Source organism: Heptranchias perlo, chromosome 15 (genome assembly GCF_035084215.1).
Source record: "Heptranchias perlo isolate sHepPer1 chromosome 15, sHepPer1.hap1, whole genome shotgun sequence".
Classification (NCBI taxonomy): Eukaryota; Metazoa; Chordata; class Chondrichthyes; order Hexanchiformes; family Hexanchidae; genus Heptranchias; species Heptranchias perlo.
The window spans coordinates 22,167,509-22,311,687 of record NC_090339.1 but is presented as its reverse complement, the minus strand read 5'-3'; the positions used below and the strand labels follow the sequence as shown (position 1 = coordinate 22,311,687).

The following is a 144,179-nucleotide window of genomic DNA, read 5'->3' as shown; positions in this document are numbered from 1 at the left end:
CGTCTGAAAATAGGCATTATCCAATTTTTTTTTTTCCTCCTTAGTGTTTAGTACACAGGGGGGACATCACAACCAAGACAGGCACATCACCCAGATACAACTCCCGCTTTCTTGCAGGAGAAGGTGGCGCATATCAGGTGGCAGTAAGTGGCTGTGGCATTTAACCCCTTGAGACTGTTCCGCCATTCAATGAGATCATGTTGGACCTGTAACCTACCTCCATATACCCGCCTTTGCCCCATATCCCTTAATAGCCTTGGTTCACAGAAATCAATTAATTTCAGATTTAGAATTCACAATTGAGCTAGCATCAGCTGCCGTTTGCAGAAGAGTGTTCCAAACTTCTCCCCTTTGCGTGTAGCAGCGTTTCCTAACTTCACTCCTGCACATCCTGGCTCTAAATATTAGGCTATGTCCCCGCATCCTAGTATTCAAGTGTAGGAGACCTCCAAAAGCAGTTACAAACGTATCAAAATCCAGCCACTAACCTGTAAAATCCTGCATGGTCCCTTTAAATAGCACTGGTGGGGGTCCTCCAGGCACTAAGACATGTTCAGATGGCTGTGGTTAAGACTGTGTGTTGAGTTGAGTGTTAAGTTCCAAGAGCAACACAGGAGAAATATCATAGGGGCATTAAAAAAAGTGTTTTTTTTCATTAGGCCCTGAGCTCTGGAATTCCCTCCGAGCTCCTCCGCCTCTCTGCCTCTCTCTCCTCCTTTGGTATGCTCCTTGGAACTTACCTCTTTGAGCAGGCTTTTGGTCGCCTGTCCTGGTGTCTCGTGTGGCTCACTGCTGTGAAGCACCGTGGGAGTTTTGCTGCGGTGAAGGCGCTATGTGGGTGCGGGTTGTTGTTGTTGTCGTTGTTGTTGTTGTGTGTGGTGTCTTTTGCCTTTGGAGTGCCTGGAATGTCCAGTGGGTGCCGCGGTGGACGTGAATTGATGCATACTGATGTTGCAGACTCGATTGCATGGTGGTTCCTGATGGACCCTTTCTCCAGGTTGAAAGCTCGACAGGAGGATGCTGCATAAATGAAGCAGACCCGACTGGCTGGATCCCGGGTTGCTCGCAGCAGAGTACCGGAAGTTGGTCTCTGGGAGGACTGGTAACCCTGACACACAATAACAACAATTGCACACTTTAGTTTATTAATTATAAAAATATCAGAGATAGGGACAGAAGGCTGTTTGACTGACAGCCAAGAATCATCCAATCGGGTAATGAAGAAACTGTTTGCTTTCTAATTGGGAAGGCTGTGGGTCCCGAGAATGGACGTGTCGGTGACCAACGGTGGGAATGTGGGAGCGGGGGGTTTGGAAGATGGAGGTCATGTGAGGAATACGTCCAACTGGAGAGTTCATAGAACGATCCAGCACAGAAGGAAGCCGTTCAGCCCATCATACATACCTGTGCCGGCTTTTGAAAGAGCTAGCCAATTAGTCCCACTCTCCCTGCTCTTTCCCCATAGTCCTGCAAATTTTTCCTTTTCAAATAATTATCCAATTCCCTTTTGAAAGTTACTATTGAATCTGCTTCCGCCAAAGAGAATTTTTTTCTCTCAGAGGGTCGTGAGTCTGTGGAACTCCCTTCCCCAGAGAGCGGTGGAGGCAGGGTCATTGCATATATTTAAGGCTGAGTTAGATAGATGCCTGATTAACAAGGGAATCAACGGTTATAGTAGGTAAATGGGAAAGTAGGGTGGAGGTCACAGTCAGATCAGCCATGATCTTATCAAATGGCAGAGCAGGTTCAAGGGGCCGAATGGCCTACTCCTGCTCTTAATTCGTATGTTTGTATGGTGTCTAACACTTTAAATCAGTGTTGCACACTGATTGTATCCTTTTTCTCCTCACTTTACATGCAGCCGGCATTCGGTATTTGCGCATGCGCTAATACCTATACCAAGATGGCGTCCAGCGCACGTCACACTGGAAACGTGCGTGCGCTACCAAGGCGCCACCTTGGCACTTCGGGAGGCTGCATAGTGCCGAGACAATGGGCACGACATGGCCAATTTCTCGCCCTAAGAGACAGAAGCTATTAAAATAATGCAATGGCAATTTGTGCATTTGTATCTTGTATGGGGAGCACATGACTGACTGTCAAATTTGGTCTCATACTGTAATCAATCATGTGTGATTTCACTGGCGATTACTGATGTCCACTCACAGCACTAGATGTCTGATTACATCACAGAATGTGTTCACATTAACTCTGTAAGCTATTTAATTTTGATAAATATTTGACAGAGGACTATTATAACCTATTACTTTCAGGAAATCACTTAACAATCAGTAGTTTTCATAAACAGACCTTAAACATCACTCTTTTTGCAGTCTGGTGTGTACGCCAGATTTATTTGAGTCAGATAGGTCGGTACAAATTACTAAAGGCTTCATGTCTCTATAAATCTGTGTAATCTGTTTCACAATGTCGATTCTCATATGCCATTTGAGAGGTTACCTCAGCATAGAAATGAAGGAGTCAATTATTCTACAAATATTAATTTTCTGTTTGGAGAACCTTTTGCAGTTTCAACAAAACCTCAGCTTTTCCAGCAATTGAGTCATAAATCTTAAGAATTCATGATGTTTATTCCAGGAGATCATGTAAACGTTATTACAAATTCTGCAGAATCTTATCTATATGGAAGTTAACAAAAATCATCAATGGTTATTGTTAAATATTTTAATTTATAAAATAATGGCAAGCATTAATATTGCTTTAGGTTTGTAGCTCATCAAAATGATATAACTGAATATCAAGTAGTCATGTTATTGATGTTTCACCTCGCCATGAGACTGACTGACCCCTGTTAGCTTCCCCAGTGCGAGATTAGCAATTACTGTAAAAATCTTCCCTTTATTGCCCTGGTGAACCTATTCAGTGGTGGTATAATTAGATTATTTTTGCAGCCTCCTGGTGTTTAAAAGGTTAAAATTGTATATTACAGTAGTTTATTAATACATTGGAGTAAACTTATCCAACATATAGATGTAACTGCAGAAAAAAAACTTGTAGGCTCTTCTGTGCGACAATATAAAAAATTAATAGCTTCCCATTTTCCACTCTCAATGATTCATTCCCTTGTTGTAAAACCATGTCATGCCCCAGAGAATTGGTGTTCAGTATAGAAATGCACCAGTGCATAAAGAATTTAGGCCAGCATTAGTATATAGCTGGTTGTGAATTTACTTCAGCTATCTACTCCAGTTAAGGCTGCAAAAAATTACCCAATTATTTATCAGAAATTCACCTCATAAAAATTTATCTCGCCCCAGAGAACCCCTCAGTGAGATATTATTTCTCCCGAAAGCACCTACGTGAAAGGCACTTATCATTTTTGCAAAACTCTTTGGTGTGTTGCATTGTTCAATCTTGTTAATTGTACGTACCAATACAAAGTTGGTAACTACTAGCACTCATCTAGAAATTATGAAAAATGTGTCCCACCCACAAAGTGACATACAGTGAATGTGTATAGGAAACAGATTTTTTTTAGTTATTGAAAGATTCAAACACAATTTGCTAATATTCTCGATTTCCCCCATAATTGTGCTGTTGACGAAAGATTACTGGTATTTCTATTGAGTCTCCATAAATTGCAAAGTCATAATTTTCACTCTGGTTCAGTGTTAATTGTGTCAGCCGCATTTTATGAGCTGTTTGAAACAAAGCTGTAAATGTATACAGATCAGATGATGTTCATAAAAAATGAGCCAAATTATCTATACTGCAAAGAAAACTCCGCTAAATGGCACAAAGGCAATAAAAGCAAACCGGCCAACAAGAGAAAAAGAGGATTATGAGGCAAATCTTTTCCCACAAGAAGCACAGTTCAAATAGGAATTGTCTTCTCTAAAATTTATACATCTGCCCCTAGAGAAGAAAGAAGGTCCTGAAGAAAATTCCACTGAAAGCAAATATTCTCCCAAAGAGAAAGAGGATGAAGAAAATAAAGGTAGGCCAAGGAAGAGTTGGTCCTAATCCACTGTTCCGTGATGGCTACTCTAGGTATCTCAACCACAATGACAGTGACCCAGGCGGAGGAGCACATTGTCTAAGTACTGACCAACTTGAAGGATTTCTAATTTGATTTGGTGTATCCGCCAAACAAAGGTAAAGCATTGATAGCACTTTCACAACACAAATGATATAAAACAGTTATAGCCAACAGATGGGAGGTGGTACCTCCTAGAGACCCATACTTCTCTCTTCTCATTCAGGGATATTTGGGTTTGCTGGTATAGTGATTAGACTCAGCAAGAATCAGAATTAAGAGTCCAAACTACCTCTAAATCGGGAGAGACTTTGATTTTTTTGCTTGTGACATTTCATATTAGTCCACAAATCAATCATGCTTCACAACTCATCAGGTACCCTCTGTGACAAAAAAAATAATTCTGTCTTTGGTTGTGTATAGTTCAAATAGCTAAAGTTTAGAATAGAGTATTCTCTTTTCATTCAGTACAAAATGGTGAATCAGAGACACTTCACCTGTGTGCACCAGACAGGACTATTGTCAATGAATTAGCTGATAACAGATTAGAGAGCAGAATTATTATATGTTAATGAATGGAGTATTCATCAGGTGGGTGTTTAATTTCAAGTTCAGGTCATGTGGTTTGATGGAAATTTCAGAAAGGAAGTATAACTATTATATATCCCAGCCTACCAAGGTGTCAAGATTTAAAAGCAGTAGAGCAAATAAAATGTTAAGAATTGGCTTTACATCAAAGAGGATCCATGGAATAAACGTTATAGCTCTGGTTGTTAGTTTGAGTTCTGGTGAAGACACACCTGGCTAATTAGAAGTTTAAGGCTCACGTAGCAACAAATTCCTCCTCACCCTAGCATATTTTGCCCGCTTTAGACAAGAATTGTGCTCCTGATTTATATTAACATATGTAAATGAGTGCCCCCCCCTCAAAAAAAATTCTAGCAGGATTAGAGGTGTACGTCACTCGCAGATGGAAGTCCCACCCCACTCAGAGATCTTCTTTCTGACTGGCATATAGGCCATAAGTAGACTTTAATAGGCTTACTTGTGTGGGCGCAATTGCAGCACCGAAGGAGGCCATTCGGCCCATCGAGTCTGTGCCGCCTCTATGCAAGAGCAATCCAGCTGGTCCCACTCATTCGCCCTATCCCCGTAGCCCTGCAATTTTGTTCCTTTCAAGTACCTATTCAGTTCCCTTTTGAAGGCCATGATTGAATCTGCCTCCGCCATCCCCGCTGGCAGTGCATTCCAGATCCTAACCACTTACTGTGTAAAAAAGTTTTTCCTCATGCCACCTTTGGTTCTTTTGGTAATCACCTTAAATCTATGTCCCCTGGTTCTTGACCCTTATGCCAATGGGAACAGTTTCTCTCTATCTACTCTGTCTAGACCCTTCATGATTTTGAATACCTTGATCAAATCTCCTCTCAAATTTCTCTGTTCCTAGAAGAACAACTCAAGCTTCTCCAGTCTATCCATGTAACTAAAGTCCCTCATCCCTGGAATTATTCTAGTAAATCTCTTCTCAACCCTCTCTAAAGGACTTCACATCTTTCCTAAAGTGCAGTGGCCAGAACTGGACACAATACTGGCCAAACCAGTGTTTTATAAAGGTTCAACATGACTTCCCTGCTTTTGTACTCTATGCCTCTATTATAAAGCTCAGGATGCCGTGTGCTTTTTTAACTGCTTTCTCAACCTGCCCGATTTGTGTACATATACCCTCAGATCTCTCTGTACCTGTACCCCTTTTAGAACTGTTCCCTCTAGTTTATATTGCCACTCTTCATTCTTCCTACTGAAATGTATCACCTCGCATTTTTCTGCGTTAAATTTCATCTGCCACGTGTTCGCCCATGCCACCAGCCTGTCTATATCCTCTTGAAGTCTATCACTATCCTCCTCACTGTTCACTACACTTCCAAGTTTTGTGTCATCTGCAAATTTGGAAATTTTGCCCTGTACACCCAAGTCCAAGTTATTAATATATATCAAGAAAAGCAGTGGTCCTCGTACTGACCCCTAGGGAGCACCACTGTACACACCTCCCTCCAGTCTGAAAAATAACTGTTCACCATTACTCTCCGCTTCCTGTTACTTAGCCAATATTAATCTGTCAAAATAATTTTCAGTATTACAAGGAGATACAATAAAAGCACAGAAATGTTGGTATTTTTCTATTGTGCTACTGACAGCCAATTTTAATAGTAGAAATGACCATCGGTGATGTTATTATACGAACACTAAACTCACTTGTACCAAATTCCTCTGCTATTTTAACAGAGATGTGAACCCATTTAAAATAAATAGATTAGCACCTCCAGTAAACAGCAGAGAGAGAAATTTGGTGTTAAGCATCAAAACAAATGCATCGTCAATAGTAATTTCTACTCTTTGGAGTTTGTGAACAAAAGTGTACGTAATTGGAATTATCATCTTGTATAGCCTTCAACTGAAAGATTGGGGGGAATTTTAACTCCCCCGCAATGGGTGGGGGAGGGTCAGGGGTATAAAATTTAAAACTCACGTAACCTGAACCCAAACCACTGCGTACGGCAGGTTGTGCAGTTGGGAGTTTAAAATTTAACTGCTGTGGGCCGGGTTTCCCAAGGCTCGGAAAACCCAGCAGCAAAATGGAGACGGGAGCAGCCGGGTTAAGTGGGTAAGTGCTTTAGAGCACTGCTTACAGGCCAGAAGCAGAAATGCTTCCCTCGGCCCCTTAAGCAAATCTTCTGCTACGAATGGGTCTGTACTCCAATTTTCAGGATGACTAGTGATGTCCTCCAGGGATCTGTACTGGGGCCTCAGCTTTTTACTATATTTATAAATGACTTAGATGAAGGAATAGAGAGCCGTATATCCAAGTTTGCTGATGACACCAAGTTAGGTGGCACTGTAAATAGTGTAGATGAGAACAGAAAGTTGAAAAGGGACTTGAAAGATTAAGTGAGTGGGCAAAACTGTGGCAGATGGAGTTCAATATGAGGAATTGTGAGGTCATCCACTTTGGACCCCAGAAAGATAGATCAGATTATTTTCTAAATGGTGACAAGTTAGGAACTGTGGAGGAACAGAGAGATTTAGGGGTCTGAGTTCAGAAATCACTAAAAGCTAGTGGACAGGTGCAAAAAATAATTTAAAAGTTTAATGGAATGTTGGCCTTTATCTCAAGGGGGCTGGAATACAAAGGGATGGAAGTTATGTTGCAGCTGTACAGAGCTCTTGTTAGACCCCCAAGGGGAGTACTGTGTTCCATTCTGGACACCTCACCTCAGGAAGGATATATTGGCCTTTGAAGAGGTGCAGCACAGATTCACCAGAATGATACCATGGCTAAAAGGGTTAAGTTATGAGGACAGGTTGCATAGACCAGGCTTGTATTCCCTTGATTATAGAAGATTAAGGGGTGATCTAATTTAGGTGTTTAAGATGGCTAAAGAAGTTGATAGGGTAGTAAGAGCAAAACTATTTCCTCTGGAGGGAGAGTCTAGAACAAGGAGGCATAACCGTAAAATTAGAGCTCGGCCATTCGGGAGTGATGTCAGGAAGACCTTCTTCACACAAAGGGTATTGAAAATCTGCAACTCTTTCCTCAAAAAGCTGTTGAGGCTACATTAATTGAAAATTTCAAAACTGAGATTGATAATTTTTTGTTAGGCAAGGATATTAAAGGTTATGGAACCAAGGTGGGAAGATGCAGTTAAGATACAGATCGGCCATGATCTAGTTAAATGGTGGAACAGGCTCGAGGGGCTGAATGGCCTACTTCTGTTCCTATGTTCCTTCCTGTGTTCCTATGTTTGCATCATGAACACTTATTGATGCAATCAAACTTTTTCTAACTATTTGATGGTGCAAACAAAATGAAAAGTTAGCTCCTAGGAGATTATGAGTTACCCACTCCAAATATGATTGATGACACTTACAGAAACTCCTTGTGACGAAATGAAATATTTTGTGCATCATATATTCTTGTTCTGTCTTTCTTTTGTGATATTTTTGTGATTGAAGCCAGGTTCAGTTAAAGAAACAACTCAGTTTGAGAGGTATATGTTTGCTAATGAAACTTTATCTGCTGCAAGAAACAAGCAGACTGAGATGAGGCAAGTTGACCTTGATGTGTTAATACTTGATGGTAAAGCCATTTAGGTTGATCTCACCAGAGGTCCCAAAGCATTCAAAGCCAATGAATTACATGAAACATACCTCTGAGCTCTTGAAGCAATGGTCCCGATGTTTAGCCGACTCCAGGGGTGATTTACAGTATGATTCAGAACAAGCTGGTATAATAACTCCAGTGTGTTGCATTCTGCACAACATTGCGATTGAAAGAGCATAGAAAAGTTTGCAGCAAATCAGGTCCAGAGACAGAATCAGGGAGAAACAAGAACAATTTGCCGAGAGCAGCTGCAAAGCAGAACACGTGTGGGCAATCAAGGAATTTTTTCCCATTAGGCCTTTGGAGGACTTGTATCAAAAAGGACAGAATTCAGAATGTTGTAAATATAGTTTGTCCTAAGTCTACCTGCCGTTCTCCATTATACTATTTTTAAAAAAAGAATTATCCTAGTATTGTTTTATGGAATAAGTAAAAGGGATGACTATAATCTTAACAATATTAAACATTTTGTTTTATCAATTGAGTGTGTGCATAGAATGTGTTTAGTGTAATGTCCTGACTGTGTTTCCAAGCAAAGGAAAATTAGTCTGAAAAATATCTTTCATTTTGGAACACAACTCTTCCAATTTAGTGGCAGAGTTCCTGAGAGGTGCTCAACTGTGCTCACTGCTGCATACCTGAGGTCTTCCCTACAGGCATTACCACTGTTGCTTGCTGCTCAATGGCAGCTTGCAAAGCAAACAATCATAGCTGCATGACAGTGCATAATGGCAAAATATGTAATACTAGACTGGCCTCATAATATCAGAATCATGAAGCAACTGGAGGCCATGCTGGATTTCTGCCAAGCAGCAATCTGCTCTTCTTGAAACTCCAAGGCTGCCTCTTCCTGACTGCTTTGTGACTCAGCCTGCATTCCCTGCTCAACTCATCACTAATAGAGTGCACTGATGAGAGTTGTGGCCCTGTGGTACCAACTTCCTATTTCTTGGTTTATGACTTTTCTGTGAAAAACAATGAGCACATAGGCATTGTTTATGCATATTACTGCTGGACGGACAATACATGCAATGTTTCCTGAAGAAGCACAAACACTACTTTTAACAATGATGTGGAGATGCCGGTGATGGACTGGGGTTGACAATTGTAAACAATTTTACAACACCTTGTAAAATTGTTAAATTCACAACAGCTTGTGAATTTAAAATAAAATTGCTGGACTATAACTTGGTGTTGTAAAATTGTTTACTTTTAACAAGATTAATGTTAAATAATTTCAACAGTGAACAATTATCCTGATAAGGTTATTATTGCCCAAACCTGAAGCATTGTTGTCTCCGTGAATGTCGGTGTCCCTTATGTACTGTATAGCCTCCCAGTCTTTGGTGTCCGTAATGGCTGTGTTGCAGCAAGTAAGAAGTTCTATTTGTGAACTTCCACCATCAGTCCTCACATACTGTCATCTGTCAAAGGTCATATTCTTCTGCAAAGAAAGGAACAATGAATTGCATGAGGGAAAATCTTGGAGAGAAGGGAAAGCTGCAGGGCATGGTGGAGTAAAATTTCAAACACCTTGCTAGGTGAAGTTTGAAGTACAGATGATTACTTTTATATTGTTAGTTGTATCTGATAGTTAGCTAATAATCCTCATGTGCAACTTTGCATATTCTAATACTTCTGAAATGTAAGCTTTCAACAAAAAGGCAACAATATAGAGCAAACAAAACCTACAGAATCCTCAATGCACAAGCACAGACCTGCTGACCGCCAAAATCTCTCCAAATAATGACAGCAGAAATACTCCATAGCAGCCCAAGGCCATTCCCTGTGACCTTTCATATGAGTGAGCAGCATACTTGAGGCAGAACATTGCTCAACTTTCCATGTGGGACAAGAGTTGCATAATTTAAATAGGACAATTGGGGATTTGTAAGAGATGCCTCTTTGCTCCTGACAAATATCTGCCATGCAAAATTTGGCATGCAATGAATCAGGCATAAAATCATAGAATGATACAGCACAGAAGGCGACCATTCGGCCCATTATTCCTTTGCCGGCTCTTTGAAAGAGCTCTCCAATTAGTCTCACTCCGCTGTTCTTTCTCCATAGCAGTGTAAACTTTTCCATGCAAGGTCAAGGACCACATTTTCTGCTCTGCGCCCGGCACCAGCAAGGTTCCATGCTTCAGCAGATCCTCCAAAAATCAGGGTTTAAGGTACATATTCTGCTTTTCCAAAGCCCTGCTACACCTGTGAAGCCTTCTAAAGTGGTATTGAAGTAGCTGATGGTAAACAGATATAAAAAATGGAGCTATTGATTAACATTTAAAAACAAATGAATGTCAAGTCAAAGGCATAGTTCATGAAGGGAAAAAAAAACATATTTAAACAGGTTCTAACAAATAGCTGAGCAGCTATTCAAACTGGCTGTACAGCAACATACACAATGTCCAAAATAAAACAGGGGAACTGAAGCCAATAATCTGTAGTGAGGAACCAGATGGCTACATGAAGAATAGGACTGGCAACTAAATATTGCAGGTTATAACATAATCAGAAAGGATAGGATAGGAAGAAGGGGGGCTGGAGTAGCTGCACTAATTCGAGATCATATAATGGCAGTGGAAAAAGGGACATAACTAACAAAAAGGATTAAAAACAGAATCCTATGGATTGAAATAAAAGATAAGAAGGGATCAATCACACAAATAGGGGTATACTACAGACCAGCTAATAGTGGAAAGGAGGTGGAGGAATAAATATGTAAGCAAATATGTGAAATGAGTAAAGGACATAGAATAATAATCATGGGAGATTTTAACTATCCCCAAATAAACTGGCAAGAAGAGGTTGGTAAAGGGGTACAAGGAATGGAGTTTTTACAATGTGTACAGGACTCATTTCTCACCTAGTATGTAAAAAGCCCAACATGAGAGGAAGCACTGCTGGAAATAATAATGGGAAATGAACCAGAACAGATGAGAAGTAAGTGTAGGGGAACATCTAGGCAATAGCGACGACAACAACATAATAAGATGTAAGATAATGATTGAGAAGGACTTAAGTAAGACAAAGACCAAAGTAATAAATAGGAAAAAAGCTGATTTTCAGGGGATGAGAATGGAACTAGGGAAAATGAAGTGGAAAAATTTACTGATAAACAAAGAAATGGAACAGCAGTGGGAAACATTTAAAATGGTGATCAATAGAGTCAAGGAGAAAAATATCCCACTAAAAAAACAAGAACAAACTAGTCAGTAATGATACACTATGGATGAATAAAGAAATAAGGGCAAAATTGAAATGAAAGAAAAAGGCATACACTAAGCGCATAGACAAAAGAGGAGAGGACAAAAGGGAATGCGAAAAGGTTAGGAAAGAAATTTAAAAAAAATTAGGAAGGCAAAGAGAAACTACAAAATTAAATTATCAATGAATATAAAAAGAAATAGTAAAGTATTCGACAGACACATCAATAACGAAAGAAAAATCAGGTTAGGGATAAGGCCAATTAGGGGTACACATGATAAATTCATAGGTAATGACAACAAAATGGCAGAAATATTAAATAATTATTTTGCCTCAGTATTTACCAGGGAGACTAACATGGTGGGTATGATATTAGAAGAGATCAAAAGAGATATAAAGACATTTAAGATAGCATGAGGGGAGATAATTGATAAACTAATTAAGCTTAGAGAGGATAAAACCCCTGGTCTGGATGGATTGCACATTTTAAAAGAAGTTAGGAAAGAGCTATCGGAGGTATTATTACATATATATAAAAATTCATTAGAACAGGGAATAGTGTCAGAGCACTGGCAGACAGATATATTTAAAAAGGGAAATAGAACCAGTCCAGGAAACTATAGACCAATTAGCTTAACATCGGTGGTAGGAAAGATAATGGAATCCTTACTCAAAGATATAATAGAAAACATCTAGAAACTGAAAATATAATAAAGAATAGTCAGCACGGATTTCAAAAGGGAAAGTCATGCTTGACCAACCCTGTTGAATTCTTTGAAGTAGTAACAGAAAGGGTAGTAAATGTAATCTATTTGGATTTTCAAAAGACCTTCAACAAGGTACCGCATAGTAGACTCATGACTAAGTTCAGAGCATGTGGAGTCAGGGGATGAATAGCAGAATGGATAGCAAGCTGGCTACAAAACAGAAAACAGAGAGTAGGGGTTAAAGGTAGTTACTCAGACTGACAAAAGGTGGCAAGTGGTGTTCCACAAGGATCGGTGCTGTGTCCACTGTTGTTCACCATTTACATAAATGATTTGGACTCAAGAATCAAAATTTGTGGACGACACCAAATTGGGGGTGGTATAGTTAATACTGAGGAGGACAGTGACAAAACACAAGACGACATAAATAAGCTTGCAGAATGGGCGTGTAATTGTTAAATGAATTTCAATATGGATAAATAAGAGGTATTACACTTTGGTAGGAAGAATAAGGGGGCTACATACTGCTTGGATAATAAGAGTTTAAATGGGTTAGAGGAGCAGAGGGATCTGGGGGTATAGAGACAAATCACTAAAAGTAGCGACGCAGGTTAATAAGGGCATAAAAAATGCAAATCAAGCCCTAGGGTTCATTTCTAGAGGGATACAATTGAAGAGAAGTTATGTTAAACTTGTACAGAACCTTGGTTAGACTGCACTTGGATTACTGTTAACAGTTATGGTCTCCATATTATAAAAAGGAGGCACTGGAGAAAGTAATTTTTTTTGCACGAGGCTGATACCAGAACTGAGAGGTTATACCTATCAGGAAAGAGAAGTTTGAGGGGTGACCTGATAGAAGTATTTTATAATATAAAAGGGTTTGATAGGGTAGATGTAGAGCAGATGTTTCCACTTGTGCGGGAGACCAGAATTAGGGGCCATAAATATAAGATAGTCACTAATAAATCCAATAGGGAATTTAGGAGAAACTTCTTTACCCAGCGACTGGTTAGAATGTAGAACTCGCTGCCACAAGGAATAGTTGAGGCGACTAGCATAGATGCATTTAAGTGGAAGCTAGATAAACATATGAGGGAGAAAGGAATAGAAGGGTATGCTGATATGCAACGGAACTACACTGCCTACATGAAAACCAAGAGCAGGAAGCTTGAGAAACTCGGCATCACCACCAGCAACGACCAAGCCTCCCCCGGTACCACGGTTACAACCACAGGGAAGTCTATCATCAATTTGTCCGACCACACCCTTCAACCAGACGAAATCGAGGTTCTCAGCCGAGGGCTCAATTTCTGCTCCACCACCAAAATGGACCGCATCGGTCTCGCGGCGGACACAGAGGAATTCATCAGGAGAATGAGGCTCCGGGAATTTTACCACAAACCCCAAGATTTCAACAGTGAACCCAATGAGACAATCAATGATCCAGAACAGCAGACAGAGGGATCCACGGTACAGCAACCGAAGAGGAAAGAGTCAAACTGGACTCCTCCGGAGGGTCGCTACCCTCAGCTTGACATGTATGCCCAAGCTGTCAGGAAATGCGTCAATGCCAGATTCATCAGGCGCACTCAGAAGACAGTCCAGAATGTCAGCCGAGCACAACGCAACGCCATCAACGCTCTCAAGACCAACCGAAACATCGTCATCAAACCAGCGGACAAAGGAGGAGCCATTGTCATACAGAACAGAACGGACTATTGCAAAGAAGCATACCGACAACTGGACAACCAGGAACACTACAGACGGTTACCCGCAGATCCGACCAAAGAACACACCCACCAGCTCAACAAACTGATCAAGACCTTCGATCCAGACCTTCAAAGCATCCTACGCACTCTCATCCCACGTACTCCCCGCGTGGGAGACTTCTACTGCCTCCCAAAGATACACAAAGCCAACACACCCGGACGTCCTATCGTATCAGGCAACGGAACCCTGTGTGAGAACCTCTCTGGATACGTCGAGGGCATCCTGAAACCCATTGTACAGGGAACCCCCAGCTTCTGTCGCGACACTACAGACTTCCTACAAAAACTCAGCACCCACGGACCAGTTGAACCAGGAACACTTCTCACCACGATGGACGTCTCGGCACTATACACCAGTATCCCCCACGATGACGGCATCGCTGCAACAGCCTCAGTACTCAAAACCAACAACAGCCAATCTCCAGACGCCATCCTACAACTCATCCGCTTCATCCTGGATCACAATGTCTTCACCTTCAATAACCAGTTCTTTACCCAAACACACGGAACAGCCATGGGGACCAAATTCGCACCCCAATACGCCAACATTTTCATGCACAAGTTCGAGCACGACTTCTTCACTGCACAGGACCTCCAACCAACGCTATACACCAGATACATCGACGACATTTTCTTCCTATGGACCCACGGCGAAGAATCACTGAAGAGACTACATGATAACATCAACAAGTTCCATCCCACCATCAAACTCACCATGGACTACTCCTCAGAATCGGTTTCTTTCTTGGACACACAAATCTCCATCAAAGACGGGCACCTCAGCACCTCACTCTACCGCAAGCCCACGGACAACCTCACGATGCTCCACTTTTCCAGCTTCCACCCCAACCACGTCAAAGAGGCCATCCCCTATGGACAGGCCCTACGAATACACAGGATCTGCTCAGACGAGGAGGAACGCGATGGACACCTACAGACGCTGAAAGACGCCCTCGTAAGAACGGGATATGACGGTCGACTTGTCGATCAACAGTTCCGACGGGCCACAGCGAAGAATCGCATAGACCTCCTCAGAAGACAAACACGGGACGCAACCAACAGAGTACCCTTCGTCGTCCAGTACTTCCCTGGAGCGGAGAAACTACACCATGTTCTCCGCAGCCTTCAACATGTCATCGATGACGACGAACACCTCGCTAAGGCCATCCCCACGCCTCCACTGCTCGCCTTTAAACAGCCACCCAACCTCAAACAGACCATCGTTCGCAGCAAGTTACCCAGTTTTCAGGAGAACAGCGTCCACAACACCACACAACCCTGCCACGGCAACCTCTGCAAGACATGCCAGATCATCGACACGGATACCACCATCACACGAGAGGACACCACCCACCAGGTACATGGTTCATACTCCTGTGACTCGGCCAACGTTGTTTACCTCATACGTTGCAGGAAAGGATGCCCCGGAGCATGGTACATTGGCGAGACCATGCGGACGCTGCGACAACGGATGAACGGACACCGCGCAACAATCGCCAAACAGGAGGGTTCCCTCCCAGTCGGGGAACACTTTAGCAGTCAAGGACATTCAGCCACCGATCTTCGGGTAAGCGTTCTCCAAGGCGGCCTTCGAGACACACGACAACGCAAAATCGTCGAGCAGAAGTTGATAGCCAAGTTCCGCACCCATGAGGACGGCCTCAACCGGGATCTTGGGTTCATGTCACGCTACACGTAACCCCACCAGCAAAAAGGGGGAAAAAATTTATATGTTTTTTAAAATTCTCTCTCTCTCTCTCTGCCATTTTGAGTTTCTTTCTGCCTGCCTGTGTAAAAGACACAATGTATATCGAGTGTACTGGGACGTGCTGTTCTCCGTGACTGGCCTGTTTGAATAACAACGACACCTTTTGATTGGTGTGATGCTGTCCCAACATCGTATAAGATATGCGATTTGAGAACCTTTTCATTCAATCATCTGACGAAGGAGATAATCTCCGAAAGCTTGTGATTTTAAAATAAATTTGTTGGACTATAACCTGGTGTTGTAAGATTCCTTACATTTGTCCACCCCAGTCCATCACCGGCATCTCCACATCAGGGTTAGATGAAGTAGGGAGGGAAGAGGCTCTTGTGGAGCATAAACACTGGCATGGTCCTTTTGGGCCAAATGGCCTGTTTCTGTGCTGTAAATTTTATGTAATTCGATGTGATCAAAATTAGAATTCTATTTTTAAGAAGTGCACGAATGAAACTATAATTTCAGTACAGAAATAAAATGTGGGCTGTTATACCCAAATGTACAAAACTCCATAGCCTGAAACAAGAAAAGGCTGTTTGATCCATAAAAGCCCTTTTCTTCCGCAGACCATGTACAATTTATCACATCATTGACTCTATGCAACGTATTTATGCTTTTGTAATACTACTAATCTGATGCCAGATTTAGAGCAGGTACTGGGGTGTCGCACCAAATTGAATGTACAACTAACCAAACCTGTTCCTCACAAATCAATGCCTCTGCTGTGCTTCTTTCCAGATCTCCAAATAATGGATCTAACTATGCATTCATGTTGCATCAAGCCCAATATAACAAATCAAGGCAACATAACATGAATAATCTCCAGTCAATCTGCTGGCTGCTGTGAGTTTCAGTACTGCACCTCTGGTCAATACATTCATTCTGGTAACTAAGTTGAAAATGTGAAGCAAGCTGCACATACGGAATCTAAAACTGAGCACCAGGCAATTAGAATCCAATAGCTGTAACTGAAACAATGTTAGTTTATGTCATCGTACTTGCTCAATAATTTACTGTCAAATTGTAGTTGCTTGTGTAACAGCAGCAAAAGTCTCCAAATAAAGGCTCCACAACGCTCTCATTTCATCCCAAAGTAAACTGTGAAACTGCAGAATTTAATATAACCTTAAAACTCACATTATTTTGCTTTGGCAGGTCACTTTTCATAATGCAACAGTTCCATAGCCCCAGCATCTTGTATCCCATTGACTGTTTGATCATCACCATTTAAATATACCCTGATAACCTTATACTGCTAACCATATATTTTCCATCTTTTTCCCAACTAATGGTCTCCACCCAGAAAAAATAACCTCCATTATTGTATTTTTTATGTTTTTTCCAAAATATAATACATGTTGCATTTCAGCTTCCCTATCTCCAAGTTCTGGGGAAAGGATTTCCTGAGGTTTTGCAAGTCGCAACTATATTTTGTGGAATGTCTGGATGGGGAACGAATCTCCTAAAAAAATAAAAGGTACAAAAAACGTTTTTCGTCAATTGGCAGTTCTATTGTCTGTCTATAGAGCGAATTTAATGGCTGGCTTCTGGTATACTATGGCTATCATTAAGAAGTCATTACCAGACATACAATAGCGAATAATTCAGTGCTTAATATGCTGAAGACGATTAACAGATAAAAAGAAACTTGACTTCTGAAGACAAATAGAAGACCACACAGAACGGAATATTGTGAGCTACTGATATTACTTCACGTTTTGCAGTAATTTGTCATTTATTCTACTTCATATTTGATCACATATTTCAACACTAATTGTGCAATTGTCTAATGGCACAATTGTACTTAAAATACAGACATACACAGAATAATGAGTTGGCAAGTTGGAAAAGGTCCAATTTCTCTCCATGGGTGAATGTTACGTTCCTATAAGCCAAACAACTAAGCCTAGCAATATTTTGTCTCTGGGATTTCAGGTCTACACCTAGGCTAGAGTCAGCATAGTCCTTGGCAAGTAATTACCTGGTACTTTGTCCACTGAGTCACATGACAGTGCTTTTGAATCTAATTCTCTCATTCCGATACCTTTGAAAATTTTCATTCCCAAAGGAAAAGGCTTCAAGAGGAACAAACACAATAATCTGTGATGAAAATGAAGCATTCTGTCTACGTTGGATTATTTATCAGATTCTTTCTGAATGAACATGGTGCACAAAAGGATAAGGTCAGTCACTGCTCAATGTTTTTGCAAGTTGTAGGTAATACATGTCATAGACTGGCCAATTTTCACACCCCAGTACAAGGCAGAGATATGTACAGTACTGGAAGGCTTTGGTCTGCATGCTTTTATTCTTGTAATTACAGATCATTCAAAGTATTTGGCAAAGAACAATGAATTAAACCATTCCATTCATTCAATTTGGTCAGTTTGACACTTCTCAGATACAAACTGAATGGCTGAAAGATGCCTTTGAACTTTACTCTACTGTAAATGGCAGATATACTTAGGTGAATAAACATCCTAACTAATTGACAACTTGTGAATGACAGTTAACCTAAAATAATTATGAGATACACAATTGTCTAATATCTCTTGTTTTTGTCTATCTTCAAAGCATGTTAAATGACATATCTACTTCTAAATTTATACCAGTCAGCATTCACTCTGAAGCCAGGAAAAAGACTGAGCTAAATCAATGCTTCCCTGATAGCATTTTGCCGTTTAAGAAGTGAGCAATTATGTGTCAGCAATCAATTTTATGTTAAAAGGTAGCTCATGAGAAGCATCTTTGTAGTTTTGGCATTTTGAGGAGAATGGTAAAGGTTGCAGTTATTATAAATATACTGTTTCTACTGAACATTGGCCACTTAACTCTTCAATGTTAAATTTGTCAGTTGGTTTATAGTTTGAGCCCTAGTCTGATAGTCTTCAGTAGGCAGATGAATATAAAATCCATGCGATCACATGGCAGCATGTGATATATTCCAGTAAGATGGAATACAGTGGCAAAGGCTCCCTAGGCCCTAAGCTCTGGAATTCCCTCCCTACCTCTCTCTCCTCCTTTAAGACGCTCCTTAAAATCTGTCCTAATATCTGTCCTAATACCACCTGTCCTAATATCTCCTTATGTGGCTCGGTGTCAAATTTTGTTTAATAAAGCTCCTGTGAAGGTGTCTTGGGACGTTTTACCACGTTAAAAGCGCAAGATAAATGCAAGGTGTTGTTGTTGTTGGATATTGGGCAGATAAAGACAGTTTGCTTCATAGGAGACGTGAGGTCTGTTTACTGGAGTGGTCATTGACATTGAACCCAAGTAGTCTATCTAGTGCAAAACTCGAAGATGTGACAGCATCAGAACTGGGTTGTTCAAATATAGCACAAGTATCAGCTCATGCAAGACAGTTTCAAGAATCTGCACATCCAGACGAAGAAGATGGAAGAAAGCATTAGAGAACATACAGGCTATGTATTGAGTTTTGAGTAATCTCGGGTACAATGTAACCATTTAAAGCAATACATGGGGTGAGACATGGCTCGTGCTCAGAGATTCTGGGGCCGATCTTGATCTCTATACCACCCCATTTTTCAGCGGGAATGGAGCGGTAGCAAGACCAAAAATCACTAAAGAAAAACTTTACCACCATCTTCCTGCCCGTTGCCACTGACATTTTAGTCTCTGCCTCGAAATAAGCGATAAGGGCTCCAGCCAGAAACATTATTCTAGGCAAATCAGAGTCGTACGATGTAGATAGGACCCCAATACCATTTTCATCAGTAAACATGTGGTAACAAATGGCGAATGCCCAACCCACTGACGCAAGGCGGAACTCAGCTGAACCAATGTCCCTTGAACGGATCGCTGGGGGACTCTTGCAAGACATTTGCTGGATGGTTTTTGGAGCATTGTTGAGGGCCAGGAGGAGCATCAGTGCTCTTCCTGTACCTCCATAAAAATGCTCCCCACTGTTGCCTTACCTTCCACAGTCCCCCTCTCCTCCCACCAGCCCCCCCTCCCCCCGCCACACTCACTTCTCTACCTCAACTGAGTGTGTAATTTCTCTTTCCTACCTTCAAGGTGCTATCAGGTCTTCTAACCAGAATCCACCAAATGCTTAGCAGATTTGCAACAAAGTACTTGTCCTCAAAATTAGATACAAAGTGTTTTTTTTAAAGAGAGAGAAGGGCTGATTGCTCGCTAAAACTGATGCATTTTGAATTAGATTTTATTTATACTATTTGAAGTGACACAACTCACAAAAGTTCATATTGGCAAGGTGTTAACTATTTCTTTATTCAGAAGAAAGAAATCAATGCTACGGGTGCAAAATTCATCAACAACAGCGACAACTTAAATTTGTATTCTAATTTAAACCCTGTCAGGATTTCTGGCATTTTCTTTTGCAAATGTCAGGCAACAAAATAAAAACATCATAGTATCACCATTCTACTGCCTCCAACACAACATATCAGCAGCTAAAAATATTCAAATACTGTTGACTGTGCGTGACAAGCCACACTAAAGGGAATTGGCCTAAGCCTTCATAGTACTATGACACAAAAATCCTGCCAATAAAGAGGATTAAAATTTCTCGCTGAGTTTGTATATTTCGAGCAATTATTGGTATATAAATCATTCCAATTAATGGAATACAATATTAATCAATTATGGCTTTACATTCTAGCCTAAACAGAGGCTTTATTACCAGGGGTCGAACAAATCTCCATCATTTGTATTGCTGGATAGCGGTTTGCTCTCATCCAGGAACAAAAATTACCACAGTCCCAGTGGTCATTGCAATTTTATGGAGCAAGCAACATTCTGCACAAAATTGCCACACTTTTTCTGTGTTGAATTGCAGTGTGCTGTCTAATTGGTTAGACCATCTGGAATGTAACTTCCTCTCAAATGATACTTCTGAACATAAAGTACATCAATAAACATAATTATACACAGGAAATGACTGTTGATAATATTAACGTGTGAAAGCTTAACGAGTTTGTATGGCATTCGTTCATTTATTGATTTAACAGCGGCATTATGATGTTTCAAAATAAACCGATCAACATCTCCATTAAAATGATGGACGGGGATGCCATTTAAATGTGCTAAGCAGTCATGGGTTAATATTACGACAGTTGAGTATGAAAATGTACAAAGTGGTTTTGGGAACCATGACTTGGTAAATGTGGATTGACCCTTTGCCAAACGGCAGAGCTATTCCTTTGAACATGTCTGGAATTGATGCCTGGTGCACCAACCTTTCCATCTGCATTGCAGGCACCACCACGAATTCCTCATGTTCACTTTCTTGCTCAACCATGGCTTCACCATCCTGATCACCAGGATCATGTTGAAGCCTCCCTTTCAAGGCGAAGTTATGGAGCATGTAGCAGAAAATAATGATTCTGGAAACTCTGGGGAAAGGTTTCGCACTGTAAGGCTACCCCTGTCAGTCCAGACATATGCTTGAAGGGCAATGCTATGTTTGATTGTAGCCAAACTTAATTGTATTTGCACTTTGCCTATGTCCACAGATTGTGCATGGTTAACAGGAGCTGTGGCTACGTAACTGTTCCTGGTGCCATCCCTATACAATTCTTTCCTCTTAAAAATACGGTGATTATCTTAAAATGAAGGAACCATGAGAGCTTTGGGAGAAGTAAGAATGGGCATGCGATGATCACGTACAATGTTTACACTGACATAACTTTTTGGGTCACATAGGATACAGGATTATGCCGAGTGGCAACATTGATGAAAGGCAATGACCCTGTGGACACTCGAAAAATCAGAAGTCTGGCAAAAGTGCCCTCATGCTGCTGCTTTCAGTCAAAGTGATGATTTGTACATTAGATCAAAGACATGAATGACAAACTTGGGCTGTAAAATTTATTTAGTATCTCACCTGAAATATAAACGAGCTCTGACGTTAAGTAATTTTTCCAAGCTGGTTTCTCTTTCGTGATCTAATGTACAAATCATATGAAGAACGCAAAAACAATCTGAACATTCCCAGTACTGCAGCAAAAGGAACATGGTTCAATCACTGAGACATACTGGATAAAAATATAAACATTCTCAAAAGTTTGACAGTAAACATGAAGTGGTTACCTATTGTAATGCTGCAGCTTTGGCCTCAGTAAAGAAGCGGAATGATCACATTTTATATTTAAACTTGTGGATTGAGCTGGAGTAATAAGACTGTAATGGAAATAGCTGGTTTTGATGACATGTAAATGTAAAAGTTAACCTCATTTATGAATGGCAAAGGAAAAGCATTCTGACAGCTCTCCCTGTCTGAGCCAAGAATGCACTAACTGAACCATGTATGTCCCACAATTCACAATGCAGCAATTGCCTTCACTCCTGACATGCCAGAACCAAGATGTCTCCTAACGTCTATTTCAAATGCACGAGATTAGTCCATGACAGGAGCAACGTGCTGCTTCAGAAAAATTGCATGCTATCTTGGAAAATACCCTCAATGGCAGATTTGCATTGGAAATCATAGCGCTGCATGTTCTGTGAGAGAGAGAGCAGACCATCAGCAAGTAGCCAGATTTGAAACTAACACCAGTGCTAGGCGTACAATAGGCGACAATAGTTTAGCAACTTACAATTTCCAATCTTTACATGTACTTTTACTGGCCAGAAGAGAGGGGAAAAGTGTTTAATTTATTCACAAGTTCCTGATTATGCCTTAATTCCTTTGGTATTCTTGATTTAGCTAAACTGTAGGGATGATAAGAGACTGAGAATTAGACAACTATGTTAATAAAACCACACTTTGTATCACAGACTACCAGCACATTCATTAAATTCAGCCGTTTGGCTTTGGAGGTCAGCTTCCAACAGTCGTGATGCCCAGATATAAAGTGAGTGCAGTAAATTACTCCTGACACATTAGGAAACTCTGCAGCAGCATGAAACTTATATTTGACATACAACAACTTGCATTATTATAGCACCTTTAATGTAGAAAAACATCCCAGGCACTTCACAGAGGTGTAATCAAACAAAACTACTGGGTCGTCATAGGAAAATAGATATAATATACAATACATTGTCACTATCAGGCACTATTAAGTACAACAAACGCATTATAATGAGGTTGACACTGTAATTGAGATTTTCATTATACCTGATCATCATCAATATATGGTTCCCTCCTGGTGAACTTTCTGTTGTGACATCTGAGGATCACAGCTGCTGCTTAGGTATGCTTGTGTTAAATCTGCCTATTTGTTTTTTTTAAATGCTAAATTCTGCTACAAAATTCCAGTTAAACATGGCTAAGTTGCTTGTTCGCTAACACTTATCTTTTTCTGTTCCCAGCATCTATGTCACAGAGCCTTCTTTGGTTCTCTATCTTTGTTGTAATATCTCCACATTATTTTTGTTGGCCTGTGGGCTGTGAAAGATAAGCTTAACCTCCATGTGTAATTCCTTTTTTCTGTTACATTAAATGGTATTTAAATCAGCTGATAATAGGTCATTCCATAAAATTTATTTTTTTCCACTCAGTGCTCCTGAAATGTGCTCAGCTTTCCCATTAAACTGTGCATTAAAGGCCAGCCAATCTCCCAACTATTGGGAAGGGATTAAAAACTGCACTGCTCATTTATTTTTGGTGTTATCCAATCACAAACTATGGGGACTACTTGCAGTGTTGCACTCTCACTGGATTTAATGGAAGAGGACAAGGAAGAACAAACAAGGGTTATTAGACGGCATCAGAGACGGAGTGCATGCACCATCATAACAGCACCAAATGTGATTACAGATCCATGCACAACTAATTGGCAACAATGGAGCTGAACTGACTCTGTAGACTCAGCTTCAGCAAGGAGATGCTGCTACAGAGATGTCCCATCTGCTGCAAGCAAACCTGCATCGAACCCCCACCATAAGGACAGAACTGCCATTTGCAGTCGAGGGATGACCACAGCCCTGAACTTATAGGGGACGTCTACAATGTCAGAAAATTTGTTGTCCACAAATTTATCAAATTGATGCATTGTTCAGCAGTGCCAACAGTTTCACCTCCTACCCCAGTGAATGGCAATAGCAGCATGACCGGTCTGCCCAAGTTCACCACAGGATTTTCTAAAGTACAGGGGGTCATTGGTAGCATCCATATAACCATCATCAACAAGCAGCTGGATAGTGACCACCTGCACTGTCTCATACAGGTCAATACCTGATTCCTAAGCAACATCCATGATACTTTCATTTTAAAACAATCATCATGCCATTTGAATTTAAAGGCTGACTGACAGGGTGTGAATAAGCAGAGAGACCTAAGGGTTCAAACTGTGAATTTGGACCAGTAAAGCTACAATAAAGGCTAATAATATTTTGGGTTTTATAAATAGGGGCACAGAGTACAAGATCAAGGAACCAGTAATAAATTTGTAGCAGGCAATATTTAGGGCACAATCAGAGCACTGTGCACACTTTTGGGTACCTCATTATAAAAAGGACTTTAAAGCCATAGCCATAAAGTACAGTGTTAGATTCATCAGGATGATGCCAGTGACAGAAAACTACATTTATGAGGAAAGTCTTGAAACACTGGGACTATTTCCACTGAAACAAAAAAAAGCTAAGTGGAGATTTAATAGAGGTTTTTAAAATTATGAAGGGTTTTGATACAGTTAATAGAGAAAGACTATTTTTTCTGGTTGGGGAATCAGTGACTAGGGGTCAATTTAAAATAGTCATGAAGAGAATGAGGAGAGAGGTTAGGAGAAATTACATTATACAGAAGGCTGTTAGAACACAGAATGCTTCACCACAGGCAGTGGTTGAGGTAAAATCCATCCAGAGAGACAGCACCCTAACCCACTGCAAAGCTTCAGTGGGAGCCATTTGTGATTCAGCTGGCCCAGTACCTCTTTGTGGTGGCTCATGAGATGGCCCTATAACTGATTTAGTCACATCACTGTTGTGGCTGACTAGACTGGATGCTTTCTGGCACATCTACTTGCACAGTTGGGCTAGATGGTCCAGATGAGGTGCTGCTTTAAAAAGACAGCTCATCCCTGCCTACTCCAGTCATGACCTTGCTGTTGGGCACTCCCACAGCAAAGAGCTCAGTGAATCTCTGCTTCAAGATTCTCACACTCTGATCCCCAAGTATATCTCTTCTGGATTGGGGCCTCTATCAAAGCAGTAAGGGAGATACTTATATGGATGACTTGTGCCACTGAAGGTTCTGCCACAAATGTCCCTGGAGTTGCCATGCACTCAATGGCAAACTGTAATCAATGAAATTTTCCTGCACAACTCCACAGATGCAGCTAGAAGACTCCTTCATACTCCTAACTAGATATTTTGGATAGACTCAAGTGGCTTCTGCAGATGATCCTGTTCAAACAACAATCTCCTATTATATGTAGGCTCCGTGAGTTCAGAATCCTTAGGTACTGCAAACAAAGACAGAATTGCACTGGCCCTCCGGCCAACACTGCTCCTCCACTGCCACATCCATTTCTCCTCCTCAATCTATACAGAGTGACTCACCCGGTGCTACTTCCTCAAACTAATTACCAAACTTCTGGAATTTGTACTTGTGACAATTGGTGTGAATGGTGGAGGTGCTGTGAGGTGCCACCTCACTCTGGGCCACTGACAGGGCTGGCAAGCTGATCTGCTTGCCGATAGAAGAAGAAGAGGCACATATGTTATAAACCTGGTGCAAGATACTCCTTCCAACAATGCAATATATTGTGTGCGATGGTTTTGTGTTTGAGAGTCTGCCTACACGTGAGTGACTGACTGGGTGGGGAAGATAAAAGACATGTTGGACTTATGAGCCCTGGGGAGGTTTCTAGTTTCAGACTCACCTACTCTATGTTCTCATAGCCTTAATGTCCAATGTAGCCTCTTCAAAGAGAGTCAACAGCTTCAAAGTTCTGGAACTTCCTCCAGTTCAGCTCTGCTGTCTTCTGTAATGTGTCAAGTTGAGATATTAGAAGGTTAAAGAGCAAATAAAAAGAGGTGCACATGTTGTTATAAATTGGTTGGCCAGGTGGTGAAGGATAGAATACGAGAGCCTGGTCTTCAGTTACTCTACAGCCTTTATTCACAGAGCTCCACATTACACCCACACCATATCCTAGATTATCTCTCTTATAAATGGATACAAGAGAGTTCTGAATTGATATGCACCACCTGAATACAATTAACACCAATTGATATAAATCACATGGATACAATTAACACATGTGCCCATCAAGCAGCTCATCATGTGTGAATAATAAAATGTATCATGCAGCTAGCTTGTGTTAGAAGGTTTTGCTCTGTGAAACCCTGCAAAGATTTCAGTGTGACAACAGCTTCTGTTATGAGCTGCAGATTGTATTTGTCTTCTGCTGCAATATGGCCTTTCATGATAAGCATTCAAAAGGCTATAAGGTAATATAAGTGCCTTGGATAGGGCCAGGATTTGTGGGAGGAAGTAGGATAGGTACTATTATTAGCACCCCTTCAGTCTGCGGTCTTAGTGTTGCTGCAAGCCCTTCCAGACAATCTGCCATTCACTAGCAGTACCATGCCTTGACATCAAGGCAGCATTTGACCGAGTGTAGTAAAATTGAAGTCAATGGGAATCAGGGGGAAAACTCTCCAGTGGCTGGAGTCATACCTAGCACAAAGAAAGATGGTAGTGGTTGTTGAAGGCCAATCATCCCAGCCTCAGGACATCGCTGCAGGAGTTCCTCAGGGCATTGTCCTAAGCCCAACCATCTTCAGCTGCTTCATCAATGACCTTCCCTCCATCATAAGGTCAGAGACGGGGATGTTCGCTGATGATTGCACGGTGTTCAGTTCCATTCGCAACTCCTCAGATAATGAAGCAGTCTGCGCCTGTGTGCAGCAAAGCCTGGACAACATCCGGGCTTGGGCTGATAAGTGGCAAGTAACAATCACGCCAAATAAGTGTGAGACAATGACCATCTCCAACAAGAGAGAGTCTAACCATCTCCCCTTTACATTCAACGGCATTACCATCACCGAATCCCCCACCATCAACATCCTGGGGGTCACCATTAATTAGAAATTTAACTGGACCAGCCACATGCATACCATGGCTACAAGAGCAGGTAAGAGGCTGGGTATTCTGCGGCGAGTGATTCACCTCCTGACTCCCCAAAGCCTTTCCACCATCTACAATGCACAAGTGAGGAGTGTGATGGAATACTTTCCACTTGCCTGGATGAGTGCAGCTCCAACAACACTCAAGAAGTTCGACACCATCCAGGACAATGCAGTCCACTTGATTGGCACCCCATACATCACCTTAAACATTAATTTCCTCCACCATCGGTGCACCGTGGCTGCAGTGGGTAGCATCTACAAGGTGCCAAGGCTTCTTCAACAGCACCTCCCATACCCATAACCTCTACCAACTAGCAGGCACATGGGAACAACACCACCTGTATGTTCCCCTCCAAGTCACACACCATCCTGACTTGGAAATATATCACCGTTCCTTCATCGTCACTGGGTCAAAATCCTGGAACTCCCTACCTAACAGCACTGTGGGAGAACCTTCACCACACGGACTGCAGCGGTTCAAGAAGGTAGCTCACCACCACCTTCTCAAGGGCAATTAGGAATGGGCAATAAATGCTGGCCTTGCCAACGATGCCCACATCCCATGAATGAATTAAAAAAAACTTTCATTAAGTTCCTGTCTGCAGCTGTCGCTAGCATTTTCCTCTTTGTGTTTCTTCAGGTATGGCTGTAAAAGCCATAGCCAGGTCATCCCACCTTCTTTCCATCAGACCCTCACCTAGCACCCGTTACTGCATCTTTCTCAGGCAAGCACCAGCATAGAGCCAAGTACTCTGGGGATCGAGATAGTCAGTTTTAGAAGAGCATCTTAGCTGAGACACAGATTCAAGGGAGATGATGCCAGAGGAACAGAAAGCACATGTCTGGCAAGTCAGGTCACTTCTCTCCCCAGCCGTTGAGCCGAAATCCTGGGCCCAGTTTTCAGAGCATGATAGATTTTTTGCAGTCATTGGGGAATCAGCCTAGAAGTTTCCAGCACGAGGTGGCAAGTATGGGTGAGTCTAGCAGCCACATACGAGAGGTGCTCAGGCAGGGACCAGAAAGCATGCAGTCAGTTGGAACAAGTGGCAACTCCAGAAACATTTCCGGCACAGTTCCTCACAGCAAAGGTACTCAGGAACTCTCTGATGGCCGCCATACAGTCTTTGGGCTGCAATCTTAAGCCACCATTCATCAGGATAAGTGACAAGATTGGCCAGATGGGGTGAAAGATGGGAGATCGGCTTCTGTGATGTCTTTGCTATGATTCAGTCTGTTCATTCACAAAGCAGTGGGCACAGTGACAGGGAGGTAGGCAGCAGGGTGCAGCTAGAGCTGGCAGCATTGGGTGAGGGTGATGTCACTCCAGATGGCAACACACTCACATCAGTCCAGCTCCAACCCCCAGTGACTTCTCTGGAGCCTGAAAGCTACCTGGGCCAGACTGCCTTCACACTAGCTGAAATCTAGTAGCCTGAAGCAGGGCTATCCGTATACACTGCCCATCTGTAAAGTACAAGTAACTTCTGCATGGACAGTAAATATAACTGGCAGAGGAATGGTGGGTAACTATCCTCCTCCTCGTGCAATGGCTGAAGTCCCTTATGTTCAGAAGACCTTTACGTTGGTCCTCCTTCTCTTCCTCTTCATTAATCAATTATAAAGAAATATCAAATGACTCTCCCATTCTGCAGATAGGGATGCCAGTTACCACAAACTTCGCAGATACCCCAGCAAGAGCTATCTTCCATAAGGCCCTAAGGCTTGGGAGTTCTGAGCAAATTACAAAATCCAAAAGGCCCACTGAAACACAATAGTCTTCCAAAGAACTTTAACAGACTGCGCTGTTCTCATGCAGCAGTTGCAGCCTCAGCATTGCCTTTATGTGGGGTGCAGCCTACACTTGATCTGTGACCAGTGAAAACAGAGGAAAGCTTCTGAGCTGCAACATTTTCCTCAACTTTTTTTCCCTCAGGGCACTGGAGAGGAATATTGGGGCCAGAATGTATCTACAGATAAATGACTTGTAAATTCAGGGGCAAGATTGTTTTCAAATTTTTTACTAAGCCATACTTAACAATTCACACCATTGTAAACTGGAAATTTACATATAAATCAATCATAAAGCATTTCAAGAGCTGAGTTCCTGAAATTATTCAGTTGTATCTTTCAAGTTGCTATCAGCATTCGATGTGACATGATATACATAGAGACAAACAACTTCCGAGTTGGCTTCTAATCTGACTCAAAGCAAACATTTTAAATTATATGTGAACTCCTACAAATTTGGTGACTACTAACCCAGTGGATTAGTGGCAAAGGCACAATACTGTATGCAGGACACTACAGCCAATAATTATTTTTGAAGTGTAATAAGAAGACATAAAATCAATGTTGTGCTAATTAGAGGTGCATTAATTGATTAATTGTTGGATTTTATATATGATCACAAAGTAATCTAATCACATCATCAGACAACTGAACATGAAATTTTCAAATTGTTCAAGAAATTTACATTAAATCTTGTACTGCTAGTCAGTATAAGGCTATTAAAGTTTAAAGGGACTGTGTCATCAGAAATTTCTGATTCACAAAGCTTACTATGTGCTGATACCACTGCTTAATGAATAGCCCATCTAATGGTTTTAACAACAGCAGTGGATACATCGGCCTCATTACAATGTTGATCGTTAAACATTGTTTTTGACAATGTCAGAAGAAAGGTCATCTATTTCTGAAATGCAAAATCTATGCTTTATGTAAAACTTGATCTGCTGCCATCTTTGAGATGTTACTGAACATCACTGTCCATAGGTTGGAATTTTTGGTTGCAGGAATATTTAGCTTGATATGCAGGGATCCATTAGGTCACATTTCAGCTCCCATACTGTAAGGTTGCCAATATACTAGTCTTAAATCTATTTAGCTGAAGGTTTTGAGAGCTCCACCACACTCAGGCACTACTTTCCAGATGTCATGCCACTTGTCTCACTCTAGATGTCACACTTGGTATAAAACACCAACAAATCAGAATCTTCAAAAAAAATTATGAAAAAGAAAAAACATACTTATTTGCAGGTACAGATAGGACAAATTCAGACCAGGAAACGGGAAATAGAAAAGCAGTTAGTGATGTAGTTAGCGACTCAGGAAGGCAAGAGAAGCAGAGATTAAATAGTGTTCAGCACAGGAATTTGACAGGATTAAAGGGTATATACTTCAATGCAAGGAGTATTACAAACAAAGCACATGAGCTAAGGGCACAGATAGGCACATGGCAGCATGATATCATTGCTATAACGAAAACCTGCCTTAAAGAGGGGGATAAATTGGCAGCTCAACATCCCTGGATATAGAGTTTTTAGGCAGGATAGAGTGGGTGATAAAAAAGGAGGAGGGGTAGCATTATTGGTTAAAGAATCAATTACAGTTGTGAGAAGGGATGATTTGCTAAATGGATCATCAATCGAGGCCATATGGGTTGAGCTAAGAAATAAAAAAGGGGCAGTCACACTACTAGGAGTGTACTATAGACCCCCGAATAGCAAAAGGGAGATAGAAGAACAAATATGTAGGCAAATTTCTGAGTGCAAAAATAAGAGGGCAATAATAGTAGGGGACTTCAACCACCCTATCATCAACTGGGATTCAAACAGTGTGGGGGGCACAGAGGGCGCAAAATTCTTGATTGGTGTCCAGGAGAACTTTTTTAGCCAATACGTGACAAGCCCAACAAGAGGGGATGCAATTCTAGATTTACTCCTGGGAAATGAAGATGGGCAAGTGGGTGAAGTGACAGTGGGTGACCATATTCGGGATAGTGACCACAATTCAGTTAGTTTTAGCATTATTATGGTAAACGACAGAGTTAAATCAGGAGTAAACGTTTTAAATTGGGGGAAGGCAAATTTTACAGAACTAAGAGGTGATTTGACAGAAGTGGACTGGACACAACTACTTGAGGAAAAATCAGTGGCAAGCCAATGGGAGGCACTAAAAAGTGAAATTCTACAGGTACAATGCAGACACGTCCCGTCAAAGAAAAAGGGTGGCACTGCCAAATCTAGAGCCCTCTAGTTGTTTCGAAGTATACGGGGCAAGATAAAGCAGAAAAAGAAAGCTTATGACTGTCACAGAGACTAAATACTGCAGAAAGCCTAGAGGAGTATAGAAAGAACAGGGATGACGTAAAAAAGGAAAAAGGAGAGCAAAGAGAGGGCATGAAAAAATATGCACTAGTAAGATTAAAGAAAACCCAAAGATGTTTTATCAGCACATTAAGAACAAGAAGATAGCTAAGGAAAAGGTGGGACCTATCAGGGATGATAAGGGTAACTTGTGTGTAGAAGCAGAGGATGTGGGTAGGGTTTTAAATGAATATTTTGTCTCCGTATTCACAAAGGAAAGGGATGATCCAGACATAGTAGTTAAAGAGGAGAGGTGTGAAATATTGGATAAGGTAAACATAACGAGAGAGGAAGTACTAGAGGGACTGGAATCCTTGAAAGTTGATAAGTCACTAGGGCCGAATGGATTGATTCCTAGGCTATTGAAAGAAGCCAGGGAGGAAATAACGGATGCTCTGAGGATCAATTTCCAATCCTCACTAGATATAGGGGAGGTACCGGAGGACTGGCAGACTGCAAACGTAGTACCATTGTTTAAAAAGGGTACGAGGGAAAGGCCGAACAATTATAGGCCGGTCAGTCTTACCTTGGTGGTGGGCAAACTATTTGAATCAATAGTGAGAGATAGGATAAACTGTCACTTGGAAAGGCATGGTTTAATCAGGGATAGTCAGCATGGATTTGTTCGGAGAAGGTCATGCCTTACAAATCTGATTAAATTATTTGAGGAAGTGACAAGGAGGATTGATGAGGGTAGTGCAGTGGATGTTGTCTACATGGATTTTAGTAAGGCATTTGACAAGGTCCCACATGGCAGACTGGTTAGAAAGGTAAAAACCCATGGGATACAGGGAAATGTGATGAATTGGATCCAAAATTGGCTCAGTAACAGGAAACAAAGGGTAAAAGTTGATGGATGTCTTTGCGAATGGAAATCCATTACCAGTGGTGTGCCACAGGGCTCAGTGTTGGGTCCCTTGCTGTTTGTGGTATATAATAATGATTTGGACTTGAATGTAGGGGACATGATTGGCAAATTTGCAGACGACACAAAAATTGGCAATGTAGTTGATAGTGAAGAGGATAGCTGTGGACTCCAAGAAGCTATCAATGGGTTTGTGGAGTGGGCGGAAAAGTGGCAAATGGAGTTCAACCTAGAGAAGTGTGAGGTAATGCACTTAGGGAGGGCAAACAGTAAAAGGGAATACGCAGTAAACGGGAATATATTGAGAGGGGTAGAGGAAGTGAGAGACCTTGGAGTGCATGTGCACAGGTCCCTGAAGGTGGCAGTACAGGTAGATAAGGTTGTGAAGAAGGCATACGGAATGCTCTCCGTTATTAGCTGAGGTATAGAATACAAAAGCAGGGATGTAATGATGGAACTGTATAAAACGCTGGTAAGGCCACAGCTGGAGTGTTGTGCGCAGTTCTGGTCACCACATTACAGGAAGGACGTAATTGCTCTGGAGAGAGTGCAGAGAAGATTTACAAGAATGTTGCCAGGGTTTGAAAATTGCAGCTACGAGGAGAGATTGGATATGCTGGGGTTGTTTTCCTTGGAGCAGAGGAGGCTGAGGGGTGACTTGATTGAGGTGTACAAAATTATGAGCGGCACAGATAGAGTAGACAGGAAGTATCTGTTTCCTGTAGCAGAGAGTTCAAGAACTAGAGGACATAGATTTAAGTTGATTGGCGGAAGGATTAGAGGGTACATGAGGAAAAACATTTTTACCCAGAGGGTGGTGGGCGTATGGAATTTGCTGCCCGAATTGGTGGTAAAGGCAGGGACCCTCAACTCTTTTAAAAAGTACCTGGACCTGCACCTAAAATGCTGTAAGCTGCAGGGCTATGGACCGGGTGCTGGAAGGTGGGTTTAGAATGGGCACCTGGTTGTTCTTTGAGCTGGCGCGGACACGATGGACTGATGGCCCCCTTCTGTGCTGTATCTTTTCTATGGTTCTATGGTTCTATGGCTGTTGTTTTTCAGACCCTTGAGATAACCTGGAGAAGTTGTTGAAATAACAAGGGAAGGAGCCAAGTAGTTGATTTGGAGAAAATGACAAAAGCATCAATAATAGGCCTCTAACTGACCTAGGATCTATTTAGATTAATTCCACACAAATAATACAGCAGAGGCCTTAGGGACACAAGCTAAGTCTGCAGCTAAACATCATAACTATACTCCCGACCCCAGGCAACCTGTGACCAATGCCATGAGTGATCAGCTAATTATTACTAAATTTTTACAAACTCTCTCCTTTCATAACATTTCAATTTGAAACCATAAGGAAAAATTACAGCAACAAATGTGTTTGAGACAGGTGAAAAGAGCTGTTTTGGTGGCGATGTGCATGTATTACAATTTACCAGCTGGAAGAAATTTTCATGAATATATTTATGATGTGGTAACACATAATGATCAGAATAGTTTTTCTTCTCTTTCCCTTTTTTATGTAGTTGTCCAATAACAAGGAATCATAAGTGGTTGTAAACTGTTCTGAAAAAAAACCAAGAGGTCAATTGAACCTTAAAGTTACCAGAACTGAAACTGTCACAATGACTTTATGTTAAGAACTTTTCAGTGAGTTCAAAGAACTTTTCAGCTATCTCAAAAATAAAAGAATGCACAGGGGAAATATAATAACAAGATAGGTAGTTAATAATTGCAAGCGATGGGCAAGGCTATCAACTATATTCCGAGCTCATAGTAAACAGCTGAGCTGTTTTGGATTATTTGTGAATACCAGTGTTCAATTTGAATGAGCTTAGGTTGTCTTGTCACTTTAAATTTGGTTATATTTGTGCAAAAGGACATTTTGGGCTGGAATTTCCTTTGATTGGCAGGACTTCTACCAATCTACATGACTTCACTGCTAACCAGCCAGTTTTCCCTGCACAGTGCCTAATTATATAAATATATATACAAGTGGTAACGCCACTCTTCATTGGTTTACTGCCACTGGGAGTGAGGGAGTTTGAGTGTTGCTGCAGCTACTTAAAAGGAGACATCTCTTTTGAGAGCAGGAAGAATGTCTAAAGGAGCATCAGTCTTGGGGGTGGCGGGGGGGGTGGGGGGGACGGTGTGAGTAGCAGGAAGGGGTCTTAGGTTTTCAGATGCATCCATGGATATTTTACTTGCTGAAGCAAGGGTTGGAAGGAAACAATTTCTGGGGACTTAGAGCAGGAATCAAGCCATATAGAGGAAGATTGCTGAAGCAGTCAGTGCAGCTTCCAGTACCACAAGAATTAGCACAGAGTGCAGAAAGAGGTTCACTGACCTCAGAAAAATAGTCAAAGTAAGTCAAGTCATGTTCCCCATACACACCATATACAAAATTATAGAGACTTTACTCACCTCCTTACCTCTTTCTGTGCCATCACCTGTATGTCAGTGCAAAGTGGAACCCCTGTCAACACGGAAGCAACATTTTAACTCACAGCCACTCTTGTGAAGTCACATTCCCTGTCACAAGAGGTTCTACCGGTGTTAAAGAATAGTTGATATGAAGGACCAATGGACATATACAGGTGACTTCGTCACGGGGTGCATGGAAAGAAGAATTCATACCACTCACATGTCTTTCACGGCCTCAGAACATCCCAAGCGTTTTACATCCAATGAAATCTTTTTGAAGTCTAGTCACTGTTGTAATGTAGGAATTGTGGCAGCCAATTTGCAAACGGCAAGGTCCAACAAACAGCAATGAAATAAATGACCAAATTGTTTATTTTAGGTGTTGGTTGAGGGATAAATTTTGGCTGGAACACCAAAAGAACTCCCTTCCTCTTCTTCAAATAGTGTCATAGGATCTTATATACCCACCTCAGAGGGCAACAGGGTCTTAATTTATTATCTCATCCAACATTGCAGCACTTCCTTAGTACTGCACTGAATTGTTATCCCAGATTATGTGCTCAACTCTCTGGAGTGAGGCTTGAATTCATGACCTTCTGATTCAGAGGCGAGAGTGCTTACCACTGAGCCAAGGCTGACACAAAGGGCATTGGTGGCTACACAAAGGCTGACACAAAGGATTGGCATCTACCACTGCCGCAATGGATGACTTGAGAGTCAAACTAAACAGTATCATTTCACAGGCCATTCAAGACATGATTGGCAGATGTTTTTGACAGCGGAGAAATTTGTGTGGCTGTTGTTGGGGCGGGGGGGGGGCGGGTGCAGGGGAGAATAGGCAGATGTGAAGTGACATTATTTGGTGTGTCAACACATATTCATTGGAAGCACTGAGCTATAAATTGTCTCCTCCTTTTTCCAACTGCTGACTAATGGCTCTCCTGATCCATGTCCTCTCCTTCCTGTGCACCATCCTCATGTTATAGGGATGGATTTGCTTTATCACTGTCTTCCTCATCATCCTCTTCAGTTTCTGGAAGCAGCAAGCCTTTCTTCAGAGCAATATTATGTAGGACACAACAGGGACAATAATGCTGGAGACTCTCACAGCACTGTATTGCAGGGCTCCACCAGATATATCTAAGCACCTAAAATTAGACTTCAGAATGCCTATTGCCGGCTCTATCACACTTCTTGTGGTGCCATGGGCCTCATTATATTGTTCTCCTGTTCTGTCTGTGGCAGCCTTACTGGAGTCATAACGGCAGGAGATATAGCCCTGATTAGCAATGAACTATCCTGATACAAAAGCAAAATACTACAGATGCTGCCAATCTGAAATAATAACAGAAAAAGCTGGAAACACTCAATAGGTCAGGCAGCATCTGTAGAGAGAAAAACAGAGTTAACGTTTCAGATCAATGACCTTTCATCAGAACTGGAACATGTCAGAGATACTAGCCTTTAAGAAAGTACAGAGCCAGGGAAAAGGGGAAGCAGGAAAAGAACAAAAGGCAGAGGTCTGTGATAGGGTGAAGGGCAGGAGTGATTAAATGACAAAAGCGATGATGGTGCAAGGCAAAATGAGGTGAGAATGAGATAAATATAGAAACAAAAGATGGGTCCAGAGGAGGTATAAATGGTTAGAACAGAATAGCAGAGGAGGTAGTAAGCATGGAAAAACTGGCAAAGAGAAATCCTTCGTGGCCCAGGAATGTGGTGGAAGAAAGGCAGGTAGATCCCAAGGGTCAGGACCACTTAGCCAGCTGTGCACCAATAGGGACTCCCCTCCCCAAGTATCAACCCACCCTTCCCCCACTCCCAGTGGCCCTGGTGCAGCCATTCTCTATTACCACAACTATTCCGATAGATGGTTTTGAGTCATCAGCGCATTCTAAGCATCGGCGCAGGCCCCAGGGATTTACAAACAGGCATTTTGTGGACTTTTGTGTTTTAAGATTTTTCTGCTGAAAAAAACCAGCAGCCTGTTTGAAAAGTGGGTGTGGCCCAGGTGGGTGTAATGGACAAGGGATTCTGACCAGACCCCTAAGCCAATTAAGCGAAATGTCTGAGCGGACAGAGTTTCTCTGGGAACACAATGAGCCAGGAAGGGCAATGCATACGTTGATTGGCAGGAGATGGAGACACCATTGTTAATCAATGTTAAACCACTTAACCCAGGACCGGGTGTGAAGTGAAACCCACTGTCGGCCATTACCACCATTGCCTAGATGAGGTAACTCCGAAGGGTGGGAAACCAAACAAAGGAGGGCCATCAAAATCCCAGACTGGTTGGAAGCAAAAGGACATCACTGTAAGATTACTGACAACACAAAAACAGTAGGCTGTGAAAACAACATCGCAGGAAAAGGAACGTTTCATTTTTTTGGCACGAAGAAGTTTGGAACTTTGGGGGGGTATAAGAGGAGGCAGTTTTGGGACTTTTCGCTCTCTTGCTTCCTCGCCTGCTCTCGTCTTCACTTGTCCTCACCTTCACAACAAGAACTGAGCACTCCGCCTGGGGCGGAGAGAAGAAACCACCACAAGAAGCAGAGCCTCGATCTTCAACTGTATGGACGAACCTCACACTGGGACTTGAATACCGTGGGGCGGTATGGAACCAAGAGACATGGTTTATACAAGGGGAAGCAGCGAGAAAGTCAAGGGACAACCAGGGTGAGCATTGTCCAAGTCCGCATCCTTAAGACTACCGGTATTGTGTGAAGGGGTATGTGTGTTCCCAACCAAGCCATAGGGGTTTAGTGGAAAGGTTCTGCTTGGTGACGTAGTGTGCTGTATTGTCTTATGCCACCGTTTTTTTTGATACATTGAAGTAAGCGATGTGAGTTAACCTTAATAAACACTGTACGATTGAGTCCGAAAAAACTTGTCCGTGAGTCAATTCTGTTCACCGTAATTCCCGTCGTCTAGAACTGTGTAAGTGGGGTGGTGATTCGAACCACCCAGGCAAACCACTTACAGCATGATCAAAGCGCCATTGCAGCACCCTGGATGATGGGGATTGACATGCAGGCTAAGGTGATTGGCAACATGGCTGTGTAAATTCAATCTTTTCTGTAAATGTGACGATGCAGCTGTTTTCCCCAGAAATTTAGTGGTGTAATCATCTATGTTAGCTGGTGATCTCAGTGGACTCATTCACCAGAGGATACAATTGAGATCAGAAGTTTGTCAGCTAAATGTTTGGTGAATTTAATTGTCTCAATTAACCCTAAATAGGAATGAAATGATTTTAGTAGACAGCATAAAACTTTAGATCTGAGATCATGTGAAACTACATTTGCTGCTGCTTTCCTAACTATATACCATGGGGAAAGGGCTCCTCTGTGTAATGTGAAACATAATCATCAACCATCCATAAACAATGGATTTCTGAAGTTGTTCCACATAACACACAGAGGAAATCCTCTCCCATATGTTGTGAGAATGCAGGAGGTAGTTCACAATTTTACAAATCTTTTCTTCGCACTTTAGTTTGCACCGTTAATCTCTGTTACTAGACCATGTAATTAGATACTTTGTAATTGTGATTACAAAGTTTCAGCTTTAATTACATTAGTGCTTGTAGATAATTAAAACCACCATACATAGAACCTAGAGAATTAAAATCATACATAGGGGCTAGAGTTCCAATACTTTGATTGATTTGTCATAAATACAGTTAGTTATTCATTAAAAATGTGCAAATTTTACCTGAGTCCCTGTTTCTTACACTATTGTGTCTAAAATAAGTTACTCCTGTCTACTGTAGTAGTAGGCATGTAAACCATATATAAAATGGTTTAAATAACGTTACATACTGCGGATGCTGGAAATAAAAGCAGAAAATGCTAGAAATTCTCAGCAAGTCAGGCAGCATCTATGGAAAAAGAAACAGAGTTAACGTTTCAGGTTGATGATCTTACATCAGAACTGGAAGAAAGGTTTAACAGTTTTAAAGCAAGTACAGAGCCAGGCCAAGCGATGGGGGGAGGGAGGGGGAGTGGGGGGAGAAAGGGGAGGGGAAGAAAGAATAAATAGGAAGGTCTCTGATAGGGTGGAGGGCAGGAGTGGTTAAATGACAAAAGGGATGATGGTACAAGGCAAGGAGGGTGGTAATGGGACAAGTAAAGAAACAAAAGATGGGTCTAGAGGAACTGTAAATGGCAACAGCAGGACCATTACGAGCGCCTGCTGCCTGAAAAATGGGAGCAGTGGTTATGATCTGAAGTTATTGAAATCAATGTTGAGTCTGGAAGGCTGTAAAGTGCCGAATCGAGAGATGAGGTGTTGTTCCTCGAGCTTCCGTTGAGCTTCATTGGAACAGTGTGGGAGGCCTAGGACAGAGAGGCCAGAGTGAGAGTGGGACTGAGAATTAAAATGGCAAGCAACCGGAAACTCAGGGTCACATTTGCGGATTGAACGGAAGTGTTCAGCAAAGTAATCACCCAATCTGCGTTTGGCCTCCCCACTGTAGAGGAGACTGCATTGTAAGCAGCGAATACAGTATACTAAATTGAAAGAAGTACATATGTCAGACTGGATTTGCCTTTGTATGAAATTTCAACCATGGGGGATAAATTCAATATCATTTCGCCTGGTTTTTGAGCGAAAAATGAAGTAAAAAGTGACAAATTTCTAGCCATGATCCCTCGCACTTCCCGGAAGGTTGCCAAATTAGAAGCTTGTGACTTTTAAGTTTGCAGGGCGCCCATGTAAAAGGGGCATTAGGCACTCTGCATATGCAAATTGGGGTCTTAACACTGGTTTTAAGACCCCGATTAAAATTAGTTAAAACTGGGTGGCGATAAATGCAAGAGTGCTCCTCCTGGCCCCACAAAAATACTGGGGGCTGCACCCGGCCCAAGCCACCCCCCCCCACCACTTCACCTCTCCCCCTCCCAGAACCTCCTGTAGGCTGGCTTGGCATCAGAACTACCCAAAATTCGAAGTGCCCCGACCAGTGAGCTGCATCACGACTCCCAATTGCTTATTGCAAATGATCCTGAAGCCTTATTTTTGATCTGCATTTTTACCTCTCCCAGGAAATTACATGGGACCTAGGGGGTAAGGAGTCTCTTGATATGTGATGCACAACAGTATGGGACGAGGCTAGATGGACCAGCTGGTCTTTTCCTGTCTGATGTTTTCGCATGTTCGCTTTGCTGACTTGCCACACATTTTGGGGGCAAGTCCAATTCTTCAGCCCATATGTTTTTCTAATTATTAAAATGCACAACCTCGGTCTGCTTTTAACATGTTTGGACCTTTGCTCACCATTTTCCATATTGCACATACTTATTCATTTGAATATCATTAATCATCATTGTATTACAAATCAATACCAATTAATGTACATAGTTTGATTAGACAGATGAGGATAAAAGCATTGGATTTTACATGCAGGTTTGTCCTTACATGGAAAAAATGGGAATCACATCACTAACCAGATGGTTTAATGCCACCATTAAAATAATGGACAAAGGAATATCACACAAGGCTTTTGGGCATTTTTCTGTTAATTTTGTCAACTGTAATTCCTAACGTTAAGTTAGTAAGCAACAATGGGGAGTTTGCATTATAGAATCATAGAAGTTACAACATGGAAACAGGCCCTTCGGCCCAACATGTCCATGTCGCCCAGTTTATACCACTAAGCTAGTCCCAATTTCCTGCACTTGGCCCATATCCCTCTATACCCATCTTACCCATGTAACTGTCCAAATGCTTTTTAAAAGACAAAATTGTACCCAACTCTACTACTGCCTCTGGCAGCTCGTTCCAGACACTCACCACCCTTTGAGTGAAAAAATTGCCCCTCTGGACCCTTTTGTATCTCTCCCCTCTCACCTTAAATCTATGCCCCCTCGTTATGGACTCCCCTACCTTTGGGAAAAGATTTTGACTATCGACCTTATCTATGCCCCTCATTATTTTATAGACTTCGATAAGATCACCCCTTAACCTCCTGCTCTCCAGGGAAAAAAGTCCCAGTCTGTCTAACCTCTCCCTGTAAGTCAAACCATCAAGTCCCGGTAGCATCCTGGTAAATCTTTTCTGCACTCTTTCTAGTTTAATAATATCCTTTCTATAATAGGGTGACCAGAACTGTACACAGTACTCCAAGTGTGGCCTCACCAATGCCCTGTACAACTTCAACAAGACATCCCAACTCCTGCATTCAATGTTCTGACCAATGAAACCAAGCATGCTGAATGCCTTCTTCACTACCCTATCCACCTGTGACTCCACTTTCAAGGAGCTATGAATCTGTACTCCCAGATCTCTTTGTTCTATAACTCTCCCCAACGCCCTACCATTAACGGAGTAGGTCCTGGCCCGATTCGATCTACCAAAATGCATCACCTCACATTTATCTAAATTAAACTCCATCTGCCATTCATCGGCCCACTGGCCCAATTTATCAAGATCCCGTTGCAATCCCAGATAACCTTCTTCACTGTCCACAATGCCACCAATCTTGGTGTCATCTGCAAACTTACTAACCATGCCTCCTAAATTCTCATCCAAATCATTAATATAAATAACAAATAACAGCGGACCCAGCACCGATCCCTGAGGCACACCGCTGGACACAGGCATCCAGTTTGAAAAACAACCCTCGACAACCACCCTCTGTCTTCTGTCGTCAAGCCAATTTTGTATCCAATTGGCTACCTCACCTTGGATCCCATGAGATTTAACCTTATGTAACAACCTACCATGCGGTACCTTGTCAAATGCTTTGCTGAAGTCCATGTAGACCACGTCTACTGCACAGCCCTCATCTATCTTCTTGGTTACCCCTTCAAAAAACTCAATCAAATTCGTGAGACATGATTTTCCTCTCACAAAACCATGCTGACTGTTCCTAATTAGTCCCTGCCTCTCCAAATGCCTGTAGATCCTGTCCCTCAGAATACCCTCTAACAACTTACCCACTACAGATGTCAGGCTCACTGGTCTGTAGTTCCCAGGCTTTTCCCTGCCGCCCTTCTTAAACAAAGGCACAACATTTGCTACCCTCCAATCTTCAGGCACCTCACCTGTCACGGTGGATGATTCAAATATCTCTGCTAGGGGACCCGCAATTTCCTCCCTAACCTCCCATAACGTCCTGGGATACATTTCATCAGGTCCCGGAGATTTATCTACCTTGATGCGCAAATTGAACACAACATCGACGAGAATGTGATTCGAACCCACGCGTGCAGAGCACAATGGATTAGCAGTCCATCGCCTTAACCACTCGGCCACCTCGTCACAATAACGCTCAATTATGCTCAATAACTAAAGTTTTGTTAAAAAGTATGTACGAAGCATCTCACAATGCTAATGGTTATGGTGGCAGTAGATTGAGCTTGCTCCTAACTCGCTTACAGAAAGCTGCCAGAATCTATTGTGAAAAACAATCTGTTCTTGATTGAAAAAGCAGCCATGAATATAAAAAAGAGGGAATCTGTGAGGCTAAATCTCATCGAATTACATCAAAAAACAGACTGTAATAATACACTCCTTGAAGTCACAATTGTTGATGAGATGAGATAGGACGTCGCTTGGCCTGAAGTGTCTGCTGACGTTGCAGTTGTTATTACCGACATAAGAAGCTACCTGAAACCACATTTTTCGAGCCTTTTCAAATCAAATTGACCATTTGAGAAATATTGAGAACAGGGAATGTGATAAAGAGGGTTACTTATCTCACCTTGGGGGAAGCCAACACAACTGAATTGTGATACAAAGACGATGCTGTTGACAAGCACCGCTACCACAGCAATATGAGAATCTATTGAATTAAAGAGACCTTGTAGCTCAATCATTATATGCTAGAGGAGGTGCTGAGCGTCAGAGAAGCAAACCAGACTTTTGAGAGAAAGCACAGAACATGAGCTTCTGAGCTCCCAGATTCTAACTGTCTCAAAGTTTTTCAAACAAAGAAGAGAATTCATAAACCGGCATGAAACAAGATCCTATTTATGTGGCAGAACAAATAGGTGTCCAGCCATAGAGATCTCTCCTCTGAGCATGTTCAACATCATAGGAACTTTGTTAATATAAAAGACAGTACTGAGGGCACAGGACATCACTTCTCAGTTTAAGCATCTTTCCTATATTAAAATCCTTACAGATCATCGAGTGATTGAATGATTTTTCCAAAAGTAGGAAATCCTCCCACCAACCAGTACACAAAGGCAACCCCCTCATGCAGCTGATAAGTGACAGTTAAGCCAGAAGAAAATAAAAACCAGGAAGACTTACAATGCACATCAGTTCTATTCCTTCACCACTGACATTCATGGCATTACCTCAAGGAAAGCAGAGCAGGAGACTGATCCAGAGCAGGAAGAGCCAACTGGTTCCAATCATGATCAATTATTCCTATATTCATCTCTGCTTTGTTTTTTTTTTATTCGTTCATGGGATGTGGACGTCGCTGGCGAAGCCAGTATTTATTGCCCATCCCTAATTGCCCTTGAGAAGGTGGTAGTGGGCCGCCTTCTTGAACCACTGCAGTCCGTGTGGTGACGGTTCTCCCACAGTGCTGTTAGGTAGGGAGTTCCAGGATTTTGACCCAGCGACGATGAAGGAACGACGATATATTTCCAAGTCAGGATGGTGTGTGACTTGGAGGGGAACGTGCAGGTGGTGTTGTTCCCATGTGCCTGCTGCTCTTGTCCTTCTAGGTGGTAGAGGTCGCGGGTTTGGGAGGTGCTGTTGAAGAAGCCTTGGCGAGTTGATGCAGTGCATCCTGTAGATGGTACACACTGCAGCCACTGTGAGCCGGTGGTGAAGGGAGTGAATGTTTAGGGTGGTGGATGGGGTGCCAAAGAAGCGGGCTGCTTTGTCCTGGATGGTGTCGAGCTTCTTGAATGTTGTTGGAGCTGTACTCATCCAGGCAAGTGGAGAGTATTCCATCACACTCCTGACTTTTGCCTTGTAGATGGTGGAAAGGCTTTGGGGAGTCAGGAGGTGAGTCACTCGCTGCAGAATACCCAGTCGCTGACCTGCTCTTGTAGCCACAGTATTTATATGGCTGGTCCTGTTAAGTTTCTGGTCAATGGTGACCCCCAGGATGTTGATGGTGGGGGATTTGGCAATGGCAATGCCATTGAATGTCAAGGGGAGGTGGTTAGACTCTCTCTTGTTGGAGATGGTCATTGCCTAGCATTTATCTGGTGCAAATGTTACTTGCCACTTATCAGCCCAAGCCTGGATGTTGTTCAGATCTTGCTGCAAGCGGGCACGGACTGCTTCATTATCTAAGGGGTTGCGAATGGAACTGAACACTGTGCAATCATCAGCGAACATCCCCATTTCTGACCTTATGATGGAGGGAAGGTCATTGATGAAGCAGCTGAAGATGGTTGGGCCTAGGACACTGCCCTGAGGAACTCCTGCAGCAATGCCCTGGGGCTGAGATGATTGGCTTCCAACAACCACTACCATCTTCCTTTGTGCCAGGTATGACTCCAGCCACTGGAGAGTTTTCCCCCGATTCCCATTGACTTCAATTTTACGAGGGCTCCTTGGTGCCACACTTGGTCAAATCCTGCCTTGATGTCAAGGGCAGTCACTCTCACCTCACCTCTGGAATTCAGCTCTTTTGTCCATGTTTGGACCAAGGTTGAAATGAGGTCTGGGGCCAAGTGGTCCTGGCGGAACCCAAACTGAGCATCGGTAAGCAGGTTATTGGTAAGTGCCACTTGATAGCACTGTCGACGACACCTTCCGTCATTTTGCTGATGATTGAGACTGATGGGGCGGTAATTGGCTGGATTGGATTCGTCCTGCTTTTTGTGGACAGGACATACCTGGGCAATTTTCCACATTGTCGGGGAGATGCCAGTGTTGTAGCTGAACTGGAACAGTTTGGCTAGAGACACGGCTAGTTCTGAAGCACAAGACTTCAGCACTACAGCCGGGATGTTGTCGGGGCCCATAGCCTTTGCTGTATCCAGTGCACTCAGCACAAGCTCAGATAAATTCTAATTACACAAGTTCACATCAGAAAGATACATATTAGTGAAGTCATTTAACTCATCTTAGCTTGTCCATCCATAATAAGCAAAAACTTATATTCCACTGCTATGCTTTCTAAATTATATCCTGAATGAGTTTAAGGTTTTCACCTCCACTACTATACCTGGAAGACCATTTCAAGTGTTAATCACTCTTTGTGCGAAGAAACTCTTCCTGAAATTCTAGTAACCTTTTATACTATGAAATAATGTTCTGTATTAATCTTATCAACGCTGTTCAGTATTTTGTATGTTGCCTTTCATTCACCTCCTTCCATGTCTGAAGAGCCCCAGTTTTATCAGTCTTTCCTTACAATTTCATACTTTGATTTGTATGCTAATTATCCCAGGAAATTTTAACCATGTTACTCATCAGGTAACAGCGGTTGAGATTCTAATTGGCCTTACTTACTGTAGATTATAAATTGTCACTGGAATTTATTCAAAGCTCTTCTGTTATTGGCCTGAGATGCATTAATTTCAGTAGCCGTGGAAAGAACTATCCTATTTCTTACTCTGACTTTACTATCTATGGGAATTCTAAAGCTAAAACAGATAATGTTTGAATGGGTTTTGCACAGATCTATTTTATAAATTTACTACTCAAGTAATTCTTCTCGTTGCAACTTTGAGTTTGCCACATGACTGCAGCTGTCCAGCATGATTGGTATGGATGATGAGACATAATTTCATTAAGAAGTATAAGTTATGCCTCATTGGGGAGATACTGAAGTCTGATATTAATTATTCTCAATTACAGTGCATTTAAAATTTCTGTGAAATTAAACCAGTAGTATAGGGGTTATAGATAAAACCCACATCACATGGCTTTGATGTCAAACAAGTCCTTATCCACATGAGGAGTTGGTCATAAAAGATAGAGGAAGAAAAGATCAGGGGGTCAATTTTAGGATGGCTGAGCGGGTGCCTTTGTGGCGGGGGGGTTCCGAAAATTGGGGAATCCCGGAGCGGGTCCGGAGCCCATTTCCGTGTTCCCCAGTGAGCAGATGTGCGCGCAGCCCCCGCATGCGGGACTCCAACCTGCAATTAAAGCCGGCGGGATCCCACTTAAAGCAATTATTTAGATAATTATGGTCATTTGCAGTTCAGGTCTGATTGACATGATATTTTAGGAGGGGTGGGATTTTCATCTCAACAGAGCATGTTTCCCGTACTGGGGGAAACACTCCCAGTTGAAACAGACATGTTGCAGCCACCAGCCAGTGGGAGCTGCAAAGGTCCATTTGACAGGTTGGGGGGAGACGCTCAATCATTGCAGGAGGCCACTCTGTCACTTTGACAAAGTTTGGCCTCCACCACCCTCCTCCTAACAATAAAATTCACCAACTTGGAACCTCAACCCTTGTATGCAGACACATTTACCTACCTTGCGAACCCCCTCAAACGTACATCTTCCGCTCCACAACACAGTGCTGTGACACATCCGTCTGCACAGAAGGACGGAGGGCAACCGAAGAGAGAGATGCATCGCAGAAGGCACTACCCTCGCCATAGGGTCTACAGACCGAGGCTCAGCTTCCTGGACCTCTCTGAGGAGCAGTGCACATGGAGGCTCAGAGTCACTCGACATGTAGTCGTGGACATCTGCAGCCTCCTTGATGCCGATCTGCTCCCAGCTGGCCCGAGCACCATCTTCTTACCTTTCGCTGTGAAAGTCACCACTGCCCTCAACTTCTTCCCCTCCGGATCCTTCCAGGGTGCCAGCGGGGACATCGCCGGCGTCTCTCAGTCGTCTGCACAAAAGAGCCCTGCAAATACACCTACACCCACTCTGCAGTGACCCAATGGGTGGCATCAGATGTGGGTCTTCATGGTGATCCTCAGGAACGGGAATTATTGCACAAGCCAGACAAGATTTGCAAAGACCTGGCAGTAGTGGTGATAACAACATTTAATGTGAGTGGCAAAAGAAACAAATCTAAATGAAAAACATGACATTCTGTCATACACCCTTGTGCATTCCCTTTGTGCTCACAAAACCTTAGCCTTACGTTTACGGGAACCCTTACGTGCTGCTACCCCTGTGGCTTCAGCAGAGGTGGTGGCAGGTTGCTCTTGTCCATGCCCTGACCGATGAGAATCTTTGCGCGGATGACCTCTGGGTTTCAGTGCCCGTGAGGGCCCCTCCAAAGACTGCTCCACCTGCACCTGTGCAGGGGCAGACTCGGCCACCTGGAGACAGGGCAGCATTGCGGGTACTGGTTGAGAGGGGGGCAACGGATGAGACGTGGGAGCGCTTTGAGTGGCATCGCCACTTCCATGTCCCCTTTCGCCATCGTCCCTCTCCTCGGTCAGGCCCACATCACTCCTTCCACCCTGCTGGAGAACAGTTTGGAGGACTTGTGTGAAGCCTTGGAAGGCCAGTTGTAAGGTGTCTGTCAGCCTGTTTAAGGCGGCAGAATGTTGCTCACCCTGAATCCGAACGGCCGTTGTCAGGGCCTGAATGGACCCATTGTTGAGCCGTGCTTGAAGTTCGATGGAGGCTAGCCTTCCCTCCATTGCACTTACCCACGACATTATCTCAGAGATGCCTTCACGTCCCTGTGACAGTATTCCACTCATGCAGGAGAGTGCGCGTGGCAACTGTTCCAGTACCTCGGCAATGTGCCCCTCGATGACTCTCCTTTTCACGGCTGGCCCCCAGGGTTCAGTATCTGGGTCCAGCTGAGCAGAGCTTGGAGAAGAGTGCTCCCACCAACGCGGACTCTCCACGGCTGCCCCTGCTACCAGGGTCTGCTCGTGCTCACGTGTGCGTGGTGACTCACCATGTGCAACCCCAACTAACTGAGGACAGGGAGCCACCGAAGTGTGTGTATCTGTGCTGGTGGATGGCAGGCTCAGATGTGACGATGCCCCCTCAGAGGCCGGCAGTCACGGCAGTCGCAGATGGCCCTGCAAGTGAACAGAAAGCAATATTAAGCATGTGGACAGGTGCTGAGGTGCTGCAGATGCCAAGTGATGCTAAGATCATTCGCTAGCATGAGTGCTGAGTGTTAAATTTCTGTCACCAGCCGCTTGTGAGCTCGCAGTCTCGGCGACGCCACGGACAGGCACTCCAGCGTACGGCTTAATTCCAGTGCCTGCTGCTCTGCGTCGGTGAGGACCACCTGGCGTGGCGGGCCCCCTCCGGTCCTTGCCCTCTCCCGGGCATTCTGGCATCTCTTCTCCTATCAAGGCAAAACACAGAGAGGCATGATTGAGTGATGGTTGCATAGTGACCTGCTGCATGCATTGGTGTGGGTGGGGGTGACCGTGAGGGAGATGCATGGGAGGGTGCGTATGAGACATAGCCATGAGATTGTATGAGGATTGGGTTGCGTGGTAGTATTCGAATGGGAACTGGGGCGGTGAGTAAGTGCAGGCAAGGTGAGAATGATGGTTGAGTGGATGTGAGGAGTGATGCGAGAGCATTGTGATGGCAGTGCAGAAGGAGTTGTGTGGTGGAGGTGATGTGGAAGACGGAGTGTGGGAGAATGCGTAAGTATACTCAATTTGGCTGACCTGGTTAGGTCATTAAAGCGCTTCCTGCACTGGACCCAGGTTCGGGAGATGTTACTGCTGCTGCTGACCTCCTCTGCCACCTCGAGCCAGGCCTTCTTGGTGGCAGAGGCAGGCCACTTCCTCCCGTCCGCTGGGAAAAACGTTTCCCTCCTCCTCCTGACCCCATCGAGCAGCACCTGGAGTGAGGAGTCAGAGAACCTTGGAGCAGCCTTGCCTCTGGGCTGCTCCATGCTGCCAATTTGGTTCTTTGCTGCAGGAGGAGCATTGGAGAACTGCCCCTTTAAATAGGGCTCCTCCTGCTGACAGCCTGTGATGCGGGTGCGCAGTGCGCCCGCTGCGCAGGTATGCAACGGGAAACCCGGAAGTACACGTAAGTACCTTCAATTAGGCTGCGATTGCATGCCAAATCCACCGATTTCACTGGGCGCGTTACCCATGTGCCCAATCGACCCCCCCGCTGCTAATCCTCCTCCCTCCTAATATCGGGCCCCAGGTGTCTGGTTTCATCTGGTGTAATATTTAATTGATAATTAGATTAAATGTTCACTTCATACAAATAGAATAATGGCTGAAGAAAGATACTTACGCCCAGTCTTTACATTGTTGAAAAGCTTTATCATTCTTATGAACCTGGCTTGAGATAACAACAAGACAATAAAATAGAGCAGATTTATTTCAATTAACATAACAAGTTATATAGATTACCTGAGACATACATGGTAAAAGTTCTAATTAAAAATTACCAGATGTTTATCTTTGCAAATTTTTAACGAGTATACAAGACTGGACAAAACGAACCAGTTAGTCATATTTTGCCACCTTTAAAATAACATTTTGCTACCTCTGAATTAACATTTCGATGTTGGTTTTTGACTCAACCTCTGTAGGTACCTCTGAAGAGACATTCAAAGTTCCATCTTACAGCTTCAACTGCACAAGCATCTGCCTTTCTTCTTGAGTGCCAAGAAAAAAAATGAAGCCCAAGGAAATGAAGCAAGACCCTGGGGTAGATTTTAATTTGATGCCGGTTTCCAGTGGGAATCCCCTACGACGAATTAATTTCCTTCCCAGCAGGAAGCCGCGGAGATTTTTTTTATTCGTTCATGGGATGTGGGCATCACTGGAAAGGCCAGCATTTATTGCCCATCCCTAATTGCCCTTGAGAAGGTGGTGGTGAGCCGCCTTCTTGAACCGCTGCAGTCCTTGTGATGAAGGTTCGCCCACAGTGCTATTAGGAAGGGAGTTCCAGGATTTTGATCCAGCGACGATGAAGGAACTGCGATATATTTCCAAGTCAGGATGGTGTGTGACTTAGAGGGGAATGTGCAGGTGGTGTTGTTCCCATGTGCCTGCTGCCATTGTCCTTCTAGGTGGTTTAACCACCGGATCTTCATTTAAATCGCACCAGTCCACTGCCCATCCGAAATGGATGGAAAGAGGGTGATGAACAGCTGCCAGCAGGGGAAGAGCTACCATTAAGGGCTGCTCGCTGGATTGCAGGTAAAAGGCTGGGAGGGGGTTTCAGCAGGGTCTCACAGGAGGGAAGGGGAGGCCACAATTTTCCTTGTGGGGCCCAGAGGAACACTCCTGCTCCTCCTGGCCCCACAAAAGGAAAATGTTGCACTTACTTTTGTCCTCTTCTGTCTGCAGACCAGCTTCAGCCGGGTGGGAAATCCTCAGCAGCTTCCTCTCCATACGCCCCAGTTATAATGCAATCAGGGTGCAATTAACATGATAGGGCCTCGATTTCCATAAGTTCATGAGGCCCCAGTCTGCTTCAAGATGCGCCTCATCTGCCTGCAGAACATTTCAGATTTAAATTTTTGAGTAGTGCGAAAGGATTGAGTTATGAGGAAGTAACCTGTTCGTTTTTAACTGCCCGCCCATCTGGTTTCTGCCAGGCGTGAAGGGTAAAAAAATTAACTCCATTGTATCAACTTCTGAAGAAACCTCTTATTCTACCAGCCTGGTTTACCTGGAAGTAATATTTTGGGTTCATCATACACCATTTAATGCTTGATATATCTGAATCAGGTCATCTTAACCTTCTCTCTAGTGTGTAGAGCTTAAGCTTCTCCTATGTTTCATCATAGCTCATCTCCTTTAAACTTAGGGTTATTATCCTTGTTACTCCTTGTACCCTCTCCAATGCATATAGATGTGTTGACCAAAACTGCATGCAGAATTCGAAGTGTGGTCTGCTCAATACAATATAAAGGATCATCAGAACTTAGTCTCTATTGTTCTGGTTATGAATCCAAAAATTCTACTTCTTTCTTAACTACTTCTCCATATTTTCTTGACATTGAAAGTGATGAGCTTGCTGGCAGTTCCAGGTTCCTTTTAAAGCCTCCCTGTACTAATTCTATCCCCTTTAATGCATACCTTTTTCATTGTATGGCTTGCAGCAATGACTCGTAATGATCCAGTACCTCATAATAATTGGTCCCAATGCTCTATTGTCATAAAGTGCTGCATCTCAATGCATTAATACAAAAATATGTCACAATACTCTTGTTTTTCAAAGTAATTAACTACGTTGGCTTTGTTTTCCCTCAGGATTCTTCATTATTTGCTGCTGTAGTGGAACATATTATTATTTTATTACATTTTTCAATCAACAGGTAATCACCAATAGCATATAAATCTAAATACTATCAATAATCCCTACCATTCACAAGCGTCTACAGAATTTTTGGTTAGTGCATTTAATGGAATTTTCATCGTAAGAATCAAATATAAAGCTATAATACTGGTTGCAATCTTAATTTGCCATCTATCATTTATTCAGAATCATTTCAACAGATTGATATGGAAATGAATCATTCTTAGAATAATAATGCATGTTCAGTTCATACACTGAGCTGGCAATCACTGCAGCATTAATCCCTTACCAGTCAGTCATCCCCTAGCCTGTTTGAATTTTGCTCTTCAAAAATAGAAATTGGCAGGCAAATGAGATTTTTTTGGTGCAAATTTTCCAAACTGGTGCTTTTTAGGAGAAAGCAGGGAAGTCATGAAGAAATTTTTCATCAGAGGATAACACACTCATGGAATAAGTTGCCAGGGATGGCCATTGAGGCAGACAATATAAATGGATTCAAAAGCCAATTGGATGTGTTTCTGCATAGAGTTTATTGAGGGATATGGTGAATAGGCAGTTATGTGGATTTGATAATTATCAAAAATGGATCGATTTGTTTGGGCTCAATGGACTTTTCCTGTCCTTAAAAATCAGCAATTCTTCTGTGGAAAGAAATTACTCCCTGGGATCTTCAAAATAAGTTTTCTTCCCAGCAACAGCATTCTACCCCATGATTGAGCCAGTCGTTTGTCAAATTCTGCTACTGATTGAGTAGAATAAGCTTATATTCTCTGGAGTTTAGAAGAATGAGAGGTGATCTCATTGAAACATATAAGATTCTGAGGGGGCTTGACAGGGGAGATACAGAGAGGTTGTTTCCCCTGGCTGGAGAGTCTAAAACTAGGGGGCATAGTCTCAGGATAAGGGGTCAGCGATTTAAGACTGAGAGGAGGAGGAATTTCTTCACTCAAAGGGTTGTGAATCTTTGGAATTCTCTATCCCAGAGGGCTGTGGATGCTCAGTCGTTGAGTATATTCAAGGCTGAGATAGATAGATTTTTGAACTCTAGGGGAATCAAGGGATATGGGGATCGGGCGAGAAAGTATAATTGAGGTTGAAGATCAGCCATAGTCTTAATGAATGGCGGAGCAGGCTCGAGGAGCCATATGGCCTATTCCTGCTCCTATTTCTTATGTTCTTACTATAATTGGCTACATAAAGATTGGTCAATGTTGACACTTAGGTATATGACAAGCAAAGGTCGATCCCAGTTTTCATAGTCCTCTTTCCAGAGAGGTACAACGTTTAAGCAGTTAATCAAAAATGCGACACTAAGATGTCTACATCAACAATATTCATTACTTAGCATGGTGTGAAGTAATATGTGATGGGCTGCAATCAGATGCAGCTCATGTAGGATTTAAAATTTCATTAATTTCAATCATGAACTTCATGAACTGCAGCTCATTTATTTTCTGAATTGTCCTTCATTTTAATTATCAAAGTATTATTCTAATAAAAGAAGTATGCATGTACCTCTGCAATGTTCTGAAATTGTGACTTAGTTCAAGCATTTTTTTGATACAGTGGGGGAAAATTTTTTTCGGTAAAGCCTATTTTCGGGCACGAGTAGCGCGATCCGCTATTAACCCGCGCCCGATGGCCCCTGCGCAGGCAGGACGAGACTTTTGTCCGGCCTGAGGACTTATCTGCAAGTAGCATTGGAAATCAGTGTTGGCACGAGGATTCAATGCAATTTGCACTTTCCACCAGCAGGGGGAACCCCAATCTCCTAAAGGGAAGGTGTCTCTTAAAAATCTCTTAAAGGTAGCTGGTACCTGTTATTTGCTAAAAATAACAGTCTAATGTCTGCACGTACTCTGAATAGAGATCAGACATTGCACATGTAAAACACAGATGCAGGTCCTATCCCTATGTTTACAAACTGATGAGTTATGTTAAAATATTGACAAAAGGTTGCGCACTACTAAATCTCACATCCTTCAATCTGCAAGCCAGTCCTCACCAATCCGCTGATCTGAGTTTGTACCAGGCCTGCGAGAGAGCGTGCATTATCTGCTGATGCACTAGAGGCCTTGGTGCAAGAGGTGGACAAAAGGAAAGGCATCCTATATCCGCAGGGGGAGGCAAGAGGCCCTCCAGACATATGCCCAAAAGGCAGTGGGAGGCAGCAGGGCACGCAGTCAATGGCAGGCGCATAGCACCATGAACATGGATGCAGTACAGGGAGAAGTTCAATGCTTTGACACAAGTGGTCAAGGTGAGTAAGGTCAACTGTCAAGTGGCATCTCCTGCCAACTGCACCTCAAGCCACATCCACTGCTCCACACACTACACCCCCCATCACCCACATCCCAATAAGCTCTTTCCATCAGTACTCAACGCTTCTAATCAGATGTTTCCTCTCACCCTCACACATTACCACTGTTGCAAGCTGCCAAACCACAACTGACAGTCAGACCCACTGGCAGCCAACCAACCATGACAGGCACATCACCCAGATACACGTCCCGCTTTCTTGCAGGAGAAGGTGATGCATATCAGGAGGCAGCAAGTGGCAGTGGCATTTAGCCCCATGAGCCTGTTCCGCCATTCAATGAGATCATGGTGGACCTGTGACCTAACTCCATATACCTGCCTTAGCCCCATTTCCCTTAATACCCTTGGTTCACAGAAATATATCAATCTCAGATTTAGAATTCACATTTGAGCTAGCATCAACTGCCATTTACAGAAGAGCGTTCCAACCTTCTCCCACCTTTTGCATGTAGTAGCGTTTCCTAACTTTACTCCTACAAGTCCTGACTCTAAATGTTAGGCTATGTCCCTAAGTCCTAGTATTCAAGTATAGGAGACCTCTAAAAACAAGTACAAATGTATCGGCAGCCTGAAGCAATAATCCAGCCATTAACCTGCAAATCCTGCATGATCCCTTTAAATAGCACAGGTGGGGGTCCTCCGGGCACTCTAAAACACGTTCAGATGGTTGTGGTTAAGACTGTGCGTTGAGTTGAGAGTTAAGTCCCAGAATGGTGCCTATCACTTTAAATCAGCGTTGCACACCGATTTTCTCCTTACTTTATATGGTGCCGGCGTTCAATATTTGTACTCGCGCTAATACCTATACCAAGGTGGCGTCTGGCGCATGTCACATTAGAAACATGCGTGCACAGCCAAGATGCCATCTTGGATGTTCAGGAGGCCACGTAGTGCCGAAACAACGGGCGATACAAAGCCCAATTTTTCACCCTTTGTTTCCACAGTGTGGGCTTGGATCAATCGGCCCTTCATTGCTCCCTGGCTAGTAAAACTGATGAGCACTGATGCTGTATCTTGGCCTTATTTCTTTAAAGAAGGATATGACATTTTCAGTAAATGGATCTATAATTTTCTTGATTCCTGTCTCTTCCTGTAACACACTCTTGCATAAAGTACAATCTATGGTTATAGCTGGATTTCCCAAGAGTGAAGCCTTCGGTGAACTTTGCAGCTTTACTTTGATTCTTTTTGCTGTTAATTGTGCTAAGGACCATGAATGTTTAATCAATGGATGTGACCTCACCTGGGATAGCAGGTTAAAGCATATTAGATTATGAAGCTTAAATGGATTAATACTTCTCCTTTATACTTGTCTATATGGGTTTCAAAGCTCAAAAAACCCAAAATCTTTTATAAACATATAAAAAGTAAAAGTTAAAGCAATGATGGGGCCAATTAGGGACAAAGAAGGAAATCTTCTTGTGGAGGCAGAGGGCATGACTGAGGTACTGAATGGATCCTTTGCATCTGTCTTCACAAAAGAAGAGGATGAAGTTAATGGGCATCATTTTAGCACCCGCTATCGGAGAATCCCAGAGCGGGTCGGGAGCCAGGCTCCAACCCGCCCACTTCTGGGTTCCCCACTGACGCGCCGGCGTGCGCGCGCAGCCCCCGCTGGTGGGAATCTCACAGGCAATTAAAGCCAGCGGGATGCCACTTGAAGCTATTTACTTTGCTTGTTCAGGTCATTAACTGACCTGATTAAGGGATTATGTGAGGAGGGGTGGGATTTTATAGCAAACAGGGACTGTTTCCCATACTGGGGGAAACACTCCCAGTTGAAATGGACGTGTTGCAGCTGTCAGCCTGTGGCAGCTGCAAAGGTCCATTTGACAGGTGGGGGGGGGAGACCCTCACTCATTGCATGAGGCCACTCTGTCACTTGGGACAAAGTTTGGCCTCCACCACCCTCCTCCTGACAATCAAAGTCACCAACTTGCACACTTACCCCGGGGTCCAGAGACATGTACCTACCTTGCGGACCCCCTCAGATGTACATCTTCCGGATGGGGCCGCCGTAGCTGCAGTCATGACCTCCTCGGAGGGCGAACAGCATCACCAGCCTCACCAGCCTCGCCATCCATGCCGTCCACCTGTGACACGTGGAGCTCCACAACAGAGTGCTGTGACACATCCACCTGTACAGCAGGAGGGAGGGCTACTGCAGAGAGAGATGCGTCGCAGAGGGCACTACCCTCGCCACAGGGTCCACAGACCGAGGCTCAGCTTCCTGGACCTCTCTGAGCAGCAGTGCACATGGAGGCTCAGAGTCACTCGACATGTAGTCGTGGACATCTGCAGCCTCCTTCATGCCGAGCTGCTCCTGGCTGGCCCGAGCACCATCTTCTTACCTGTCGCTGTCAAAGTCACCACTGCCCTCAACAACCTCTCCTCCGCATCCTTCCAGGGTGCCACGGGGGACATCGCCGACGTCTCTCAGCCGTCTGCACAAAAGAGCCCTGCAAATACACCTACACCCACTCTGCAGTGACACAATGGGTGGCATCAGTTGTGGGTCTTCATAGTGATCTTCAGGAAAGGGCATTATTGCACAAACCAGACAAGATTCGCAAAGACATGGCAGTAGTGGTGCCAATATAATATGTAATGTGAGTTGGTCAGAAATTCAATATATAAGTAACACCCATGACAAACCCTCAAACACCCTTGTGCATCCCCTTCATGCTCACGACACGTTTTCCTTACGCTGCCTACTGCACATATGTGATGCATGCCCTGTGGCTGCAGCACAGGTAGTGGCAGGTTGAGTGAGGCTGACCGTGAAAGAGATGCACGAGAGGGTGAGTATGAGATAGAGCCATGAGATTGTATGAGGATTGGGTTGAGTGGTAGTGGCGGGATGAGTACTGGCGAGGTGAGTAAGTGCAGGTAAGATGAGGATGAGGTTTGAGTGGGTATGAGGTGTGATGTGACAGAGTAGTGTTGGCAGTGCAGAAGGAGGTGTGGGGTGGGGGCGGTGATGTGGCAGATGGAGTGTAGGGGAATGAGTAAGTGTACTCACTTTGGTTGACCTACTGAGGTCATTGGAGCGTCTCCTGCATTGTATGCAGGTGGGCAATATGTTGGTGGTGCAGGTGACCTCCTCTGCCACCTCAAGCCAGGCCTTCCTGGTGGCAGAGGCAGGCCGCTTCCTCCCGCCCGCCGGGGGGAAGATCTCTGTCCTCCCCCTCCTCCTCACCCCATGTATTGATACCTGGAGTGAGGCATCATTAAACTGGGAGCAGCCTTCCCCCTGGGCTGCTCCATGCTGTAATTTTTTCTGTTTGTTGCAGCATCTGTCAGTGGAGGACTGCCCCTTTAAATAGAGCTCCTCCAGCTGACAGATCTTACTGCGCATGCGCAGCCCGCCCGACGCGCAGATCAGCAGTGGGGAACCCAGAAGACAAGGTAAGTGGATCTAATTGGGCTGTGATCGCGCCGGTGGCTGACTAATTTCACCGGGCGCCTTACCCACACGCCCGATAGCCCCCGCCCCGCGGACCCGCAGCCCTGCTAACATCAAGCCCAATGTCACAGTAGAGGAGGGGGAGTAGAGATATTGGATATGATAAAAATTGATGGAAAGGAGGTGCTAAATAGGTTGGCATCACAAAGTTAACAAGTCACCCGATCCAGATGGGATGTATCCGAGGTGGCTGAGGGAAGCTAGGGTGGAGATAGCAGAAGCTCTGACCACAATCTTTCAATCCTCCTTGGATATGGGAGTGGTACCAGTGTGCTGGGGGACTGCAAATATTATACCACTATTCAAAAAGGGGAGAGTGATAACTATAGGCCATTCAGTCTAATATCAGTGGTGGGAAAACTATTGGTGACCATTTCAAGGACAAAATTAATTCTCACTTGGAGAAGCATGGCTTAATAAGGGACAGCAAGCATCGATTTGTTTCAGGTAAATTGTGTCTGACTAACCTGATTGAGTTCTTTGCTAAAGTAACAGAGAGGGTTGATGATGGTAGTGTAGTAGATGTTCTATATATGGATTTTCAAAAGCCATTTGATAAGGTCGCACATAAGAGACTTATTGGAAAATAAAAGCACATGGTATTAAAGGGACGGTAGTAACTTGGGTACATAAGTGGCTAAGGGATAAGAGGCAAAGAGTAGTGGTGAACGGATGTTTTTCTGACTGGAGTGAAGTATGCAGTGGGGTCCCCCAGGGGTTGGTATTAGGACCATTGCTTTTCTTGTTATATATAAATGACCTGGACTTGGGTATACAGAGCATAATTTCAAAGTTTGTGGATGATGCAAAACTTGGCAACATAGTAAATAGTGAGGAGGATAGTAGTAGACTTCAGGAGGGCATAGACAGACTGGTGAAATGGGCAGACACATGGCAGATGCAATTTAAAGTGGATAAGTGTGAAGTGATGCACTTTTGGAGGAACAACATAAAGAGGCAGTATAATCTAAATGGTATTATTTTAAGAGGTGCATGAGCAGAGGGATCTGGGGATGCATATTCACAAATCTTTAAAGGTGGCAGGGACAAGTTGATCAGGCGGTTGAGAAAGCATATGGGATTCTTTGTAAATAGGGGCATTGAATACAAAAACAAGGAAGTCATGCTAAATCTTTACAAATCACTGGTTCGGCCTCAGCTGGAGTATTGTGTCCAATTCTGGGCACTACACTTTAGAAATGATGTTAAGGCCTTGGAGAGAGTGCAGAGGAGGTTTACCAGGATGATACCAGGGATGAGGGACTTCAGTTATGTGGAGAGATTGGAGAAGCTGGAAATATTCTCCTTAAAGCAGAGAAGGTTAAGGGGAGACCTGATCGAGGTATTCAAAATAATGAGGGGTTTTGATAGAGCAAATAGGGAGAAACTGTTTCCTCTGGCAAGTGGGTTGGCAACCAAAGGTAATAGATTTAAAATAATTGGCAAAAGAACTAGAGGGGACATGAGCAAAATTTTTTTCACACAGAGGTGGTTAATTTCTAAAATGCACTACCTGAAAGGGTGGTGGAAGCATAGGAACTTTCAAAAAGGCAATTGGACATGTACTTGAAGAGGACTAATTTGCAGGGTTATGAGGGAAAAGCTGGGTTGTGGATTTAAATTGGACAGCTATTTCAAACAGCCAGCACAGGCATGATGGGCTGAATGGCCTCCTTCTATGCTGTAAGATTCTATGAATGCTCCTTTCAAATTCTGGTGAAAAAATGATGTTAAAAAGCCAAATATCAATATTGTATTACAGATCAAGTAGGCCTAACCTTCTACCATTATAATGTGATCCTTCAAGACAAATGCTGAAGTTAACTTTCTAACATATACATAGCATTTCTTGTGTCCTTATGTTTTAGGAAATAATGAAATGAAAATTAATAATTTAGGAATATTAATTTTGACCACATTCAATTTAGCCCCATAATAATGGTAGCAGAGGGCACCATTGTACCACAACTAATTTAATTTTGGTCAAAAGGTAGTTTACAATTTGCTTCAGAGATGTTTTGTGAATCTGAGTAATTGTTATCAGTAAGTATTTAATTCCATAGAACCATAATAAAAGGGTGATACAATGTAATATTTGGTTAAAAGTAGAAATCAGATATTATCTACTTAACCTTCTAACCTTAACTCTAAGTAGCAGTGAGTCAACTCAATAACTTATATAATCCCTTTTGTGTAGATTTCATACAATTCGTCAAATGGTGTTCATACATAATCATTATTTGTTTTATTATAAGTTTACCTCAAATTCATTATTCTAATGCTATTGGAAATACATTATATGCAATTAATAGCACTTAAAGGGTTATTCATCCTAAATGGAAATCACTGTTGAACATATCAATAGCAACAAATCTGCTTAATCTTTACCCAAGACTGTTCAGCTATCCATGAAACATTCTTCAAACCCCTTGGGAACATAGTCCTCTCTGATCAAAGGTTAGTTATTAAGCAGCTTTGGAGAGGTTTAAAAAAATACATTTTGTGCATTTCAAATAAACCTTCATGCACATTATACACAGGGGAAGCTGCTTACTGATAAGTTTGCATCCCGTATGACAGGCCAATTATAAAAAAGACTAAACGGATTTTTCATTCTGCAATCATATAAATCAGAGAAAATTTATCAGCTTAACAGAGAGGTCTGTCAAAATGAAGCTGCTTCAACAACCACACATCCATATTATTGTTATGTGTTTTAAATTTCAATGGTAAAAATATTGATCACAAATATAGAAGAGATGGTTGCAATTCGAAAGTGAGGAAGTGTTGATTCAGCTGTACAGAGCCTTGGTCAGACCCTATCTGGAGTACTGCATTCAGTTTTGGGCATCAAACCTCAGGAAAGAGGTATTGGCCTTGGAAGGGCTACAGCACAGATTCAACAGAAAGATATTGGGGTTTAAAGGGTTAAATTATGAGGACAGATTGCATAAACTTGGTTTGCATCCCCTTGCATTTAGAAGGTTTGTGGGGTTAAAACCCCTTGAACAGTGTTACGTTCGAAGGAAAGGGTTAACTGTGCCCCTTTTTAAATATTACATTTGAAAACTGCAAATACAGCAACTACAGAAATTGGAAAAGTTTTTAGAGCTTTCTAATAGGACTTTGGCTTGTAAAAACCCAACTGATAAGAAAGGGACCATGCAAAGTAACTGAGAAACCATTGAGACAACAAAGCCATTAAAGAGTCTGTGTATAGATAAGAAGGAGCCCACTCATTCTGATCTTTGCCTGAGAGAGTTTACACACCGATAAGAAGGAGCCTATGCATTCCAATGGTCTGAGATAATTGGACCTTGCTTTAATTGATTTTAATTGTCCATCATTGAGGTATGATAATGAACATGCCTACCAACAGAGGAATGCAACAGAGGAATGATTGGACAAAAATTACACTTTCTTTTTTCTATTCGTTCATGGGATGTGGGCGTCGCTGGCAAGGCCAGCATTTATTGCCCATCCCTAATTACCCTTGAGAAGGTGGTGGTGAGCCACCTTCTTGAAATGCTGCAGTCCGTATGGTGACGGTTCTCCCATAGTGCTGTTAGGTAGGGAGATCCAGGATTTTGACCCAGCGACAATGAAGGAACGGCGATATATTTCCAAGTTGGGATGGTGTGTGACTTGGAGGGGAACATGCAGGTGGTGTTGTTCCTATGTGCCTGCTGCCCTTGTCCTTCTAGGTGGTAGAGGTCGTGGGTTTGGGAGGTGATAGGTGGTAGAGGTCGTGGGTTTGGGATGTAGGATTCTCCAATCCTACATTCCATTGGGCAAAAACAACATAAAAGGAGACATTGCAATGAAAACAGACATTGCAGCCAGGGAGCGTGAAAAAGAGCCCTATCTATTGGAAGGACGTTCAAGAACAAGCCCTCAAGTACAGAAGAGCTGATCATTCTAACAGCCTTGATGCAAAAACCCTTGGTTTCTAAGCTTGTATGTAATGTGTGATTTACTTGATGTTTGTATGAATTGTTAAATCATGAAATAATTACATTGTGAACCATTAAATGTATAATGGGTAGAATAAGGTTGTATGCATTACTTGATTTGGTTCATGCTTATGTGAATTATACCATCATTAAATAATCACTTTTGATTAACAAAACTACCGTGAGTGTGACTTTCTTTGACTGACTATTGTCCAGGTTCAAGAATTGCTGGAAAATCAGGATTTCCCTATAGGTTGAGGGGTGATCTAATCGAGTATTTAAATTACTAATAAGGTTCGATAGGACAGATACAGAAAAAATATTTCCTATGGTGGGAAAATCCAGAACAAGGGGGGCAGAATATTAAAATTAAAATAAGTGTGCAATCAGGAAGCACTTTTTCCAAAAAAAGGGTCATGGAAATCTGGGACTCTCCTCAAAGGCTGTGGATGCAGGATCAATTGAAATTTTCAAGACTGAGGTTGATAGATTTTTGTTAAGTTAGGGTATCAAGGGATATAGAGAAGAGGCGGGTAAATGGAGTTGAGGTACAGATCAGCCATGATCTAATAGAATGGCAAAACAGGCTCGAGGGGCTGAATGGCTTACTCCTGTTCCTGTGTATCACTTTCATAAACTGGCAAACACCCAGTATATTTAAAATGGGGAGGCAAATAACTCCTATGTTCAATTGAATGTGATTTTTTCACTAGATTAAGATGCACAACAATATATACTATTATGGTTCACATTTTGCTCTAACATGTTTGTGTTTATACCAAAAATGCCTTTTCCATATGTAGGCTGAATCACCTATGATCTGTTACCTGCACCCTTACATGTGCTGTTTGTGGATTAATGTGCCCAAGATTAACAATTACTCCCTAAATTTAGCATATAACACACACAGGAGATCATGTGGTATGCCCACCGTGATCTCCAAAAAGGCAGAAAATACTAGATTTACATACCAATAAATAGAAGCTGAAACTACTTGGACAGATTCATTTACAGGCTAATCAATACACAAAATCTAATTGGCAAGACACCAAATCAGCAACATACTTGAATATGGTGAGATTGAAACCAGTTCCTAAGGGTTAAAGTACTTTTTTAAGAATTTATCTCTTTTGGACTATGGTAAGCAACAAGATTTTTGAATGAAGCAGGCATGTTTGTCTCTTGATAAACCTTCCTGATGCGATTTTGTACATCGACAATGTGAATCTCAGTTCACCCATGGAGTTCAGATTACCTGCCAGAACTAAAGATTCTAGGTGGAATTTCCACACGAGCACACAGCTAGCATAAAAGAATTAGCGTCACTATTTACAGAAGCTGTGTTATGATGCAGAGGGGATGCAAAGCGGCAGAATGTGGATTCAGATTTTGGAGAGAAAGCTTTCAGTGAAAGTATTATTGCATTAAGAGGATATTCACTATGCAATTACAGCAATTAGAGAATTCCATTGATCAAAAATATAAAAGACTTGAAAGGATCTCTCTTTAATTTACATGTGGTGTTGAACTCCAAAATATCTGCTTTAAATATATACTTGAAAAGGAAACATTTGCAGGGCTATGGGGAAAGATCAGTGAAGTGCAATTAATTGGATAGCTCTTTCAAGGAGTCAGCACATGCACAATGGACTGAATGGCCTCCTTCTCTGCTGTATGATTTTATGATTCTAGGACTCTAGTCAACTAAAGAGGAAAATTCAAATGGGATAATGGCTGCCACACAGTTCTCTATGATTCACGATATGAGTGACATTGAATGACCTCTGAGCAAAGGGCTTGCTGATATCAAAGTGGCATGCAACGAAAGCAGAAGTTTTGGTCTGCGTTACATAAAGCCTAAAAAAGCTAAGTCTTGGGGTGTGAGGAGGGGAAAAAGTGCCCAATGCAGGGCTCTCTCCCTCCAGAAAGGGCTTCAGTGGGTTTTCTGCTGCTACCCTATGGACTACTTCCATCCCTCTCCTGGCTGTCCCTGGGGTTGGCAGTGCTAGCAGCCAAAAGCTAGGAAATTGGCCAGGCTGCCAGGACCTACCTCTCCTACATCATTTACATGCAGTGGGGTGGTTAATGGGCAACTAATAGCCTTCCCTGCTCGGCCGGGTGGAGGAAAATCTGGGGCAGTAATGTAGGATAGACTTCCCCATCCAAATTGCCTTGATTTTCCCTCTGTTCTACTGCCTGATTTCAGCGACTCATCTGAGAAAAAGGTATAGGAATTGTAACATGAGAAGGCAACCTTTATACATAGGAGTAGTCGCATTGCCGTGATTTTTAGACCTATAGCCAACTCATGCCAGAGTTTGTCAGTCATTCATGACATATGAAATTTGTTGGGACTTCTTCTTGCAAGGTAATTACGTAGCCCAAAGTAAAGCCTGAAGCCCTTTTAAAAAGATTCCCAACTATTCTTTGCAGCACTCCTATTGCTTGAACATTCTGGGGGGGCCACATGGTATAAAGATGATCCCTGACCTAATTTTGGGTGGGTGCATGCAGTGAAGCACTGCCGCCAGGCAGCCTTTTAATTTTTTTCCATTATATTTGAGCGGTCTCTTGCAAGATCTCCTGACATCCTACCAATCAGCGGGCACATGCAATTGCATTTGTGGGGCATCAGTGGAGGTGTTTCTTGGTAACCAGGGCCGAGCATGTAAGTGCCTGGCTTGGAATATTTTATGGCAATAACCATCTTCCTTTTGTATTTGAAATCCTCTCCCATAGTAGGGGGAGGGACACACAACAGCTCAAAAGTTTAACCAGGGGTTGAAATTTTAAGGTTGAGATTCAGGATTAGGTCCAGAATGGCAACAGGACTTCAGGTTGGAAACTGGAATTCCAGCCCAGACATTTTTATGTGCAGGCATAGTCCCAGAGAGGTAAAGTGAAATATTTTATTTTAAAAGCGACCAGTAATATATTAAAAGTAAAGAAACATTCCCCCTTTGTCAGCTTTTTATTCTTCAACAACGTTAATGATCGTTAGCTTGAACCTAAGCATTTTTCATTAGAGCAGTCCATCACTTCAATCACTGTTCAACTTTACATTTATGATATAGTTAGAATTAGAACTGTTACGTATATTGTGTGAAAATGGTTACTAAATTGTGTATAATTTTGTAGGTGAGACCAAAACTAGGGGCCATAAATATAAGATAATCACTAATAAATCCAATAGGGAATTCAGGAGAAACTTCTTTACCTAGAGAGTGGTTAGAATGTGGAACTCGCTATCATGAGGAGTAGAGATGAAGAGCATAAATTCATTTAAGGGGAAGCTAGATAAGTACATGAAGGAGAAAGGAATGGAAGGGTATGCTGATAGGGTTAGATGAAATGGGGTGGGAGGAGGATTGTGTGGAGCATAAACACCGACATGGATCAGTTGGGCCAAATGGCCTGTTTCTGTGCTGTACATTCTATCTAACTCTATGTAACAGTGCAACTATGTATAGGTCATGCAGTCCCAAAGAGGTCAGGTAAAAGAAACTGTAACAGTAAAAATGAAAGCTGTCATCAAATTGAATAGATTTTTAGTTGGAGTCCAGCCTCTCGTGCAGGCAGCTGACTCCACTAATTTATAAGAATAATCTCACGATGCACAGGTCACAAGCACAAAAAACTTGTTTTAAAAACTAAATAGAGAAAGAAAGGTAAATATTTATCCACAGATAAATGTCTATCCACCAAGCGGTCATAAAAAGTTAATTCACCTTGCTTATGGACACTTCTTATTCCAGCTACAACTTTCCAATAATATATCTGGTAAACAAGCTGCTTTGGGAGAAGGTGGCATAAGAGAATCATAAATCAACGTTAATAACTTGTCCCACCTTCTAAGCTATTATTTTCTTCGGATTGCCTGGGAGGACTTACATCAAACACAGGTACAAGTACGCACAAACACATTGCAGAATTTTAATATTCATTAGGTGTATCACTCGGGATAATTAGGCACCAAAATTCCTGGGCCTGAGAAGGAGACGGTGTCAGCGTAAGTTGAGGGGGAAATGCTTAAGTCTGCCTCAAGAAGGGGCAGGACTGGCAGGATGATGTCATCCATCCAAAATCCTGGTACTTCTGCCTCCAGTGCTCCCAGAACGAAGTCCAGCTACGTGGTGCGGGTGTCCTTGCACACCATTATATGTTCCTGATGGAAGTAGGTCCGAAAAAACAGAAAATGTTGATTCTCTTATAGCAGTTGATAGCAAAGTAATCAATTGCTTTAAGAAAAGTAGTAACTTTAAATTTGCAGACTCTGAAAATCTGCAATGGGACACATCTTGGCATGAGTGTCAAAATATGCCTGCCGGGGATGTCAGCCTCAGATGGCACATCTCGTTGCATCTCCGATGTGGAGTGAGCCCCCAGGAATTTTGTGCCTTCATACTCGACAAAGTCCAATCAGTAATGTCATAACATCATAAAGAGACATGCCGTCATCATGTAAGTTTGAATATATTTAAATCTAATAACATTGCTCTGTAGGAATGAGTGAACCAGTGCAGTGTCAAAAAAGAAACCTTTAAAAATGGCGAGTAATACTTGTCAAACTCTATAATTCATCCTCAACTCCGAACAATTACCCATAATTTTTCAAGTACATACAGTTGTCTCATTAGTTAGCTTACTGTTACATTTTTTTAACAAATAAAATAAATGAAAAGATTTTGTGACAACCCAAAGCTCCTGTAGCCTAGAGCAGCCCCAAATCTTTATACTTTGGCACCTGGCCAAGACTTCACTGTCACAAGATTTTCCTCTGGTTCAAAGGCCCGACTTGCGTGCATGCATGCTCCATCATGTTGACTTTGATGCACAAATAGATCATGACTCTCCCCTGAAAGTTGGATGGTTTAAAATCTGAAATTCAAAGTGATGCTTTCTTAGCAACCTTAAACACTGAGGATAATAAATTGATGCTTCATTGCTATTTACTAATGATAAACATGGCAGCAGCGTGGCACCCAGCGATTCCTGGAGTTGAAATTTGGCTCCTAACTATAAACGTCAATAGCACCAAATTTATTCACCATTTTCTGCCTTAAAATGAGTACACTTGTCATTTCCGTAGGTGGAGTATGAAGCTAGTGGCTGCACTGTAGTTTTCAATGCAAAGTAGGCTCTTCCATATGTGCACTTACCAGTGCTACTGGGAGTTCACTGCCATAAATTTTAATGAGGATGAACAGGGCTGGACGCATGAATCCCATGACTTGAACTCCCATTGCCTCGAGGGTAATTTAGAACTTAATAAAAGAGGTGTATATGTTGTTAATATTGGAATATACTGCTGGAAGTGCTTTACTATGGAGCCTGCAGCCTGAAGAAATTTTCAAGAGAGATTGCTGGAGTTACAGAAGAGCTTTTAAACTGATTTTTTCTTTTTTGCTTTGTGTCTGGATTGAGCAGGACTTGCCTCTGAAAGCATAATGACCTTTGAAACTACTGGGAAAATTTTACCCCCAGCCATAGTAACAGATTAAGAGTGCCAGGTAGGGGATTCCCTATATACATTCCCTTGTTTGCAATTTTAATGGAGGCGAAGGAACAGCAGTGCAGAATGGAAGAAAAGAGAATGTGGCAACATTTGAGGATGTACCCGTCAAGGTATTTACAGGCCATGCAGATCCTATGAAGACTTTAGGTGAGAAGCTCTGAGTGAGAAGAGTGCACCTCACCAACGAGGCATGAGGAGAGCTGTGCCATCTACTACATGAAGACCTGTGACCAAGATCATCTTGCCATCTTTGCCTGTGGATGTGAAATTAATGACCGTACTCAACTTTTACGCCACGACTGCATGTGAAGCAACCGCAGGGGGTCTGTGCAATATCACCCTGGATGCCAGCTGCCTGGCAAGTCCAGTCACCCTGAAAAAGAGCAGCCTCATTCAGGGCACCTCTGGCTATTACCCATTTGGGTCCCCACTTATCAGTGGTCTCGTTGGTTTAATGGTAGCTATCGCATCCTGGAAGCCCCGAGAGACAGCAGCTTGCATACCGAACTCCAGAACCTCAAAGCCAGGCTGCAAGGCAGTATTTAATCTGTCGCCGTTGGCACCAGAGCTGCATTCTGTGCTTCTGCTGAACTGAGTCACTGACTGGTCCCTGGCAGTTTCTCAGTCGAGGGGTGGGGAGCTGTCGCAGATTTCAGTGCAGCTGCTATATGCGGCATTGATGCCTGTAATGAAGAAGAAAGTTCCCTTATGTTCCAGCAAATAATGGCTGTAGACTGTAGATTCAGAGTTGACAGTTACCGTACACCCTCGGACACTCACATTAGAGCATAAAGTTTAGATGCAATGTTTCGTAAACATACTTCTTTTCATGGAGTGCCCATGCTCTGGGCAGCCTTCTCCTCTGCCTCTGCTGGGAAGATACCATATCCTCACCCATTCTCCATTCCTCTGGCTCCCTGTAATCTTTGAAACACCCGGTGCTACATCCTCATTTATATTATCTACTTCTCCCTGGGTAAAAGTATCTGAGCTGGTGTGTTGGAGTAAGCAAGCAGTTGATGTAAAGGATTATATGGAGAGGGGGGTTGGGGCACAGGAACATGGAGAATCATCTTTAACAACATTATCATCTTCACCATCACCATCATAGTCCACCAGAAAGAACTTTCTTCTCTTGTGCTCCTGCTCATCATTTTCTGCCACTTCAACGTCATCTGCTCCCACATTGCTGTGATGGATTTGCACGAAGGGAGGAGATAAGCTTAGAATGGATGAGCATAACCCCTTGGGATTAAGAATGCAGAAAAGGGTGTCAAAGCTTTTGGCCGTCTGCTGCTTCACAGGAATGGCATGGTAATTGTCTAAGTGTAGGCCCACTAACTTGCTGCTTGCACTGTCCCATCAATTTCATTATTTCCCACAGCTAGAGCAAAGGGCATCAGGGCCTGCTCCTTGTAAGGAATGCCCCCTCACCGGGTCCCTTGCCTTTTATGCGTATTGTGCGCAAGTTTCTCCTGTAACAAGATTGAGGTAATTAGGTGAGCAATAGCATTCCAGAGATGTCTCCTAGGTGTCACAGACAACTGATCTAATAGATCTGCTGGTATCACACTTAAAGTGGAGGAAGAGGTCTTAAAGTTTTGCATGCAAGCAATTGATGTTAGGGGAGATGGTGACACATATTGTAGGATTCAGAGCTAGTGACTCATATAACCACAGTGCAGTGTTAAGGTTTACTTGTGCAACTATTAATTTTAACAGTTTAGTGCCTATGGTATCCAAGAAAAACAAGGGACAACAGCCGATGTGTTATCTTGCCTGCCTTCATCAGGTCATTGAACTTTTTTTAGTACTGGTTTGCAGAACTGGGAGCGCAAGAGGTGGCATTCAGTACCATTACAACTGCCCTCCACATAGCACGTAAGATATTTTTCTGAAGTTTCCTCCCATGGGCACCCACTGGCATTGCTCTCCTTTGCTGCATATCATCCAGAAGTGTCTGAAAGTCAGTCACATTGAAATTTTGAGTTCTTCTTTTGCAATATCCTGCCTCTGCCAGGTTCTCCACTTGAAGACAGACTTTAAATATGGCACAAAATCACACATGAACCATCCAAAACAGATACCAGACAGGCAACTCATTGTACTAAACACTCACTTGCTAAGCTACTATTTCCAACTTGCTGTTGCGATCATCAGCCATTCTTGGTTTTTTAAAGGCTGTGCTCCTAATTTCCAAGCTCCCCCCAACACTCTACCCCTGTGTTACATGGAAGTTACACTACTGAAAAGGCAAAGGATATACCAATGAGCTGACCTCGCAATTTACGGTAGGGTCAGTGCTAGAGAAGACTGACAGGTAGAAGTCCCACCTCTGAGGCACAAGTGGCTCTGTGGTTTTTTGGAGCCTGTATGTTTGGCGGGGGGGGGTGGGGGGGGTGGCGGGGGGGTTGGGGGGGTGGTGGGGGTGGGGGGAAGGTAGTTGTAATAATTAGAGACAACATGATGCCAATAGATAAAAGGGACATAAGTAACATTAAGATAGAAACAGAGTCCATATGGATTGAGACAAAGGATAAGAAGGAATTGATCACATTAATAGGTGTATTCTACAGACCACCTAATAGTGGAAGGGAAGTGGAGGATGAAATATGTAGACAAATCTATGAAATGAGAAAAAACATTGAAGAATAATCAGGGAGATTTCAACTATCTCCAAATATACTGGCAAGAAGAGGTAGGGAAAGGAGAAAAGGGAATGGAATTTTTCAGTGTGTAGAGGACTTCTTTCCTACCCAATATGTGAGAAGTCCAATGAGAGAGGAATCACTGCTGGATCTAGTAATGGGAAATGAAGCAGAACAGATAAGAGAAGTAAGCACAGGTGAACATCTAGGCAATGGCAATCATCACATAAAAAGGTTTAAATTAATGATTAAGACATAAGTAAGACAAAGACCAAAGTAATAGATTGGAAAAAAGTTAATTTTGAGGGGATGAGAATGGAACTAGGGCAGATAAACTGGAAAATATGCTTGACCAACATGCTTGACCAACCTTGCTGAATTTTTTGAAGTAACAGAAAGAGTAGTCAAGAGTACTGTAGCAGATGTAATATATTTGGGTTTTCAAAAGGTCTTCCATAAGGTACTGAATTGTAGACTCACGGTTAAGGTCAGAGCACGTGGAGTCAGGGGACAGGTAACAGAATGGATAATAAGCTGGCTGCAAAACAGCAAACAGAATAGGGGTTAAGGGTTAAGGGTAGCTGCTCAGACTTCCACAAGGTGGGAAGTGGTGTTCCACAGGGATCGGTGCTGGGAACACTGTTGTTCACAATTTACATTAACGATTTGGATTCATGAATCGGACTTCAAAATTTGCAAACAACACCAAATTAGGGGGTGTTGTTAATACAAAGGAAGAATGCATCAAAATGCAAGAGGACATGAATAAACTTGCAGAATGGACATGTAATTGGCAAATGAATTTCAATATAGTTAAGTGTGAGGTGGTGCATTTTGGTAAGAAGAATAAGGAGGCCACATACTGCTTGGATAATAAGAATCTAAATGGGATAGAGGAGCAAAGGGATCTAGGGGTACAGATATACAAATCATTAAAAGTAGCGACTCAGGTTAATAAGGCCATAAAAAAGCAAATCAAGCATTCGGGTTCATTTCTAGAGGGATAAAATTGAAAAGCAAAGAAGTTATGTTAAATTTGCATAGAACCTTGGTTAGACCACAAATGGAGTATTGTGCACAGTTCTGGTCTCCATATTATAGAAAGGATATAAAGGCATTGGAGAATGCGCAAAAAAGATTCACAAGGATGATACCTGGACTGAGAGGATATCCTTATCAGGAAAGGCTGAACAGGTTGGGACTCTTTTCTCCAGAAAAGAGAAGGCTGAGGGGTAACCTGATAGAGGTCTTCAAGATAATGATAGGGTCGCTAATAAATCCAATAGGGAATTCAGGAGAATCTTCTTCAACCAAAGAGTGGTAAGAATGTGGAACTTGCTACCACAAGGAGTAGTTGAGGCAAATAGCATTGATGCATTTAAGGGGAAGCTAGATAAGCACATGAGGGAGAAAGGAATAGATGGGTATCCTGATAAGGTTTGATGAAGTAGGGAGGGAAAAAGCTTGTATGGAGCGTAAACATCGGCACAGACCAGTTGGGCCAAATGGCCTGTTTCTGTGCTGTAGTTTCGATGTAACTCGATGTTGTAGTTCTGGAGAATCCTTTGAAAAGCATCTTTTGACAACACAGATGAAGCAGCATGTACATGTGTGTTTCATTTACTAATTCGGTCACTTTTCAACAGAAGTTGAGAAGCAATGAGTCAACGTTATAGATTTTTGGCAAAAGAAATGTAACAAATAATTGAAAGAAAGTTGAATATTCAGCTTAAAGTCTGAAGTTTTAGGTTGATTCAACAGGATTAATATGCTCAAAACCAAAAATGAATTTGCATTTTTCAAGGTCCTTCAGTTTGAAAAGTTCCTGAAAATGAATTCATCTATCACTAGCTTTGATGTAATAGATCAAGGCAAATAACCCCCAAGAGCAACCATTAATAAGAACCCTACATAATGTTAGTTCTCCCCATGTTCATTACACATGCCCTATTTTTATCCATGGCTTCCCTGAAGATGATTTCCCACTCTTGCATCCTTTAGTGACTGTTTACTCCCTGATGGCTTCCTCCAAGTTTCATCAATAGACACACTGTTTACCCCCAACAGAAACAAGCTCGCTGGATTGATGCTGTAATCTTAAACTGACAGATTGCCTAACTCCCAAATTGCCACACTGCGCTGTTTGCTTCAGATCCCAGATGATGCTAGGTCCTTACCAGAATGGATGTTTTAAGTCCTGGATGATGTGGCTTACATTCCCCAATGGATGTTCAAGCTCTGGATGATATTTGCTGCCTCTACCAAGAGATGCTACAGGCCCCAGTTGATCCTGGCTCTCAATCTTGAGTGACTTCAACCTTGATTAAAATATACATTTGATGCATCATTTATTTGCTGAAAGAACTGCTGCTACAATTGTCACATTACAAAGTCAGTCTTGCACTAAACTGCTATTTACGGTCGAGCATGCTAAAATCCTTCTTGAGTGTGGTCTTAAAAGTCCACAACTTTGCTTTTTTTTTAAAAAAAGACAAATTTTTTAAGCTTTAGTTTGGTCTAAGTAGACTAGATCTAATCTAGTTCCAGAAAAGCTGCCAGAATGAATGTGGGCTGCAGTTTAGAGATGTAAATGGGAGTCTATATGATGGGCAGGAACAGAACTGATGGGAACTTAAGAATAAAACTAGATTTATCACAGTGAATTACTGATAAACATATACTTTATCGGACTAGAACTCTGATTTATATTTATATTCAATTCTAATTTATACTACACATGAAAGCTGATTGCTTAAGGTTTGCTTGCTGTGCATTATTCCTGAAACTGGAATTTGTTTTTGACTGCAAGATGCATGCTTATGAACAGCAACGCTTTAAACATTTCTTTATGTCAATGTTTCTACCAGTTAGACTATTTAATCTTTGCTATAACCTCCATTTCCTGAAGATTACCATTATAATAAAAAAAACAATGACAAGTGTAACCACTGGTTTTGTGTGGCTCCATGATATGCATGCCAGCTAACCTACCTTTGCATTGAACTCAACAAATGATACATGGCTATATCAGCAATATAGTATTCGAGTGTGAGCAGCATCCTCTTACATAGTAACTCCCCACAGAATAAAACCATTAAGTTGTCTTGATCTTTAAGCAAACCACAAAATACCATTCAAAACATTTCTCTTTGGTGGTTTACGGGAAAGTAAACCACAAAACAGTGCAGCCTGCATAACTCACTCATAATACGCGCTGCATTTCTGAGGAAACAATTAACTCCTGTCATAAATGCTATACGGGCAAAATTTCTCATCCAGAGAACAGCATTTAAATGTGAATTCTCATCGCAAACACAAAATTGGCCTCAATTGTTTATTTTTTACACCCAGTATAAATATAGGCAGGCCTCTGCCAGATTCCATCTCATGGAAGTCTCTTTTGGTAACCACAGGTTTTGTTCACTCTATTCAATGTTTTTTCTCCCCACTAAATTGTAGAATCAAATGGATGTTTAAATGTTGCCCTGGTACAAAGATTTGCCAATTGGCTCTTCTTATTTGAAGCTCTTTGAAATTGTAATCCAAGGACAACCCCACTGTATGTGCAACATCACTTGCATTTCATTGTACTGGCCCTGAATTTCCTCAGTGTTAGTTATGCTGCCGTCATGCCAAAAAAGTACGCCATTCACCAGCAGAGGGAGTTACACACAAGTTTCCTTGGGTAAATTAATTTAAATATTTTTGATGTATCTCTGGTGTAACTTGAGTGTAGAAAATGTGCAAGTTGTTGACCATTGCCCCTATCCCAAGGAAACATCTGTGCAACAACCTTAAAAACGTTCTACAGACTTCCGGCAGCAGCACACTATCCGATAGCAAGGTAAGCAGCCAGCAAGTGGTTTCACTGGCAACTTCCACCAGATCACTTGAAGGCATCTTTCACCCATAGCATCAGTTGAGACTGCAACCATCATGCCTGCTTAGGTGTCAACTGTGCCCACTGGGCACCATGTTAAGACAGCAGGCAGAAGAAGCAGAACTGGCTTCCCTTTATCTTTGACACGATTGACCATGCCATCTTCCTCCAGCACCTCTCCTCCATTGTCCAGCTGAGTTGGCCTGCCCTTGCCTAGTTCCACTCTATCTATCCAGCTGTAGCCAGAAAATCTCTTGCAATGGCTTCTCTTCCGGCCCACACACCATTACCTCTGGAGTCCCCCAAGCATCTATCCTTGGCCTCCTCCTATTTCTCATCTACATGTTGCACCTCAGTGACATCATCCAAAGACATGATGTCAGGTTCCACATGTAGGGAACATGATGTCTTCTAAAGACTGAGGGACAACACCCAGCTCTACCTCACCATCCCCTATCTCGACTCCTCCACTGCCTGTGTGTTGTCAGTCTGCTTGCCTGACATCCAGTCCTGGATGAATCACAATTACCTTCAATTAAACATTGTCTTCAGTCCCTGCCACAAACTCCGTTCCCTCACCATTGATTCCATCCCCCTCTCTGACTGAACCAAAGCATTAGTAACTTTGGTGTCCTAGTTGGCGCTGAACTGAACTTCCGAACCTATAACCTCTTCATCACAAAGACCGCCTACTTTCCACCTCCATAACATCATCTGTCTCTGCCCCTTCCTCAGCCCATCTGCTGCTGAAGCCCTCATCCATGCCTTTGTTACCTCTGATCTCTACTATTCCACTGCTCTCCTGGCCGGCCTCTCATCTTCCACCCTTCATAATCTTGAGTTCATCCAAAACTCTCCTGCCTGCATCCAAACCCACACCAAGTCCCGCTCACCCATCATTTCTGTGCTTAATGTCCTACATTGGCTTCTGGTCCACCAAATGCCTCAAATGTATAATTCTCATGCTCTTGTTCAAATCCCTCCTTGGCCTAGCACCTACCTATATCTGTAATCTCCTCCAACCCTACGGCCCTTCAAGAACTCTGCATTCCTCCAACTCTGGCATCTTGTGCGTCCCCCACTCCCTTCGCCCCACCATTGGCATCCGTGCCTTCACCCGTCTAGGCCATAAGCTCTGGAATAACCTCCCTAAACTTCTCTATCTCTTTATCTCTTCCTTTAAGATGCTTCTTAAAACCTACCTCTTTGACCAGGTTTTCGTCATCTCTCCTGATATCTTCTTTTTTTTTGATTCGGTGTCAATTTCTACCTGTTTACGCTCCTGTAAAGCGCCTTGGGACATTTTCCTTTGTCAAAGGGGCAAATTGTTGCTGTTGATGTTGTTGAAGACCTCCCAAGTTGTCCTCTAAGGAGGTACAGGACAGAAGCCTCACACTCCCGGGTCATTCTTTCACCAAGTTGAACACCAACAGCAATCATGCTGCCTACAGGAAGCTGGCACTGGTACTGATTCCCAGCTTCTTTGATTCGATGACTGATCAACAGTGCAGAAAGAAGTGAAAACACTTCATGAGGCCTGCCCCCACCATCACATTTTTCACCCGCTTAAAGCGACCGTCACACTACTAACCCTTCCCACTGCACTCTGGGTGAGGGCGCCTTCATTACACCGATCACACACCAACTGCCTTGCACAATCCCAAAACACCTTCCTCCAGTCTAGCATCCTTACACCCCCACATCTCTCACTTCATCTCTCCCATCACAATTGCCGTGCGCTCCTTAACTGACAGCCTTATCCTCACATACACAATCTTCCATCCCCTTAGCTTGCAAAAACTAAATGTTTGCTTTGAAATACACTGGGCGCTTCTCTTGTGATTTATTATTCATGAACATTACAGTAAATCAGGGAATAGACCATTCAGTAGGTTTGAACTTCTTCACATAGGATAAGATTCCTAGCAAGGTCCTGCTGGGCCAAAAGAAACTGCTTTGTTGTCTTCTGGTAGGGTGGTTAGGAGAAGGCAAGGCTGAGGTGCTGCTACTGCAGTTGATCAGTCAATGAAGACATCTGATAGAATTTGCCCTCTGATGCCCCTTGCAGCAGTAGGTGAGAGCAAGGACCGGTTTGCACTACAGAGGAGCTGGACATTTGCAGAATGGAACCCATGCCTAATTACACACGTCAGCAGCTGCTCGGTTGGTGCCTTCAGTGCCACGAGTGCCACCGTGGTAGATGGAGGAATCCAGGTAACCTGTGGAAGTCCCTGGCTTTGTGCCTGTGCTGCCTGGGGGTGATGCCAAAGTGGTTGAATTTGGCTGTTCTATGAAAGATGTGCTGGATGCATGCCTTGACAGCTCCCTGGTAAATGTTGAACAGTGAGGGCACCATCCAACGTGTTGTGTGGCACTATCACCGTGCTGAATGGGATAGATTCAGAACAGATCTAGCAGCTCAAAACTGGGCATCCATGAGGTGCTGCGGGCCATCAGCAGCAGAAGAATTGTATTCCAGTACAATCTGTAACCTCATGGCCCGGCATCACTCTACCATTACCAACAAGCCAGGGGATCAACCTTGGTTCAATGAGGAGTGTAGAAGAGCATGCCAGGAGCAGCACCAGACATACCTAAAAATGAGGTGCCAACCTGGTGAAGCTACAACTCAGGACTACATGCATGCTAAACAGCGGAAGCAACATGCTATAGACAGAGATAAGCGATTCCACAACCAACGGATCAGGTCAAAGCTCTGCAGTCCTGCCACATCCAGTCGTGAATGGTGGTGGACAATTAAACAATTAACAGGAGGAGGAGGCTCTGCAAACATCCCCATCCTCAATGATGGCAGAGTCCAGCACGTGAGTGCAAAAGACAAGGCTGAAGCGTTTGCAACCATCTTCAGCCCCAAGTGCCGAGTGGATGATCCATCTCAGTCTCCTCCCAATATCCCCACCATCACAGAAGCCAGTCTTCAGCCAATTCGATTCACTCCACGTGATATCAAGAAACAGCTGAGTGCACTGGATACAGCAAAGGCTATGGGCCCCGACAACATCCCAGCTGTAGCGCTGAAGACTTGTGCTCCAGAACAGGTCAGAGGCTGGGTGTTCTGCGGCGAGTGACTCACCTCCTGACTCCCCAAAGCCTTTCCACCATCTACAAGGCACAAGTCAGGAGTGTGATGGAATACTCTCCACTTGCTTGGTTGAGTGCAGCTCCAACAACACTCAACAAGCTCGACACCATCCAGGATATAGCAGCCCACTTGACTGGCACCCCATCCACCACCCTAAATATTCACTCCCTTCGCCACTGGTGCACAGTGGCTGCAGTGTGTACCATCCACAGGATACACTGCAGCAACTCGCCAAGGCTTCTTCGACAGCACCTCCCAAACCCGCGACCTCTACCACCTGGAAGGACAAGGGCAGCAGGCACATGGGGACAACACCACCTGCACGTTCCCCTCCAAGTCACACACCATCCCGACTTGGAAATATATCGCTGTTCCTTCATCGTCGCTGGGTCAAAATCCTGGAACTCCCTTCCTAACAGCACTGTGGGAGAACCATCACCACACGGACTGCAGCGGTTCAAGAAGGCAGCTCACCACCACCTTCTCAAGGGCAATTAGGGATGGGCAATAAATGCCGGCCTCACCAGCGACGCCCACATCCCATGAACGAATAAAAAAAAAGTTAACCTTTGGCAGTCTGGAAGGTTCCAGAGCCATAAATGTTAAGGGCTGTTCTCACCTTAAATGCCATGGACAGAGCACTTGTGGCTGTGGAGCAAATTTAAAAATCTTCATGATGAAGTTGGCAGTGTTGCCCAATGGCATCCTTGGAGAGGCGCAGTCTATGGATGCACAGCTCCTCGGAGAGGTCCCTGTAGGACTGGTGCAGTGTGTACACACATTGGGGACAGCCGTACATGGTGGGCTTCTGTCCTCTGTCATGATTCTCCCTGTCTGGACATGCTGCTGCTGCTACTCCTCCTCCATAATGATGAAGTTGAGTGATGTGCCAACTGGGAAACCCATTCCTTGTCTGAAGTCGATCTGAGGGTAGGTGTGACGGTGGGGGAAGTCGTGGGTACCAAGATTTTTTCTGGGAAGAGATTAAAAGACATGAAGGAAGGAATTAAAGATTTTCTTTGGCAACCTGCAATCAGGAAGTGAAGTTGGTGCCCTCCACAGCTAACCAACTCCTCACTTACACCTGTCTGAAGTGCGAGGGGGCATTGCAGTGGCAAAGCTGGGGGGCAGGGGGTCTGGGTCAGGAGGTAATAACCCCTCCAATCACTTTGAGGTTGGCCAATTTTGTATGTTGAGACTTGGCCAAAACTGACCACAAATATTTTTTTCATTTAACATTAAAATTCCCGATCACGATCGTGTTGCGGTTTTGAGTCTGATGTGGCACTGGAAGATGAATGTACTGTAACAAATCGGCCAAATCTGGACTTCGATCCTCCCAACACCTTGACCTGAACTGCGCAGCTGGGGAGCTGTTAGATTTTTTTTTGGGGGGAGGTGTAAAGTTACACCGATTGCCGGAGCAGCGTAAACCCAAGAAACTACCATGTACTTCAACAGTGCAGCTATGTCTTGAGCCATTTTGATGGGCGTAAGGTTTGCACTGGTAAAAAGATCAAGGAAATTTGAATGTAGCACAATAACGGCGCATAAACAATTTTCCTTAATCAGGGTGTGGATGGGCGGGCTCAATGGTCAAATAATGTCTCAACAATTACTGTCAAAGTTCACACCTGAATAATGGCCACTTGCACTCGATACTAAAAGGAAACCAGTGCTTGTGGCACTGTGCCACAGTGAGACGTTGGCCCCTTCAGGAGAGGAGCGAAGAAAATTGGAAAAAATAAAAATAGATAAATTAAGCAGTTTATTCCACTCATAATATTCTGCCTTTATGAAAGATTTTCTTTTCTGTACATAACATCGTGTGTTCACTGAAGATTTCAGTTCTTAAACATTTTGGTCACTGCAGATCTCAGTATGATTTATGATTCCGCTTCTATTCCTGTATTAGACAGAATTAAGGCAGATTTAGATCAGTTTTATCTACTATTATCCATGTGAGGAGGAATAATCTTGCTGAAAATAATGGCAGTCTGTTATTATTTGGTGATGAGACGTTTGCTTATTTTGACAGCTGTGTTTAAGATTCAATTAGACTTTTAACAGATTTATTTGAAATTGAAAACACACTACAATTAATTTATTGCAGCTAGAATCATCAGACTGTATTTTAAATGTTGCAAATTTCTTGATTGTCTCATTTTATACCTACTCTGGCAAGTTCACCTTGAAATGATTGGGCAGCACCTGACATCCATCCCAAAGCCCTCTCATCTCATCACATCATTACAATTCTATCAAAGAAGCCAGTAGTCTTTATTGACGGGGAGGTAAAAGGAAAGAACATGGGATGCTCAACATAAAGAACATATGTCACATTCAATCACTCATTCAGCTGATTTCAGGTCTGTAGCCGGTCACAACCTGTCTCTAAGTGGGCTTTGTCTTGGATGATGATCGGGATGTTCAGCTGATAGATGTTCTGGTTAATCAGCCTTGTGTGGTACTTGGAGTAGGAAGTTCGCATCACCTTCCACAGGTCGGCTGGGACAAGCAATGCACAACTTGACAGGATTTCACACCTTCAGAACCAAAAAAGGCTGGTGGGTGGAGATGGCCCCAGGGGAACTGTAATCGGCTTAGTGCCCTGACATTTCCAATTAACTCTGGATGGGGGAGGATTAGAATATTTAATAGTACACCGAATCCCTCTGAAAATCATTTTTGTTGCTCGGGGAAAAAAAAATTATCTTCAGCAAAATTTTGGTTGAACAGATTTCTTCAGGTTTTTGCCACAATAAAGAAAATATTCGGAGAAAACCTTCCTTCTGTCACAAGATATCGGGGGGAAAACATTCGATAAGGGCCATCTTCGGGCGCGGGTAACCTGATGCGCTATTATCCCGCGCCGGATGGCCCCGTGAATTTCGAGCTGCCTGCTACTTACCGTGATATCTCCGTGCAGCCTCTCAGAAGCTCAGAGGAAGTCGGAAATGGGATGTGCTCAGCGCATGTCATCAGCAGCCTGCACCTATTAGAGGTGCAGATGCACATTTTAAATGGGACAGGCACAGTTCACTAGGAGGAGGGAAAGATGGTTGCAAGTATGGCAGGACCGATGTGAGAGAGGGCCCCACGCTTCTCTGATGATGCACTGGAGGCCCTGGTGGAAGGGGTGGACGAAAGGAGGGCCAACATGTACCCGCAGGGTGGCTGGAGACCCTCTAGACTGCAGCTCCACAGGCATTGGCAGGCTGTGGCGCAGGAAGTGAATGCCAGGAGCATTGCACCATGCATGTGGGTGCAATGCCGAAAGAAGTTCAATGATTTGACACGAATGGTCAAGGTGAGTGAATGCAAGTGTCAAGTAGCACATCCTACCAACTGCTCCACTGCTTCACACATCACACTCCCCACCAACAAACACTGCCCATCCATACGCAATACTTCACTTGGCATGCTGCATCTCACCCGTACGTGATACCACACTTGCAGGCCATACAACCACCACTCACAAGTGACACAAGGGCAGGTATTCGACCATGACAAGCACATCACTCCCACACCTTGCAGGAGACTCACTGACACACTGTCCTCTGTCTTACAGGAGAAGGTGGCACATAACAGCCGGCAGCAGGAGAAACCTGAGGGTGGACGGGGACGCTTACACATCTTCACCCCCCTGGAGGAGACGGTCTTTCGGATCGTTGGGCGGGCCGTCGCTGCAGCCGTGACAACATGCCGCGCTGGAGGTCCCGATGAAGGGGGTCTCTGCATATCTAATGCTCCTTCTCCTTTCACACATCTCCCTCCTCCCAAAATCTTTTCTGATTCATGTGCTGCAGATGCTGTTGGCGCACACGTCTTACTTGCTCCTCTCCCCGTTCCACAACTCAACCTGTTTCCCTTTGTCATTGCAGATACCCAAGAAACATGGCGGCACCGTCTGAGGAGGAGGAGGGGGAGGAGGAGGAAGAGGAGGAGGGGGACACTGAAGACACACCATCACTCGATCTGACACTTGCTTCCACCAGCTAAGAGACTGACACTGCCCGTCCTTTAGAGGCTAGGTTAGGAGGAGGGATCTGCACATGGTAAGACACCGGGCACAAGTGTGCAGGAGCTGGGGCGGGGAGAATGAATACCACAGGTGCCAGCTCGCTGGAGGGCGAGGTCGCTCACTAGTTCTGCTGCAGAGGAGGACTTCGATGGGCCAGGCTGCAGAAGACGGCTGATGGGCGTACACCACTAAAGCCAGCCAGAAAGCCTGCACACAATGAGAAGAGGTATGGAGGAGTCCAGCTCCAACTTGGCACAGGGCTTTGCGCAGAGCTTGGAGCCCTTCCTTTCCAACATGGAATGGGTGGTCTCCTCCATCAGCGCAGCTGTGGAACCCACCATGATGCAGCGTCTGATGGCCGATGTCGCAGCTTCCATTGCAGCACAAACCGATGTCATCAAAGGTCTGCAAGCTATGGTTGCTGCTCAGACTGCCTGCAATGCAAGCTCAGACTGCCACAATGAAAGCTCAGACTGCTTCTACCATGGTTCTGGGGACCACTTGTGGAACGGAGCTTGCAGGGCGTCAGAGCACTCCAGCAATCCATTCTCCAGCTGATCACCAGGGTTGCTCAGGTGCCACCCTGGGAGAGTGGCATTGGCCGTCGGACCTGCTGTCTTCTCTCAGGACATCAGCATTCCTGCTCCCACCCTTGTCACTCCCCAGTGCACCCGATGTTGCCTATTGGCCAGCCAGGCCAGATTGCTGCAGCCCATGCTGAGATGGTGCAGTCTGAAGCCGGGCCGTCCCAGCCCAGACCTGCTTGAGGTCGTCCTCCAAGGTCATCTGCATGTTCCTCCATTGAAGGCCTGCAGCTTCCCACCATCCATGCTCTAGCCACTGGGAAAGCACCTTGTAGGAGCACTAGGATAGGTAAAGGCACACGGACAACAGGCACTAAGGAAATGCACAAGAGTGAATAGTTCTGCTCTGTTTCCATAATTTCATTTATTCATTGATAAATGTGACTTTGAATTTGCATTTGGTGGTGGTTTTTATTTGTGTGATGAGCTGAGGGGGAAACCAATGTGCAATCAGATGGAGGGCGATTTGATTGTCTTGTGGGAGTGGAATGGTGTGGAGTGTAGGACTATTGGTGAGTTGGGGGATGTAATTGACATTATTGCTAGCGGGCACGGATCAGGCGAGCATGCAGAGCCCTTGCTGAAAAGGCGTGTTGTCCCTGTTGCGCCCTTGCGTCTTCCTCCACTTCCTCTTCCGGCTCCTCACCCCCTCCTCTTCCACCACTGGCTCAGGGTCTTCTCTGATCATTGGTGGCACAAGCTGGTCCCTCATGATGGCAAGGCTGTGCAGCATGGAGCATACCACCACGAATTTGCCCACCTGCTCAACCGTGTACTGCAAGGTTCCTCCAGACTGGTCCAGGCAGCCGAAGCATTGTTTGAGGAGGCCTATGGTGAGCTCCACGAGGTTGTGTGTGACAGCATGGCTCTCATTATAGGCCTGCTGTGCATGTGTGTGTGGTTTCCTGACCAGAGTCATGAGCCACGATGTGAGGGGCTAGTCCTTGTCACCCAGTAGCCAGCCTTTGACTTGCCGAGGCAGGTGAAAGATAGCTGGCACGTTGGACTGCCACATGATGAAGGTGTCGAGACTGCTCCCAGGGTAGCGGACATCAACCTCCATGATTCAAAGCGTGTGGTCGCACACCAGCTGTACGTTGAGGGAGTGGAAGCCCTTTCGTTTGATGAAGACGGCTGAGTTGATATGCGGGGCACGCAGGGCAATGTGCGTGCAGTCAATGGCTCCCTGCACCATGGGGAAGCCAGCAATGCAAACGAACCCTCGTGTTCGCTCGTTCTGCTTGTATCTGTCAAGTGGGAAGGTGATGAACCTGTTCCTCATCTGGTACAGTGCGTCTGTGACCTCCCTTTTGCAGCAGTGCACTGCATTCTGCGAGATATTGCACATGTCGCCAGCAGAGGCCTGAACTGATCCTGAGCCGTAGAAATTCAGCGCCACAGTGACCTTCACAGCCACAGGCAATGCTGTCCTCGCCCTGCTCTGAGGCTGCAGTTGTGGCCGCACCAGTTGACAGATCTCAGTCACAGCTTCCTTGGTGAACCTCAGGCGTCGGATGCAATCCTCCTCGGTCATGTTGAGGTAAGAGCATTGGTCCCGGACAGCCCTCATTGGATAGGGCCTCCTGCTCAGTGCCTTGCACCTCCTCATCCTCTCTTTCCTCGCAGCTTGACCTGCTCTGCGTGGCCTCTCTGCATGCTCCCAGTCATGCTCAATGCCCAGCGGGAGCCCTAGCAGACCACCCATGGTTGCCAGGAATGTTGTTCAACCATGGTTGTAACAATCTGAACTGTAAGGCAATACCTGCCAAAGCACTCTCAAATGTACTCTCGGAACTCTGAGTAAGTTTAGGGAGCTTCAAAAAACACTTACTATTCCACCAGCAGCCAGAAGCAATAATCCAGCAACACTTGCATGGTCCCTTTAAATAGTGCTGGTTGGGGGTCCTTCAGGCACTCTAAGACATGTTCAGGTGGTTGGGGTTAAGACTATGCAATGAGTTGAATTTTAAGTACCAAAATGGTGACTATCACTTTAAATCAGCGTTGCATACTGATTGCATGCATTTTCACCCTACTTTACATGCTTCCGGTGTTCAGTATTTGCACATGCGCTAACTCCAATACTAAGATGGTGTCCGGTGCACGTCATGTTGGAAATGTGCGTGCGCAGCCAAGACGCCATCTTAGATGTTGGAGAGGCTGCATAGCGCTGAAACAACTGGTGCCACACGGTCCAATTTCGTGCCCATTATCTTTTTAATTAAATAATAGTTTACTGGTCAATTTATAGAAAATACCATGGATCTGAAGTATTCTTGAGGTCATTGCTCATACTATACAATAAAACAAAGCATTCATGAGGTAAACTTTCTAGTGATCACATTTTCCAATGCATACATTGTAACTGCAGCAAGGCACATTGAGGGTCATTTTATAAGGTCTTGCTCTCAGTGAAGAGCCTCTCCACCTGTGAGCACAGGTCAGAAAATTGGGGCTCCAAAGTTTTAGCTTCATCCAAGTTTTACAAAATGACCCCCATTGTTTGCCCTTTCGACAGGAAAAGCACTTGCACAGACATCTTCGGATCAATTCCTCAATGATGCGCTCAGGGAGCAGCCCCTCGCAGGCCTCACATGCACGGCATGGGTGTTCAAGTTTTGCCAGTGCTGCATTCTCGATTCAGGGGGACAGAAAATTTCAAGCTATTTTGAGGCCACACTGTAAGCACGCAAGAGTCCCATTAAAATGGTCATGACTGATTTTTGGAAAGTTAGTTTTAGTTGCTTTCTTTATCTTGCCATGCCGCTGTTTTGGCATTAATGTTTCTGTTTGTTGCTAACCTTTTACAATACAAGACCTCTTTTGCACAGACCTCAAGCCGAGCATTGTTGTTGCAAACCTCATCTCCAACCAGACGACTCAGCGTGGGCATTCCATTAGATCTACCAAGTCTGTTCGTGATTTGGAGGAGTTCATGCAGAAAGAAAAAGGTGTGCTTGCATTTCAAGCATTTGCTGCCCATCCAGAATTAGCTCAGGAACTATGTTTCCCGACCCAGGCACCTACTTAGCAGTGTCTAAGGGGACCTTGCAAATGCTGCAAACGCCTTGGGCATGATTTTAACATGGAGGCGTGAAGGGATTCGCAAAATTTCACATGTTCCCCCCACCCCGAAGATTTATTGGAGTTATTAAAGAAACCCTGGTGTGACTGTTTTAAAAAATCCAAGATCTCTCAAAATGGCTGCGGTCAGACACATGGCCGAGGACCGGCAGATTTGAAATTGCATTCTCAACAACTCAGCAGGCTTCGTGTTTCAGACAGGTTTCTTTAAACAATGCAGCTGCATTCTAGCCCTGAGGCAAGCTATCAACATGGCCGGCCAACACATCAAAATTCGAGCAGGAAGTGATCGCAGGACAAAAGGTGAACCATCAAGGTACATTCGGAACAATGGTAAAGCAGTTAGCGAACAGATCGATACAGGAACCGGCCATTATGTAAATGGGCCAGAAATTAGGTCCTTTGTCTTAAAGCAGTTATGGAACTCAGAAATACAGGAATTGGCCATTTAATGTAAATGGGCCAGAGATGGGGTCCTTTGTCTTACGTTTCGTGCTTAAATCAAACAATGAAGCAAGCTGATGAGGTATGAAAAAAACCTGTTACCAAGAGGGTATAACTGGGCTTCCCAGTATCTCTCTCTCTCTTCTCTCTTCGCCTCTTGGCCCCATCCTGTCTGTCTGCTAGCAGCTAAGAAGGAAGGCCATCCAGTAAACCTCGCAACCACATGTCGACGGCAACAGCAGGCACAGGGGCCAGGCCTTTTCATCTGTTTTCACCGGTGAGCATTAATTTTCTGGCCGCCACAAGACGACCTAGTTAGGTATAAAGGTGGGGGTTAAAGGGATATTGCTAAAATTGTGATTTTAGAATTTTCCCTCGATGTGTCCGTTTCTTCCACCCCGTTAAGTGTAAGACTGTATTGTATCTATAGCGATTTCTTTATCTTCTGCATAATACTGTTTACCTTGTAGTTTTTTAGTTTTCTTATTAATAAACATTGGTTTTCCTTGTTCCAATCCACTGGTCTGTTTGTCTGTCTTTGTTACCACTCGATAAGTCCTCAGCTCAGAACCAGGAAGGGGTAAGCGATTCGCAACCGCACTGCGGGCAGGGCAGCTCAGGAAAACATAACTGGCTGACCTATTATAAGCCTGAGAAACAGTTATTAAAGAAACCCCTTACAGGCGCGAAGGGACCAGAGAGAGGGGGGTGGGGGAGATAATCGGCCGCGAAACCCGGAAGGTAGGTTGACGCGTCACAATCTGCAATCGCAACCTTAATGAGGTCAATAAATTTTACTTCTGGGCTTCGCGCCTAGCAGCCAGCCTGATTAACAGCCTGGCTGGCTGTCGGGCGGGAAGGCCGGAGATCGGAGAAGAGGGACAACGGGATTGTGGGCAGTGGAGAACATGAGGGGGGTGGGCTGATGCCGGCAGGAAATCGGGGGGACGGGGTGGGGGCTGATGTCGGGAGGAGTTCAGAGGTCACGCGAAGAGGTTTATGAGATCGGTGGTCACTGGAAGAGGTTACAGATCGGGAGAAGAGATCGGAGGTTGGGTGAAGAATCAGAGGTGGAGGGAGGCAGTCACTTTTTGCAGCAGCTGTGCCACATGGAAAAGTGCAATAGGCCTCTAGTGGCAGGTAAAGGATGCTACTACAGTTTAAAATAAAATTACTGTCTGAAGAGAGTGATGATGGATAAGTAATACAGATATGATTTTGATATTTTCTGTGCACTGTAGTCTCTGTGCCATCTCTGCCACCCGAAGAAAAATCATCCTTACACCAGAAACTGGTGTATAATCTCTGCTGCACTGCAGCACAAAGCTGTGTCTGCAGTACATGCAGATCTATTTAATGGCTTTCTGGTGCTGAAGCTCCCATCTTACATTTTTGTGTCAAAGAATAACACTTATTCACAGTGCCAATGCCCCTAATATTGAAGTTTTACTTTTTGCATTAACTTGTATCCTCAGAGGGATAGTTATTTTCTTTGGAAGAAATTATTATTCTACATCTTCTTTTACAGCTTTTATGAATTTAGCGCACAGTAACTCAAGAAAATGTACAATTGCAAACTGACTGTTGGTAATTTTTAATTGAAAAATTTAAAAAATGTATTTTAGCCAAGTTTCTCGTGAGGCCTGAAGAGAGCTTTCTGTCAGAAAAAGGAGCGCACTCAACCGTCAACATTTCTCTCATGCCTCAAATCCTTCTTGTTCGTACTTTATTGAGATTTTGCAGAAAGAACAAATGTGATAGAATCAGCAGTCTTGAAACCAAGATCTACAATAAAAATTAGAGCATCTTACAATGTTATTGTACCATCTTGTATATAACCCTAATGCAAAGCAATAGTTTGAATTAAAAAAAATGAATACCCTTCTAAAAAGAGAAAACAAGATCATATTTGGTTTTGCACATTTACTCCTTAAAGACCTCCTAGCCTCTAATATGTTTGTTGGTCACTCCCTTCAATCTCAAAATTAACTGTTCAAAGTCTTTGACTTGGAGTATCTGCTCAACCCATTCCAGATGCATAACATTTGGTTAAGAAGCAAAAGTGTCAAGAGAGTGGATGGTGCAGTGCATTGGCACAGTGTATTTTCAACTTTAGAACATGGGCATGAATCTAGCTGAAACAAATAGAAGTAAAGTTTAGTTTCTCCACCAAGAATAAAGGTTGTAAGTGAATTGAATTTAGCCAGTCTCAATCTAGTTCCAAGTAGACATGGAAATTTGGCCTTAAATTTCCAATCTTACTCAGAGATGCCATAAGGATAGCTGTTACGTAAGCTTCCCTGTCCATATAATTCAGGCCCACTTGTTCTGGCCTGCTAATAATTCAAAAGCGTTTACATTCTTAGTGTCAATTAACTTTGATTTATGTTCATTTTTCTCATATATTATGGTTTACCTATCTTTTAATTAAAGGATTCACTTCAGTCTTTCTCTTCATCTGTTACTGTTCTCAATTTGCCTGACCATTGATTCTAGTCCAATTTTATTAAGAATCTTTTCCTTCTTATCATGTTGGGACTCTATTATTCTTTCAGATCTTTTCTGCTTTTTTTTCAGAATTCAGATATTGTTTCTCAACTTCTCTGAAGCTCCTGGCCTCATTCACTGGTCGATCACAATGTCTCTTACTGGCCTAAGCCATGGTTTTCCTCAAAATGTCTCTGTTAGATCTTTAAAAGTATCCTGGCATACCTGTCTCTTCCTGACTCTGGGCCTAAATTACACAGTCCAATCCTTTTGTGCCAATATGGTCTTCACACAGAATTGAATCTTGCATCCTTCTGGTGCTCCTGCTCAATTACAGTTTCCATGAGTTCCTAAAATCGTCTTAGTTCTGCTGTGAATTGGAAAAGACTGATAAGACTCTGTTACTTAAGGCTTATATATTTACACAACCGCACACAACTAAAGTGTCAAAATTTGCACAAACATATGCCTTAGGATGGTTGGGCCCATTGTCTCACTCTCTTTCTCAGTATCCTAACTTTATAGTGTTTGATCGGTGTAAATCTCACAGTTTGGAGAGTGTCCTCTAGAAATTCACCCATTGAGTAGTTCTAAAAGGCAGTCAGGAGAATATAATCTCAAAGCTAAATCCCTCTGACAAATATACTTCAGTTTCTTATAAATCATTTACACAACAAAGAAATCATTAATCTCTCCTGGTAAATCCTCACCCCATAAACAAATAGCTAATACATTAAAATACTATAAATACATTTCACATTTATTGATTACAGTTTTGCAAATCAGGAATGATCATTTTATTTTGTTCTGACACAACTTAGGAAGATCTGGAGGAATTCTGACAGCAGAAGGCAAGAAAAAAAATGCATTAAAAGCACATACTAACTGGGATGAATTGAACTACGCACTAGTTACCTTAGGAGCTTTCTTTGCTATTAAAGGATTTCATATAACAGACATCAGCTAAACTTCCAGCGATATCCTTACTGAGCTTGACCGAACAGGATCATGACTGAGGCTGAACCCCAATTACCAGCATTTCACCTTGGCATCACCAAGGCCCACTGCACCATCCTAGACTCCTCTACACCTGCTCACAGTCTTTTACTTTTGATTTATAATTCAGTCCTGAGGTACTTCATGCTGTTTCTGAAACAGATGCACATAAGATTGATGTTTTTAATCTTTTAGAATCAGGAAGATACCAGGCTTCGTGGGCTGAGGAAAGAAAGAGAAATGGAGAGGCAGAGAAGGAAAAAGAGAGAGAGATGGAGAGAAAGATCATTTATACAGCTCCTTATCACCTCTCCTAGAAATATCCCAAAATGCTTCAAATCTAATGAATAACATTGTGCACTTAATGTTACGTCAGTAAATGCTACAGCCAATTTATGCACAGTCAGATACCACAACATCAGTGGAAAAAAAGAACTTGCATTTATATGCAACCTTGTCACATCTTTTAGAAACATCTCAAGTGCTTCACTTACAATAAATTACTTTTTGAAGTATTGATTGGTACACAAGAAATCATAAAAAGCAATGAAGTGAATGATTATTTTATCTATTTTTGGTGGTATTGGCTAAGGGAAGAATATTGGTGAGGACAAATATTAGCAAGATCTCCCTGGCCCTCTTTGAAAAGTCCCATGGGATCTTTAACATTTGAAGTTTCAACATATTCAGATGTTATTATAATTTATTATAATATTAACCATAGATCACAAAAATAAATACATATACATTTAAAATAAAAATAAGTTTCAAGGCAACCAATGAATCTGGAAACTTTTACTTATACCGTAACTCAATTGTGACCAACTGGATTCAGTTGGGCATAATGGATTGCAGTATGTCGGTATAATCACCTCAGGGGCTTTTCAGTAGTCTATGGTATAGAAATTCATAACTTCTGTTATCTTCAAAATTAGAGGGCATGCATTCAGCAATCAAAGAAGGTGATTTCATGTAAACTATATACCTCAATGAGTATACCTCTGTTGGGTTGAAAACAACACAGGCACTGCAAAGAAAGAAGAAAGAACTTACATTTATATAGCACCTTTGACATGCTCAAGATATGCTAAAGTGCTTTAGAGCCAATGAATTACTTTGAAATGTAGCCATTGTTGTAGCATAGGCAATTGCAGCAATCAAGTTGTACACATTAAGGTCCCACAAACAGCAATCAACAATTAATCTTTCTTTAATGATGTTGGTTGAGGGATAAATGTTGGCCATGGTACCAGAAGAAGTCTTCAATTACTGCCATGAATTCTTGTCTATATGAACAGGTAAACAGGGCCTTGGGTTAACGTCTCATCCGAAAGACAGCACCTCTAAGAGTGCAGCACTCCTTCAGTGTTGCACTGAAGTATCAGCTTAGGCTATGTGTTCAAATCCTGGAGTGGGGATTGAACTCATGATCTTGTGACTCAGAGGTGATAGTGTTACCTCTGACCCAAGCAAAACACTTGCAGTTTTAGTAATACTTAACTCTTTTGTTTCCTATGTAAAGCTGGCAATAAGATGCTATTTTTTGGAAGCTTCTTAAACAGGAAGTAACTTTTATCATGTCTAACTCCGAGGCCTACTCTCTGATGCTAGAAAACTGAAGGCTGACAATATTAAATTAAAATTTGTCTATCGAGATGGCCTTGTGCATTGTTTTTGTAATTTTATATATTGTTTTCTTTGTCAGGAATTCCTGCTGACTGCACAAAACTTTGACCTGTCGATCTGTTTTTATTTTTATTATTGCTGTGCTGGAAATCTGAGTATTTCAGGTAAGTGGGAACTGCCATTAGAACATGTCACTTTGATTATCTAAAGATTTTCATCCTATCAATCTGAGCTAGATTTTTGCCTAAACATGGAAATGAAAGCACAATGTATTAACTAACTGATGTACTCAGCTCCTTTGATGTAATTTTTAACACTTTCTTTTTTTAAATTCAATGCTGTGCATGTTGCAAACCGGATTGAGATCATTTAATGTAGTATCTCTATAGTCAAAAGTGAGAATAGACTTTCTGCCCAACTATCTGTCCTGGGTTCCAGAGGTAAACAGACAATTAACCAATTGCACCACACAGATCCCTTTAACTACCTTTAAGGAATTTAAGTCATACCGTTAATAAGCCAAAATAGAACATTATGCTATGGAAGGTGACTCTGTAGTATCCTGGATACAGTGACATGTTGAGAAAGTACTTTGTGAGAGACTGGTTGTGGTCATTTTTTTTTACTTCTGTCTCTAAGTAACACCACAGGAGATCAGCTAGTTATAGGTTGCTGAGTATTACTGCCACATTGTATCAAAGTAAAGTGGTTTTGGATGTGCAACAATACAAAAGAGGTAGTATAACTCAGAACACTGTGAGCACACTAAAGTCTTGAACTGTGAGACCCCCTCCAGGAGACTGGTTAACAATGATTTAAGTTTCCAAAGACTGCAGTATAAATCCAGCCATGAATAGAAATTAACAACTAATCCTAATCAGACTAGACTCTTTGTTTGCATCAAGCACTGATCTCAAAATTCCAAACTAAAAAAAGTCAGTAACTTCGAACAGATGTGGATAAGTTTCAAGAGTGTACCAAGGCCAAAAGCCTACCTCTGAGACATTTTTCTACTTTAGAAGATTCATCTTCTATAAATTTTAATCTTCATCACTTGCACATGGACCAGAATGTTTCTAATTTATCCTGCCATATGTGACATGGATGAAAATATATATCAATCAATCTTTGCCTGGCATGAGAGAAGGAAGTTAATACTATGCTGAAGACAGAATGAGAAGGCATAAATCAAAAATTGGAAGTGCAGGAAGGTGCAATGAAAAGCCTAGGAATTCCAAATTGTTAGAGCGAGGAAGCAGAATTTCATAACATGATATGAGAGAAAGTGTGTGGCTATGAGTGTGAGAGGGGATAAAGTGTGAAACAGTGGGGGCGATTTTAACCCGGCAGAAACCAGATGGGCGGGCAGTTAAAATCACTCATGGGACTTACCTGGTGAAGTCGCACCCCCTTCCCACAGGTTACAATTTTAACCTGCTCTCCTCAGCAGGTGAGAGAGACACCAGCCAGAAACTGGCGGAGACCTTCTTTAAATATGTAGATCAGACTTCGACGATATCATCAGAGCACAACTGCTATTTTAACCAATGGCCTGTATGGGGAAGCTGCAGTGGCTTTCCCACACCGACATAGCAGGAAGATGATATGGTGTCAGAAATGGTCCGTAAAGGTAAGTCTTTTTAATTTGTTTGACTTTCCTTGTGGAGCCAGGAGAAGCAGGAGTGCTCCTTCAGGCCCCACAAGAGAAGCTAAAGCCTCCCCTGTCCTGGGCTTCCCCCTTCTCCCAAAATGGGAGCTGGTGTATCAAAAAGAAAAGGAATGTAAGTAATTCCAAAAGCCAGGTTGTCCTAGAAGTGACTATGTGAATCTGTCTGAAGCAGGTTGTGAGTCTCTAGTATATTTGTAAACAATTTTACAACACCAAGTTATAGTCCAGCAATTTTATTTTAAATTCACAAGCTTTCGGAGGCTTCCTCCTTCCTCAGGTGAATGTTGTGGACAACATTCACCTGAGGAAGGAGGAAGCCTCTGAAAGCTTGTGAATTTAAAATAAAATTGCTGGACTATAACTTGGTGTTGTAAAATTGTTTAAAATTGTCAACCCCAGTCCATCACCGGCATCTCCACATCTAGTATATTTAACAGTGAGTGTGAGAAAGATAGTCATTCAGGCTGTTATAATACAGTAACCATAGCTTGTTACTCAAGAGATGGGGATGCACCTCCACAATGATCATAATGATGATATTTAAGGCCTATTGTTTAAGATGCATACGGGGTGAAATTGATCGCTGCCAGTAGCATAAAACAGCCTGATAGTGAATTGAAAGCCCATTTTATACTGGCAAAGAAAATCAGGCATGTTTTAAAACAAGCTGCCGATTCGCTATCAGTCCATTTTGTGCTGAGGACGATGACCAATTTCATCCCCTACAGTTCCAAATTCCTGCCAAAATGAGGTTTAACTAGGATCTTAAGAGTATTTCAAGAAGGGGTTAAATCATTTGATTGATCATCCATCGACCACAAGGACTCACCAGCATAATAGAATCACTTAATTGAGCGTCTGGGTAAGGAAATGGTGAATGGCTGAGTGAATGTCTATTTGTCTATGCAAAGTGATTGTGGGCCTTGAGGACATACTTTGATTTATTTGCTATGTAGACCCAAGTACTATTCAATGATGCACTTTGTTCACAAGGATGGGCTGCAGCATGGAGCAAGCCATTTTCAACAACCCTTTTGCTTTTAATGGCTTTCAGCTGTGCTGAGTCCAGGAGCATAATGAAAAAGTGAAATACCAGCCTGCCAAATAGAGATACAATATTCATTACTGGGCAGATGTAGCATTTGTAGAACAGACTTATATGAAGTGCCCTATTGTCAGTGTTCCTGATATTAATGTGTTTCCAATTAGTGGTGACATGCTTGATTACTCTATGTCAACCTTTACTGTGCATCTCAGCAGGAAGTCAGGTGCTTGGCAATGTCTTTCTCTTAAATCAGTTAATGGCAGACACCAACTGTGAGAAGGTATTTGCAATCTAAACAGATGAACTTAGCAGCAGCCTGATGTTCAGACATACAAAATAATGTCCATGGTCAGTGTCTAATTGACTATCGCTACAGAGATAGTTAAATCTCTACCCTTATGAAATGCCTGTTGGGAGAAAAACAAAAAAATGCTGAAGTTCAATTTCAGAAAGATGTAGGTAAAAACTTTTAGCACCTGTTGGGTTTGTACCACCAAAGCTGAGGACTGTGTCATTGAATTGGTAAGTGTTTGCTTGTAATGAAAAGAGAACTACTTTGTTAATAGAATATCCTGGGTTGCACTGTTCCCTTTTATTATTGCTAGTAATGGGCAGGCTGAGAAACATCTCTTGTTAAAAGCCGGAAATAGCCTTTGCTCAGAAAGTTCGCTGAGGTTTGCTTTAACTGCACTGGGGCAGAAATTGCTCTGAGCAGCAAAGCAACGGTGTCTGCTGCTCATTCGATTTAAAGTAACAAACTTACCTCTGGCATCAAATTGCTAAAATAAATGGTGCGATGTACCCTGGGCTTCTGAACAGTATGTGTTGCTGTGGATGGAAAAGTCTGTGCAAGAAGAAGACACGCCCACCAAATCAGCCAGGAAGAGAAGATACAGCCTGCACTGGTTAAAGGGGTAAACAGACTTCATTGAAAGTTAGTATTCTAACTCTGTGTATGTAATAGTAAATAAAATGTTTTAAATGTTTTATAAAAAGCCAAAGTTAAATGAATGGTTTATTAAAAAGCAGAGCAAATTGAAATGAACAATTTTAAAAAAGGAGTGCAAAGTAAAATGAACTGATTTTGAAAAGGAGAAAATGCTGGAAATACTCAGCAAATTAGGCAGCGTCTGTGGAGAAAGAAACAGAGTTAACATTTCAGGTCGATGACCCTTCTTCAGAATGTTCTGACGCAAGGTCGTAGACCTGAAACGTTAACTGTTTCTTTCTCCACAGATGCTGCCTGACTTGCTGAGTATTTCCAACATTTTCTGTTTTTATTTCAGATTTCCAGCATCTGCAGTATTTTGCCTTTATTTTTGAAAAGGCATTAATAAAGCTGCACTTACTCACAGGAAAAAATGTGGCACAGCAAAGAAAAAGATTGATGAGAAGAAGAGGCATAACAAATTTTGTGATGAAGACCTCTGCACACTGCTCAATGAGGTGGAGGCGAGGCGTCAGCGGCTTCTGGGGAACGAGAAGAGTAGGGTGCCACAAAGTCAGCAGGTTGATGTGGAAGAAGGTGGCACAGGTTCTGAGTGCTAACTGCTCTGTGCCATGGAGTGCAGAACAGTGCTGCAAAAAATGTAATTATTTAATGCGATCGGCTAGGGTTTGTAGAAATGTTTTGAAATTTAAAAATTAAGATTTAAACGTTCTTACTTTTACAATTGCAATGAATTGTGAATAGATTGTTTATGGGTCGTGTGGTCAAGATTCAGTCTAATGTCAATTGGTTTTAAAATTCCGTTACCATTGGCGACGGGCCTCACAAAGTGCTTTTAGAGAGATTTTATCTGTACTCCAGGGATTTGAGGTGTGAAATTGCAATTAGTGAATTAGACCCTGTCTCCAAACATCCAACTTGTCTCTCTCATAAACAAGCACAAACTACACACAGTTAATAAAAATAAAAATTAGAGCAAGATGGCTCATATTACGCATGAGAAGTCGAAGACCAGCAGCGGTTCAGCCTTTATGAAGGAGATGACTGAACATGAAGAAAGGGCCACTCAGCTGTAGGGCAACACTTGTAGATTAGTGCCCGATCAGCCGCCACCTGAAGCTACTTCTCCCAATGTCTCCTTGGAGCAGCAGCAGCACCCCAGCTCCAAGGTCCCCGATTTACTGCCATCGGACAAGACATCGAGATCGTGCACATGGCACGAGGGGCTGGCCCACAGGGAGGGATGAGGGCCAGGAGGAAATAGGGTGCCCCTCTTGTGCAGATTACATCTCCTTTTGTTCAGGTTTTATCCCAGTGACCCTCAGGCATGCCTGTGAGGGGGCAAGTCTGTTAATTTTTTTGCTGTTTGTTCTTTTTGCTTGTTGGTGTTTTGTTATTTAATGCATATTATTGTTTGTATAATTTTGTTGCTGCTGTCCTTAAATCTTAGTCACTTGTAACTATTTGTTTGAAAAATTTTATTAATATAAACCATGATAACTTCACAACTGTTTCCAAAGTAGAAAATAACTAAATGAACACCATTTTTATTTAAAGTTTTGCACTAGACACCTCAATGTTTATATAAAGTTTTGCAATAACTAACTAGCTCAATGTATGTGACAGGTGGATCATTAGATGCCTTCAATGGCACATGGGTTCTGTCCACACCCCCCTGCACTTTGGGGAATCCAACGATCCTGTGGACTGCGATTGACCTCTCCCTTTGCTGTGCTGGTGACAGGTCAAGGCTGATGAACTCAGAAGCCGTGAGGAATATAACGTTTGTGACCTGCTGAATGCAGACTTTCGCAGTGCTCTGTGATGTTGCACATGTCACCGGTACTTGCCTGAAATGACCAGCGTGCATAGAATTTGAGGGCTGTCGTTACCTTCGTGGCCACTGATGAGGCCCTGTGGGAATTAGAACATGGCTGAAGGTCCCCTTGTAACATCTCAGAGGCTGCCAATTGCCTCCTTGCTAAAACAAAGTCTCCTCACACATAGCTCTTCTGATAACATCTCAAAGGACAGCCTCTCCCTGTACACACTCTCGGGTGGGTAATAGCTCCTCCTGATGAGTCTATGAGCATGGCACCTGACTTTTCTTTGTTGATCCCTGCCCCTCAATTCCATTCTGTACACTACATTTAAAAAAAGCAGTGGGATCCAGAGTGGTGGAAAAGGTATTTTGTTTTACGTATTTTTTTTCTCCACACAGGCCTCTTTAAACACTTCCAGGACTCTTGAAGTCACATAAATCTGAAAAAAAAAAATTGAAAATTCTGACACACAGCTCTCAGATTTTCTAAACAACTCTGACAGCTAAAAAGCTCCTTCCGGCTGAGTCCTGGCTTCATTAATAATGCGCAAAATTTAAATGGCAGCAGGACAGGCTCCTGTCACCAATTCAGAGCAGCCCTAATTTTTAAAGTGTGTTTTAGTACGCACTCACCAGTTTCCAGCAGCAAGTTGGCGCTGGTCCATTGATTCCAGCTGGTGATATCCCTTTAAGTCGAAGCTGTCATAGTGCCGGCGAACCAGGAGATGCAAGTTCTGGATTTCTGCGTTGGTCCTTGATTTTGCCACTAACAGTGGTGAGCGCTATTGAGCTCACCGTTCCTTTTTTAAAAGCAATTTCCGGCCCATTTTGTCAAAGTGAGTGTCCATAAAATATCAAATCATCTTTGAAAAATTATGCTATCGGGAGGAAAGCATAAGTTGTTTACTTTTGACTGTTCCATGTGATCCTTGTTGGGGGGAGGGGGGAAGCATGCAAGACAAGAAATTGTTCTCCTGTTTTACCTCTTGCCTACGTCAAAAAATTAATGTTGTTGTATTATGTGGGGGGTGGGGAAGTTGAGGTTATTTGGAAAATATAGATAAGTCCAAAAGGAGCTGGGTTATGCTGTTGAGTGATTTTTACTGTCTGCTACCTAATTTACCTAATGGCTGTGAATGCTTACCTCTATTTGTGATTCAATAGAAAAAAATTGTACAAAGAATCAATATCAAATTATGCCTTGTTTACAAAGGGTATAAGTATAATTCATCTTTAACTACAACTACTATTAATAGGTACACTTTCATGGCAGCACCTTGGCTTTTATTGTGTTGACAAAATATACACTAAACAAAATCCATACTGTAATATTGCTCTCTGGTTTAACAATCTATGATATATTAAATTTAGTCAATGAAGTGTGCATTTCATTGAAAACTCGTATGTACTTGCAGTAGTTATCACTCCTGTAGATGGCAATTATTTCAATGTTAAAGGTGTCACACTGTGTGATGCACAATAGCTGTTATTTTGTAGTGGGATATATCACTGCGTGTTTGCACAATCTGTCCACTGGGTTCCCACAAATTACTCAGTTTTCTGAATATTTTTTCATCTGAATTTTTTTTCTCAGTAACTGACATTTATGCAGTCCAAAATAAGGGTTTGCATAATATTAAATTATATTGATTTAAATTTATCCACTGAATTGTTTTTAATGCCTTAATTGAAGTTTTTACTTGAGAGCTTAAGCCTCTCCCTGGGCTTGGTATTTATATTTTTGCCCAGAGCTGTGACTCTGTGAGCTGAATTTGGATTTAAATGTAAATAATTTCTCGGGATGCTTCAGTACCATTCTCAGCACTTTGCTGCAAGTTACAAAGCAGCAATAATAAAAAAAATTCTGCAGCAGAAATCTGGATGCAGAGCAAAAGTTTTTACAAAAAGGGATGAATGCATAAGCATTTTTTTTAAAAAAGTATAAAATACACCAGTACTGAACTGCTAAATTACAGCAGTGACTTTGAAGCTCAATTATGCAAAAGCTCAATTTTAAGAAGATGACTAAAGCAGTCGAGGCCTGTGGAACGCTGACGATTATAGGGTGAGGTGAATGCTGTGGGCGGGACTCGGGCAAATATTGTGAAGCTCGTGCGTGTGTTAATCTGATTGTTCCATGGAAATGTGGCTTGTACTTTCCAATAGTGTAGCATCTTCTTTCCTACCAAAGTGCCACTTACAAAATATAGTCTGCCTGTCAGTTTACATTTATTTGTAAATGTGCTTGAGCACAGAGATTGGCAAAGACAGAGAGTGAACCTCTAACGGCGACATGTACTAACAGTGATGACTTTCAACTGGGAATTAGGTGCAGAGGGGGAAGAAGGTGCTAAGTGATTTAAACCAAGGGATTGTAAACTAATCTATCAACTTTTAAAACTTAAATTTAAAAAAAATACATAAAATACAAAAAAAATTAAAAATAAGACTGAGAAGCAGAAAGGGAGCCACGCGAGGAATCAAATCAAGGAAAAGTCAAAAAGTGATTTCACAAAACGAGGACGAGTGTCAAGGGTAAGGCAGTAAGTATTTAGTTCATTGGTTAGTGTTTTTAGTGGTTATTGTTTTTGGTGGTTGGTGTCTTTATTTAGTGTTTAGATAAACAGTAAATTGCCTTAAAGCTAAACAAACAGTTCAAATAACAATAGCTAACATGGCAGGACAGCTGGAGCCAATCATATGCACATCCTGTGCCATGTGGGACCTCGAGACTACTTTGATAATCTTGGAAAACTGCATGTGTAGGAAGTGCCGCCAACTGCTCGAGCTCAGATTTTCTGAGCTTGAGGGGCGGCTGGCGTCACGACAGTGCAAACGGGAAGCTGAGAGTTTTGTAGATAGCGCGTTTCAGGAGGTGGTCACTCCACAGCTACAGAAAGTTCAGGCGTAAAGGGAGTGGGTGACCATCAGACAGACTAGGAGGAATAGGCAGGCAGTGCAGGAATCCCCTGGGAGTGTTCGCTCACAAATCGGTATTCAGTTTGCACTCCCCCGAGGTGTCGTCAGGAGCAAATCCATGGCACCATGGGGCTGCACAGGTGGGGGCAAAAGAAATGCAGTTGTTATAGGGGAATTGATAGTCGGGGGATAGACAGGCATTTCTGCAACCACTGACATGAGTTCCGCATGGTGTGTTGCCTGGGTAACGGACATCACTGAGAGGGTGCAGAACATTTTGAGCGGGAAAGGGGAACAGCCAGAAGTTGTGGTCCACGTGGGAACCAATAACATAGGAAGGAAAAGGGTCGAGGTTCTGCAGTCAGAGTTCAGGAGCTAGGGAGGAAGTTAAAAAGCAGGACCTCAAAGATAGTGATCTCTGGATTACTCCCAGTGCTAGTGCATATAGGAATAGAAGGATAAGACAGGTTAATGTGTGGCTGGAGAAATGATACAGGAGGGAGGACTTCAGGTTCCTGGGGCATTGGGACCAGTTCTGGGGTAGGAGGGATCTGTTCAAGATTGACGGGTTGTACCTCAACAGCGCTGGACCAGTGCCCCCGCTAGGAGGTTAACTAGTGCAGTGATGGAGGGTTTTAACTAATTTGGCAGGGGAATGGGCAACAAGATGAAACATGAGAGAGGCGAAACAAGGTGCACAGAGGACTGGGAGTGACAAGTAGCACTAGAATAAAGAATAGTTCAGAAACAGGAGGACTCAGACAGGGGGAAAATGCAAGGCAATCGAAAATGAATTTAGAGTGCATATGGGTAAATGCACATAGTGTGGTAAATAAGGTTGGTGAGCTGCAGGCTCAAGTCGTCACATGGGACTATGATACAGTGGCAATAACAGAGACTGGCTCAAGGAAGGGGAGGATTAGGTACTTAATATTCCTGGCTACAAGGTATTCAGGAAAGATGGGGAAGAAAGGAGGGGGTGGCAGAATTGATCAAAGAAACCATTCTAGCACTTTAAAGGGATGATACAGTTGAGAATCTATTTGGTTCGAATTAAGGAACAATAGAGGAGCTATTATGCTACTGGATGTTTACTATAGGCCACCAACTAGTGGGAAGGAGATAGAGGAGCAAATTTGCAGACAAATTACAGAAAGATGCAAGAACTACAGAGTTGTGATAATGGACTTTACTTATCCTAATATAGACTGGGACAGTAACAGTGTAAAGAGCAAAGAGGGGGAGGAATTCCTGAAATGTGTTTGAGAACTTTCAGGAACAGTGTATTTCCAGCCCAACGAGGAAGGAAACAATGTTGGACCTACTTCTGGGGAATGAAATAGGGGAGGTGGAGCGTGTTTCAGTAGGGGAGCATTTGGGGAACAGTGATCATAATATCATTAGGTTTCGATTAGTTATGGAAAAGGACAAAGAACAATCAAATGTAAAAATACTTAGCTGGAGGTGGGCTAATTTCAGTGAGTTAAAAAGGGATCTTGCCCAGGTGGATTGGAATCAAAAATTGTTAGGCAATTGAACAATGGGAGGACTTCAAGGAAGAGTTGGTTCAGGTACAGATTAGACACATCCCTACGAGGGGGAAAGGAAGGGAATCCAAAGCTAGAGATCCCTGGATGACTAAAGATATAGAGATTAAAATGAAACAGAAAAAGGAGGCTTATGATGAATGTAAGGTTCATAATACAGTAGAGAACCAGGCTGAAAACAAAAAGTACAGAGGAGATCTGAAAAAGGGAAGAAGAGGGGCTAAGCGAGAATGTAAGAATAGATTAGCGGCTAACATAATCAGGAACCCAAAAGTCTTTTATAAACATATAAATAGTGAAAGGGTAGTCAAAGGAAGGGTGGGACTGATTAAGGACAAAAAAAGGAAATCTTCTTGTGGAGGCAGAGGGCAAGGTTGAGGTACTAAATGAATACTTCGCATCTGTCTTCACCAGAGAAGAGGAGGATGTCATTGTAGCAGTAAAGGAGGAGGTAGTAGTGATATTGGACAGGATAAAAATAGATAAAGAGGAGGTACTTAAAAGATTGGCAGTACTCAAAGTAGAAAAGTCACCCGGTCCAGTTGGGAAGCCTCCTAGGTTATGAGGGAAATAAGGGTGGAAATTGTGGAGGGTCTGGCCACAATCTTCCAATCCTCATTAGATATGGGAATAGTGCCGGAGGATTGCAAATGCTACACCCCTGTTCAAAAAAGGGGAGAGGGATAAACCTGACAATTACAGGCCAGGCAGCCTAATGTCTGTGGTGGGGAAACTTTTGGAGACAATAATCTGGGACAAAATTAATTGTCACTTGGAAAAGTATGAGCGAACAAATGAAAGTCAGCATGGATTTATAAAAGGAAAATTGTGTTTGACTAACTTGATTGAGTTCTTTGATGAAGTAATGGAGAGGGTTGATGATGTTTGTATGGACTTTGAAAAGGCATTTGATAAAATACCACATAGTAGACTTGTTAGCAAAATTAAAGCCCATGGAATTAAAGGGACAGTGGCAGCATAGATACAAAATTGGCTAAGGGACAGAGAGCAGAGGTTAGTGGTGAATGGTTGTTTTTTAGACTGGAGGGAAGCATACTGTGGTGTTCCCCAGGGGTCAGTATTAGGACCACTGCTCTTTTCGATATATATTAATGACCTGGACTTGGGTATACAGGGTATAATTTCAAAGTTTGCAACTGACATGAAACTCAGAAATGTAGTTAGCAGTGTGGAGGAGACTGACAGACTTCAGGAGCACATGGGCAGAGACATGGTAGATGAAATTTAATGCAGTGAAGTGATACATTTTGATAGGAAGAATGAGGAGAGGCAATACAAACTAAATGGTACAATTTTAAAGGTGATGCAGGACAGAGAGACCTGGGGGTGCACATACACAAATCTTTGAAGGTGGCAGGACAAGTTGAGAAGGCTGTTAAAACGGCATATGGGATCCTGGTCCTTATTAATAGATTGTAAACAATTTTACAACACCAAGTTATAGTCCAATGATTTTATTTGAAATTTACAAGCTTTCGGAGGCTTCCTCCTTCCTCAGGTAAATGTCAGGAACTCCTCGAAGCCTACGCATTTATAAATCACAGAACAATACATGGTGATTACAGACAGTCTTTGCAACTGCCCGTTGCCAAGGCAATCACCGTGTTCAGACAGAGAGGTGTTACCGACAGAACCCCCGAATATACATTCAACAAAAAAAAACAAACAAACAGGAAAAAAAAACAGAGAGAGAGGCAGAGAAAGCCTCATTAATAGAGGCATAGAGTACAAAAGCAAGGAAATTCTACTAAATCTTTATAAAGCAGTGGTTAGGCTTCAGCTGGAGTATTGTGTTCAATTCTAGGTAGCACACTTTAGGAAGGATGTCAAGGCCTTAGAGAGTGTGCAAGAGAGATTTACTAGAATGGTACCAGGGATGAGGGACTTCATTTACGTGGAGGGACTGGAGAAGGTGGGGTTGTTCTCCTTAGAACAGAGACGGTTAAGGAAAGATTTGGTAGAGGTGTTCAAAATCATGAATGGTTTTGATAGAGTAAACCAGGAGAAACTGTTTCCAGTGGCAGAAGGGACGGTAACCAGAGGATACAAATCTAAGGTGGTTGACAAAAGAGCCAGGGGCAACATGAGTTAACATCATTTTTTACACAGCGAGTTGTAATGATCTGGAATGCACTGCCTGACAGGTTGGTGGAAGCAGGTTCGATAGTAACTTTCAAAAGGGAATTGGATAAATACTTGAAAGGAAAAAAATCACAGCAGTATAGGGAAAGAGCAGGGGAATGGGACTAATTGGGTAGCTCTTTCAAAGAGCCAGCACAGCCCGATGGGCCGAATGGCTTCCTCCTGTGCTGTACCTACTACGGTACTATGATATGACTCCTTTCATGACCTCAGGACATCCCACAACAAATGAAGTACTTTCGAAGTGTAGTCATTGTTGTATTGTAGGATGTGCGGCAGTCAATTTGCGCACAACAAGGTCAAACAAACAACAATGAGATAATGACCAGATAATCTGTTTTAGTGATGGTTGAGGAATAAATATTGGCCAGGACAACAGGGAGAACTTCCCTGCTTTTCATTGTATTGTGCAATGGGATCTTTTATGTTTGATAGGGCAGATGGGGCCTCAATTTAATGTCGCATCCTAAAAACCTCCAACAATGCAGCACTCCCTCAGTGTGGCACTGGAGTGCAGATTTGGTGCTCAAGTCTCTGGAGTGGGACTTGAACCCACAAATTTCTGACTCAGAAGATAGTGCTACCACTGAGCCAAGGCTGAAGTTTTTATGCCCACTGCAAGGCTCCGTGGCTCAATATTAAGGTAGCATCCTAAATATTCATTCATTATAAATGTTAAACATATTGGCCTGGAGTTTCCTCTGTACAGGTTCAAATTCAAATGGGAGGGTATGACATGATAGCTATTACTGAGACATGGCTGCAGAATGGTCAGGATTGGGAACTAAATATACCGGCTTATAAGGTCGACAGGAGAGATGGGGAAAATGGAAGAGGGGGAGGAGTAGCCTTAATGATTAGAAATGAAATCACTTCAATGATAAAGGAGGATATAACGAGAGGTAAGCAGCCAACAGAGACCTTATGGGTTCAATTGAGAAATAGGAAAGGATCTAAGACTATAGTGGGAGTTGTGTATAGGACCCCTGGCAGCAGCTCTGAAGTGCTAGATTGTATAAATGCAGAGATTAGACAAGCGTGTAAGAAAGGCATAATGGTCTTAATGGGGGACTTTAACCTTCACATAGATTGGGAAAAGCAGACTAACAACTGTCAGAAAGGTAGTGAATTTCTTGAGTGTGTCCGGGATAGTTTTCTACAGCAGTATGTCCTGGAGGCAACAAGGGGGCAAGCCATACCAGATTCAGTCATGAGTAATGAACCAGATTTAGTTAATGGCTTAACTGTACGCGAACATCTATCCAACAGTGATCATAACATAATCGAGTTCAATGTAATGTCTGAAAGGGAAAAAAGTGAGTCAGCTGCTAAGATTCTAGACTTGGGTAAGGCTGACTTCAATGGGATGAGAGAGAGACTGTTCACAGTAAACTGGGCAAATCTGTTAATGGGTAAAACGACTGATGATCAGCGGGAAACGTTTAAAGAAACATTTAACATGATACAGAATCAGTTTATACCCCTGAGGAGCAAGAACTCTACTTGCCATAAAAAAAACAGCCATGGACAACTAAAGAGGTAAGGGACAGTATAAGACATAAGGAAAGGGCATACAAAAAGGCAAAAAATGGCACAAATCCTGGCGAATGGGAAAGATACAAAGATCAACAAGTAAGAGCCACAAAAGAGAGTATGAAAAGAAACTTGCAAGGGATATCAAAACCAATACGGAAGAACTTTTATAGTTACATTAGGAAAAAGAGGGTGGTCAGGAGCAGTGTTGGCCCCTTAAAAACTGAAAGTGGGGATATTGTCATTGACAATGGGGAAATGGCAGACATGTTGAACGATTAATTTGTGTCAGTATTTACAGTAGAAAAAGCATGCCGGAAATCCCAAGAAAACTAATATTGAATCGGGGGCAGGGACTCTATAAAATTAACATAAGTAAAGCAACACTAATGAAGAAAATAATAGCACTAAAGAGTGACAAATCCCCAGGACCAGATGGTTTCCATCCCAGGGTTTTAAAGGAAGTAGGTGAGCACATTGCAGATGCCCTATCTATAATCTTTCAAAGTTCTCTAGATTCAGGAACTGTCCCTCTAGATTGGAAAATTGCACATGTCACTCCGCTTTTTAAGAAAGGAGAGAGGGGGAAACCAGGGAATTATAGACCTGTTAGCCTAACGTCTGATGTGGGGAAAATGCTGGAGACTATAATTAAGGATAGGGTGACTGAACACCTCGAGAGTTTTCAGTTAATCAGAGATACCCAGCAGGGATTTGTGACAGGTAGGTCATGCCTGACAAACCTGATTGAATTTTTTGAAGAGCTGACTAAAGTGGTGGACAGGGGAATGTCAATGGATGTTATTTATATGGACTTCCAGAAGGCATTTGAAAAGGTCCCACATAGGAGATTGTTAGCTAAGATGGAAGCCCATGGAATCGAGGGAAAAGTACGGACTTGGTTAGGAAGTTGGCTGAGCTAAAGGCGACAGAGAGTAGGGATAATGGGTAGGTACTCACATTGGCAGGATGTGACTAATTGAGTCCCGCAGGGATCTGTCTTGGGGTCTCAATTATTCACAATATTTATTAACAACTTAGATGAAGGCATAGAAAATCTCATATCTAAGTTTGCCGATGACACAAAGATTGGTGGCATTGTAAGCAGTGTAGATGAAAACATAAAATTACAAAGCGATATTGATAGATTAGGTGAATGGGCAAAACTGTGGCAAATGGAATTCAATGTAGACAAATGTGAGGTCATCCACTTTGGATCAAAAAAAGGATAGAACAGAGTACTTTCTAAATGGTAAAAAGTTAAAAACAGTGGATATCCAAAGGGACTTAGGGGTTCAGGTACATAGATCATTGAAGTGTCATGAACAGGTGCAGAAAATAAACAAGAAGGCTAATGGAATGCTGGTCTTTATATCTAGAGGACTGGAGTACAAGGGGGCAGAAGTTATGCTGCAGCTATACAAAACCCTGGTTAGACCACACCTGGAGTACTGTGAGCAGTTCTGGGCACCGCACCTTCGGAAGGACATATTGGCCTTGGAGGGAGTGCAGCGTAGGTTTACTAGAATGATACCCAGACTTCAAGGGTTAAGTTACAAGGAGAGATTACACAAATTGGGGTTGTATTCTCTGGAGTTTCGAAGGTTAAGGGGTGATCTGATCGAAGTTTATAAGATATTAAGGGGAATGGATAGGGTGGATAGAGAGAAACTATTTCCGCTGGTTGGGGATTTTAGGAGTGGGGGCACAGTCTAAAAATTATTGCCAGAACTTTCAGAAGCAGGATTAGAAAACATTTCTACACACAAAGGGTGGTAGAAGTTTGGAACTCTCTTCCGCAAATGGCAATTGATACTCGCTCAATTGCTAAATTTAAAACTGAGATAGATAGCTTTTTGGCAACCAAAGGTATTAAGGGATATGGGCCAAAGGCAGGTATATGGAGTTAGATCACAGATCAGCCATGATGTTATCAAATGGCAGAGCAGGCACGAGGGTCTGAATGGCCTACTCCTGTTCCGATGTTCCTATGTGTATTTGCGCCTAGAGACGCGAGTTCTCTGTGCACTAACCAATTATGTGGCTTAAAAGATCATTGTATTTTGGCCGTATATGAGTTACACTTGTAACTATAACATGTCCTGATCTTTAATGGCCAGCCATCTGTCAAACCCTCCAACTGAATGAATCTTCACCAAATAAAACTGGCCTCGCTCCCGACACTCAAATACGAGTTTCCTCCAATTGCGCTTGTTCCGAGGGTCTCTTCATGTTGCGACCAGATTTTCAGGTGCAGCACTAAAGAAAGTAATTCTTCTGGTGTTTTATTGCAATTTTTGAGCATTTTTCTAAATTTATCCTCTCAGACTTGCTCTGTATTTTCTCTTTCTTTGAATGGTTTTTAATGGCATCAATGCAAGTCACATCAAAAATTGAAAAGCTTCCCCGATTGTAGATTGTGAAACAGGCTGTGCCTGATGAACATGATTGATGGTTAAATGAGTTGAATATTAAATTTTCATACTTAAAGAAGAGATATATGGTGTGAGTTTGGCGCTTTCCATGTGTTCCGATTCTTTATGCTGATTTTTGGTGATTACGCCCATTTTAAGTTTGGGTATTCTAATGAGATTGGGAGGATACTAGGGCGTAACTTGACATCAGCAAAATGACCGCGGCATCAGATGCATTTCGGGTCTAACTTCCGGGTTAAGCCCAAAGAGGAAGCTCCAGCCCACAGTAGCATTGCTACATACTAGACCATGTCAATCTAGCTTAGGGCAGAACTACTCTCCCTGCGATCTCCTGTTTTGGAGCCTTTTGCTGCCTGCCGACAGCATTCTGTGTCCCAAAAGCCCGAATGTCTTTCCTATGTTCTGTTCTTAAAAGTCCTCATTCGATCAGAAAGCTTGTCCCTCCCTGACTGACATGAGATCAACACAATGGTGAGTGGCATCTTTCCAAATACCCAGACAACCTAACCAATCACTTATTGTTTAGTCTCTGGAAGAAGCAACTTCTGATTAACATATTAACCACCTTTCATCTGGGTGCCTCTTTTTTAAAAAACTCATTAGAATACACATTGCTTTTAAAAACCCAGCATTCAAAGTAAATTCTTTCCCAACTCCTTTCTGTAGAAAAAATGATCAAAAATATCTTGAAATATGAGGACCATTTTTGGGATTATGTTTACTTTGTTCTTCACATTAAAACTTTTCAACTCGCACCTGAGGGAAAACAAAAACACTTCATAAAGTTTAAAAGAAATTGCACCTGGAAAGTGTCTGGACCAGAGCCAACCAATTTCTATCACTAAAAAGAAACCAATTAAATCCCTGTCTTTTATTTTTTCATTTTCTTTTTACTGTTCATGTTGAATCTCATGATAATCAGTAAACTTATCCATTCTATTGAATCACTCCAGTAACTTCCCCACACATAGCCATTTGTGTCGTTTGTGATCATGGGCCTCCACTCTCAACCCCAGTCACACATTGGTCTCTCCCTACCTCACTTGTAATAAAATAAAAGGCCTGTCCAATGCTTTTGTTATAATCCAGATTATCTTCTGAACAGGCTTCCCTCCACCACTAGGTATGTTCAGGCTCCACCACAACATATTCACTGGCCCTTCCCTGCCCACCCAAAAAAATATCCATTGCTTCCCCAATCCGGCCTATTGGAGTTCTGAAAGTCAGACATTATATTCCATTACAGGAACATCAACAACTTTCATTTATGTAGTGTCTTTAAGATAGCAAAGGCATCTTACTATCTTGTAAGATATCTTGTAAGTCCCAAAGCACTTCATAGGAGCGATTATCAAACAAAAGTTGACATCGAGCCACATGAGATATTGGGATAGGTGACCAAAAGCTTAGTCAAAGAGATAGGTTTTAAGGAGCATCTTAAAGGAGGAGAGAGAGGCGGAGAGGCTTAGGCAGGAGATTCCAGAGCTTGGAGCCTAGGCAGCTGAAAGCGCGGCTGCCAGTGGTGAAGTGAAGAAAATTGGGATTGCGCAAGATGCCAGAATTGGAGGAGCGTAGAGATTTCGGAGGGTTGTAGGGCTGGGGGAGGTTACAGAGGGCAAGGCCATGGTGGGATTTGAAAACAAGGATGAGAATTTTTAAATCGCGTGTTTCCAGACCAGGAGCCAATGTAGGTCAGTGAGCACAGGGGTGATGGGCGAATGGGACTCGGTGCAAGTTAGGATATGGGCAGCAGAGTTTTGAAAGAGCTCAAGTTTACGGGGGTTGCAAGGTGGGAAGCCAGCCAGGAGAGCATTACACTCCTCCAGCCCTTAACTTCCATCTGTTGCTCAAGTCCCATCTCCCACTGTTCTACTTCCTGATAGGCAGCAGCAGGTTCTGCATAGGCAACTTCTGATATCACCAGTGTGTTTGTGCTCTAAGGAAAGAGCCAGTAAATGTATTCAGACAGTAGCCAGAGAGGAGGAGGTGTGCTCTGCATGGCAGATCCGGTTGCAAGGTACATTCTTAGCATAGCTGGTTGGAGATTGAAGGATGTATAACATTTGAAACCAACTACTGGGATTCACCATCAATCACTTCTCTCAGAACCTTCAACACCAGGAAGCAAAAGCCCTAACAATGACTCCAAGAGCAAAACCCAGAAGCACTTCCAGCATTGTTTCCTCCCCACCCCCACACACCACTACCAACAGCAGAACAGGGTGTCAACCCAGGAGAGGGTCGCCAACTCTGATTGGACATATTCTTGGAGTTTTCATCCGATGACCTCCTGCCTCCAACCGCTCCAAACTCCTTACACCCGCCATTGGTCGCCCGACACGTCCATCCTCGCAATGCACCACCTTCTCACACTGATTGGAATGCGAGCAGACTCTTTGCCACCTAATTGGATGAATCTTGACTGTCAGTCAAACAGCTTTGCTGCCCCTCCCCCATCTCCAATACTTTTAGAACGAATAAACAAAAGTGTTTAAAGAAGCTGAAAAAAATACAATTTTTTTCAAAGGCTTTGGTGAGACCACACCTGGAGTACTGGGTACAGTTTTGGTCTCCTTACCTAAGGAAGGATATACTTGCCTTAGAGGGGGGTGTAACGAAGGTTCACTCGACTGATTCCTGGGATGAGAGGGTTGTCCTATGAGGAGAGATTGAGTTGAATGGGCCCATACTCTCTGGAGTTTAGAAGAATGGATTGAAGCGTATAAAATTCTTAGAGGGCGTGACAGGGTAACTGCTGAGAGGCTGTTTCTCCTGACAGGAGAGTCTAGAACTAGGGGTCATAGTTTCAAGATAAAGTGTCGGCCATTTAAGACTAGATGAGGAAATATTTCTTCACTCAGAGGGTTGTGAATTTTTGGAATTCTCTACCCCAGAGGGCTGTGGATGCTGAATCATTGAGTATATTCAAGGCTAAGATAGATTTTTGGACTCTAGGGGAATCAAGGGACATGGAGGTAGGGTAGGAAAGTGGAGTTGAGGTAGAAGATCAGCCATGATCTTATTGAATGGCGAAGCAGGCTCAAGGGACTGTATGGTCTACTCCTGCTCCTATTTCTTTTATTCTTAGGACTTTTCTCCAAAGTTGCTCGCAGCAGTGTCATGGCGATTAATCTTTAATTCCTGGTGAATCCAGGACAATCCTGGAAGGTTGGCACCTTAGCCCAGGATCACATCAAGTAGGATATCACCAAGTTACTCACTCCATTTTATAACTAAGTTACTATCTATATTTTATAATTAATTTAAGTTACTAAATTTAACAGTTTACATTACACACAACACTTCCTCACTGTATATAACAATTTACTGACTATGTTTAATACTTAATTTGTGTCAGAATGTGTTGGTTCAAGACCCATCCCTGAATACCATGCTTTATTGCAGATGCAAAGCAATCTTAAAATGCTGTGTGGTTCTCGGTTGCAAACTGAAACTGACAGATTCCAATCTGCAAAGTTCCCAACCCAAACAACAATTAAACTCAGTGTCCTTTACTTAGAACAATTAAACCTTTTGGCCTTAAAGATTTGGATGAGCTTAAACGCAGCTCCACCTTCATGGCAGAATAATGCATTGTGCAATAACACTCCTCTCATTAAAAAATAGTGTGTCATCCAGTTTATCATGAACAATATCATAGGAAAGCCGTTACTAATTGATTTAAAATGGTGCACCTAGTATGTACATACATCAGACTCCGAATGTGACATTTCATTATTAAAATGCTGGGTGCCTCTGAGCTGTAGCCTGAAATTGATGGGCGCATTCCCTGGACGTCACACTTGTCACAGATGAAAAATATTAAAATATCGGGTGCTTCTAAGCTGAGGCCTGAAACTGACCAGCAGACACCAATCTGCAAAGTTTCCTGACCAGACAATTACAATCTGACCCAACCTGGTGGACAAGCTACCATGTACTCCTATTCTAGAATTATCAAGTAGCATGATATGTGAGAGGAAATGTTGAACTGGACTATAAGGAATGCATAAGAAATTCAGATCAAGAGACATAGGAAGATAGGAACAGGAGTAGGCCATTTAGCTGCTCAAGCCTGTTCTGCCATTCAATGAGATCATGGTTGATCTGTGACCTAACTCCATATACCCGCCTTAGCCCCATATCCCTTAATACTTTAGGTTAACAAAAATCTATCAATCTCAGATTTAAAATTAACAATTGAGCTAGCATCAACTGCCTTTTGCGGTGGAGAGTTCCAAACTTTTACCACCCTTTGCATGTAAAAGTGTTTCCTAACTTCACTCCTAAAAGTCCTAGCTCCAATTTTTAGGATATGTCCTCTAGCCCTAGACTTCCCAACCAGCGGAAATAGTTTCTCTCTATCTATCCTATTAGTTCCCCTTAATATCTTGAAAACTTCGATCAAATCACCACTTAATCTTCTAAATTCCAGGGAGTACAACCCTAGTTTGTGTAATCTCTCCTCGTAACTTATCCCTTGGAGTCCAGGTATCATTCTAGTAAATCTACGCTGCACTCGATCCAAGGCTAATATATCCTTCCTAAGGTGCGGTGTCCAGAATTGAAAGCAGTACTCAAGGTGCACTCAGGGCTTTGTATAACTGTAGCATAACTTCTACCTCCTTGTATTCTCATCCTCTAGATATAAAGGCCAGCATTTTGATTATTTCCTGTACCTGTCCATGACATTTTAATGATCTATGTACATGGACCCCTAAATCTGTTTGAACCTCCATCTTTTCGAGCTTTTCACCACTTAGAAAGTACTTGGACCTATCCTTTTTAGGTCCAAAGTGAATGACCTCACACTTGTCGACATTGAAATCAATTTGCCACAGTTTTGCCTATTCACTTAATCTATTAGTATCTTTCTGTAATTTTATGTTTCCATCTACATTGCTTACAATGCTGCCTATCTTTGTGTCATCGGCAAACTTGGATATGTGGCTCTATATCCCGTCATCAAAGTCGTTAATAAATATAGTGAATAGTTGGGACCCCAAAACAGATTCCTGTGGGACACCTCTAGTCACATCCTGCCAATTTGAGTACCTGTCCATTATCCCTACACTCTGTCTCCTGCAGCTCAGCCAATTTCCTAACCAGGTCAATAATTTGTCTTCAATTCCATGAGCTTCAACTTTAGCTAACAGTCTTTTATGAGGGACTTTATCAAATGACTCCTGGAAGTCCATGTAAGTGCATGCAGAGTCTGCGGCAAATTTAAATTGCCAAGTGTTTATAGTTGTCTAAATCAGCATCAACTTTAGACTTACCCTGAAATAGATTCAGAACTTGCAGAATTTTATATTGGCAAATAGAGGCTTGATTTGGGATTAACTGAACCTTTCTCTTCCACAAGAAGAACACTGATAAATGCTCTTGAGACCCAGAGCACCTGATGTTGAACATCGTGTGAGGAAGACATGTACTAAAGTCCCACCACTGTGAAGCACAAGATGCTAGAGTATCACTGTATATTCTTACCAAGCCATCAGATTAAATCTTTATCTTAAATAAGATTTACTAAGACAACAATAGCCACTTGCATTTATATAGCGCCTTTAACATGGTAAAACATCCCAAGGCGCTACACAGGAGCATAATCAAACAAAAATTTGACACTGAGCCACATAAGGAGATATCAAGACAGGTGACCAAAAGCTTGGTCAAAGAGGTAGGTTTCAAGGAGCGTCTTAAAGGAGGAGAAGAGAGGTAGAGAGGTGGGGAGGTTTAGGCAGGGAATTCCAGAACTTACAGCTTAGGCAGCTGAAAATGGTGAGGCAATAGAAATCAGGGAGGCGCAAGAGGCCAGAATTGGAGGAGCGCTTAGATCTCGGAGGGTAGTTGGGCTGGCTGAGGTTACAGAGATAGGGAGGGGCGAGACCGTGGAGGAATTTGAATACCAGGATGAAAATTTTAAGTTCGAGGCATTGCAGGACCCGGAGTCAATGTAGGTCAGCGAGTGTTATACTGGTGTTTTTTTCCTATAGTGCAACCTCTTGTATCGGCACTCCATTTGTCCAATTTCCTGATTTATCTGCTAGAATATTTGCAAAACAAAGCCTTTGTGAGAAGACATCTCATTCCACACCTTGCAGATTGCTTTGTTATTTGTCTATCTCCTTTCTAGGTACACAAAATTACATATTTCTTTTTAGTATTTGTAATCGACCTGTCTTCATTTCCATAGTATTTTGACCATCTTTGTACCATCCCTGGCATCATCCTGCTCAGTCTACACAATATGCTCTCTCTGGCTTTCTATGTGGAGCGCCCAAACTACACACAGTATTCTAACTATGATCTAACTATTGGCTTGTACAAATATTATCGTTGGCACTTTACTCTTGCACTCTAGGTCACCTTTTATAAAACTCAAAATGCTATTGGCCTTTTTTATGGTTATATTTATCTGCACTCACACTTTCAGTGAATTATATCTTTGAACCTCTAGTCTGTGTTCTACAAAAAGCTTTTCAATGTTTTTCTATTAAGTGCATATTCCTATTCCTTGATTTTCCTCTCAAGATGTATTCTCTCAAAGTTCTCCAAATTAAATTTCAGCTACTACCCATCTATGTCCTCCTGAAATCTTTTATAGTTCTCCTTACTGATCTTGAAACATCTTAGTTTTGTGTCATTAAGAATGTTCAGTATCATGCTTCCTATGTCTAAGTCCCAGTTATCTATATGTACTGAAAGTAAAGGGGAACCCAGCATTTGGGATCGACCACTTCCAACTATTTTCCAATTCAAGCAAAACCCATTAATTCAAAGCCTTTTATTCCATCAACCAACCATGCTGCTGCATTTCCTCTTATACCATACTCATGAATTTTTGAATCAAGTCTTCTGTGGGACATCTTATTAAACATCTTCTAAAAATCTATATACACAACATCTATTGCATTCCGTTTATGTATCCAAGTGGCCATCTCTTTACTTTTGATATTGTCAAACAAGATTTGCCTTTAACAAATCTATATTAGCATCCACACTAGGGGTAAAATATTCCTGTTGTATGATATGCTGATGCTAATTGAGTAGTGCCATTGTTACTGTGTATAAAAAGAGTGGACAGGGAACACGAGACCTGTTAAAAGCGTGCACTGCCATGTCTAAATGAGATGGCATATTTGGAAGTGTCACTGAGATACATTTTCTAGAAACAGGTATAGGATAATTGGCCAGTAGTAACTTTGTAGATAATTGTCCAGTCTTCTGTTGTTTGGAGATAAGAGTATACATTCAAGTGCTTGTATACAAGCCCCAAGATGGCCAGTTGACCCATATGTAATGTACGTCCTGAACACTTACTACTCTGTAAAAAACATACAAGGTAAATTTGTACATCACAGAAAATATGTAATGGTGGATCAAGTTGAAGCCACTCCAGGGGAAAGAACATCCCCAGTAATTAAGGGTAATAATTGTGTGATGTCACAAGTTCAGCAGAATAGGCATCTGATGTTGGAGAGGGAAAACTACGGAAAATGCAGCATTTTCTGACACAATACAGTGACAAAATATTCAGAAAAGCACTTTGATTAGAAAATAAAAGTGAAAATACTTTTAAAACACTGAGGGGTCAAAACAGGCCAAAAAAGGAAATGTCTCTGACCTTGAACCTGCACATTGAATTTTTTTTATGGTACATGCTCAGATTTATTTCTCATCACATTGTTGCATTCATTTTACAAAATTGTTCTTTAAAAATTCAATTATAATCGTCAAGTGCTGGAATAAGTGATTTAATTTAAAGAAGCTAATTTCAGCTATACCCGGTTAATAACTTTTGATAGGTGGTTAACATAAAATGATGAACATTATAGCAAATTTTAAACATGAGAAAGCTTGTGTTAATTAGTTTAAACTGTAATTATGGTAACCTGGATAAAAGTGTGTTATTAAGAGCAGTTAGTAAGTGTAATTTATATACTTTTCTATCATTTAAAGAAACATCCAGGTTTTCTTTAGCCAATTAAATGACAATCACCTTGTATATTAGGACATCTCTATTTGTGAATGGCTGCTTTGTTACTGCACAAAAATAAAGGGCATCTACGATTGTGGTTGTCACTTAAGTGACAACAAAGTTGAGGTGCTCATTTATTGTGAAACTTCTTTCCCAACAAATGCAGCTCACTAATTTCATTCTCTTTCAGTTGGTATTGCTTGGATATAGGTTTTTACCCATGATTGCCCCAGATAAGATTGTCCCCAAAACTATCCAGTATCATAAAGGGGAGTAGCTGGGCAGGAAGGGAGGGGAGGAGGGAGGGGAGATAAATCAACCCGGATTGTTTTTTTTCTCTCAGTTCAGTCAGTTGTCAATCTTCCTGCTTGAAGAATGTCAAAGTTGAGCTATTTTTCATCATGCCTCTCTGGCTATGAAATATATGACTGCAGCACAGAGGCTTCTAGATGATGGTGTACCTGGATGATGTGGTGGTAGCAGTTCACACCTATCAGCATTGCCTTTTCACTTTCATTTCACCAAAATGTGTTTATTTTTTGTTTAGCTGTCACCCTCCTGCAGTAACAATGCATGTTTTCAGTAGCATAGACTGGCACTGTTGCAGATACACTGATTTTAAATGACTGCCCTGCTTCTCCATACATGCATAATTTAATAAACTAATTGGCTATGAAGCAGCATATAAATTATCTCCAGTGCCAATGTCTGGTGGGGAAATTGAGCTGGTTTACCACATCTGCACCTTGGGGACACACACAATGGATTGTTCATTAAACAGCTTTGTTTGAGCAACAACTTGCGTAACCACATAAATGACTTACACTGGTGGTGCATGCAAGTTTAGAGGGGCAATACCATTTGCAAACTCCATGAAGCTTATGCTTTAGCCCAACTTCAAATGGGTGCTTTTACTGTATTGGGATATTCAGGGCATGTTACAATTGAGAAAAACAAGAATTAATAGGGGAATTGAATATTTTTTTTAACCAAAGTGTCAATGGTGCTGTGGCAAACCAGAAGCTATTTTTCCCATCTGCAATAAACTCTTTCAGCAATGTTGCACATCCCAGAACACTGCATTTTTGTGTCTCTTAAGCTGCACTTCAAGGAGAACTACACAACTCGTACACCTATTTTTTAATTTCATGATAGTCTTCTTCCTCTCAAGGATGCAATGACTCTGCAACAGCCTCTTCCCTAGAACATTTTAATTATAATACAGTCAGTCAGGACTGCAGTCTTCATTCCACTTAAACCTTCTTGTTTTGCAGATTGCCAACCTTTTCTCTGCTTGTAGCAGGTTAACAGCACTGCAGAATGAAATTTTAAATTCCTTGAAAGATCAGGACAATGGATATCCTGAAAAGAGCATCTCTCACTCAGACGAGGAGAGGATGCTGAGTGGGTGCTTGTTTCCTAAAAAATGTTAAGTCAGATAGTTCTTTCTCCATCGGAGTCCACTCTTGGTTCCACAAAATAAGTGTCAATTCTCCTGCAGCTTTGGGAATGGTACAAACCTCATGGCACTCATTTTAGTCATTCAAGCTGCATGCACAATGCCTCACACCATTCCTGCTTAAATGCTGACCCTGGTGGGTGGCTCAGGTATAGCGCTGAGTTCTCTTCGAAAGAGAATCACATCACAAGACACTCATGGATGAGGAAGGCTATTTGGCCCATCTTAATTTATCCAATTAGAAAGATCCTACAGTTTTCCCCCATTGCTGCATCTAATTGTTTCTTGAATAAAAATAGAATTCCAGATTTATTTTTTCCATTCCCATAACTATTTTGTATACGTCTAGAAGATCACCTCCGTTCCAAGCTTAGAAGCTTAGGTCTCTCTGGCTATTCCAAATAACTGACCCCTGACATAAAAGATCAGTACTGTGGCTCTTTTCTGTACCACCTCCAGATCTTGAATGTCTCCTTTCTTTCGGTGACCAGAATTGGATGCAATATTCATGGTGCGGTCTGAACAGAGAACTTTTCAGTTTAATTACAACCTCCTCTGATTTTCATTCTGCTGTTTTGGCTATGTAGTTCGACATTCCCTTGGCTTTGTATGTTGTTTTGCCCATTTTTTCCTTCCTGTGTCAGTACTTTACACTTCTCTATAATAAATTTCATCTGCCAATGCTCTGCCACTTACATATTTTGTTCATCTCATTCTGTAATTTCTGAGCTGCCTATTTTGATTGCACGGCACAAAGAATTACAAAGAATGTACAGCACAGAAACAGGCCATTCGGCCCAACAGGTCCATACTGGTATTTATGCTCCGCATGAGCCTCCTCCCACCCTTCTTCATCTAACCCTATCAATATATCCTTCTATTCCCTTCATTCCGAATGTGTTTATCTAGATTCCCTTAAATGCACCTATGCTAGTTGTTTCAACTATTCCTTGTGGGAGCGAATTCCACAATCTAACCACTCTCTGGGTGAAGAAATTTCTCCTGAATTCCCTATTGGATTTGTTAGTGACTATTTTATATTTATGGCCCCAAGTCCTGGTATCCCCTGCAAGTGGAAACATCTTGTCTACGACTACCCTATCAAACACTTTCATAATCTTAAATATCTCTATCAGGTCACCCTTCAGTTTTCTCCTTTTTAGAGAAAAGAGCTCCAGTCTATTCAATCTTTCCTGATAGGTATAACCTCTCATTTCTGGTATCATCAGAGTAAATCTTATTTGCACTTACACCAGTGCCTCCATATCCTTTTCATAGTGTGGAGACCAGAACTGTTCGCAGTACACGACGTGTGGTCTAACCAAGGTTCTGCACTAGTTTAGCATAACTTCACTGCTTTTCTGTTCTATCCCTCTAGAAATGAACCCCAGTGCTTGGTTGGCTTTTTAATGGTTTTATTAACCTACGTCGCTACTTTTAGTGATTTGTGTATCTGTATCTCTAAATCCTTCTGCTCCTCTACCCCGTTTTGACTTTTATTTTCCAAGGAGTATGTGGCCTTCTTATTATTCCTACCAAAATGTACCACCTCACACTTACCGATATTGAAAATCTTTTGCCATTTACACGGCCATTCTGCAAGTTTATTAAAGCTTTCCTGTATATTGTCGCAGTCCTCTCAGTATTAACTATACCCAGATCCTCCTATTTTGTGCAAATTTTGAAATTGTACTTCTGATTTCTGAGTCCAAATCATTTATGTATATGATGAACAACAGTGGTCCCTGCACCAATCCCTGTGAAACACCACTTCCCACCTTTTGCCAGTTTCAGTAACTACCTTTAACCCCTACTGTCTGTTTTCTGTTTTGTAGCCAGCTGTTGCTTTCTGTTACTTTTTTTATTCGTTCATGGGATGTGGGCATCGCTGGCAAGGCCAGCATTTATTGCCCATCCCTAATTGCCCTTGAGAAGGTGGTGGTGAGCCGCCTTCTTAAACCGCTGCAGTCCGTGTGGTGAAGGTTCTCCCACAGTGCTGTTAGGAAGGGAGTTCCAGGATTTTGACCCAGTGACGATGAAGGAATGGTGATATATTTCCAAGTCGGGATGGTGTGTGATTTGGAGGGGAATGTGCAGGTGGTGTTGTTCCCATGTGCCTGCTGCCCTTGTCCTTCTAGGTGGTAGAAGTTGTGGGTTTGGGTGGTGCTGTCGAAGAAGCCTTGGTGAGTTGCTGCAGTGCATCCTGTAGATGGTACACACTGTAGCTGAAGGGAGTGAATGTTTAGGGTGGTGGATGGGGTGCCAATCAAGCGGGCTGCTTTGTCCTGGATGGTGTTGAGCTCCTTGAGTGTTGTTGGAGCTGCACTCATCCAGGCAAGTGGAGAGTATTCCATCATCTCCTGACTTGTGCCTTGAAGACGATGGAAAGGCTTTGGGGAGTCAGGAGGTGAGTCACTCGCAACAGAATACCCAGCCTCTGACCTGCTCTTGTAACCACAGTATTTAAATGGCTGGTCCAGTTAAGTTTCTGGTCAATGGTGACCCCCAGGGTGTTGATGGTGGGGGATTCGGCAATGGTAATGCCGTTGAATGTCAAGGGGACGTGGTTAAACTCTCTTTTGTTGGAGATGTCATTGCCTGGCACTTGTCTGGTGCGAATGTTACTTGCCACTTATCAGCCCAAGCCTGGATGTTGTCCAGGTCTTGCTGCATGGGGGCACGGACTGCTTTATTATCTGAGGGGTTGCGAATGGAACTGAACACTGTGCAATCATCAGCGAACAACCCCATTTCTGACCTTATGTTGGAGGGAAGGTCATTGATGAAGCAGCTGAAGATGGTTGGACCTAGGACACTGCCCTGAGGAACTCCTGCAGCAATGTCCTGTGGCTGAGATGATTGGCCTCCAACAACCACTACCATCTTCCTTTGTGCTAGGTATGACTCCAGCCACTTGACCTGACTCCACGTGCTCTGACCTTTGTCATGAGTCTACTATGCAGTACCTTATTGAAAGTCCTTTGAAAATCCAAATTTATTGCACCTATTACATTACCCTCGCCTATCCTTTCAGCTGCTTCTTCAATGAATCCAATAAGGTTGGTCAAGTATGACCTTCCCTTTTGAAATCCGTACTGATTATTCTTTATTATATTTTCAGTTTCTAGATGTATCTCTATTATGTCTTTGGGTATGGATTCCATTATCTTTCCTACCACTGACGTTAAGCTAATTGGTCTATAGTTGCCCGGATTTGTTCTATCTCCCTTTTTAAATATAGGAATCATATTAGCTGTCCGCCAGTCCTCTGGCACTATTCTCTTTTCTAATACATTTTCATATCTATGTAATAGTACCTCTGCTATCTCTTCCCTAACTTCTTTTAATATGCATGGATACAATCCATCCGGACATATATCCTCTATAAGTTTGATTAGTTTATCAATTATCTCCCTCCTTTGTATCTTAAATGTCCTTACATCTTTTTTGCTCTCTTCTTCTAATATCATGCCCACCATATTAGTCTCCCTGGTAAATACTGAGGCAAAGTAATTATTTAATATTTCTGCCATTACGCTGTCATTGCCTGTGAGTTTATCATGTGTATCCCTAAGTGACCATATCCCTTTTCTGATTTTTCTTTTGTTATTTATGCATCTGTATAATACTTTACTTCTTTTTTGATACTCCTTGATAATTTAATTTCATTGTTTCTATTTGCCTTCCTAATTGTTTTTTTGACTTCTTCTTTCCTAACTTTTTCATATTCCCTTTTGTCATCATCTCCTTTGTTGTCTACGTACATAATGTATGCCTTTTACTTTGTTTTCAATTTTTCCCTTATTTCTTTATTCATCCATGGTGTGTCATTACTGGCTAGTTTGTTCTTGCTTTTTATATATATTTCTCCTGGATTCTATTGATCACCGTTTTAAATGTTTTCCACTGCTGTTGTATTTCTTTGTTTGTCAGTTAGTTTTTCCAGTTTATTTTTCCTAGTTCCATTCTCATCCCCTGAAAATCAGCTTTATTTCCAATTTCTTACTTTGGTCTTTGTCTTACTTATGTCCTTCTTAATCTTTATCTTAAACCTTATTGAGTTGTGATCGCTATTGCCTAGATGTTCCCCTACCCTTACTTCTCTTATGTATTCTGGTTCATTTCCCATTACTAGATCCAGTAGTGCTTCCTCTCCTGTTGGACCTTTTATATACTGGGTGAGAAATGAGTCCTGCACACATTGTAAAAACTCCATTCCCTGTACCTAATCACCAACCTCTTCTGGCCAGTTTATTTGGGGATAGATAAAATCTCCCATGATTATTATTCCTTGGCCTTTACTCATTTCACATATTTCTTTCTCTTCCTCCTTTCCACTATTAGATGGTCTGTAGTAAACTCCAATTACTGTGATCACCCTTTCTTATCTTTTATTTCAATCCAAATGGATTCTGTTTCTATGCTTCTGTTAGTTATGTCCCTTTTTTCTACCACCATTTTGTTATCCCTAATTAGTACAACTACTCCACCCCCTTTTTTTCCTTCCCTATCCTTTCTGATTAAGCTATAATCTGCAATATTTAGTTGCCAGTCCTGTTCTCTATGTAGCCGTGTTTCAGTTCATCCTACTACATCTAGTTCCTCGCTTCGGATTATTGCCTCTAGTTCCCCCATTTTATTTCAGATGCTGTGTACATTGCTGACAGGAAGTTTAAATAATCTTTAGTAGTTTTTCCTCTTTTACACTTTTTATCGTATTGTTTTTCTTATTGATCACTCCCGATGTGTTTATTTCAGTTATTTTATTGTTTCCCAGACCTGGAGTATTTATGGTTTCTACAACACTGGCCTAGACTTTACTCTAGTCCCTTTATCTTACTTTTGTTTGGTATCATTTGCATATTTCACCAGTTTGCATCTCCACATTCTGCTTTCATTGTGCTTGGGACCTAGAAACTATTTCATTGTTCAATAGTCTCTGTGGCTAATGGTGGTATTGTTTCTATTTAGTATTATGGCTAATTTAGCTGTTTTAGCGCTTGCAGCACCTTAGTGCTAATGACTTTGATTTTGTATCACAATATCTGCAACTATATTAATTTGCTGTAAGAATTGATACAGTACCAAACCTGTTAAAATACCTGTGTCTCCAGGTTCTGCTAAATGACTTCAGCAGCTTCCCCATGCACACACTCAACATTTAGACTGATGCTATTGCCAATTACATCCACTAGGAATGTTTAGAGAATTTCGGAGCATCATCAGAGGACTAGTACAATTAAGAACATAAGAACTAGGAGCAGGAGTAGGCCACATGGCCTCTCGAGCCTGCTCCGCCATTCGATAAGATCATGGCTGATCTTCAACCTCAACTCCACTTTCCAGCCTGATCCCCATATCCCTTGATTCCCCTCAAGTCCAAAAATCTAACTATCTCAACCTTGAATATAGAATCATAGAATCATAGAAGTTACAACATGGAAACAGGCCCTTCGGCCCAACATGTCCATGTCGCCCAGTTTATACCACTAAGCTAGTCCCAATTGCCTGCACTTGGCCCATATCCCTCGATACCCATCTTACCCATGTAACTGTCCAAATGCTTTTTAAAAGACAAAATTGTACCCGCCTCTACTACTGCCTCTGGCAGCTCGTTCCAGACACTCACCACCCTTTGAGTGAAAAAATTGCCCCTCTGGACCCTTTTGTATCTCTCCCCTCTCACCTTAAATCTGTGCCCCCTCGTTATAGACTCCCCTACCTTTGGGAAAAGATTTTGACTATCGACCTTATCTATGCCCCTCATTATTTTATAGACTTCTATAAGATCACCCCTTAACCTCCTACTCTCCAGGGAAAAAAGTCCCAGTCTGTCTAACCTCTCCCTGTAAGTCAAACCATCAAGTCCCGGTAGCATCCTAGTAAATCTTTTCTGCACTCTTTCTAGTTTAATAATATCCTTTCTATAATAGGGTGACCAGAACTGTACACAGTACTCCAAGTGTGGCCTCACCAATGCCCTGTACAACTTCAACAAGACATCCCAACTCCTGCATTCAATGTTCTGACCAATGAAACCAAGCATGCTGAATGCCTTCTTCACCACCCTATCCACCTGTGACTCCACTTTCAAGGAGCTATGAACCTGTACTCCCAGATCTCTTTGTTCTATAACTCTCCCCAACGCCCTACCATTAACGGAGTAGGTCCTGGCCCGATTCGATCTACCAAAATGCATCACCTCACATTTATCTAAATTAAACTCCATCTGCCATTCATCGGCCCACTGGCCCAATTTATCAAGATCCCGTTGCAATCCTAGATAACCTTCTTCACTGTCCACAATGCCACCAATCTTGGTGTCATCTGCAAACTTACTAACCATGCCTCCTAAATTCTCATCCAAATCATTAATATAAATAACAAATAACAGCGGACCCAGCACCGATCCCTGAGGCACACCGCTGGACACAGGCATCCAGTTTGAAAAACAACCCTCTACAACCACCCTCTGTCTTCTGTCGTCAAGCCAATTTTGTATCCAATTGGCTACCTCACCTTGGATCCCATGAGATTTAACCTTATGTAACAACCTACCATGCGGTACCTTGTCAAATGCTTTGCTGAAGTCCATGTAGACCACGTCTACTGCACAGCCCTCATCTATCTTCTTGGTTACCCCTTCAAAAAACTCAATCAAATTCGTGAGACATGATTTTCCTCTCACAAAACCATGCTGACTGTTCCTAATTAGTCCCTGCCTCTCCAAATGCCTGTAGATCCTGTCCCTCAGAATACCCTCTAACAACTTACCCACTACAGATGTCAGGCTCACTGGTCTGTAGTTCCCAGGCTTTTCCCTGCCGCCCTTCTTAAACAAAGGCACAACATTTGCTACCCTCCAATCTTCAGGCACCTCACCTGTAGCGGTGGATGATTCAAATATCTCTGCTAGGGGACCCGCAATTTCCTCCCTAACCTCCCATAACGTCCTGGGATACATTTCATCAGGTCCCGGAGATTTATCTACCTTGATGCGCGTTAAGACTTCCAGCACCTCCCTCTCTGTAATATGTACACTCCTCAAGACATCACTATTTATTTCCCCAAGTTCCCTAACATCCATGCCTTTCTCAACCGTAAATACCGATGTGAAATATTCATTCAGGATCTCACCCATCTCTTGTGGTTCCGCACAAAGATGACCTTGTTGATCCTTAAGAGGCCCTACTCTCTCCCTCGTTACCCTTTTGCCCTTTATGTATTTGTAGAAGCTCTTTGGATTCACCTTTGCCTGATCTGCCAAAGCAATCTCATATCCCCTTTTTGCCCTCCTGATTTCTCTCTTAACTCTACTCCGGCAATCTCTATACTCTTCAAGGGATCCACTTGATCCCAGCTGCCTATGCATGTCATATGCCTCCTTCTTCTTTTTGACTAGTGCCTCAATCTCCCGAGTCATCCAAGGTTCCCTACTTCTACCAGCCTTGCCCTTCACTTTATAAGGAATGTGCTTACCCTGAACCCTGGTTAACACACTTTTGAAAGCCTCCCACTTACCAGACGTCCCTTTGCCTGCCAACAGACTCTCCCAATCAACTTCTGAAAGTTCCTGTCTAATACCATCAAAATTGGCCTTTCCCCAATTTAGAATTTTAACTTTTGGGCCAGACCTATCCTTCTCCATAGCTATAGAAGGATAGGTCTCAATGACTCAGCATCCACAGTCCTCTGGGGTAGAGAATTCTAACGATTCACAACCCTTTGAGTGAAGGAATTCCTCCACATCTCAATCCTAAATGTCTGATCCCTTATCCTGAGACTATGCCCCCCAGTAGAGAAATAACCTCTCAGCATCTACCCTGTCAAGCCCCCTCAGAATATTACATTTTTAAATTAGATCACTTCCCATTCTTCCAAACTCCAGAGAGTAAAGGCCCATTCTGCTCAATTTCTCCTCATAGGACAACCCTCTCATCCCAGAAATCAATCTAGTGAAACTTCGTTGCACCACGTCCAAGGCAAATATATCCTTCCTTAGATAAGGAGAACAAAACTGTACACAGTATAGCAGGTGTGGTCTTACCAAAGCCCTGTACAATTGTAGTAAGACCTCCTAACTCTTGTACTCAAACCCCCTTGCAATAAAGGCCAACATGCCATTTGCCTTCCTAATTGCTTGCTGTACATGCATGCTAGCTTTTTGTGTTTCTTGTACGAGGTGACCAAATCTTTCTGAACACCAACAGTTCTTGGTTTCTCAGCATTTTAAAAATATTCTGTTTTCCTATTCTTCTTACCAAATTGAATAACCTCACATTTCCCCACACTATACTCCATCTGCCACCTTCTTGCCCACTCACTTAACCTGTCCATATCGCTTTGCAGACTCTTTGTGTCCTCCTCACAGCTTACTTTCCCACCGAGCTTTGTATCATCAGCAAACTTGGATACATTACATTCGGTCCCTTCATCCAAGTCATTAATATAGATTGTAAATAGCTGAGGCCCAAGCACTGATCCTTGCGGCACTCCACTAGTTACAACCTGCCAGCCTCAAAATGTCCCATTTATCCTTACTATCTGTTTTCTGTCCATTAACCAATCCTCTATCCATGCTAATATATTACCCCCAACCCCATGAGCCCTTATCTTGTGTAACATCCTTTTATGTGGCACCTTATCGAATGCCTTTTGAAAATTCAAATATGCTACATCCACTGGTTCCCCTTTAGCTACCTTGCTATTAAATCCTCAAAAAACTCTAATAATTTTGTCAAACATGATTTCCCTTTCATAAAACCATGTTGACCCTGCCTAATCATATTATGATTTTCAAAGTGCCTGTTCCCACTCCTTAATAATGGATTCCAGCATTTTCCCAACGACTGATGTCAGGCTAACTGTCTGTAGATCCCTGTTTTCTCTTTCCCTCCTTTCTTAAATAACGGGTTAACATTTGCTACCTTCCAATCCGCTGGGACCGCTCTAGAACTAGGGAATTTTGGAAGGTCATAACCAATGCATCCACTATCTCTGTAGCCACCTCTTTTAGAACCCTAGGATGTAGGCCATCAGGTCCAGGGGATTTATTGGCTTTTCGTCCCATTAGTTTCTCAAGTACTTTTTCTCTACTGATATTATTTACTTTAAGCTCCTCACTCTCATTAGCCCCTTGGTTCCCCATTATTTCTGTGTCTTTTTGTGTCTTCTACTGTGAAGATAAATACAAAATATTTGCTGAACCTTTCTGCCATTTCCTTATTCTCCATTATAATTTCTCCTGCCTCAGCCTCTAAGGGACTCACATTTACTTTCGCTAATCTCTTCCTTTTTACATACTTGTGGAAGCTCTTACAATCCATTTTTATATTTCTTGCTAGTTTACTTTCACATTCTATTTTCTCCCTTTTTATCAATTTTTTGGTCATCCTTTGCTGTTTTCTAAAACTCTCCCAATCCTCAGGCTTACTACTCTTCTAGGCAACATTATAGGCCTCTTTAAATCTAATACTATCCTTAACTTCTTTAGTTAGCCATGGACGAATCACTTTTCCCATGGAGTTTTTATCTCTCAATGGAATGTATATTCATTGAGAATGTTTAAATATTTCTTTAAATATTTGCCATTGCTTATCTAACATCATACCATTTCATCTAATTTTCCAGTCAACCTTTGCCAACTCACCCCTCATACCTATATAATTGGCTTTATTTAAGTTTAAGACTCTAGTTTCTGACTTAAGTACGTTACTCTCAAACGCAATGTGAAATTCTATCATATTATGATCACTCTTCCCCAGGTGATCCTTTACTGTGCGATTACTAATTAACCCTGTCTCATTATACAGTACAAGATCTAAAATAGCCTGTTCCCTGGTTGGTTCTGTGATGTATTGTTCTAGGAAACTGTCTCGAATGCATTCCATGAACTCATCCTCCAGACTACCTTTGCCAATTTGATTTGTCCCGTCTATATGTAGATTAAAGTCAAGCTTCTATTATTTCTTGATTAATATCCTGTCCAACGGTATGGCTACTATTAGGGGGGCCTATAAACTACTCCCATCAATGTTTTCTGCCCCTTGTTGTGACTGTAATTATTGGTTATCAGAGCGCGGCCTGTGTTGTTGTGTATTCCCATAGATTATAGTTTCTCATCAGATGGGATTATTGTTCAGAAAACGTCAATGGCATGTTCCCTCAACTCAATGCGTACATCAGGCTCACCAATCTAAAATGCAGTTTAACAACTTATGACATCATCTAACATAGCTTTACGTTCCAGAATACATAATTATCCAAGCCATTTAGGATGAAATAAATCCTTCTGCAATATCAAATAATGCTAAATATCGGCCCTATTGTAGATGTCTCACTGCTTTAATAATTGGTCTGACACAGCAGGACGAATTGGGCTCAGGAAGGTCAAATGTGACTGTAGATACAGAAAATCACCTGTCTCTGATAATTGTTTAAACAGACTTTAAGGATGCAATTGGTTTCTGGCAGTAGTACAAAATAGGCTCATAGTGAATCGGCAGCCCATTTTACAATGGGAAAGGAAATCGGGCTGCCGATTTTGCTCGGACCCTATTTTGCACTATTGCTGAAAACCTATTTCACCCCCACTGTCTTCATGAAAGTTTTCATCAATAAAAGGAAAATAGTTTCTTGAACACTATGTAATAATTTAAAACAGGTTGAAATGCGCATAGTATCAAAAAATGACATGACTTTTGTCTCAATCTCTTTAAAAGCTTTTTTTTTTGAAGACCATTCTCTTTAAAATTGGCACATTACCCCTAATTACATTCTAGCTGGGACACACTAGCTAGATTATGAGAGGATATTTTGATAGAATTCTTTGCTTTGTTTTGATTCAACAGAGCAGCAGACCAGAAAGACAGTCTGCCTAACTAGCGAGATGCACTGTTCACAGAATCAGGTGTGACATCCTACGTTGATCTTAAGAAACCATTTTAGCAGTCCAAACACTTGGGGCCCGATTTTACCAGGGGTGCGGGTTGGCAGCGGGTGGTCAGTCGGGTTCGAGGAAAACGCGCCGTGCGAATTGAGTGCGTTGCGCACACGATCACGGGATGATTGATGTAATTAGCCGGCAGTTACGGGTTCGGCGCTTCTCAGCTGCGTGCCGGCGGCCTGCGCATGCGCATTGACGTCTGAGTGATGGTGGCGCTCTATTTAAAGGGGCAGTCCACCAAAGCCCCTCCAGCCACAAACTATACTCCATGAAGGATGGAGGAGCGCAGGGGTAAGGCTGCTCCCCATTTCACGGACCACGCCCTCCAGGTGCTGCTGGACGGGGTCCGCATGAGGAGGGAGACGCTGTTCCCCACAGATGGAAGGAGGTGCCCTGCCAGCGCCACCAAGAGGGCATGGGAGGAGGTGGCCGCTGAGGTCACAAGCAGGGGAAACACCACCCGCACTTGGATGCAGTGCCGCAAGAGATTCAATGACCTCACCAGGTCCGGGAAAGTGAGTACACTAACGCACTCTGCGTCACTCCGTCTTCCACATCACCTCAAACACCTCACAACCCCATCTCCACTGACAGCACTGCGCTCCCGCACCAATCCTCACAGCCATCCAACTATCATCCTCACAGTGCCTGCACGTACCCACCGTCCCTGTCCCCACTCGACCACTACCACACACCCCAATGCCCATACAATGGGATGGCCATGTGGCACACGCATCCTCCCATCCATCAGGCACACGCTCAACCCACTCACACCAATGCTTGAACGTCTCACATTGTAATCATCACTCAATAACGTTTTTGTGTTTTGCCCTCACAGGAGAAGAGGGCCAGGAACGCACGCGATAGGGCATGCACCGGAGGGGGCCCGCCACACGAGGTGGCTCTGACAGACGCTGAGGTCGAGGCACTGGAGATCGGCCGCACGCTGCATTGCCTGTCGGTGGCGGATGGCGATTCTGGTTCTGGCGAAACGGCCGGTAAGGGAAAGCTGACACTCAGCACTCATGATCGCGAATGATCTTAGCATCACATGGCATATGCCGCACCGCCACATTTGGACACATGCCTGATATTGCCCTCTGTTCTCTTGCAGGGCCGTCTGCGATCGACGTTTCGGTTGAGGGCGATTCCTCAGAGGACATGCCCGTCTCTGAGGGTGCATCGTCACACATGAGCCTTGCATCCACCAGCGCAGATACACACACCTCGGTGAGTCCCCCCCACTCAGTTAGTTGGGATTGCACATGGCGAGTCACCGCACACACGTGAGCATGAGCAGACCCTGGTGGCAGGGTCAGCCTCGGAGGGTCCGCGTCGGTAAGAGCACTCTTCTCCAGGCTCTGCTCAGCCGGACCCAGATGCTGAACCCAGGGGGCCACCAGTCAAAAGGAGAGTCGTTGAGGGGCACCAGCACATTGCTGAGGTACTGGGAGAGGTTCCACGTGCACTCTCCACAATCGCACGGAGGATGGAGGAGTCCAACTCCTGCATGAGGGGAATGGTGGCACAGGTGCAGGAGGGTATCACCGAGATAGTGTCGCAGGGACGTGAAGGCATCTCTGAGATAGTGTCGCGGGTAGGTGTGGGAACGTCTGCGGTGGAGGACAGGCTAGCCTCCATCGAGCGTCACGCACAGCTCACCAATGAGTCCATCCAGACCCTCACAACGGCTGTTCAGATTCAGGGTGAGCAACATTCTGCCGCCATCAACAGGTTGACAGATACATTGGAGGTGGCCTTGCAAGGTCTCACCCACGTCATCCAAACTGCCGTCCAGCAGGGTGGAAGGGGTGATGTGGGCCTTGGCCATGAGAGGGAAGATGGTGAACGGGGAAATGGAAGTGTGGACGCTACTCAAGGCGCCCCCACGTCTCACCCGTTGCCCCCCTCTCAACCAGTGCCCGCAATAGTCCATCCTTTCCAGGTGGCCGAGTCTGCCCCTGCACAGGTGCAGGAGGAGCAGTCTGTGGAGGTGCCCTCACGGGCACCGAAACCCAGGGGGCGTCGGCCCAAAGCATCTACCAGGTCAGGGCACGAACAGGAGCAACCTGCCACCACCTCTGCTGGAGCCACAGGGGTAGCACCACGTAGAGGTACCCGGAAACGAAAGCCTAAAGTTCCGTGAGCACACAGGGATTGCACCAGGGTGTTTGTCTATTTTTTTTTTTTATTTCCACTCTTTGAATGTCAACACAAAATAAACTCACTTTTTCTCACCAATGCAGCCACCTCTTGTCCATAATTCTGCAGCTTGTGCAATATGTCCCTTCCGTGCGCCTCATCATGACGACGACCACCCCGTCCCACCCATTGGGCATAATACAGTGGGTGCAGGTGTACAGGCACCACTCTTCTGTGGAGGGAGCCAGTATGGACCCTCGTCTGTGCACGTTATGACATGTGAACGCCTCACACAGTGTGATGTTAGGAGAACCGTTGGCATATGAGTGCCTCCCTGGCCTGACGAGCACGCAGGTGAGCCGGTGTTCGGCCCATGGGTCGTTCCTCCTCTCCCTCCTCCTTTTCCTCCTCCTCCTCCTCCTCCTCATTGTCGTCCTCAATGTGGGTGGCGGGTGTGCATGGGGCCTCCTCCAGCGGCACCCCTCTCTGTAGTGCCATGTTATGCAGGGCACAGCAGACAACTATAATTCGTCCCACTCGGAGTGGCGTGTATTGGAGCGCTCCCCCGGAACGATCATGGCACCTGAAGCTCATCTTGAGCAGCCCTATGGCCTGCTCAATTGTAGACCTGGTAGCAATGTGGCTGTCATTATACCGACGCTGCGGCTCGGTAATGGGGTTCCTCAGAGGTGTCATAAGCCACGTGTGCAGGGGATATCCCTTGTCGCCGAGGAGCCAGCCGTTGCCGGTGTTGGGTGCGTGGAAGAGGGGCGGGACGGTGGACTCCCTGAGGACGAAGGCATCGTGGCAGCTGCCAGGGTATCTGGCGCACACGTGTAAGAACCTCTGACGGTGGTCACAGATGAGCTGGGCGTTCATGGAGCGATACCCCTTCCTGTTGATGAACAGCCCTGGCTCATGCGGAGGTGCTCGTATTGCGATGTGGGTGCAGTCGATTACACCCTGCACCCGTGGGAAGCCAGCCATGGCATGGAATCCAACCGCCCTCTCCATCTGGCTGCGCTCGTCCATGGCGAAGTTGATGTAGTGCGAGGCCCTGCGGAACAACCCATCGGTGACCTGCCTTATGCACTTGTGTGCAGACGACTGAGAGACCCCGGTGATGTCCCCCGTGGCACCCTGGAAGGATCCGGAGGCGGAGAAGTTGAGGGCAGTGGTGACTTTGACGGCGACAGGTAAGAAGATGCTGCTTGGTCCATCCGGGAGCAGCTCGTCATTAAGGTATTTAATGACCTGAAATACCTAGATAAATACACTCAAGTGGAACCCCGCTGGCTTTAATTGCCTGCGGGATTCCCACCAGCGGGGGCTACGCACGCACCCCCGCACGTCAGCGCGGAACCCGGAAGTGGGCGGGATCGAGGCGCGATCCGGTCCCGCTCCTCGAAATCGGGATTTTAGAGGCCCCCCCGCCGAGAACGCACCCGGGACCGGGTGCTAAAATCGGGCCCTTGCTATCCAAGAAAACACCGAGCTTGCCCTGTTACCAATGGGTCGCTGTACAGGACCCACAGTGGGGCAATTTACACATGCAAATAACAGACTACCAGGGTATCCAGGTCTTGGTCTGGTAATATATAAATCTGCATATGCAAATTAACTCAAACTCCTATGACAGACTGATATAGCCAAATATGAATTTTCAGAAGGTGTCTCTTAAACCCATTATTCTATGGGAACTGTGTGAAGCGGTTGTTTAGACACAACCCTTTCAGCTCTGTGATTTGGGTTCAGATTCAGCCCAGACTGACTGAGTAAAAGTGTGCTGGCTGTAACCTTCCCATCTGAAACAAATTTGGGCAATTTCGATCTTGTTCCTCATGGAGATTGGTCTGTCGCACAAAATCTCACTCAAGCGGCCACAAGATAAATGTGGAAAGAAATCTCACACTCGTGCCAAAAGAGGTGCTTTTCTGAAGTTGGGGCTGACCTGTCGGGGCAAAGTAAAGAGACTTGCTCTGTGCCAAGCTGTGCTATACATGACCTATGGAATGCTTGATTTTGACACTGAAGTCCTGATTTTAACTCAGGGTGTGAATTGGGCAGGGGCAGTACAAGCGGAAAGTCCCCATGATGTTGGCAGCATGAGGCCTGGCGATTTTAACTCCCTGGCCTCATTTTCATTATGATCGACGGGCTGTCTATCTGATCACGTCGGCAACCTTTAATTTCCAGTGGATACCTAAGGCATATTTAAAGTGGGATTTTACCTCTTAAAGTGAGGTAGCATTCCCTGCTTTGAGCTTTTGTTCCCACAGTGCTGAACACAATTCTGGTGTCACAAATAAGTCTGAGGGTTGCCCACCATTTTTTTAACGCCTCCCTGGAAGTCTTGGTGGAGGAGGTCAGGGCAAAGAGGAGGTACTGTTCCCCAGAATCTGCAGGGGCATCCCCAGGGCCACAGTTCTGTGGGCCTGGATGGAGGTAGTTGACTGAGTTAGTGCCAGCAGCATCACCACTTCACAGCTTCAATGCAGAAGAGGTTCAATAACCTCGCAAGAGCAGCAAAGGTGAGTACACCTCTCTCAACAACACCTGCCAACAATCCTTTCACCTCTTCCCCCACCACTCTCAATAATTCCCACCCCTCCATCACATCCTTTAGCATTTAATCACAAGGGCATGCTGCAACGTCTCTCTTTCCCATTCCGAGCACACTCACCTCTTCCTTTGCTCGCTTCACACCACACACTAACAGTGTTCTCTTTACACATCCTAGCACTTACACAACCACCAACTCCTCCCAACACTTCTTCCTCACTTCACACCCATGGTTTTACATTCATCAACTGCATCTCAACACATGCTCTATATGCAGAAGCCCTTCACTTACCTTTTCAATAGCCACTCACTAACTCTTACCCTTTCTCTCTGTAAGGTAAGATAAATTAAGAAAGAGGAGCAGGAGTAGGCCAAACGGCCCCTCGAGTCTGCTCTGCCATTCAATAAGATCATGGCTGATCTTTGACCTCAATTCCGCTTTCCCGCCCGATCTCCATATCCCTTGATTCCCCTCGAGTCCAAAAATCTCAGCCTTGAATATATTCAATGATTGAGCATCCACAGCCCTCTGGGGTAGACGAGTCCAAAGATTTATAACCTTCTGAGTGAAGAAATTCCTCCTCATCTCAGTCTTAAATGGCTGACCCCTTATCCTGAACGTATGCTCCCTCGTTCTAGACTCTCCAACTAGGGGAAATGACCTCTCAGCATCTACCCTGTCAAGCCTTCTCAGAATCTTATATGTTCGATGAGATCATCTCTCATTCTTCTAAACTGCAGAGCATATAGGCCCATTCTATTCAAAACAGGACAAGATGGCGCATAATTCAAGGGAGAGAATCAAGACCAGGGAGAAGAGTATCCACCATTATAGCCCTCACTCAAGCAGAGCACAAAGGCCTGGAGATCAGTTGCCCAGGTGCATCCATGAGCACGGGGAAGACGAGGCAGCTGACTTTCCTAAACAGGGTGTCTGCGTATTGCTTGTAACCCTTCATTCACCTCAGCAAATATTCAGCAAGCTTCACAACGTTAAGCTGCATTCTCAGGACTGTCACCTGCTAATGTCCAACTTCTCAATGCCATCATAACTCTTACACCTTTTTCTCTTTCCTCTAGGTCTTTCTCAGCAGCAAGAGCCGCATGAAGAATACACCTCTGAGGAGGACAATCCTTTTGAGGTTGTACCGTCATGCTCTCCATCCCTCCCAAGCACCAGTACAGACATTGGCACTTTGGGCTAGATAACAAGGCAGAGGGATCTGCATGTGGTGAAACACCCAGCACCAATGAGCAGCAGCAGCTACTGGTGGCAGGGACAGCTCCAAGAGAGAGAGCTGGAGGGTGAGGTCCTCTGCCAGCTCTGCTGAGTAGGACAGGGGTGAGGACTTTGGGGACCCAGCTATGAATAGAAAGCTGCTTGCCTCATATAATTAGTTATACAAGGTATTGGAAGGCTGAAAGTGTGGAGGAGTCTGCTTCCAGCCTGTGTGGTCCATCTCGCATGGCATCAACACCCTGTAGTCTACCCTGGAGAGTGTGGACCTCTCCAGGGATGCTGTAGCCAGGCCCTCACAAAGGGATTCAGTGTCACCAGCCTTTGCAGCTTTGTTGGAAGTTCAAATAACTTCCATGCAGACTCTAGACTCCAATCTGTGCTCCGCCTTGGGGAGGGAGACATCCACCTTGCAGAAACAGATGTCTATCCTGGAGATATTGGTGGACTACATGGATAGGGACTTTCAATGAGTCACTAATCTTTTGAAGTCTGCTCTCTCGCAGATCAGTGGAAGTGATCAGCCTGAGCCCCACAGGAGTGGCAGTGCCACTATGACAGCAGTATGTTTTGCCCCCTCTCAAGATGTCAGTACTTCTGCTTTTTCATCACACCCTCAATTAATGCCCATCAGCGGGGCCAGACTGCCCCAGCAGCAGCCCTGGTACAGCAGTCTACAGCCGGGCCCTCATAGGCTGCAGCATCCAGAAGTTACTGGCCACAAGCATCTAAAGGGTCCCAACATGAGCATCAGCAGCCTACCAACAGCTCTGATGAGATCACAGGGGGATCACCTCACAGGAGTACTAGAGTTGGGAAACGTTCTTATAAGAAAAGCACCAATGGGTTTATACTTGGGTGAGAAATGAATAGAAGGCAATTATTGCCATTAAATTAATCACCTTGATCACATTTGGCACTTTGGTCTGCAGTGTGGTGTCATAACTGCTTCTGAGTCTGCATTAACAGTATGTCATTGAAAAAGAAGTTGACTGGTTTTAATGTTCTTTAATGCAGCATTAAGGGAGTGGTAATGGATGTAACAAGGACTATAAATACAGAGTAGCTCTGTATAAGTTTTCAGGGCAGGGGAATGAGCAGGTCAACTGAATCGCTATTAATTCACCCCTCACATCTCTTGCTACAAGGTGTTGAGGTGGCGCTCCTTTTGTTGCTTCCTCGTCTTCGCCCTGGTCTTCCTTATCGAATGAGTGTTGCTGATCCTTATCCAATGAGTATAGCTAATTTATGCAGTATTCAGCATACCACTACAATGTGCTGAGGCTGCTGCTGCTCCTCTTCCTTCAACTGTTCCTCCATCCAAATGGAACTGGCAATAAAAGCAGCTAAAGCTTACTGAGGGTACAAAGGCAAAAAAAAGTAAAAAAGTGACCTGGAAGCTGGAAACTCTCCAAGCAATCCAAGTAGCAAAAGATCGTATAATCCAAGTATCTGCAGATGAGTGCCCCTTTTAAATACCGCTTCAGTGGCTCTGACAGACCAATCCGTTGGGTTTTATTGGCGATTTGAGCACTGGGCTGGAAGTCTGCTATTTTGTGTTAAAATGGTGTCTTTTCAAGCGGCCCTTATCGAAGTCACAAATGTGACTGTGACTGTGGTAAACTGTCCTTCCTTTTCCTTCTTGACCTGTCTGCAACCTTTGACACGGTTGGCCACACCATCCTCCTCCAACACTTCTACTCTGTCATCCAGCTGGGTGGGACTGCGCTTGCCTAGTTCCGTTCTAATCTCTCCAGTCGCAGCCAGAGAATCACCTATAATGGCTTCTCTTCCCGCTCCCACACCTTTATCCTTGGCCCCCTCCTATTTCTCATCTACATGCTGCCCCTCGGCGATATCATCCAAAAACACAATGTCAGGTTCCACATTTATACTGATGACACCCAGCTCTATCTCACCATCACCTCCCTCAATCCCTTCACTGTCTCTGATTTGTCACACTGCTTGTCCAACATCCAGTACTGGAGGAGCAAAAATTTCCCCCAACTAAATATTAGGCTTCGATACCCGCCACAAGCTCCATTCCCTAGCCACCGACTCCATCCCTCTCCCCGGCCACTGTCTTGAGGCTGAACCACCAGACCGTTTGCAACCTTGGTCCTATTTGACCCTGAGCTGATCTTCCGACCACATATCCGGTCCATCACCAAGACTGCCTACTTCCACCTCTGTAACATCACTAGTCCCCACCCCTGCCTCAGCTCATCTGCTGCTGAAACCCTCATCCATGCCTTTTTTACCTCTAGACTTGACTATTCTAATGCTCTCCTGATTTTAATCACTCCACCATTGGTGGCTGTGCCTTCAGTTGCCTAGGCAATAAACTCTGGAAATTCCTCCCTAAACCTTTCCACCTCTCCCCTCTCTCTCCTCCTTTAAGACCCTCCTTACAACCTACCTCTTTGACCAAGCTTTTGGTCACCTGACCTTATATCTTCTCATGTAGCTCGGTGTCAAATTTTGTTTGATAACGCTCCTGTGAAGTGTCTTGGGACAATTTACTATGTTAAAGGTGCTATATAAATGTAAGTTGTTGTTGGGGGTCCTAATTGTGTCTTTGGACCCCGATTTATAGGTATTCATGATGCCCCCGCCTGTCTCTGCGGACTCAGAAAAATGCACGGTTAAGATGGCAATGGGTAGGAGAGCATCGAGATCGCAACTGAAATACTCTACCACTAATCTAAGGTGGGCAGGGTTAAAATTGGGCCTTGAGTGCCTGAATTCAAAAGTGTTCCATTACCCAGTGCTAACATCATTCACCTTGAACTGGATATTTAAGAAGAAATAGAAGGGAGAAAACAACTCTAATTCTTTGATCCCATTGAAAGGTGCCAATGGTAGGACTGCCTCTTCAAATCCTTCTGCCTGCATGTATCTTGTTAGTGTCACTGTTGGACATGTTGATTTTACATTTATTTGCAGTTGCATTGTTTTTAGATTGAGTGTGTACTGTGCTATTAAACAGATGAAAATATGGCTTGGGGCTAATCATGTGCTGATATTTTATTGTGCCAATATTTATTCTTGTCACATCTGGCAACTTGATGAATCATTTTATAATTAATTTGCTTTTCAATTTGAAAGACCTGTCAAAGAGAAAAACCCAGATAGCAAAGGCTCCAAAAGACATCGATCCACAATAAGTATCAATCGTATTCAAAGCAAATAATGACGAGGATGCGAAATACAAATTTGTAATAGTGATGGCTGAGACTTCACTTCATTTTTAGCTTGGTTAGTGTGTAATTAATAAATCCATTTTGTAAAATCTGAGGAACCTACTATTGGGTGCGGGTGAGGGGAAACTTTGGAAATTACTTTGACAGGTGCCTGATGGTAACCAAGTTTGGGGGTGAAGGAGTAGGGAAACATCCCTGCTTGCACACATCAAAATAGTTGATATACAAATGTTTTTATTGTATTGTATTTTTGTGTTTGAGTTGTTTGCAGGCCTGATGTACATTATGTGATGGAGCAGTACTTTGTATTATACGTTGTCTGAATTATAAGTGAGTTTATCTAATCGAGTTCCACAACGAATTTATGAAGTTGTAAATCCCTTCTTCCCTTAACAGTGAGCCACCGTTAGCCAAACATATATTCATGTATTACCATATACAAGAAATACATACATCAGGTCACATGATGTTCCATTTGCTAATTGAAAGAAACAAATATGACCAGCTGAATTTCATTGCCAGTTTGCTCCCCTCCTGTCCTGAAAAGTGTAAATTTTGCTGGAATATAAGAGGTACCTTTGCGTTCTGTTGTATTAGTGCCAAAGCCTCAAATCAGCAAGTGCAAGGCTCATTGAAATCTCAAAACTGGGGCCTTTTGGTGTACATGGCCCAGTATTCCACCACATGATGCATTTACTCACTAAGCTAGCAGGTTATTGGATTGGTTGCTGTTTGATGTCACAATCAAGGTGTATGCAAAAATGCAGGTGAAACGAGAAGAATGCTATGAAAAATTCTTTATTAAATCATTCAAACAAAGCAAAAGAATCAATGCAAACCAGTTCAGAACTGCAGCTACAAAATGAAAATACAACCAGAGCAGTAGGCAATCTGACAAAAGAGAGTAACTGGGGCACATACTTTCGAATGAACATCAGTAGATGAAGGTCAGGAAAAGTACAAGATACGTGGGTACCAAACAGCACAAGAAGAGTTTACAAACAATTTGAATCTTGGTAAGTATACTTCAACTACGAGAAAATGAGCCCATGATAGAGAATTGTGCATATATTATTAAAAGGCATTACAATCTAAAAATACCAAAACTCAAAAATGAAGTTTGAAAATGGAGACAACTCCAGCAGCAGCAGCTAAAAGGGAAGAAAGTCCAAGACAGAATACAGTCACATCAAGGACAAACTAGGAAGACTCTTGTCTGGGACAGGAGACATCCATTATGTAAAGAGGGACCCAGGAGATTTCTCATCTGTCACAGTAAATTCCAGGACACAAGCACCAGCAATTCCTGCAATAACTTTGTGCGTTGGTGAGATCACCAACTTTCACATCACTACTGTGAATGTGGAATCACAACAACTGAGTAACTGTTAACATGGTACTTTTTTTTACGTAGAGTTTAACCTTACTTTTTATTTTGAAGATATGCTATTAGAAATGACAGAACTGTCAAAAACAAATATCAAAAGTGCTGGAGGTTGTAATTTTAACCTAAACTGCCTGGCAGGAAATTGATAGGATTGGTGGGGTCTTCTGTTTTACGCCCGCCCGATTGTACTTTCCACTGAAGCTCATGGAACTTAAAATCAGACGGGATCTAAATCGGGCAGCCGATCCAATCCTGTCAGTTTCCTGCTGGGCGGGTTACATTAAAATTACCGCCCCTATTCCATTTTCTTACACTGAAGTACATTTCAGAGTTAATTGTTCAGTTAATAAGTTATTGGAAAGTGTTACACACAGTACATGGATAGAAAGGCAGCTAAAATGGGAGCCATTACAAATTTCACTTTAAACATGAAGTTCAATCATCTTAATTTTTAAGTGAAATGAAAGAAATAGGGAACTGATGAACATTAGTCTAGTATATACTCTTGAAGCCAGTGCCAGAGGGAATAAAAACACCGTGATTGTAGATATTTGAAATTAAAAAACACTAAGTTCTATTCTAAGCTCTGTCAATAATTAAATAGAACAAAACCAGGAAATCAATGGGGATGCTTTTTGCAATATGGGTTTTTAGAGAAGCTGAGGGTGTGCACCTGATCCCTTGATGGTGGTAATAGTAGTCTATAGCCTCATTCACTGCTGCTCTAATAGTTTTTAGTGTTCAGTTCCCTTGTAGATTCTGTTGGATATCAGATTTGGATTCAGGGATTGATTTTGGGTGAATGAGAAATCAAAGGGGTGATTTTAACTGGGCAGACAGTTAAAATCACCCATGGGACTTACCCGCTGAGGTCCCGCTCTTTCCCACAGGTTCCGATTTTAACCGTCTCTTCTGAGCAGGTGGGAAGGACACACAACAGAAATCAATGTCGTCCTACTTTAATTATGCAGATCATCATCGGAGCCCGACTGCTATTTTAACCACAGGCCTGTGCGGGGAAGCCGTTGTGGCTTTTGCACCAGCTCAACCTAGGCCCAAAGAGGAGTCGGGGCCTGAAGACGCCCATAAAGGTTTTTTTTAAACTTTGTTTAACTCTCCTTATGGGGCCAAGAGAGCAAGAGTGCTTTTCTGGTCCCCACATGGAAAGTATCGGCCCCTCCTGCTCCACGCTACCCCCTGGGGATGATGATTGATCAGAATAATGCTGACAGGATGCAAGCAGCAGAGTGTTCAATGAGTTGGAGTTTGTGTAGGGTGGAATTCAGGAGGGTATTGGAGTCATGAGGTAACAAACGGGTGGATAAGAGTTCCAAATGGCAGTAGGAGTGAGGTAAGGGTGGAGGTGAGCAGTGTCGCGGAGGTGGAAATAAGTAGCCTTAGTGATGGACAGGATATGGAGTTGGAAGCTCAGCTCGGGGTCAAACAGAACACTGAGCATGCACTCTGTAAATAAGATAAATTGTAGAGAACCTGGCATTCTAACATCATTGTTCCACTACACTCAAAGTATTCAATTAAAACCACAGACACTGCATTCTCCTTCATCTTATTCTATAGTTATTTTTTAACAACTTGCTTTTTGTTCACTAGTTACATCAACAAAGAGCAAGTGGAGACAATTGTGAATGGACAGGTGTATTATGATTTTGACACTGATAATGGTGGAAGCAAAAAAAGACACAGAGAAATTGAACTCTGGTACCCATGGGTATGTCACGGATATCTCACAGCCTGATGAATGCTCCAATAACTCTGGTTCAACAAGTGAAGATTAGCTTCTGAATGCAAGAGTTGAGCATTCTGCTAGCAGCTTTTCTGCCTATCTTCCCCACTTGTTTTCTCCAGCATTATTATGTAACTGACGAGATCTTTGTTCCTTTATACAGTAGAGGTAGTTGAACAACATCATGGACAATATTTCTAATTAAACTTAACGACTTTGTCGTCACGGTGCTGAAGATAGCAAATCATTTGTGTGCCCAGTTCTGCCAATATCTGTCTACAGTGATTTGATTGCTTTGTCATTTAGATGGTGAGTTCACTTTCAAAGTCAGTGCAGTTGCCAGCAAAGCAAACAACATCACAACACTTGGGAGGCCCTGTGGGTATGTATTGAGATAAGGTAATAAACGTTAAATCATCGTGATCCAATATTTGGATCGTCTAAGGAATTCACATCTGCAATTCAACAGATCCCTAGATGTGAAGAGCCAGTTTCTCAATGAAATTGGGATACCATGACCTATTGAAGGTATACCATGACCTATTGAAGGCTATCGAATTATAGAGTGCTAGTCTAGTCACCTTGTGCTAGACATCTAGAAAATAAGTACACTTCTGCACTGTGCAATTAAGAGCATCAAAAGTTGTTCAGCTTAAACTGATGACCAGATAAGAGTTTGTAATTAGGATGTTGGCAGAACTTTTCACTCACTGTGGTTTCTTTTGGCTGTGACATCGCTATAGTGCAATTGTAATGTAATTATTAGGATCTGATTTTGGTTTCATTTTGCCAAGATACATGAATGTTGATGATGTCCACTTGAATGGACTGTATCAGTTCACAGGGACAGCTGAAATCGATGAACCAGAGAGTAGGAGTGAATTTCCATACCATTTTCGGCATATTAACGGTGTAGAAATGGCACAGAAAATTTTTCTGGTAGTAAAATCGGGCAGAAGGCATTTCCATTTGTTTTGCACTTCACCACCCCTCCCCTATCTCTCCTCCCTTCTTATACCCCCCCAGTTTCCTCGCACTTTTTGGTGCTTACCGTGATTCACCCACTGAGTCCTGACTGACCTTTATTAACTTATATTGTAATGAGGGCTAGTGGGGCTACAAGCCTGAGTTCCCAGCTTTTATACTGGAACTGTATTCAATGTAACTTATACTGAGATTTATAAGGTATAGCTGCTGCCAGGATACGATCATACAAAAATGATGGACAGGAAAAGACCAGCTGATCCATTAAGCCTGCCCCACATCATATCTGGAGCATCAGGACTGGACACTTGCAGTGATTTCTTGTGGGTCTAGATTAGCATGAGGTTTCTGAAGGTACAACTCATTATCATGTTTCAAACACTATGATTTAACTACAGCTTCAAAAGAACAGCCCCTACTGCTGTTTCAGTTCCAAACATCAGCAGGAATTAGTGCCAAATTATGACTAATTTTCAATCGTCAACTAGTACCCACTGAGAATATGGCCGAGATCACCAAACTCATTTCACTTTTAAGCCTTCACATTTTATAGAGGTGAAGAGGTTTAACCTGCAGGACTGAGCAGAATTTTACTTGGAGATCAAAGGACACTGTTAAAATCATTATGCCATCAAGTCCACCACTAATAAGAATATTCCCCCAAAAAATCTTTATAGGTTTAAGTATATTATATGGCAACTCCATTCAAATATAGCAACTGTATGCCCTTTTAGTTTCACTTGTGTTTACTGTGAGGGTAGTTGTTTTTAACTGGGGTAGTTAGTATCTAATTAGGCAATAATTGAGATGCAGGTGAGCAGTAGGTTATAATTAAGGGCAAACAGATTGATTGAAGGATCAGACTACCCTCATTTGCAAATTAATGAATGGCCACAAGTTATTCCCTTTTAAATACACCTTGTACATGTAGTGTTCTTTACATTTTAAAAAAATTATCCTTGTTTGGGGGCTGCAGTATGCACCATCCACAGGATGCACTGCAGCAACGCGCCAAGGCTTCTTTGACAGCATCTCCCAAACCCGCGACCTCTCCCACCTAGAAGGACAAGAGCAGCAGGTACATGGGAACAACACCACCTGCACATTCCCCTCCAAGTCACACACCATCCCAACTTGGAAATATATCACCGTTCCTTCATCGTCGCTGGGTCAAAATCCTGGAACTCCCTTCCCAACAGCACTGTGGGAGAACCTTCACCACGTGGACTGCAGCGGTTCAAGAAGGCGGCTCACCACCACCTTCTCAAGGGCAATTAGGGACGGGCAATAAATGCCGGCCTCGCCAGCGACGCCCACATCCCATGAACGAATAATAAAAAAAGTGTAAAATAATAATTTTAGTACATCTCCTAACTCTATTAAAAATACAACATTCAAAAATATAACAGCAGAGTTGCTGGCAGCAGTAATGAACATATATATTGATGCCACAGAGCTCCACACTATAATCGGAAATCATGCAGGGCTGTCCTCCATTTTCTGCAATTGTTCGAGTCAAAATTGGGATATGGCTAGTCTGTATTAAGGAAAAGTACCACTTGCCTCAGAAGATATCACTTTTGCTTCTCAGTCAGAAGTTTGTGACCAGGAGTTGAGCACCCAATTTAAGCAGATGTGCTAATGCTGTAATGTCAGAGGTACCATTTTTTGTCAAATCAGTGTCATGCCTGCCTGTTTTTGTGGAATTTCAAATTTCAAGAACCTGCAATACTATTTGAAGAAGAGCAGGAGTTCTCCTGATGTCCTGACCAACTTTTCTCCCTCAAGCAACATCACCCGGAGATTAAATAGTAACTTTCAAAAGGAAATTGGATATATACCTGAAAAGAAAAAAAATTGCAGGGCTATGGGGAAAGAGCGGGTGAATTGGATAGCTCTTTAAAAGAGCCGGCACAGGCACGATGGGCTGAATGGCCTCCTTCTGTGCTGCAAGATTCTATGATTCTATTAACTGATCATTCATTTTATTGCTGTTTGTGGGATTTTGACTTGCACGCAATGGCTACACAATGGTTATTCATTAAAATACTTTGAGTGAAAGGAAGTGATAAGGTGGTAAATAAAGGTAAGTCTTTCAATTGAGGGGTTCAAGTGGTGAAAGAATGGTTTATCAGCAAGATCTGAAAGCATTGTATCCTTCAAACGCACTATCTTTTTTATTTTGCTGGCACCCTTGTGTGTAATATTTAATCGCTTTTCAAACTTAAAACAATGCAGGCAATTTTTATGTACTTTTATGTTGCTTCTAGCCAATCAGTACCCACTTCGGTATTTGAGTTTAGCAGATTTGAACATAAACATTGATGCACCAAAGCTCATTAACTCATAGACCTTTGCTATTGCCCAATTAAAGGGACATACTGAAAATTTACAATGTGGGATGTAATCACAGAAAGGAATGTGTAGGAGTGGGTCACATGAATAATGGACCTAAAAATGAGTTGAATCCTTGGTTTGCATTAACTGTTTTATTTATATTTTCTGCTAGTTTTTCTTTGCATCCTCCTGTGGCTAGAGAGCTGCCACATGGAAATAAATAATTGGAGGTAAGCAATCAAAACTAAAGTGCTCAATAAATACTGTGCTGCTCTGTTATCAGCTAACGGGGTTCACACTTTTATTAGAATGATGTCAATTCCCCACTCCATGTAAAATATCTAACAACTGTAAAATGCTTCATCCATTAGGTTGACTGGGAATTGATGATTGCAGCTGCCAGATTTAAGTGTCCAGCAGGTCATGGACTTGAAACTATGACCTTTATTGATAATTGAAGCACTCGTGCATGAATAAGTTATTGGAATGCTTCATAGGCCCAACATTAAAATCAACTCTCTTTGTGGTACTTTTTCCAGCATTTTAGTAAATGTGCACACAGATTTGTCCAGCATTAGATGTTCATGTTGTATTTCTGGCTTTTTAAAAAAAACATTTCTGTGGTTGTACCATATACCCTCATGCTAGAGCTAACAATGACTCTATTTAGCAACAATACTGTATAATGGGCTTGCATATGATTGTTACTGTTTCTTCCTATCCATCCAGAAGGCAGAACCTATCAACATTAGATCTATTTTGTGCAGGCTAAAACTGTTGATTGAATTTATTTACAATTCGATTCTCACAGAAGCAAAGTTATAAACCAATACAATAAGGTATAGTTTAAAGTTCATAGAACTATAAGAATAAAAAGTTATCCCAGATCCTCCTGGCAAGCTCTTGAAATTAAATTGACTCTTTTTATAATATATAAGTCACCCGAGGGGGCGAGGGGCGGAAAGAAAAAAAGGGAAGGTCTCTGATAGGGTGGAGGGCATGAGTTATTAAATGACAAAAGGGATGATGATGCAAGGCAAGGAAGGTAGTAATGGGACAAGGCTGTATTGATCCCAAGAAATAATAGAGCAATGAGCTTATGTTTTGAAAGACCTGCTTCACACATGACACCAGTTGCAATCCATATTCCTGCCTGGTATCCAAACCCGATAGCATTGGTTGACAACCCAGTCATCTTAATTTACAAGGATTAACCGTGTGCCATTTAATTAATACATAGATCAAAAAAAAGATTTGTAGCTGTGAGCCAGACAAATATCTCTCAGCAGCCATTTTAGACCATACAAAGATGAATAGATTTCATCTTAGAATTGGGTAGCTCAACTTTTAAAAGATACTAATAAATTATCTGTGGCACTGCCTATGGTCAGTCGATGAAGAATAGTTTTTTTAAGATACCAAATGCCAATGAAGTTGGGAGAAAGACTTCAGAATCTTGTGCCACAGGGCATCTAGCGACCAGTGCCCACAACTTTGTAGTGGCTACTCTTGTAGCAAAATTGAATGGGAAACGTTGACAGAAAAACACAACCAAAACTTTTGGTAACAGTAAGCAAGGTTTGTGAACAGAAAGTGGAGCCCTTATGATAAAGGCTGCGACACCACAATTCTGGACCAGAATGGACATGATTGGATAATTCTCCCGTCAATCACCTAATGGCTCTTAGCTAGGAATGAATATATGTATACAAATGCCTTTCCTTAAAGAGGGCAATTGTGATTTCTGGTATATTTTGTCACCAGAATGGCCTGAAATTTAACAAGATGGTTGAAGCAATTATTCATTTTTCCCTGTCCCACTCTCATGGGCCATATTTTGCTTTGAAAATAATAGTGAGGCTAACAGCACTCACCGTTATTTATGTGAAAATCAGACAGCAATTTCCGGTGAGCGTAGATGCGCAGATCAACGCGAAAATCCGGAAGTTGCTGTCCGAGATGTGCGGCCCCGCCATAAGCTGCACAAAAACGGCATCTCGCCCTCTGGCTCCCATTCAAATATATTGAACGGCATGAAGTTCCTGGACTGATGTCGTAGATACGGACTAAACTTGCCCCAAAAAGTTGGGGCTTGTCCATCCCAGTCTAAGTCCCTTTTTAACGGTGTGGTAAGTCTTAGCAACCTCTGCCAAACAACCTCTCTGACACTGAAAATTAATTTTTGCAAGTGTGGAGTTTCATTCCTTCAGCTTTTAATTATTGTTGGAGATTTAAAAAAAATTAAATAACATTTTTTTAACTTATTCTGTTTCTTTTATTTCTCTCTCTTCATCCAATTTTTCTTTCCTTCTCTTTATTTCACTTTCTGTACCTGATTTGACATTGAATTCAATATTCTAACTTACACTTCCTGGTTCAGACTCTGCGCTGCTCATTAATGATTCTTCAATCTGATTGATTAAGGAGACACACAGTTGCTTGCCCTGTTCACACAGGTCCCAGATACCCTGTAGAGGGCATCGCACTGTTTGGATGTTTGGCTGACAGCAACTTGCCATGCTAAACCCCATAGAAAGTCTATGGGCAAGTGCAAGTCTCTGAATGGTTGGCGCCGTTCGTTCGCCGCTCATAGCAAAATCTGGCCCATTGTTTGATGGTCTGGGTTTCACATTTTCTGTATTCATGTTGATTTCTACTAGTTGGTAGTGCTGAGACATGCATGCCTCTACCATATAATACTGTGCAAAGAACAATCCACTCTAATGTTAATTAGTCTAGGGTACAGCATATGCTTATGTTTTCAATAAAGAGTAAGTTTAAGAAGCTAAATTCATCTTACTCACCATACAGATACAGAAGAGGATGTCATTCAGCCCATCTTAGCTCATCCACCCCAGTCTCTCCATCATGGCATCCAACTGTTTCATAAATAATTTCAGGATTTTTGCCTCCACTACAATATCTATAATCTACTGCGTATGTTAATTCTGCATGTGTGAAGGCTGACTTCTTGATATCATAAAATTTTGATATTAATAGCTTGAACCTGTGTTCCCTTATCCTGCTGTCACATTTTAGTTTAGTGTTCCACATTTAACTTTATGTACAACTATTAAGTCACCTCTCGGTCATCTCCTTTCAATCCTGAAAAGATCTAGTATCTCCAGTTTTTCCTCATAACTCAGGCCCTGATGCTCTTATGTGAGCTGCCTCCATTCATTAATTAGGCTGATAAAGACAACGGCTACATACAACGGCTATGTGATTTCTTTTTAATATATTGAGTGCTACAAAGAAAGATTTGCATTTTAGCGCCTTTCATGACCTCAAGACATCTCAAAGCACTTTACAGCCAATAAAGGACTTTTGAAGTGTAGTGCTGTATTTAACCTGCTTCCACAGTATAGTACTGATGTCACTAAGTGACTTCAGTGTGAAGGCTTCCAGAGAAGCCAATCAACTTACAATCATTTACAATTAAAAAATGACCCAGTTGTTAGCTGCACCGTTAGTTGTGTTTCATAGCAGAGTGACTTATTAAGTGTCATTTCATAATTGGAATACCAGTACTCTTTCTTTATACTTTTTAGAGCCAGTAGCTGTTGAAAAGAAATTCACTGACTGGAATTAAATGCTATCATGGCTCGCTATCATGTGCAGGGAGCAATCAACAGTGCAATGCTAAATGTAGATGCTTTGAGAGTCAAGGTCCCACTGCCCTAAATTCCATTTTTATGGAAAGTGTTTATTATCCTTCGTCATAAGTAGCACAC

The 144,179-nt window shown here is 42.8% G+C and overlaps 1 long non-coding RNA gene and 1 other non-coding gene across 3 annotated transcripts; one reads left to right on the top strand and one right to left on the bottom strand.

Annotated features, from left to right (window-relative positions):
- Positions 1–41,288: 41,288 nt before the first annotated feature.
- On the bottom strand, positions 41,289–41,370 carry trnas-gcu (transfer RNA serine (anticodon GCU)). Its single transcript has one exon. It is a non-coding gene; the product is annotated as a tRNA-Ser (tRNA).
- A 50,143-nt stretch (positions 41,371–91,513) lies between these two features.
- Positions 91,514–133,792, top strand: LOC137332698 (uncharacterized). 2 transcript variants are annotated; one of them, XR_010965719.1, is made up of 3 exons: positions 91,514–91,618; positions 92,383–92,685; positions 133,387–133,792. It is a non-coding gene; the product is annotated as an uncharacterized lncRNA (long non-coding RNA). The 2 variants fall into 2 exon arrangements; XR_010965718.1 differs by lacking the exon at positions 133,387–133,792 and adding an exon at positions 93,672–95,486.
- Positions 133,793–144,179: the final 10,387 nt, after the last annotated feature.